The sequence below is a fragment of the Polypterus senegalus genome, chromosome 1 (assembly GCF_016835505.1).
Source record: "Polypterus senegalus isolate Bchr_013 chromosome 1, ASM1683550v1, whole genome shotgun sequence".
Classification (NCBI taxonomy): domain Eukaryota; kingdom Metazoa; phylum Chordata; class Cladistia; order Polypteriformes; family Polypteridae; genus Polypterus; species Polypterus senegalus.
The window spans coordinates 214,394,738-214,534,544 of NC_053154.1; the positions used below are offsets into that span (position 1 = coordinate 214,394,738).

Here is a 139,807-nt window from a genome sequence, read left to right on the forward strand (position 1 = left end):
TGAAAAGAGCACATATTCGGAATCGTCCTCCGCTACAAAGCTCTGAACTCTCCTTTAGAGAAGTAGCAACAGCACAGATTAATCAAAAATGAAAGTCGGAAGCCACTTCGGAGAATTTCGGAAAGCAGATCGATCGGTCGGTCGTCGTTTAGAAATACTGTTCCCTCCCACCTACTCTCTCTCTTTGTCTCTGTCTCTCCCTCTCTCTCCCTCCCCAGTCTGTTTCTTGGTGCGGCTATATGGGCTGTTCGATGCGGAAGTAAGCGATCGGCAATGTTCAGCACTTTCTTTCGAAGTAGTGGTTTGCCGTAAACCTTATCGGTTAAACTGTCTTATGTGGTGCACAGCAGGTAAGCGTTTTCTTTTTTTATAATTAGAAAGTGTTCTTTATGTTGCAGTGTTAGGATGGTATCAACTTTAATTAGGTTTTAAAAAGTGACCGAAGAGTTTTAGAAATCACTTGAATCACTAGACTGATGAGTGGTCAGTCCTTTTGGAAAAACTGATTAAGTCAGTGCCTTTCTATTACTGTTAAATCTGGCGATATGGAATGCTGTATATCAAAAATGATGTCAAACGGGTTTAAGAGTTAAACAGGCAAACATCTGGGATATCCCGATCATATTTAGGATTGAATCTGTTCGTGAAGTATTTGTCTTGATTTATTTAACTTAAGAATGAAGCACTTTGACATTTGCTAGTCTTGTTTCATTTCTTTCAGTTAACTGCACCCGCCCCAGGAGTAACCGAAAAAAAAGTCGTATGATGTTGTCGTCGTGTTAGTTAAACTTTATGCCGACCTAAAGTAATATACCAATGTGCCACAGCTGCATCTGACAGCCCCAAACATTTTCTGAGAAGAAGTGTTTGCCTTGTTGATTGAAACTGACTTTGATATAATTGAAGAGGGTGGTGTTCATGGCTCTTTCACTGTTTGTCTCTGTCTTTCAATTTTGCTGCTCTAGAGTTGAGGTTGATAGAGGTTGGCATAGTGGCGCAGTAGGTAGTGCTGGCACTTGAAGGACTAAAAATTCTGCCTTTGACTCTCGTGGCTGGTTGAGGTCAGTGTAGAGTTTGCACATTCTCCCTTTGTATGTGTATCTCTCCAGGCTCATGTTCCTCAACAAATGTTGATTAGGTTAACTGGGGATTCCATTTTTCCCAGTAATAATGTAAATGTGGGTAAAAATGCGTTTACGAGTAGACCCAGAAATCAATTGGTGCCCTTATTAAGGATATTTCTTCTGTTAAGCCCAGTGCTGCTACTTTTGTGACCCTAAATTGTATTGAGTTTGAGGGTGTTATTTGGGATATGCAGGACCATCAGATTCAAAACATATATGAGAGCTAGTTTTAATATGATGTTTTCTTTCCATATTCTCATGTGGTATACTGATGATCTGGGATTTACACCTAGGAGCTGACATAAATTTTTTTTCTTCACTTTTCAGTGTTGTATATTCATAACCTCCACTTGAGCAAACCCTGGAACAATGCAATTACATTTAGATAACTAGTGCAAAGTAATACATAGCACCAACAAGACAATTAATTATAAATACATGAAGAGAGATCCTGTGCTACAGGGAACAAATCGTGGAAAGGATTTATATATTTACATTGACACTGTGTTCTCATCCTCCTGGCAATATGCAAAAGCAATTGAAAAGGCTAATAAAATGTCAAGATTTATTGTAACAACTGGAATACAAATCAAGGCAGGTTCTGCGCATGCTCTTCAATTGTCAAGTGAAACCTGACTTAAAGTATTGCATACAGTATTTTCCTGACAGAGCTCTATATTTTAACTTTACAGGCTCTAAAAGAAAATTAATGAACCTCCAGGACCATCTAGGAAAAATCATGTCGCGGATGTGATTCGCTGTATGCAGTGTGTAAAACAGTTTGTCGCAGATGTGGATCGCTGTATGCAGCTTGTAGAACAGTTTGCGAGGGGTGTCCCTGTGTCTCTCCAGAAGTGTTCAACCATCAATAAATAATTATGCGCCGTTTGTTATGCTGCGGGTTCACTATTGTGTTGTATTTTGCTCTCTCCAGAGTTACATCTTTTCATTCACTTACTGTTGTATTCTCACACTAACCTGTTTTAGACAACCGTGTCTTTCCAGAAGTGTTTACCATTCAATAAATAATTATGCATGAGATTGAGCGTGTGTCTAGGCGTGGGTAAGCCGTTGAACCCCATTCGGGCTGCAAACCATGGAATTGCCACTAAGTGCGACTCATACGCTCCCACTGTTTTTGTCCCTACCCTTTGTACACACCCCCCTCCCATACGTTGACTGTTAATAGAGGCATGTTTCTCGCGGAGGTGAATTGCCATATGCAGCGTGTAAAACGGTTTGCGAGGGGTATCCCATGGGATCATTAAAACATTCCTTTACAACTGAGGTTAAAACACAATGAAGTGAGCAGTCTTTAAAAAACAAGTTTTCGGTTACGACGCACGACCGCGTGCAGCATAGCAAAGTGTTGTACACGCTACATACAGCAATTCGCATCCGCGACAAACATGCGTCTTCTTAGATGCTCCTGCACTTTGTACACACCCCCCTCCCACCTCGCTATGCTGCACGGACGATTGTGTGTTGGTTCGTTCCGTGCATTGTTACAATGTTGCTTTTCTTGCTGATTTATTACATTACCGATTTTGCAAATGTTAAATTTTCTCCCTGTGTTTAAAAATTATTAAAAAACCGGCCTGATTATGCGGCATATGGTACGCCGCGGGTTGGCTAGTTAGTATTATTTTGGATATCTTCGCATGTAAAGAGTGTGCATGGTGGAGCAATACTAAAATGTTGACTTTGCTATCACTATCAAAATGATACTAGTGGTGCAATGGATCACTGTTGATCCGTGATCTGAACTGATTCCTGTCCACGGTTTGGTATGCACATGATCCGAAGATCCAAGAAAAAAAAAGTTCCACTGTATTGTGCTCTCTCAATCTCTCTCGCACACTAACTCTGTCTCTCTCACGCATTTTCGCTCAACTTTTGTCTAGTTTGCCGCTTCATACGCATGGTCAGGCACAGCGGTAGCAGTTTAAGCAGAGGAGCTCGACAAACCTCCAGCATCATTTAAAAAAAGTTTTAATCAATAATGTAACTTTCACTGCAGCGTCAATATGCAGCACCAACAGGAGCAGACACATCTCCTCAAAAGAAGTCGGCAATGGCGGAGCTTTTTGGCGAGACCTTTGCACAGAAGGACATGGTCAGCAAGGCTTTTGCTGACACCATCAAAGAGGAGGTGGTATCCTATGAGAGTCGATGGTGATCCACTGACTTGGTGGAAAAGCAACGAATGGAAATACCCTCACCTTGCCACAATGGCAAGACACCATCTTGCTGTGCCTGGCACTTCAGTGCCTAGCGAGAGGGTGTTCTCAACAGCAGGGACTTAGTTACAGCAAAGAGATCTACACTTTCCCTAGAAAATGTAGACATCTGTATGTTTTTGGAAAAAAAAAAATTAAAATTATAAGCTCAGGTCTGCTTTGCTTTCTTTCTTCTTTTTTGATGATGTGGACATAAGCTGGTTTTTATTTCTCTCTCCATGTTCAAAGTAAGAAGCAATGATGCCTTAAATTGCATTTAAAGTTGTTTTTTATTGTGTCCACATTAAAGGTAATAGTTATCATGCCCTATATTGCACCTTAATTTGTATTTATATAATTGAGTGGAATGAGTCTTGAGTTGAGTGTTTTTTAATGGGCAAAAATACTTAAATAAATGGAGAGTTAAATTTGTCAGCTTTTTTTTTTTTTTATTTTTGCTCACCCGAAAAATGATCCGATCCGTGACTTAAAACCGTGATCCAATCCGAACTGTGAATTTTTTGATCCGTTGCACCACTAAATGATACTGAAGCAAATAACAGAAAACTTTGTATTAACTTTTGCCACCACAACAGTGACTGCTCAAACTCACTAATTTCCTGGACAGTTTGTTTACCACTTCATTGTCATGGCACTGAAGCATACCACTCCTTCCGAATTTGCATTGCACCAAATTCTCATTCTCTTCATCAGTAGCTTTCTGACTCCTCTGGCATCAGGTTGAGCACCTTCTGTCGACCGACCAGGGACTCTTGCGCTCCTTCCACATTTTTTCCACCAGCCACTGCCCCTCTTTGCCGTCCTAGACAGTAATATCTAACTGCAGAGCCTTAGCACCATACGTCACCGTAGGTCCATGCCAGAAGTTCTAGACCAGCAGTAATAGGACAGAAGTGAAGGTTAGGGGTTAATATGGTTAGCATTTAGGATAAGTAGTTAAGGTTAGGGGTTAGTTTTCTTAAAGTTTGAGTTTGTTGTGATTAGCGTGTCAATCAGTTTGATTTGTGATGACCAATAAACATTTATTACCAAACTGCTGGTCTAGATATGTGGTGATGTCACTTCTGCCTTGAAACTGCTGGCATAGGCCTGTGGTGACGTATGGTGCTGTGGCTGTGCTGGTCGGTATGTCTCTTCCTAGATCTCACTGTGATGCATCATTTGCATAACCCTCCTCGTGTTCAGAAAGCGCTCTGCATGGATACTGTGCAGCTACATGGACTTCGGAATTGCTAGCCCAGTCATTACAATATGTTTAGAATCACTTCTGAATGTCCTTGGGGACTAATAGATGTTATTAGTGAAATACGCACTAATTAAAGTAGTGTGCAATGCATAGACTACTTTTGGGATTAATGCTCTTTAGTTCAGCATTTGTATCACACTTTACAGAATTACAATGATTGGAACTGAACTAGTTTGTCTTTGTGTTTGTCTGTCTTTATGAGTTTGTTCTGCGTGAAAATGCTGTACTTTTTAATCCATCAAAATACATCAATCATAACTTTTCTTATTATTACTTGTGACAGATAGGGGGCGCTGTCGCTCCCTTGAACCCTTGTCCAAGATGCCAGACACCACATAAAAGTCTAAAAGTAGACTATATTTATTCTGCACAGTGCACCAAGCACCCTCCTCTCCACAATACTCATTAATTTACAATACAAATACTCAATAATACAATCATCCACTCCCAGACGTGTTGCCACCCTTCCACCCAGCTCAGCTTGCCATCTGGGAGCTCCCACAATCCTTTTATCCTCCCTGACCCGGAAGTGTTCCAATCCCCAGTCTCAGTGATCTCTTATCACCTCCAGGTCAGATCAAAAGTCCTTTTCTTCACCCCGGAAGCACGTCATTCCCCTTGTCCATGTGACTTAGATGTACTTCTGGGGCGTAGGGTAAATAAACACTGTTCCTCCGTCCATAACATCCATAATTCCCTGCTGGCATTCGGGGCACCTCCATGCTGCAAGGAGGGCTCCACCTGGCGGCCGGCTGGTATTGGCCGGGATGAATGGCCGGCCATATTTTACATACTGTAAATACCATTTTATACCTGTTGAGTTCTAAGCCTTGAAAGACATCAGTATGAGCAAGGGATAAATGCTTGGAAAGATTCAGTATGTTCCCTCCTTTGACAAGCTGAGCTTTGTAAGACCGTTTCCAGACAAGAGCTGCAATATCTTCAGTTTCAACATTTTTATTTGCCTTATAAGAAAAGTATTGCCATATTTCACTTTGACTGCTCTGTTTACCAACATGTTGGGGATGACTAGAACTAGAACATTTCCATGTCTGTTTTTGTAACTGAATTGATGACTTAAGTAACAAAGCTCAGCTAGCGTTCTTTGGTTTTCTGCTAACTATACAGATGCAGGATTGCATATGTAGACAAATCTGTTTGGTGCTCTGGGGGTCTTTTTTTCCGACACAGCTCTTAACATTTCAATAAAGACAACTTAAGGCAACATTTTCATGTCGTAAGATTACCAAATTTTGTATAATGCTAGTATAAGTACAGTTTTAAAAATTGGTACTTTGGAACATGGTATACTGTGCAACACTACTTCATATTTTGACTTGTTTTAATTTGACATTTTTTAAACTTCGCCACAGTTTTATGAAACTTGCACTAGAAAACATCTATACATACTCTTCCAGATGCATTATGTCAGGTGTTGCTGGCTTCTGTGGTCCAGAAAAACTGGACACCTTTTCATATACTTACAGTTTCAGGAATTACATCAAATCCAAGAACAGTAAAGGGAGAAGCTGGTACACTTTAGTTCATTCTACACCTCAAACTTGACAGAGTTTCTTCACAATAGAGATCATCCCTTTCATTTTATGTAGTTAGACTAAGTGGTCTATAGAAGTCTGGACAGAAGAGTTCTCCTAGTGACTATAACCAGAAGGAGCAAGTGAAAATAATTTTGCATGATTACCATTGTGAGAGCTTGGATGTTTAGAAACATCTGTGCCCTTCCCCCAAACGTAATTTTTAATATGTGTTAAACTTTCTAGTGTCCTCTGAACATCACCTGCTTTTCTGGTAATTGCCTTATCAGAAGCATTTTACTGTCTGTTGAGGAGCCATAATCCCACTGTGCTTAGCCTCTTACAGTGAGTCAGGAAATGTGTTAAGACATTAAGGTTTTAGAAGTTCAAAATATACTGAAAATATATGAATTTTTTGGAGTGCAGTTAATTCTTTAATCAATCAAAGTGCCAAGTAGTATAAAATATGGCATTTTCAGGTTGAAAAAAGTTATTCTGTTCCCTATACCTAACATTCTGGCTTTTGTCGGGTCAAAAGAAGCTTGAAACTTCAAATATTTGTTATCATTCTTGTACTCTCTTAATTATGCAGCAAACATTCATTGCCTTTGGGGACGCAGTCAAATATATCTGGGCCTATGCTTTGACTAAAGTGTAAATTCTGCTCTCTTGAATTTTGGGGGCTAAGGTCTCTTTAGCGTTGAGTACAGGAAACTTCACAGATACCTAGTCGCTGCGTTGTAAACTGTAAGTCATAGGTTTGCCTGAGCAGTGACCAACCATTGTTCAAACTGCTAAAAAATAATACTTGTACTATAGTAACTCCATACTTGCAAAGTTTTTTTGGGCTGGCTAAACAGAATAAGCTTACTAGTTTGTTAACATTTGTGGATTTTTAAAACCTAGATCTGTTATAAAGACACATTTCTCCACTACTAAATACATGCAGAGCAAATGAAAATAGTCTGTAGTGGATGGCCATAAATCTCAAACATACCAGATTAATTTCACATGCCCAATAACTCTGCTCTGATGAAAATTTGCATTTTAAGACAGAAATAGTAGTTTTTTTATTTTTTTTTATTACAGAAACTGATTAAAAAATAGAAAAAAAAAAGTATATCCTATCAGATGCAATCTTTAACAGAATGACTGGATGAAATATTGAGACCAATCAACTAAACACTCGATCAGAATAGATTGAATGGTTTCCTCTCATTTGTAAACATTTTAATTCCTTCTGCTCTGTGGACTGGCTGTAATGCTATGAACAATGGACATGTAGAATTTTTTCATGAATACTAGCAGTGGAGCATAAATACTGAGCAGAGTTAATTATTGGACATGTGAAATTAATCTGGTTTGTTTGAGATTTATGGCCATCCACTACAGACTTTTCATTTGCTCTGCATGTATTTAGTAGTGGAGAAATGTGTGTTGCCTTGCAGCTTAATATCCAACTTGTAATATTGACCGGCAAATACTGTGCACATTTCTTTTTCTGTCAATATACATTATGCTGTTCACAATCTGTTCATCAGAGTTTAAATGTAAGACAGAAAACATTCATGTATAATGAGAGAGGCGTAAATCTACCAGCCATGTTTGAATCTGCCATTATATTGTTCAGTTGTCTCGTGGTGGCACAATACTGCTGATACTGGTGAAGCATAAAAAAACGTAACTGATTGCCCCCGATATAAGACAGTGCTTCTTTAGCTCAGCACAGTAAAGAGTTTGTTTAGTAGATGTTGCTGTTAGAGTTATGGAAGACCTTTAGTTTAAATTTTGTCTGCTTCTGTCACTCTTGGTACGCCCCCGATGTTTGCACCAGTGCATATTGGCATCTGTTTGGCCTCAGCTGATATATTCTAGTGGGTATTTATTTATTTTATTATTTATTTATTTTGTGAACCAAGTATTAAAAGACCCAGTATCAAATAGGAAGGGATACCTGCAGACCTAGAGCCTCATGTGTAAAACTTTGTGTGGATTTGAGTGCAAATGGCAAAAATATGCACATGGCAAAAACAAAAGTAAAATGAGTACATCAAAAAAAAAATCATATTTATAAAACCTGGCATATGCACATTTCTACACAACTTACCCTTTATAAATCACAATTATCTTGTAAATGTGCATTCGTGAACATGCCTTGATGCTAATCAGTCTCGTACCTATGCAGCCATGATGCCACAGACATTCATTGGCTGGTAGTTCAAGAGCATCTGCCAACCCTCTTACCTGGCACACTACTATTCCCTGGCACATGTATGAAATGATTGTTAATACAACAAATAGTATAAAACATGAAAACCTGAGGACTGCCAAAGCTAGTTTGCCTCAAAATAAATTAATCATAATTTAACCCGTACCATGGAGACATGCGGGGTGTTTTTCGTATTGTTTAGCCAGATGTAATTGTTGACGATTTGGTATGATTCTGGATGTTGGTTTTTCTAAACTCTTACTGGATGTGTTGTCATAGCAGCATATTTAAATCCTCAAACCTGCTTGAAGCAGGTTTGTTCTATGTAGACAAGGATTAGCTCACACACTTACTCAGTGTCTATGCATGGAATTCATTCAGTCATGGCTTCTCCATGATGAGTGACCAATTGATATCGGTGTGCAAATTATAAGAAGAGAGTTTCATATAGAGAGGGTTTTGCAAGATCGGCAAGATCCTATATTGCTCCCGCAGGAAATTCTTTTTGAAAGATACTGCTTTAGCCGAGGGGGAATATTGTACCTCAAAGATTTATTAGCACCTTATATCTGAAGTCAAACTAGGCGAAGTCAGGCTCTCACAACCGCACAGTGTGCATTGCTTTAAAGGTGTTTTGCAAGCACCACTTTTTTTATATACTGTAGGCGATGCAGAAAATCTATCTAAAAGTACAGTTTGCCAGGCAATTCTTAAAATCTGTTTGGCTCTGAAATATTTCCTTCGAGTTTTCACAGTGTTTCCTGGGCACCTGTGTGTGCAGACAATATAAGAGACGTTTAATGCCATTGCAGGTAGGTAATACACAGGCAAAAACGCCCACAGTTCCATAAAGAATCTCACAATCGGCCTAACATTCTCATTAACCAGGATTTCCAAATGTGATAGGGGCACTGGATTGTACGCAGATCCGAATAAAGGCCCCATCACGTCCAAATGAGCCAGATTACATAAACAGAAAAGGCTTCCACAGTATTAACGTGCAGGTAGTGTAACTTTTTGTAAGAGCTGAAAATAGCCAATAGGCATGTTGACATACAGTAAAATTGTTTGACCTACATGCTGTAAATTCTTAAATGGTCTGTGATACATCCTACCTTGTATCAAATTTGGAGGCTAAATGGCCAGGGTCTGTTCTTGACTCAAAAATTTTAAGGAGTCACACCTGTATCGGACATTTGAATAAGGTAATAATCTAATTATAAATCATGGTGATGTGTGTATTGTATTCACAATTTTTACATATTCCGCAGGTCAAAATGATGGAAACCTGCTTGGGGACAGGGGATATGCCTGTAGGCATTTTCTAATGACCCCGTTTCCTAACCCCAACTCTGTGCCACAAACTCGATATAATGCAGCTCTGTCTAGGACAAGGGCACAAATTGAAATGACCTATGGCCACCTGAAGGAGAGATTTTAATGTCTAAAAAGACTGTGGGTTGCACCTGACAGAGCATGTGACATAATTGTTACATGAATACTACCATATTCATGAGTGCTGCTACTTCAGAAACAAAGCACGGTGTAAACCTAATGTTTAAATTAAGTTCATAGACAGGCTGCCGCTGGCGTTTGTCATGACCACGTGTAATGCGGGATACAAGTTTAATGAGAGGACGCAGGATATGAACGAGAGTTTTGATCACTTTGTAACTAAGTTAAAATTGCAGGGTAAGGGCTGTGCTTATGCAAATTCCGAGAGACTGTGTTTGTGGGGGATTGACAGTTAAGGCGGGTGGGGGAGTCACGGCATCATCTCCCCTCCCATTCACCTCATTTCGCTTTGAGCTGAGCTCTGTAGCTAACGCCATCTTGAGGAACCAACTTTGTGACGCTGCCACCAAATACTCACAGAAAAATCCACAAGTTAATACACACGCTGTCTCTAGAGTTTCTCCACACTGAATCCTCCAGGCACTACTTACAAAAGGTTACATTGACAATCGTGTTACGTTATTTTTAAAATGTTTCCTTTTCTTAGCACAAGCACAGCTGAGAAGCTTCGATGCATGTGCTCCATAACGCGTTAAAAAATAATGCATTTAATCACACTTTGCATTCCAAACAAAGGGGAACTTCTATCAATGCATGATTTCCTGGTACACCGATTACATTGATCAGCGCTTCCCGATTCATTTTACCCTCGCACCCCCTTGGTTTGAGAAGAAGTATGAAAAAATATGAGGTTAACACAGAAAAACAGATCACCAATTGAAGCTTTATGAATAATCGATTCGCCATCAATAATTGTTTTGGTAAAGCCATACTCAGTGTAATACTCCTTCCATTTTATAATTTTTCCGCCACTAGCCGTGATTAAATGAACGGTAAAAAAGTAAGAGCGAAGCGAGGGTGACAAATTCAGGCAGGCAGGCAGGCAGGCAGGCAGGCGACAGCTCAATAGCTCGAATTTGGATATAAGTAGGTTCTATTTAGTCGCCAGAAATATCTTTAGTAGGAATGGAAGTTGAATTTAGTCTTTAAATTTCTATGGTAGAGAAAAAGTTATGCAATGATGACTAAATTTAACTATATAAAGTCAAAACCCTTCGATCGTGGGGGTTGCGTTCCAGACCCCCCCGCGATAAGTGAAAATCCGCGAAGTAGAAACCATATATTTTTATGGTTATTTTTATATATTTTACAACAACAACATTTATTTATATAGCAAATTTTCATACATTTTCATACAAACAGTAGCTCAAAGTGCTTTACATAATAAAGAATAGAAAAATAAAAGACACAATAAGAAAACAAAATAAATCAACATTAATTAACATCGAATACGAGTAAGGTTCAATGGCCAGGGGACAGAAAAACAAAAAACTCCAGACGGCTGGAGAAAAAATAAAATCTGTAGGGATTCCAGACCATGAGACCGCCCAGTCCCCTCTGGGCATTCTACCTAACATAAATGAAACAGTCCTCTTTGGATTTAGGGTTCTCACGGAAGGGCTTGATGATGATGATGGTCACATAGACTTCTGCCTTTAAATCCATCCATCGTTGTTGGAGCATCATGAAGCTTTGAGTAGGTGGAGGTGGCGCAGGCCACCACCACAAAGAAATGGGAAAAGAAACAGAAAAGAGAGTAGGGGTCAGTACGGATTTTAGAGCCACCATGAGTAGTTATTATAAGGAAATTGAACATACGGAGTATCAGGATTAAGTTAAATTAAATTAAATTGAAGTTATAGAAAGGCCATGTTAAAGTAATATATTTTCAGCAGTGTTTTAAACTGCTCTACTGTATTAGCCTGGCGAATTCCTATTGGCAGGCTATTCCAGATTTTAGGTGCATAGCAGCAGAAGGCCGCCTCACCACTTCTTTTAAGCTTTGTCCTTCATTTGAGGATCTGAGGTTACGATTTGGAATATAAGGTGTCAGACATTTCGATATATAAGATGGGGCGAGATTATTTAAGGCTTTATAAACCATAAGCAGAATTTTAAAGTCAATCCTGAATGACACAGGTAACCAGTGTAGTGACATCAAAACTGGAGTAATGTGTTCAGATTTTCTTTTCCTAGTTAGGATTCTAGCAGCTGCATTCTGCACTAGTTGCAAATGATTTGTGTCTTTTTTGGGTAGTTCTGAGAGGAGTGCGTTACAGTAATCTAGTTCACTGAAAACAAACGCGTGAACTAATTTCTCAGCATCTTTCAGTGATATAAGAGGTCTAACTTTACTTATGTTTCTTAAGTGAAAAAATGCTGTCCTAGTGATCTGATTAATATGCGATTTAAAATTCAGATTACAGTCAACAATTACCTCTAAGCTTTTTTCCTCCGTCTTGACTTTTAATCCTAATGTATCCAGTTTATTTCTAATAGCCTCATTGTATCCATTATTGCTAATCACTAAGATTTTAATCCCTTATAAACTCTCCCACACTGTTTATAAATATTCCCCGCAGAGTTATACAGCATAATCCCTTTGTATTCTCTTAGATATTAGGTAAGATTTATTGAAATTATGTATATAAACACACTGTTTATATACAGTAAAACCTAAATATTATTTTAAAGATATTGAGTGTCTCCGATATCACATATGTTACAGCCATTACGATAGACAGGCCACCAGCAATAAATACATACAATGCAAGAAAAATAGTATACAGTAAATGTGTCTACAGTGACACTAAACATACGTACATGTACTAAGTACTGTAAGTAGAAAATTAATTATGGTTACTCACCAACAATGACACGATGACTTGTCCGATAACAATGAGTTTAATTTTACAACAAAGGAGAGCGTTACAGCTCTTGTAAAGGAGCCACTTCAGGCGATTGTGTAACACTGCCGTTGTTCTTCTTCTGGCAGTCTTCAATCCAAATCCCTAAAGCAGAGTCCATCCAGACTACTGCCTTATTACATCCACTAACAACTCGTTTTGCACCGTGGTTAAAAGGACACTGCGGCCTTAGATCTTATATTCTTTTCCTACTTTTTAAATAAAAAGAATCGTAGCCTTCAACAAATCCAAAACATTTACCTTTTCGGCAATCGTTAACATCTTCTTGCGCTTGGCCACGGCCCCTGAAGCAGTAGCAGATCGTTTTGGAGCCATAATGAAGGGCTTGTCTATGCACAAAGATAAACACAAAAGAGCACAACTCTTTACACAGCGAAACACGTTGATGCTGAATGAGCGAGACGAGACTTCCTGGTTAACACTGCATTCAGCACGCAGGAACTCAACTGCGTGCTCTGATTGGTTAGCTTCTCAGTCAGGAGAACTTAACTGCGTGCTATGCTTGGTTAGCTTCTCAGCCATCCGCCAATAGCGTCCCTTGTATGAAATCAACTGGGCAAACCAACTGAGGAAGCATGTACAGGAAGTAAAAAGACACATTGTCCAGAACCCCGAAGCAGCGAAAAATCCAGCGTTATATATTTAGTTATGCTTTCATATAAAATCCGCGATAGAGTGAAGCCGCGAAAGTCGAAGCGCGATATAGCGAGGGATTACTGTATATATAAATAAAAGGCAAAGCCCTCACTGACTGACTCACTCACTCACTCACTGACTCATCACTAATTCTCCAACTTCCCATGTAGGTAGAAAGCTGAAATTTGGCAGGCTTATTCCTTACAGCTTACTTAACAAAAGTTAAACAGGTTTCATTTCGAAATTCTACATGTAACGGTCATAACGGTCGATAACGTCCACCATGTTGAACTTTCTTATTTATGGCCCCATCTTCACGAAATTTGGTAGGCGGCTTCCCCGCGCTAACCAAAACCGATGTACGTACTTATTTCAATGGTATTACGCCACTGTCGGCCGCCATATTGAACTTTCCAGCATCACTAATTCTCCAACTTCCCGTGTAGTTAGAAGGCTGACCCCATCTTCACGAAATTTGGTAGGTGGCTTCCCTGCACTAACCAAAACCGATGTACGTACTTATTTCGGTGGTATCACGCCACTGTCGGCCGCCATATTGAAGTTTCCAACATCACTAATTCTCCAACTTCCCGTGTAGGTAGAAGGCTGAAATTTGGCAGGCTCATTCCTTACAGGTTACTTACAAAAGTTAAGCAGGTTTCATTTCGAAATTCTACGTGTAACGGTCATAATGGTTGACAACGTCCGCCATGTTGAACTTTCTTATTTATGGCCCCATCTTCACGAAATTTGGTAGGCGGCTTCCCTGCGCTAACCAAGACCAATGTACGTACTTATTTCGGTGGTATGATGCTACTGTCGGCCGCCATATTGAACCTTTCAACGGTCTTTGTTATTTATGGGCCCAGCTTCAAGAAATTTGGTACGCGGGTTCCCAACGCTAACTGAATCCTACTTACGTACATATATATGTCCATAGCCTGCAGCTCGGTCACCGTGTGAGTCGGCATTGGGTCCCCCATCCCAACGCCTCCCACATTGTTGGCTGCCTGCCTATATAAGGCCGTCCATCGCTCCAGTCTCTACATTCCCTTCCTTGCTTCGCCATGGGATTCACGTCTCCCTGCTGATAACTACAGCCTTTTTATTTAATCCATGGCTTCTCCGCTGTTTTGTTGTTCATTTATTACGATTATAGTTATTGTGTAGGTATTTTAGACTTACTTTACATTGTTCAGGTACCCATTTCCTTTATCATTCCAACCGTACCCCCATTAACATGTCTATCACGGTGATCACCATCGATCAAAGAACTGTCACTTACCGAGTGGTTTCCATGCCCAGAGATGGCATCTGCCTTTTCCATTCTCTTTGTTACATATTGCACAACCATATCAGGCTCACTCTTGATATCCGGAGGAACATTGTTTCTTCTGTATTGAATGATTAGAACAGGTTCAAGGTGTTGGCTGATGACGGTACAGGAGGTAATTATACTACACAGGAGCACTATAAGAGTGAAATGCTTAAGCTCTTCACCTATGGATCTGCATGTGAGTTGATGGCTGCCGCTGAATTGTTCGGTTGTCACTTTCAAGTGTACCAAAATGGCCAAATATTTTACACCTTTGGACAACCGCCAATTCCTCTTAAACATCTTAGATTCACAGGTGACAATTTCAGTAGTGGACACTTTGGTGTTCATGAATATTTAAACTCTCAAAAGCTGGATGTGAAGTTATCAATGAAACCGGTTAAATACTTACAACGCTTGACAGATGCCGAATGTCTCTTCAACACAAGTCCTACAAATACTGTCGTAATTGAAACAAACCATGACACTCAAACCGATTATGACAGCAGCAATCCAAGCTGTATGATTTGAAACAAGATTACTGTTCACATGGCCAACTGTACGTTGCATGCTCAAGAGTAAGCTCAGCGCACAGCTTGGTCATATTACAACCAAGATAGATAGATAAATAGATAGAGATATAGATAGATATAAATATATATAGATATAGATATGACGGCAACACTCATATCAATGACAAAACAATTACATTAACAATACATTATTCTTAAAATTTTTCCTTTTCTTTTCCATAACTTCTTTAACACACTACTTCTCCTCTGCGAAGCGCTGGTATTTTGCTTGTTATTGATATAATGCACAGTAGCTCTAAACAGCAGTAGGCACTACTGAGCCCCTAACCTCTAAACACTCCAGCACAAACACAGATCCTGTGTTCAAATAAAGATTTTATTTTTCATAAATAGCTCTCACAGACACTCTGTCAGAAATCGGGCAAGCACAAAACACAAACAATATTCTTCTCCCTCTTTGTCTTTCCTCTACTCCCTTTATTTTTTCCAGGGTAGTTTTGTCCTTTTTCCCTGAATTTGATTCCCTGAGTGAGGAGGGGTGGCTTCTTTTATACCAGGCTTGGGAGTACTTCCGGTGCCTCCACATTGTGTCCAATGAGCACTTCCAGATCAGGAAGAACTTTCCTAAAAGGAGGAAACCTCTTCATCCCCACAGCTCCCTCTGATGGCTCCCACAAAACCCAGCAGGGCTGCCCAGTGGATCTCCAGTTCCCATGAAACCCTGCTGGAGTGTATATGGGAGACCCAGACCAGAGCTGGTGCCATCTGCTTGACTGGGAGAGGCAAAAGACTCTGGGTTGTGTTTTCCTTCCATCCTTCCCTTAAATTGGCCTCTCAGTTGTGTAAGGAACCTTGAACCATCCTGGCGAAGATGCCAGTCCAGCTTTGGTGCCCATGCTTGGTGTCCATAACAATGTATATACAGTATTTGTTTATTTAAAAAAAAATGTAGGGTTACAAAATGTAATACAACAGCATTCTCACACCAGCTTAATGTAATTCTGTCCTGGTAGAACTAGAAATTTGAATCTTTGATTAACTTAATGCAGAATGAATATCTGCTTGGGCACAGGGAAAAATACACAAGCCCCATATAGACAATGCAGCAGTATTAAGCACTGTCCCACAGTTCTGCATTAAATTGTAATATCTCCAAACATTGGAATTAAAACTTAATTATTTTTGTACCAAACCTCAACATTTAGTTATTGTTATGCCTTTACTGATCTCACAGTTTAAGCAGTATTTTTCCTATTTTTATATACAAGTACAGTAATTGTATTAAAATGTACAAGTTTACACTATCCTTTCATTTAATTAATGTGACTATTGTTTCTGTTGTAGTGATTCTGTTTTTAACTAGTATTAAGATCTGTCTATATAAGATCTATAAACAATCTTATTTTATTTTGCTTGCTTTCAAAAACGAACCCAAACATTGCATATTGAATCATGAACGCGTTCACTCTTATCATTTGAAGAAAAGCAGATTTGCCAGTCATCCCTGAATGTTTGCCCTAACATGACTTTGAAAACTGCAGATTTAAAAATAGATTTTTTTTTTTTGTAAGATGTGTTAACGATGGGATGAATGCCAACATCTTTATAAAAATTGAAATGAGGTATTTTTTTTGGGTTGTGGGTGACATTAATAACAACTTTAATTTGTAATGTCTTATTCATTCATAAAAGTTGAATCATTGCTTAATGTAAGTAAAAAAAAAAAAAGGTAAAAATAAAGAAAATCTGGGCATATGATAAAACTGCTAAGATTCAACCGAGACTTTAAAGAAGAGACGTATACAGCACATGTGATGCTCACATGTAAGACATTCCAGGAGAGTGTTTCCCTAAGAATGAAGAATACAACTTCTTCTTTTTGTTTTAAGACTTGCATTGTACTTGTAAAGGAACAGTTTCCCACGGTCATTTTATCTTTTTGATCTTCTTTACAGTTAATGCCATTTGTTTCACAGTGCCCTACTCTAAACCATCCATCCATCCATCCATCCATTATCCAACCCACTATATCCTAACTACAGGGTCACGGGGATCTGCTGGAGCCAATCCCAGCCAACACAGGGCACAATGCAGAAAACAAACCCCGGGCAGGGTGCCAGCCCACCGCAGGGCATATATATATATATATATATATATATATATATATATATACAGTATATATATATATATACATATATACATATACACACACACACACACACACACTAGGGACAATTTAGAATCACCAATGCACCTAACCCACATGTCTTTGGACTGTGGGAGGAAACTGGAGTACCCGGAGGAAACCCACACAGACACGGGGAGAACATGCAAACTCCATGCAGGGAGGACCTGGGAAGCGAACCCAAGTCTCCTAACTGTGAGGCAGCAGTGCTACCCACTGCGCCACTGTGCCACCCCAGCTCTAAACCTTTGATGCTTATTACAAATGCTTCAGTTTAAAGCATAAAATAATAAAAACACCAAATTGGAAGACTGCAGATTGTGTATTTCAGTTACCCATAGACATTTCTCTGTGAATGAAAATAGCTATGAAATTTTGAACTTGGGGAAGATTGTGCCTTTAAGGACTGAAGCTGTGTGATATGGCACTAACAGTATTGATTTGTTTCTTTTCAGGAAAGTTTGAAAAAGAGTTCTAAAAAAAGAAAAATAACAAGCCTTCTGACTGTATAAGAGCAAGCACTATAGAGATTGTACAGAAAATTATGGTAATCCATTCTTAATAAAACAAATTCAGTCACAGCTTTTTCAGCACCGCTACAAGGCACAAAAAATGATTTTACATTTTTTATCTGCACATTGCAATTTCTGAAGTGTTTTTTCTTCATTTTAAATGTAGTGTTTATATTGGGATTGATTTCCTGGAAAGCATGTATAACACTGAATGCAAGAGAGTTCCATTCTAATTAAATATTATCAGTTAAGGCAGAATCTAGAATGCAAAAATGGCATCTGGATGAATGAGACACTGCTCTGAAATTTCCAGTTCTGTAAAGAAGTATCTGGGTAAAATAGCAATCATGCCTGAGCATGTTACTGAAATAAACATGGACACTGTCTGCGAAAACTTGAAGCAATTTGTGGCCAACTACCCTTTTATCACAGAAGAATGTATACAGCAGGGCTTCTAGGTTGAGCTAAATACTGACCATAGTGCTGTTCTAGTTTTAACACATTTTTTAATTTTTTTATTTTACTCATCAAAAGAATCTTGTTGGCCCATTTGAGAGTTTTCTTTATATTTGCCAGGTTATGCCATACAATCTGCCATAATCAAAAAATGCAAGAATCAAATGACTAGTAAATTCTGTTGTCACTTGTTACCTTGACCTGCAGTAGGTTTATGCAGACTTTTATTTCCAATTGTATGATTCCTTTTGGAAAGAGTAGGGTCGCTGCATATTGAAAATAACATGCAAGCATATGTGGAAAGATTATTGTGGGACATCCTTTGTTATCTGAAGGCCCCACAGCTCTAAATTCTCTGTTTCAGTGTTGGGCAGTTCATAGAGAATGTTCTATGCTTTAGAGGTGGTTGGCAGTGTAGCTCATAATTTACATAGTATTTAAATATGTATTGTTAATGTAGTGTCTTGGTTTAAAGGCAGATAGCAGTCTGATCACTGACAAATGTGCACAAATCCATTTTTTTTTACTGAGCATTTTGTGTGCAGGATTTTGAATGTACAGGCAACTATAAATACTCACATACACATTCTGCAGACAGACAAATATTGTGAACGTCAAAGTTACAAAATAAAATAGCCAGTAATGCAGGTAAAGGAATCCCTAAATTGCATATGTACTGTATATCTGTATCTTTTACAAAACTGCAGCAGCTGCATGTAATACTCCCTGGACAGCAATGCAGGAGTATACAACAAATCAGTAAGCACCAACGGAGGATTTCTGAAAAAAGGTTAGAAGTTGCTTATAAGGTTAATAATGATATAACAGAAGCAGTATATAAGCAAAAATAAGTAATGTGAGGGGGTCATTCTGCATCCTGTAACATTACCAATGACAATTTAGTTTGTTGTAGAAGAATTTGTTCAGAATTGATCTGTTGACATTTTTTTTTATTTCTCCTTTTGTTCTTTTTTCCCCCCCCCATGTTTTTCTTAGTGAAAAAAACACTGGCTGACTGAGTAATTTTCCCACCATGATTAGCAGGTCACTTCTCTGGAAGGACAGGTAGCAACCACAGAAATAATATTTACATTCTGGGAATGAATTAGCCTGTTTTATTCACATCCTTGCCTAACTTCTCGCCTGTAATTGAGAGGTATCACTGGGTTTACACCTCTAATCATAATCCATACCATTCAAAGGATTTCTCACCTTCATCGTTTGTAAAGCATTCTTTTGCGAGGCACAAAAGGGTTTAAATCTATCCTAGAAAGGTCAGAAAATGCTTTTCATCTTATTCTTTAATCCATCTATTTCACAAACCAGATAGGCTAGTGTTCCTATGATAAAATAATCTCCCTTGGAGGGTTTGCGACCATTTCTGCAGCATTTTGCCATTTTAAACCTCCAAAATAAGCTTATAGACACCATAGGCCATTTCTGCGTTACACATGCCACTTACCTGGTTTGCCTAATGAACTGACTTTTTTTTTTTTTTTTAAACCTATGCTGTTGGTTTTTGGGGTGTTATGGGTGGCCTCTATTGCTGCCTTCACTGACAAATTTGGTGCCTGAAGCTGGGTGTTATTGATGAAGTGGGTGGGGGAAGTTTCCTTGCCTGCAAAAGTTTAGTTGTAGTTTGCATCATGGGAGGGTTGGTGGGAGGACTTCTGGCAACTTATTCATACTAAGTTACTTGGGTTGGGGATTGGGTGGAGAGCCTTTTTATCTGCTTTAGTTGCACGTTTCCCATCATGTTTTTCCATGTGTCCTGGTGTCACCTTCCTTTCTTTGTCTTTTAATTTTTTTCCTCTTTCTGTTCTCATAACTAATCTATTGATATCTTCTTGAATAGTTGAGGCAGTGATGCTCCGATCAAGTTGATCTAAGTCACCTGTTTTTCAGTCCAAATGACTTGATTAATGATTGTTAAACTGGTTGCTCTCAGAAAACAGTTTTTTTCTGAATCTGCCTGTCTAAGGTTTAAGGTCATTTTGTTATGGTGCTCCTTTATACATAGTATTATAGTACTTGAGGAAGCACACATGCCAACAGGGAGCCGATAGACTTTAGGAGAGAGTGAAAATTGGAATATTTTATATTAAAGAAAGTGGAATAATAAACTGAGAAAAGGGAATCAAAGGAGAAATATTTCTGCATGAAGAGGAATGGCAGACGTATATGTTGTCCAGCTTGATGTACTTGGAGTGGAAGAAAAGAGTAGTACATCTTTGTCAGAATTTAAAAGGGAATCTCCTTTAATGAGAGTCTTTTGTTTTGTCCTTTAATTAAAATGAACATTTCTTGTCTGAGTGTGACTAGTGAGTGAGCTGATGTTTAGTATAGCAGGTAACATTTTTAATTAGAAGAAAGAATAGATAAAAAGAATTTGCATTCACTGCTTAGTAAACAAAAGGTTTATTAGACAGATTTGTCTCTTAATGCATTCTGCATGTAACCTTGTAAAGCTTAATAGCATTTTATCTTCTTAAGACACATCTTTTGAGTATTTTTTAGAATTGTGGCATGTAATTATGATAAACATTTTATTTTTTTAGGATGTATTTTATTATTTAAAATATTTATTTTAAATATGTTTTATTTTAGTATTTTTATGGTCACTGTACAACAAGCATACAGAATTTCATTTTGTTAATACAAAATTAAAAAGTAACCCCAATGGTCTGCAGTTTAATTATAAAAAATACTTCTTTAATATAGAACATAAGGTTTCACCACTGCTGTTGGGCAGGATCTTAATGTTTTTTGGGGGGGGAGTAAAAAGATAAAGGAAAAATTAGATCTGGTACCAGAATCCCCCAATCGTAGTAACATGAAATTTGTGATTCATTTTGGCCCTAAAAAATACTGATATATCCATAATTTGGGGATTTGGAGTAAACACCATGGGGCAGTTGTCCTCTGTTATTTGAGTTATAAGTGAGTCAATATCACATTCATACAGGAATCTGGGAAATTAGCCAAAGATGTAGCCAGATTTGATGATAAAACATTCCTCCAAAGCATTTTATGCATGGGATGACTCAAGGTTCAATGCATGGTTCAACTTGCAAGCCACAATGTGGCAGATTATGCTAATAGATTCTGATGGAGCTAGGTAGCAGGAAAGTAGTTCTCACTAACTCCATACCAATTGTCCTTCTCTTCTTTGTATAACCAGCCAAATTTTAAATTTGAAAGCCTGCACTATAATTATGGGTATGGACGCAAATGCCTTTTTTTAGACAAAATGCCTTCTCCTCTTTCCTAGCATATTCCTTACCTGCTCTGCTCATTGTCCAAGTTTGACCCCATTTTGAATCAGGTTGAATCCATCTTCTAAAATATTTTTGCTCCATTCTCCCTGGCAGCATTTTCATTCAAGAATTGAATACATTATTCTTTCTAAATCACTTGCTGCAAATATTGCTAAATTGTCATATGAAATAGCTAGTCTCTCTGATCATGGGTGTATATTGATGAAATCTGTTATTTCCCCCCATGGCGGAAATCCTCTCCAGCTCAAACATCTCTCAACCCTTTCAGTTCCAAAAAAAAAAGATATTGGACAGGATATCTTCGTCTCTTACTTTGAAATGCTCCCTCTGACTTTCCTAACCTCCTTAATTTGACCAGGTCTTTGGAGTCTCTGTCTGGTTATAAAAATTAACAGATCTAAATTTGATATCTCCCCTGTAAATTCTGTATGTGGTCAGTCTGTTTTTTCACTGCACATTCCCCTTACAAGTTCATTTAAATACTTTGGTTTGAAACCTCTCCTTTGTTGCAGGACATTGTAGCATCTCATTATAATTATATTCTTAAGAGTGTCGAGATACTCAAATAAACATAGTCCCGTTCTTTAATTTTGTTAGTGCCATGCTCCCCTTCTCTCCATAATTTTTTTTTCTGTTGGAAATTATCTCTTCTTTCTGCCACTTTATGGAATGGCAAAACATCATTTATGCACTCCTTGCCTGATATTGCAGTGTATGCCCCTGGGCATTTACTCTTAAGGCTAGTGTGGAATTGGTAGAAGCTTTCCATTAGTCCACCGCCTTGGTTTCCTGCTAAACTTAATTTGGTATATGTCTGGTACTTCTGAGTTTTGGTACATCTCGTAGAAAATACAGTTTCACTTCTATAATTTTAGTCCTTTAGGTTCCTATGCTGTCCAAACACATTATCTTCTACAGGTATAATGCTCTTCTCTATACAGTATTGGTAATAACCCTGCCAGAACAGATACAGCTGTTAAGACATTTTGTGACATTTGTGATGATTCCAGGCTTACAAGCTACCAATCACTGAGGTCTTGGTTCTCTTTTTTTTAACCATCTTCCATCTTTCTTTGATCAGTCCTTAAGGCAAATGGTGTCTTGGTAAACTCTCCATTTCTCTTCCATCCTCCAAAAAATGCCTCAGAAACTATCCTCAATAACATTTGTGCATCCTCCAAAAATCCAAATTGTCATCATTTTTATGTCAAATTCATACATTGCCTGTAGTTTTTCCTTTGCAAACTCTGTGCTGTGCTCTTGGTCCCAGATAATCTCTGCCATTTTTGTTCCTTAAAACAATTCTGTCATATTTTTTTCATATGTTTTGGGATTCTTACAGTGTCCGCCATATGTCTCAGTCTATATTCTGTTTTCCAAGTTAGCATTTCCTTTCCTCTTCATGTGTTTCTTCTCTTGGACGTTTCTGCTCTTCTCTTTATTTTTAACCAGCTGACGATCTTTCATAGGAAACAATTGCTGCAAATTTAAAATTTATTGTTTCTCTATCTTTAAGTTTTGGGAATTTCTTTTTCTTTACCAATCTCTCTGGAACTTTCAGTAGTATGAGGTACACATCACCAGTTCAACTGCCTCCAATACAGAGAAGTGGCCGGCACCTGAGCACTTGGTTAGGAGCTGACTTGCTTATGATCAGCATTTCATTACTAATCTCAATCCTTAACTGAACTTGTATGTCTGCTCTACCTAATTATTGCTCTGGAGCGTCCTGTGTCTGCTTTCCCTCTCTTCCCAGATTGCATTTGAATCAAGGATTTAATCCTGTGTAGACCTATTTTACAGTGTGGTTTGGATGGGATGGAATAGGATTTATTATTTTATTCTTTCACTGTTTTTCATGTTTGCAATGTTTAATTTATATTGATTTTCATAATTGATGACTGTTGTTTAAAGTACTGTATAATAAAAAAAAATCAGTCACTTTGCATAAGTTAAGACCTCCTTAATTACACTATTTCATTGCAAAACTGTTTAGCCTTCCAACAGTTTTTATCAGTTATGCAGTCGTGCGACTTGGTCTAACTTTAACTGTTGACTAAAAGGAACTCTAAACCCACCAGAGTTTTATTATCTCCAGAAATTATGTTGAATGGAGCTTTTGGTTTTCTTTCCTTCATTGTCATTTGGTCATATCTCAATTACAGTATTATTGGTCTTTATATTTTTGTTTGAGCCTGCACTTGGTAAAGAGAGCTATGCAAAGCCAAGATGAATTAAGTGTAATGCACTCTGTAATCACATTCTTTAGCTTAAATTTTTAGATTAAAAAAGTAAATATATATGTATGCTTAAAAATTAGGAGGTGCTATTGTTATGTATGAAATGGACAAAACTCAATACATGAAGTGGAAAAAATAGATCTAAGAGAGAGATCAAACATGGTATGTACTGGATAACAATCAAACTGCCAACCAGTGTAATTAGGTACAAAAATGCTCACACTTTACTGCATTAAGACATTTCTATTTGGAACACAAACTAGTCTGGAATTTCTTAGATCATTTTGATCTTATCGTAACATCCTAAAGTTTGTCTATAGTATTTAAGTATCTTTGAGAGAAATTGCAGTTTTCAAATGCTATAACTTTAGTAAATGTTCAGTGTAATAAATTGACATTATATTTTTAGGAGACTAACTAAAAGGTTTTATTATTTTATTTCTTTTTCTTATTTGGGATTGGATGTCCAGAGTCCGTAAGCTATTGTCTGTTGTGTGTCAAGATGCACTTACTGTTTGTAATGGCTAACATAAATGATCATATAGAATTATTTTAGATTTTAAATGGTTTTGTCCTCTTTAGCTGGAAGACTACAACCCTATCCTGCCACTGGAAAATGGCAGCTCCCAGAAGGAGGTTATTTCCTTTCTGAGTCCTTTTGCCATGTGATCATCTGCTAGTGAAGCAGTGTGTACCATCTCCAAGAAGACTGTTGAATCAATAGAGAGCAAAGAAAGGTAAGGCACTATTTTCTTGCCATTGCATATCTGAGTAAAGGTAATATACTGTTTCATGTTTGCAGCTTCCTAGTTAGGAAAATAGAAAAAAGGTAATTCAAACCTTTTTATGATATAACTAAGCTTCTTGCTAAAGAGCTGACTACAATAAGTACTTTTTGAACAACATAACTTTATAGCGGTGGTCTTTATGGTGGTATTGTTTTCATTACTGATAAATTATAAAACAAAAAAACACTTCATTAGAAAATTAAGATATCTTGGTCATACTTTATATGGAACCATTATAAACCAGTCAAAATATTTTCTTAATAATGTTAACGATAAATTACCACTAAATGTAATAAGACTGTTGAAATACTATATGTTAGTCTCATTTAACACTGTTTTATATTATACTACAATGTCTTATAATGTGTTTCATTACATGCAGGTTATTTCTATGGATAACTTAGCTGCAGGTGGTCCAAAATGCTGCTGCCTGTTTTTTGTTCATTACAAGAAAGTTTGATTCTGTATCTCCAATTTTAGCCTCTTTACACTGGCTGCCTGTTAGTTTCAGAATTGATTTTAAAGTGTTGCTGCTGGTATTTAAATCCATACCTGGGTTTGTTCCCACTTCTTTATCTGAATTATGTGTTATACACCAGCCACCCAGAGAGCTTAGATTTACCAGTCAGTTATCTCTTGTTGTCCTTCATACTACTACTGATACTGATGGTTTCTTTCTCATAGTCATTTTTTTGTTTTCAATTTTCTGCTGGTTTGTGCTCTGTTTTATTGTATTTCATTATATTTATTTTATGTTTATTATATATTTTATTGTAAAGCACTTTGGCTACATCATTACTGATGTTGTTTTAAATGTGCTATATAAATAAATAAGCTGGAGTAATTGCAGTCATTTGTAAAATAAACTGTTTAAATTTGGGCACACACAAAAAGATTTCAATGATTATATGAGAATGGTGACATTGACACCAAGTAAGATAAACATGTAGTATGTCAGCTGTGTTATATTCTTATTGTTATTTGAATATCCAGATTTTAAAAGTCTTTATTTTTGCAGTAATGCACTATCGTCTCTCATATTACAATCATGCATCTTAAATATTAACTGCATTTAACCTCTAGATACATACTTTTATTGCAGTTCACTTGAAATTGTCCTTTTAAAACGCTCTTCCACTAATATGTTCAGTTTGTTATATACTGTTGCTAATACACTATATTTAGAACTATTTATGTTATCTGTTGAAGACAGATAACAAATATTTTTAAATTTATTCTATTACCTCTTCTCCTACGTGTACCTTCAGCTGCTTTCCTCTCTGACCAGTTTTCCCTCTGTTGGGCATTTTCCCATAAAATCTGCTTATCAGATTCTGTTGTTATTTTCAGGGCATCTTTCTCAACTCCTGTCTGGTTTTATAATTATCGTCTTTGAAGGCATCTCTCATTGTGGCTTCTATGGCTTTACTCCACTTCATGTGTCTCACATTTGCACTTCCTGTTTTGATTGGTCACTAAAGCCAAACTGACCAATTTGATTACTCAAAGAGACTTGACATTCACACAGATCTTAGTGTTATATTATATAGGGTGTCCCAAAAAGAATATCGGAGTTTTCAAAAGCTGTAGCTTGGCACCCATTCATCCGAGACTGCAGAGCAACCTAGTGGCATTTTGAGGAATTAATCTATTTTCATTTCATTGCTGGTAGATGGTGCTAGTGCTTATCAAAAAGCTAACAGTGTGTTGTTTTAATTAGTTACGTTTGCAGTTATGGCTGTGCCACAACAAAAAGCTTTTTTGCGTTTGCAAATTTGCCAGAACTCAATCGGTTGTTACTGTGCAGCTGGCATTTCATCAAAAATATGGGATTGACCATCCGAATGACAATAACATCCGTTATTGGTACCAGCAATTTTGGGATACTGGGAGTATCTGCAAAGGTAAAAGCATCGGGTGACTTTGAACTTCCTCCTCTGCTGAGAATGTTGCCCAAGTGCAAACTGCGTTCACTCGGAGCCCATCAAAATCAGTTCGACGAGCAAGTCATGAGTTACAGATGCCAAAGTCAAGTGTATGGAGAATTCTTTGACTCCGGTTGGTTATGAAACCTTATTGTCTGCTGTTGGTTCAGGCCCTTAGACGAGGGCATAAAACACGTCGAGTTGAGTTTTCAACATTCATCCAGCAAAATTTGGAGACTAATGAAGATTTTTGTTCCTTGATTATCTTCAATGATGAGGCCATGTTTCACATTAGTGGGAAGGTAAATCGTCATAATGTGTGAATTTGGGGTGAAGAAAACCCTCATGCAGTTATCGAACATGAACGAGACTCCCCCAAGACTAATGTTTTTTGCACGGGAAACGCGTGAATATAACAGTTTTTGTATAGCTTGTATAATTAAATAAATATAGCTCTTTGAAACTCTGATATTCTTTTTTTATATACGAAATGAAACTAGATTAATTCCTCAAGATGCCACTAGGCTGCACTGCAGTCTCCGATGAATGGGTGCCAAGCTACAGCTCTTTAAAACTCCAATATTCTTTTTGGGGTAACCCTGGATAGTAGATGAAAAGTACATGGAACTAGATAATATCCTTCTGAATACATAATACCTTATATATACACATTGCCTCTTTTCAAATCTTTCTGTATGATAAACTTAGCATATATATGTTGCTTTAATGTGTATATTAATTGTAAACTCACATCATCAAGTAGAAAAGTTTAAATACAAAGATAAGGTTTTCAATCATCAGAATTTTTAAAGTCAGAAACTGAAATCTGCTGCCTACTTAAGTTTGCAGATGCCTATGCAATGGTAGTTTTTATATGTGAATGAAATTGCTCTTACAAGGAGGTCATTTCCTTACTATTCTGGATAAAACTGGTAATAATTCTTTACATCACTGTAATCTGAATTTAAGTTATGCATATAAAAACTTTGGGCAGTCACTTCCTTGAAGGGACATATACTTGAATTACAGATAGGTGGCCTTTTATACTGAAGTGTGTGCTATACAGTTTGAATATGCATGTTACTGATGTCCCTCAGTAAGATTTTTTTCTGTCATTTGCCATATATACTCACACATTGTGGATACAAAAACTTAAATGAGTGTAGAGAGCTCTGTGGAAGAGTGTCATTTTGACATCAGTCTAAGCAACCACATAGTTTTTTCTATGGATTTTCTTATAAAGATAAAGTGATAAATATATTTAAGAAAAAACTACACTTTGTGCAGTAGAAGTGTTAATAGTTTATTTCATAGAAGAGATCTCTTCTATGTCATAATAGAGATCTCTTTCTGAGCACTCTGCTTAGATTTAGAAACTGAAGCTGGATCACACTTTTCAAAAATATATGCTGCCTAGAAAGGGACATCTGTCAAAACTTGTTTTCTGAAACAAAAGAACGGTTGTAAAAGAAACTACCAAGAGATGAGCAGTCAGCTTGAAAAACCTTAAGACTGAAAGTGCATCAGTCATCTAGATTACATATAATATGAAACAATAGTGTCTATGGGATGGTGGTTAAGAAAGAAACTATTGCTCAAAAGAGGCATCATAAGGTCCTTGTAGAATGTGATAGAAAGCATGTGAGAGAACCAGCTGAGCTTTCAGAAATGATCTTGTGGTAAGACAAAGACTTTTTTTTTTTGCATCTAAAATGGGTAGCACAGATCTAGCTTGTGACCCAAAAACAATATCCATGCAGTAAATTATATGGTTGGGGAAACATATTGTGAAGATATCCCTCGTCATCAGGAACTGAGCAACTTTTTAATGAACAGTAAACTGTGTATAAAAGTAATCTAATGTGAGGACACAAAGAAATGACATAAAAGCAAAGGGACCTCTACAGCATCTTCTTTAAATTGAATGGATTGATTAATATTTGGAATCGTGAACAGGACTGAGAATCAGTGTGAAACAAGTGTGCATGAAAATACTGTATATACCCATATTTTAACAAAATTATACAATGCTGCTTAAAAATAAAAAGCACTACTAAACTTTGTTTTTGGGCTAATTGACCTGAGCAATTCACATGCAAACATGGGAATTTACTTAACTCTAGTTAATGTTCCTATTCTTATGGCTCTGTCAACCTCCATTCACTTTTTAAAATACAGTATATTTGTTTTCCCGTCCTGGAAATATAGAAGTAAAGCTCCCATTAACAGTGACAAAATGTGGTAATTCCACACTAATGGTTCCAACGCTGTGATTTGTACCCAGAACACAAGGGGTGTGAGGCAGTACTGCTGTGCAGTCTGTTGTGTTTTATATACAGTATAGCTTCATGTGTATGTCTCTCTCCACTAATTGACATAATTCTAAAAAAAAAGTAGTACTTTAGAACACATAGTGTGTACGGTATAGACAGCACATTAATTCCTGCATAATTCTTAATAGACAATACCTACTGTATATCAAGCAGCTTTCCTGTAGATATAACCTCTTGAAAACATTTTTTCCCACTATATTTAAATCAGACTTTTCTCAATTTAATATACAGTACATCAATTTAAAACACTGCTCTCTTTTTTCTTTTATTGAGCCTTTGCTAGAAATTAATTCCAGTTGAAATGGAGCAATATCAAAACTACATCATCAACTGCAGGGTAGTTCCCCTTACTCTTATTAAACCATTAATATTAGCACAAAATAACAATTACACTAGCAAATAACTGGAAAGAAAAAAATCACTGTTCCTCAGTTTGTGTTAGATTTGTAATGATTTTAAGTCATGTTCAGCACTCAAAGCTGAAACTTTAAGATTTCCAAAATATGTAGTATATGCAACTAGGCTTCAGCACTCCTGGGAAATGTGATCTGTCATTTTCTAACCCTGGTAAAATGCTTGCATCGTAATTGTGTTCTCTTATAAGGTGTTGTTGAGGTCCCAGTAATTTTGCATCCATTTGTAACTTTTTTGGTGTTGAACTCGGTTATCCAATGGCCATTGTAATGTAATGGATAATTACTGAAATAATTATGCAAATGTAGTAGCCTTTTATAGATACTATATTTTACTGCCTACCAGAACAAGTGTCAACCTTTCTTTTTTTTCATTTATATTTTATTGCATACGTCATTGTAACCGTATGGTGAATTCATTTAACACTGTCCAAACACTGAACACAACCGTAGAAAAATGTCCACCACTAATGATAATATTAATTAGTTGTCAAAAAAAAAGTTCAGAAGTTCATGAAAAATATACTATAACAAATGAGATCTTACTTTATTGAGTGCCTACTTGCCAGTACCCAGGGATATAAGAAAATATTAATGAGGTGTTCTGTTTACTTTTTAATTATCTCACCTTTATATTGTGAGTTCCATCTAGTTAAACAGCTATTGAATGTGTTTATACAGATGCAGGAATAACACATACTCATTGAGAATGGCAAGAGATTAGTCATTGCCAATAAAGTTCAGTCTTTTAAATAGCTGATCATCTGTTTTTTTTTTCATTATGTTTCTCATTATTGTTTGGGTGATGCTTAAGGTAAAATAAGAAATTTAACGGTTCTGCATTTTAAAAAGCAAGTCAGTTAAAATTAAGGTAAGTTCCATTAGTCACAGTTTTTTTTAGTAATTTATTACTAATGAAAGAAAGTGGCTGGAACCAAACTCTGTAACCACTGCAGGCTTCCAGGATCTGAGATTGATACCCTTGCCTTAAACTAATGAAAATGTACTACTGCAACTGTTTAAATATTATCTTGCCACTTTCTGTGTTTAACTTGGAAAGGTACATTTTACAGCACTGTTCCCTTTTGAAATGGCGTTACACGTATTTAGCATATAAATCTATGCTCTGGCATGTCTGTAAAAGAAATCATAGGAATTAAGTATTCAATGTGTATTTATAACAGTGACCTTAAATGTCTTTATAAAAGACTAACTTGCTTTCTTCAAAGAAACAAAAAAACACAAGTGGCAACCACCCATGTATATGACAGCACAACTGTGACCTCTACAGTATGTCTAGTTTTTATTTGTCTGAACCATGAAACAGCATACAATATCTTGTAACTACCACTGCCATCTTAAACATTTAAAAAATTTTATAAGCATTTTTTAAAAATCATGCAATATTAAAAGTTATCAAATGAAATGTCATACATAAATTGCATCAGCATTCATTGTTGATAAAATAAAAAAAATATATAAAAAAATTCCTGCTTTAATCAAACAATATGGTAGGGTGATAGCCTTACAATTATTTTACTTTTTGATTATTGGCTTTGGTGAGCTCTTAAAACACTTAGCAAGTGGAAAATGGCAGAATCAGTTTAAAAATGGCTTTCCTTCAAACTCTTCATGTATTGCTGACTACACTACATCTTTAATGTTCCATTCTTATTAAATTAGTTTTTCTACTGTATCATTTAAAAGGGAGTACTGTATGTTCCAGCATGGTGTTTCAATCATGTTCTAATGCTGCTAAGGTATATTTTACTGGCTGTGAGTGAGATTTGATAGTGTACAGTATACTCAGGAAAGTGTATATAAATTCTTAAATGTTTGTTATTTTATGTTAACACATTTGACCTGATCAAGTATTTGAGGTACATTGAGTGATATTATCTTGTTTTTCTATTTGATTATTAATTACAGTAAATATTGGTAAATGTCTGCATTTGTACCCTCCATTTTTTTAAATCACAGAGTCATTGCAATTTGAGAGGATCCTCTTTCTTTTTTTTCCTTCAACAAAGCAGATACGGTATGAGTAAAGGGTATGTCACATTATGCAGCTTTTCCTGCAATTTTCTGTCATAGCCATCATCTATACTAATAAAAGGCAAAGCCCTCACTGACTCACTCACTCACTCACTCATCACTAATTCTCCAACTTCACATGTAGGTAGAAGGCTGAAATTTGGCAGGCTTATTCCTTACAGGTTACTTACAAAAGTTAGGCAGGTTTTATTTCGAAATTCTACATGTAACGGTCATAATGGTCGACAACGTCCGCCATGATAAACTTTCTTATTTATGGCCCCATCTTCATGAAATTTGGTAGGCGGCTTCCCTGCGCTAACCGAAACCGATGTACGTACTTAATTCGGTGGTATGACGCCACATTTGGCTGCCATAATGAACTTTCTAACGGTCTTTATTGCCCTCACTGACTCACTCATCACTAATTCTCCAACTTCGCGTGTAGGTAGAAGGCTGAAATTTGGCAGGCTCATTCCTTACAGCTTACTTACAAAAGTTAAGCAGGTTTCATTTCGAAATTATACGCGTAACGGTCAAAAACGTCCACCTTATTGAACTTTCCAACGGTCTTTGTTACCTATGGGCCCATCTTAAGAAATTTGGTACGCGGGTTCCCAACATTAACTGAATCCTACTTACATACATATATACGTCCATAGCCTGCAGCTCGGTCGCCATGTGAGGCGCCGTTGGGTCCCCCATCCCTACGCCTCCCACGTTGTTGGCTGCCTGCCTATATAAGGCCGTCCGTCGCTCCGGTCTCTTCATTCCCTTCCTTGCTTTGCCATGGTATTCACGTCTCCCTGCTGATAACTGCAGCCTTTTTATTAAATGCACGGCTTCTCCGCTGTTTTATTGTTCGTTTATTCCGATTATAGTTATTGTATAGGTATTAGACTTAGTTTACATTGTTCAGGTACCCATTTCCTTTATCTTTCCAACCGCACCCCCATTAACATGTCTATCGAGGTGATCACCATCGATCAAAGAACTGTCATTTACCGAGTGGTTTCCATGCCCGGAGATGGCGCCTGCCTTTCCCATTCTCTGTTACGTATTGCACAGCCATATCGGGCTCACTCTTGATATCCGGAGGAACATTGTGTCTTATGTATTGAATGACTGGGACAGGTTCACGGTGTGGACTGATGACGGTACAGGAGATAATTATACTACACAGAAGCACTATAAGAGTGAAATGCTTAAGCCCTTCACCTATGGTTCTGCATGTGAGTTGATGGCTGCCGCTGAATTGTTTGGTTGTCGCTTTCAAGTGTACCGAAATGGCCAAATATTTTACACCTTTGGACAACCGCCAATGCCTCTTAAACATTTTATATTCACAGGTGACGATTTCAGTAGTGGACACTTTGATGTTTATGAATGTTTAAACTCTCAAAAGCTGGATGCAAAGTTGTCAATGAAACCGGTTATATGCTTACAACACTTGACAGATGCCGAATGTCACTTCAACACAAGAAGTCCTGCAAATACTAACGTCATTGAAACAAATCATGAAACTCAAACTGATTACGACAGCAGCAATCCAAGCTGTGAGATTTGAGGCAAGATTGCTTTTCACATGGCCAGCTGTACATTGCATGCTCAAGAGTAAGCTCAGCGCACAGCTTGGTCATATTACAACTGGAGGGCTGAACTGATAACGTGGCATACAAAGAGATCCTTAACAAATAATTATTGGTATATTTTCCCTCAGTTTAAAAAGGTTTACTTTTCTTCTTAATTAAAATTTTAAGGCAGTACTTTGCTGCTGCGAAGCGCGGGTATTTTGCTAGTTTACATAATATTAGCAAGTTCAAGGCAGTTTGTGCCATGTTCCCATGAAATCAGTCATCCGATGTGACATACCTAATGACTCGCTCCATCTAGTCTGCAACTCGCTTGATAAAATCTAAAACGTTTAGATTTTTAGACCTGGGGACAAGCTCTGTGTGCCTGAGAGCTGGCAACCAATGAATGCTCATCTTAAAGTACAACATATTTAATGTAGCAATGAGGAATAAGAAGCATGTGTGTTTTGAACCTCACAAACAGAAGAGAAACTTGTTTGACTGATGTCTCATGTTCTACATACACAACTGGTCATAAGTTTTAGAACTGCTCAGTTTTTTCAGTTTTTCTTCAGATTTAGTCAGTTGAAATGCAATGAATATCCTAAAATGGTTAAAGGGTAAGCAGTAAACTGCCAGAGGTTTAAATTTAATGTTTAGGTTATCAAAAAATGAAAAAAGGAAATATCAGAATATTCCAAATAGGTCTTCTGCAGGGAACAATTAATAGGTTACAACCTAAAGATGTTCTGCAGCAATTTAATTAAATTGTGTCTAGCAAGTTGAAACCAACAATTTACACAGGTTTACCAGCTTCTCTTAACTAAACAATTACTTAAAAACCCCTTGAAATATTGTCTTTGGACTACTGCGGACTGGAAGAAAGTATTATGGACCGATGAATCAAAATTTGAAATCTTCATTTCCTCATGCAGGAAGTTTGTACGCCTTCGAGTTGGTGAAAGGATGGTTCCTCAATGTGTGACACTAACTTTCAAACACAGAGGAGGAAGTGTGATTGTTTGATTCTTTTTCTGGAGACAGAGTGGGTGACTTGCACAGAGTGACTGACATACTAAATCAAGGGTTACCACATTTTGGCTGTTCTCAGCAAAAATTGGTTACTTTGATGAATCAAAAATTTGAATAAAATTTTGTACACTTCTTTACTTACTTTTTTATTTGCCATTGTTTATTTGTTCTATGTCAACGTAATATTGTTCAGGTAGTACTTTAGAGGGTGTAGTAACACAGTCTGTTCCAACTCTGCTTTAAGACAGACAGGGTTTTTAAGTAATCAACAGAAGTTGGGACACCTATGCAAATTGTTTTAACTTGCAAGGCTTAATTTACAGTAGTTGCTGCAGAACATCTGTAGATTGTAACCTATTAGTTGTTTCCCGAAGAAGGCCCGTTTGTAATATTCCGATTTTTTTTTTTCTTCAGTATTTGCTAAACTGAACTTTAAATTTTAAACCTCTGGCTGTTTACTGTTCACCTTTTCACCATTTTAGGTCATTAATTGCATTTGAGCTGATTGAATTTGAAGAAAAACTGGAAAAACTGTGGCGTTGTAAAACATTTGACTGCTATATACTATGTCAAAAAAAGGAAAAATGAAGAAAAAAAATGCCGATATTGAGACTGAACTCGCCATAGCTGCTAAACCTTTGTACACAGTGGCTTCGATCAGGCAGCATGGTATTGGCTGTCACAAAAAGGTAAGAGCATGATTTTGCTGGAAATTCAGAACTCATCTGTAAATGTGACATGATCCGTGATTTTTCTGTAGTTTAAATTGACATGGTCCAGCAACACACTGAAGAACTGCAATCAGCAATTCTGACATAACCCACAAAAAAGTTGTGTAATGTGACATCGGTTTAAGTTAGGAGACATGTAACTTGTCTTCCTTGTCATCAGAGCAGATATCTTGCGCTGAAAACAATGTTAAGTAGACATGATGGCTGCTGTGCTATTAGGACTTATCTCTCAGAAAAAATTGCTTTTATTAATTTTCTATGCATTGGTCACATTCAGGATGGATGTCTGCAGAAAGACAAATTTCAAAATTAATTTGAACAGTCAAATAATATCTGAAAAAATCGAACTGAGTCACTTTTAGCTTCACTGTGATTGTGTGAGCCATTTAGTTTTACCTGTTATCCTAGTATACATGTGTTTGGTATGTGAAAGGAATATTAAGTACCCAGTGAAAAACTTGCTATTAGCATGGGGGGAATGTCCAAAATCCGTAAAGTAATCACCAGTCTTGGCATAACCAGTTGTGAATATGTATTGTGTGTGCATGAATGATAACCCAAACTCTTGTTGAGTCTTTCACACCCGTTTAAAATTCCCATTAAAGTCATTTTAATGCTGGAGCATGTTATGCAAACTTTCGTTCAGGTGTATTTTATGTATTTGTTTATAATTTGTATATAATATGTAGTGCAAAGTTGACTTGCTCATCAATAAAAAATACTATTTCCTATTTAGTTTAAAAGTGGAAATTTAGCAGAATGGTAGATCTTGGGCAGAGTGTATCTGCTAAGAAAGGAAATTTCGATATCAATATTTAGGGGTAAACTTCCATCCATACAATAGAAAAACTAAATACCTCAAAATCTCAGAAAGAGTTTAACGATGTTATAGGAAAAGGGAAAATTAGCTAATTAATTAAATGGTGATGGCTCATACCCCGGCACTCTCTCTATAAAGTCTTTGAATGTGAATTTGCATCTGTGGACTTTAAAGGGGGACCATACAACTGACGAAAATCACGAAAAGAAATACTTGAATGAACAATGTACACATCTAATAATGATAATATGTCACCATTCAAAATAATTCACTTTCAATTTCAAATCAAAAAATACACTTTCCTGTAAAATTGTGTTTTGCAATAACCATCAACAAAAGCCAGGTTACTAGGAATTTCTCTAATGCTGAAATGTTATACTCAGAGGAAATTGTATATAGCATGTTCAAGAGTTAGCAGCTCCAGTGACCTAATATTATAATTAGTACTTATTATTTAACAGATGCCTTTTTCCAAGGTGCCTTAAAACATTTGAGATACGTTTTGATTTCTTTTGATTTGTTTTTCCAGTTGGTGTACAGGCATGTGTAGTAACTTGCTCATGATTACACAGTGTACAAATATGGTATGCAGAAAAGTAGTTGTTACATAGTACTTTTGATTCATTTGGTTAATCGACAGCACTATAACTGAGGCCAATTGTCTTCCAAAATTTCCTGGCGAAGTTTGGTAAAATGGCTAGTATTCTATGTAGAACAAATGTAGAATTTGCCAATCAGTTTGGATACTATTTTAACAGCATGAAAGTTGATGTCTGATTCTCTTTGAATATAATAATCTTTTTGACATGTAAATGTATTTTTTCTTAAATAAGAGTGTATTCCTTTTTCATTTCAGTTGTGATGGAGACGTTCCATGGACAGCGAATCAGTCAAAACCAATCCGATGATTCCAACAGTGATGACCAGGACCCACTACTCCCTAGTGAAGATTCCATACATAATCTTTATGCATCCAGGCAGAAACCTCAAGACAATTTCTCTGTAGTTTATGCCATCTTTTTCCTCTTGGGTGTGGGTTCTTTGTTGCCTTGGAACTTTTTCGTTACTGCCAAACATTACTGGACGTACAAACTCAACAGTGGCTCTGGGCCGAGCTCATCAGATTTTAGCGTAAGTGTGAAGCTGAAAAATGTAAAACAACTCTGTATTAAAATTGTTTACTGTACTGTAGATTTAAATCATAATTATCTGGGAAGGAATCTAATTTCAGTAAAATTCCTTATGTATTGCCACTGCTCCTAAACTGTTTTAGGTTTTCTTGTGTGTTTTTTTTTTTTTTTGTTGCTTGGGCTTGTTGTCTGAGGACATTTAAGTTTCAACATTGACTGTCAGTGTGAGCTTGCCAGATCTTCATGGTTATGCTCAAATTTGCTCCCTTTTATCATGCATTGAGACTTCAGTCTTGAATTGTTAATAATACTGTTATGTGTTTGTCAGTTATTTGAATTTCTGTTTATGACATTAGAGAGAAAGCAGCAGTAGTTGTTGCTTTATAAAATACAATAATGATCTCTATGGAATAACTTAATTTCATTGAAAATCCTAATAAGTCCTTTGTGTAAGTTTGTTATCCTCATGTCAGTTTCATTAAAATATTTCCCATGATTAGCACCTATCAATGAATGAACAGACAACATTCCTTTACTGTACCAAAGACCTTGTGAAGCAGAAATAACCAAATGACAAAAAGAATAATAACCGTGTGTCATTACATACTTTTATTATAATTAAAATTAAAATATTTATTTAACGTAATATTTTATAATTTAACCCACCCTGGGTTAAATAAATAGCACAGGTTTTCCGGTTCAGTCCTGGAGTACCATTGTGGCGCCGGGTTATCATTTTATCCTGTTTAGAAATCAGTGGGTCAGTCTTAACTTCTGCATGATCTGATCGTTTAATTAGCTAACCTTAGTTAGCATCTTCTTTTCTTGTGCTAGTATGATATTCACATGTACAAGAAATTCAGATTTTTTTTTACCATAGCTTTAGAAGTTTAACTGCCTTTTACCATATTCTTCTTAATGCATCTTTTTCTGTGAAGTTTCTTCCCTTAATTGTATCCAATCTTTTTTAAGGTTTCACTCTTTTCTTACTAATTAGCACACAAATGAACATTCTGTTGCACTAGCTTGCTATCATTTAACATCCAGTTTCATTTGCACCTTTGTCTCCACTGCTCATCACTAATTGTCAGAATTTGCATATAATTAAAGATGTAAACCCCAAAAAACATTGTGAAATTAAAATGTTATGGTTAAAGGAAGTTAAGCATTTAAAGGTATAGCAAAACAAAAATTTCAGAATTTCTTCTAAATGTAAATATCATACTAGAGCACTTTTCTAAATGTAAACTAAGATAAAAATGCCAGCTAATTAAACAATTAGATCAGTGAGATGTAAGCGCAACTCAGTGATTCATGAAACTTTTTGAAATAAAATCCTGCAGCCACAGAGATAGCCCAGGACCGAATCTGAGAAACACTAATCTGTGGTAAATAACTTTGATACCTTTAAATCTTTGCACTATATACCATTGTAAACTTACTGATGTTTACTTGTAATCTAATTGTTGGTTTATAGCCTACAAGGATCTTTTTGAAATGTTTTGTGTCTTCTAAAAATGTTTAATTAGCTTTTGTACCATTCAAATATGTCGTATCATTATTGCTGTTATGTGGCACACCAAAATAGGCAGCAGTAGACTGTCTTCAAGTTGCAGTCTAAATAAAACCATCAGCTTTCCAGCCCCACTGCATTATCTTATGTGACTGAATGTTCTGCAGTTTAGAATATCAGAAACCTTTTTCCATTTTCTTTGGAAGTTTAATAGTGCTTCAGACTTACAGAGAAATGTGAGTTATTATATGAAAGATATTTGTCTCTCTTATCCACAAACTGACTATCCAGTATGATACAGCAGCAAACATCTAATTTAAATACTGGTCTAGTCATTTCAGTGTGACAAATGAACATTCAAACGTATTTCTGAAAGGTAATTTATGTTTGGTTAACTGTGCCGTTTGTTTCTGTTAAGTTAAGAGTGAATGGTAAGCAGCAATCCCCTGACATTGGAGTTTTTGATTTTAATTATGTGATAGTGCCAGTTGATTGGTCAGGAGAAGTGGATAGCTCACTGGAGATCTAACTAATCGTCTTGTTCTGGTTTTATTTACTGATATATTTTTAAGCTCCTCAAAGAAATACTAAAAAAGAAAGTGATACATTTTAAATATATATTACTGGAATGCATTTCAATTTAGTTAATTTAATAGTGTGCATGATAGTGGAGTGTGAAATACATAAAATGTATATATGGGTTGTGCTGTTATTATTAATAATTCTATTTTTATGATGATTTTAATTGGGTTTTTGGATATTCACAATATAATTACTCCCTTTAAAAAAGTAACAGCCTAGAGTAAAGCAAGTAAGTGACAGAGATTCCTAATAAGATAGTTGTGAGTGTAGTGACATAGGCGTTTTTCTTTTAAACACTCATTTTTGGATTCAGAGAAGCTTTTTATCTTATGATCTGCTGTATTTACAATTTTCCTAAATCAATTAGTTTTTTATACCTTCCAACTTTATGTTGCTGTTTACACATTTAATCTATGGCAAGACTTTGAGCAAACACTGATTTTTGTAGCTTGTGTTCAGCTGTTGCCCGCTCTTCATTTATCTTTTCCAGAGCTTAAAATTTTGGGTTAGGATAGCACATATCTTACACAAATTCTGTCAGATATAAGTTTTTAATGAATGAATTTCCCAAATATAGTTTGGTAAGCACTCTTTCATTCTTGTGGCAAGAATAGTCAACATCATTTTGTAAATCACCGTTGTATAAGTATGTCAAATGTGTTACTAAGGAATTCATTTATTTTTGTTCAATGTTTATGCTTGTTAAAGGTTGTATGCATAGGATGTCACCTACCTGTTGTCATCGCAAGCAGAATGCACAGTTCCAGAATACAGCAATCAGCCGTTCAACTGAATTGCACAAGTGGGCAGCAGAAATCGAGGACAGTTCCCTTTGTTTAAACTTTTCTTTTATAATTCGGATCACTTAACTAGATTAGTTTTACAACAGGAGGTGGCATAAACTACTAATTAATGTAGAACTGCTGTAATTTTTAAACTCTTTTTGGACAGGGTTAGTTTTTTCACCAGGTGGTGGTTTAAAGTTAGTCCTTGAAATGGGATAGTGACACCGCGGTACGCTGCACCAGCATTTCCTCATAGTTAATGTTTGCATACTGTCAGTTCAGACCACATTAACAACTTCTATCTATAAGACAAATATATCTGTTTGCATGTCCAAGGAGGACAGCCCTGCACACACCTGCTTTTCTACATAATTTGTGTATATAACTGTGCCAGTGGACCTCAGAGGGGAAGTAATTAGTGTTGGGCATTTTGATTCAATTTACTGAATAATTCTGTAAAACTGCCAGTTTTTCGGTTCATTTGATTCATTTTTAGGCATAGCTTATTCTGTATTCCTTTGGGTTCCCTCTGATCACATCACAAATATATAATTTGATAATCCATACATTGGTTTCATATATATGTACTTAATTTCTGGCATTGTTAGTAAACTTGTCAAATTCTCAGATGACACAAAATTGGAGGGATGGCAGACACTAAGGAGGCAGCAAAAAGAATTCAAAATGACCAGGACAACCTTCAGTTTGCAGTTTAATGTAGTAAAGTGCTAAGTGCTATACTTCAATCAATTATAAATACAAGATGGGAGACACTGTTATACAGGAAGCAACTTCTGGAAAGGATTTATGGGTTTATGTTGACTAAGAAATGCACAGAAGCAATTAAAAAAGCAAATAAAATGTTAGGCTATATCATAATAACTGTTGAATTTAAGTCAAGGGACATTATATAATGCAAGACCATGGTAAGACCATATTTCGAGTGTTGTGTACATTCCTGGACACCACGGTACAGAAAAGACATAGCAGCCCTTGAAACTCTGCAGAGGAGGACAGCCAAGTACATCCCAGGATTTAAAGACATATCCTATTATGACAGATTTAGATTAAACTTCTTTATTCTTGAGCAGAGGAAACTACATGGGGGCCTATTCAATGTATTTAAAATCCTCAAAGGCTTTGATAAAGTTGACCCATCAACATTCGTTCAGCTTAAGGGTAAATCACGTACTTGAGGACATCAGTGGAAATTAAGAGAAAGTGTATTTAAATCTGAAGCCAAGAAGCACTTCTTTACACAAAGAGTTGTGGGACTCTGGAACAAACTATCAAGACATGTTGCTGAAGCAAAAACCTTAACAACCTTAAAGAAGAATCTTAATGGAATATTTGGACAGCTTAGCTATTAGCTAAATAAACAGGCTTGAAGGACTGAATGGTCTCCTGTTGTTTTTCATATTTCTTATGTATTCTTATGTATATGTTTTTGCAAAGTGTGGTCTGTTCCTTATAACATAATTCCACTCAAGTTGTGGTGACAGATGAAAATCTTTCAAATCTGAGACACAGAATAAGGGCAGATGAGCTGATATTTTACAAAGATTGCTAAGGGAGGAGAAGATGTCAGTTTTAACCAGAAAGGAGCTTGTGGAATTAAGGTGTAGAAAACCCTGGTTAAGGGGTTGTGAATGTGAAGGCTCATGTACTGTAAGTTAGCTGAAAAAATTGTGGAGTTGGTGAAACTACCTAAAAATACCGCTTTAGCTTATAGATTAAAAAAGCCCTGTGGAATGGGCAAACAAAAAAATGATCTGCATTTTAATATTATATCAATAAAATATTGTATGTATGTTGCCTAAGGGTTATTTGCTCTGTTGTGCAAAGCCTATCTGTTATACAGTAATTTGGGTTTCCAATTTCGGTCTTTTTTTAAATAATTGAAATAGTTCATTTCACTAAAATAATTAGGTTAGTTAGCATATAATAAATTAATATTTGTCTTGACATGTAAAGTGCTGATTTAAGCAGTGATTGTTTAATAGTGCAACTAACATGACAGCCAGTATTTCATTTACACATATTTAGAAAAGGCACTAAAAATCAGTTTCTTCCCAGTATTTTGGCATGGATTCCACATGTGTTTTCACCTACCATAAAAACTACTGCTTACTTTCTGTGTGTCAGAAATCCCTGCTAAGTTGTACTAACCTAAATGTTCCTGAGACTGTCAGTGATCAATCAAATTATTATTTTAATTCAACAAAATAATATTTAGTGATAAGCAGATATATGGTCTAGTTTAAAAACATTTTTCCTTATAGATTTAGCTTTTGCTAACTTTTTATCTCTTATGTTTGCTTTGAACTTCACAAGAAGTGAAAATAAGTAAGGTATGCCTCTCTGCTAAAAATTGTCACTTTTATGCTTAAATGAGGCTTAAATTTGAACCTCAGTTTCTGCATGAAAGCGTTTGATGTCAAAAATAGATACAGCAGGTGCTTCTATTTGATTGCGTTCAATGAGTGTAAATCTGAAAACCTTAACCTTATTTGCATTTAAAGCCTTTCTAGGATCAGAGTGCAATGATTTTTTTTTCTTCTTGACAGTGTCACTCTTGCACTTAGTAGAGCTGAACGTGCCAAGTATCATTTAATTTTTTTGTCACTTCTACTGTCTTAGTTTAGATAATCCATTGTTTACTTTTTTTATTTATAGTAACTACAGTTGTATCCACACTTAGTGATTGTGGGCCAGTACCCAAGGAAAAACCTAACAGGTATTGTGTGAATGCATAAATTACACAGAGAGAGTACTGTTGAATACAATGCCCCTCTAAGGTTGTAAGGGAACAACAGTAATTACTGCACCACAGTGGTATCCATAAACATTTTGTAACTTTCTTTTTAACTGGGAAGTATTTTCAAGTGTTTTAAAGTAACTATGAAAATGAATAATGACACAAAACATTTTGGTAGGTGCTGCTGATATTCCCCATCTGGGAAGACTGACTGTCCTCAATGGCACTCACAATGGGTCTGTTGATCTTAAATCTGCTTTGGGATACCTTTAAAATGTCTGCTATCATCTTTCACCTTACTAATGTTTGTTCATACTGTATGTATATTCTACCTGCTTAGGACATGATTATAACTTTTCCTTATCTTTTTTGAGATCAACAGCATCTCCACCTTCCCTTGGCAGTATAATTGTCTCTTTCCTAAAACAAACTTTTAAAGATTGTAAAGAATCATTTCACTGGCTAAACATTTTTTTAGAGCTCCATTTCCTAAACTGGAATTGTCTTTAATGTATATGGTTTGACCTGAACTACATTGACATAAGTATTTGGCATATATTCTTGATATGTTGTGCTATTTTAAAAAAGAAACAATATTGTGTTTGGAAAATGTTTATCCAGTGCAAACCTATAGACGATATGCTTATGTATTGTGCTGTTTCAGCTCCCTCTTTCTTGAGCCATGTGAACCATTGTGCACAATACAATAATATATAAAGGCTACTATGTTTTTACTTGTATACGAAATATAGGGAAAGTATTGTAATCGTCCAAAAATTCGACCTCGAGATTTTGATGAATCTCGACATTTTAGATCTACCTGACTCCAATTTACTTTCTTGTAGGGAAAGTATGGTAATCGTCCAAAAATTTTATTTTGAGATTTTGTTGAATCTCAACCCTTTAGACCTCCCTGAGTCCAAAAATACCATTTTTGGAATTGTGTCTGTGTCTGTGTGTAAACACGATAGCATGAGTACCCTTTCAGTTAGGTCAACCAAATTTTGCATACAAGTATTAAGTACAAAACGTAGATTTCTATCAACGTTTGAGTGATTTTCACTAACTGGAAGTGGTATTTTATTATTCATGCAGGTGCAGAGTCCAATTTATTCCACTTTACTTTTATAATTGTTCGATTTTTGTTTATTGTTGATGATTCTTTAATATACATAATATTAAAATTCTGTGTAATCATTGTCTTGCAGTTTACTCCTCAAATATACATCCCCATATCTGAGTATGCGAAAAGTCTATGAGAAACCACTCCTGATTATTTATTTTTTTATTGAAATGTTTGGTTCCCTTTAAGTAATCTTATCGGGCATCAAAGATAATCATTTTCATTTGTTAAAACTATATCATTATAATACTGTTTTTCGGTTTTTAAACTTGATGTTTTACAGTTACAGGAAACATTCCTCCCTGACCTGTTGAGCTGAATGTACAAGAAGATGTCAACTCTTATAAACTAAATATAAGTTGTATGCAAAATAATGGCCATGTTGCTGAAATTTGTCTTAATATGTGTTAGTTATGTGAAAGGTTGGTGGAATATACGTTGAATAACACCTACAGTGCACAGATGCACATTACCATCCAAGTGGTCTATGAACACAACTGTACTGTCTCCAGCTGTCGTATTGATCATTTAGTATTATCCTCTCAAACCCTTTCTCTCAAACATGTCTCATATCACGCAGTAGTACGTAGGTGTTATAAAAAGGGTTATATATTTTTTTTTTTTTTTTGCTGCTGATTCTTCAATAGTAGAAAATGATTAGTAGGATCTTTTTTAAGACCTGTCATAACATTTATGAAATTAACAAGGAAAGGAAAAAACAGGAATTATCCTAAAATACTCCATGTAACCTAAAAGTCTGAGAGAGGTCTTTGAGAGTAGTTTTGGAGGAATGATCTTATCACATCAGTTCTTCTTGTATGCCATAAAAAAGAGCCTTTGTGTAAAAAGAGTGCAGAAGTGCATGGTAATATTTAAGGTTTCGTATATATATATATATATATATATATATATATATATATATATATATATATATATTAGTGTTTGAAGCAGTTATACCTCACTCACCTTAGTGAAAACATAAAGCAAAATAAAGCCAAATATTTATGTGACACCAAAGGTGTGTTATTGATGATGTATTCTTATCTTTACACCCGTCTTTCACAAGTCACCATGTTCTCTTTATATATGTGCAAGATGCTGCAGCAGTGCACCCTACTGATATAATTTAATTCACACCACCACTTCTATGATTCCTTCAAGGAATTGTTAATCAGACCAAAGGGCCTTTAGTTCAAGGCAGGCATGTGGAAAACAGCATGATCTTTTGGACAGAGGAATTGGGGGCTACCATTGTCGGTTTCATTTCACGCAGAACTGAATATTGTTTTTACCAAAACTTTACCTCATAACACATCTAGGTCAGCTAGGCACGTGTGACAAAGATGTTAAGCACTTAGCTACAACTTGCTGAAGCTGTCTGTTCCTTCTTTTAATTGCTAATTTTCGTGTTGGCACCAGTGCAGCTTATAAAAGCAAGAGAAATATAGAGACATTACAACATTTAACAACTAAAAAAACTCTAGAATGTGGAATAAACTTCTATATAATCCAGGAGGTTAGAGGCTTTATGTTGAACCTGTATTCACTGACCTTAAAATGCAATTTTGGAAGTTGTAAAATGGAATCAAAGCAATATAAATACATTAAGAACACATTACTTAGCTGCAAATTAGAAGAACTAACAGCCATTTCCAGTCCGCATATTCTGTACTTCTTAGTTATTTATCTAAAGTTCAGATTGTCTTCTGAGGAGTAATTATTTAGTACATTAAACCCTGAATTTAAAAGGTGAACATCAAATATTTTATGACTTTATTTTTTACTAATTATTCATATATGCTTTGGTGAAAGACTAAAAGTTCTAAAAAAAATTTTGGTTTCTTACAAATTTGCGCATAATTTGTATACATGTTATTATTGTCAAATACATCTTAACTACGGGTGTTAACAGTTAAACATTTTTCAAAAAAAGTGTGAATCAAATAATATTATTGGTTATATTATGAACTTAAACTTGTGTTGGGTATTTAATTGCCTTGCTGTATAGATTTACTTTGAGAAATATTGTTAATTTAAAAAGTCATATAAGGGCAGTATTTAAGGTACATATCAGATCATTCTGAAGCAGAATTGATACTATCAACAAAAAGGAAGTGCTAAACATCACTTGGTTTGGGGACATTTTGACTGAAATGATTATGAAGTTTGCTGCAATCTGTTTAATAGTTGTAATGAAGTATAGAAGTGGCACATCTAAAATGCATTACCACATACAAAACAGACATGTGAATCGAGATGCTGGTCTATAGCAACCCATAAATGCATTACTAGAAAAAGAAAACCTGATGACAAGTTGAAATCACACAGGGTGCATACAATGATAGAATAAGATATATTACCAATCCACATTATTGGGAAGCCTATCAGTTTTCATAAACCTGGTTTACACATTCCATTTACAAGCACTGTTACTAGCTGTATAGAGAAACAATTTAAGAGGAAGACATTAGAGTTGAAATTGCAACTATTCACAGTCAAAAGGCTAAATGACCTTTGCACTATACTAACAACTGAGTGGTTTATCAAAATAACATACCAATACAGAGATGGCTGACATTTGAAATCAGTGGTATTACAGACATAACATTTTTCAAGCGAGACATGCAGCTGATGGCCTTGCCACAAAACTGACTGCCTTGTAGACATAGGGACTCCTAGACAAAGTGACTGCATTGTAGTGCTTGAAACATTGTGACCAGACATTTACCGATGTGCATGACCAGATCTCCGTAGCATTTTGTTTTATTTTAAAAACTAAACATATTAACATAACTCCATCAAGAAGTGGAAACAACTTAGCGAAGTATAACAGCAAGTTCTCAGACTGTTGGCATAACAGTTAGCAGGATGCACGTGTGACTGACTGTTGTGGTTTATCAGTATGCTTCTATTTCTAAACTTAAATACTTGCAATTCTTTTAAATAATGTAAAGAGACAGTTTCTGTCACAATTTATCTTAATATAAAAACATTTTCCTTGTGCAATGCTAAATTAAAACATTTGTTAGAATATTAACCTTTGTTTATTTTCTGTGTCACCAAACAAGGTTTTTTATCCTAGCAATGAATTGTTATTGATCAGTCAACATAGTTAAATATCAAATGTGATTAAAATTTGCATCACTATTCTAAACATTACCTTACTGTCTCTGTCTCTTCGTATTTAATTTAATTTTAATGGATTCTAAGGCTTTCATCCTGATTTTAAGTGTAATGTCCAAACATTTTAAGACCTTTCTTTGACTACTGAGCTGTGCTATGTTATCTGTTGTGAATGACATATGTGAACATATAGAAGTAGTTAATGAATTGATGGTTTGACTGATTTTTGAAGTTAACAAACCTGCTGCTCAGGAAACCGTTGTAGTATGATGCAGTTTTTAAATGGATCTAATGCTGTTATATGTATGCCCTCTAGTGAACAACCCAGGAATATTACAACAAGAACACTTAGCTCACTTTTTTCTTTATAATGGTGTAGGTATATAACAAGAATGCAAATATTGGAGTGTTTTCCATGGAGTTTATCTTTGTTCAGTGCTGTGCTCTTCAAGTAATTTGGTTTGTTATTGAGAAGTGCACATTGATTGTTCTTATAGTGTGGGAAAATGTCCCCTGATAACTACACTAGAAATGCTTCAACTGCCTCTGAAGCTGATCTAGTTACAATAGATTTCAGAAGCTTGTCGTTCAATAGTCTTGCATCAGGATCCCTTCAAATCAAAAAGGGGTTTAGCCTTACGTTAGTGGAGACAAAATCTGATACCTTTGTGAACCTGATATTAACAGTCCTTGGAGGTTTGTAAAGGGCAGGTCTGGTCTACATTTTAATGAAGAATTACTACAGTTCAAGCTGCTGTAGTGTGTTTGTCATTGGTTGTGTTCTTCGGGCAACATTCCACTACCATAAAGCATTTTACACTTTACCATTTCTGTGTTCATGCCTCAGGAAATGTTAGAAACACACAGTCTTTGACCTTGTGAAAAAAAAACAATGCATCTGTGTTAGTTTCTGAGACCTAAATAACTTTCACTCAAATAGTACTTAATTTACTTTGAATATCACAAAGATTAGCTTTTTTACTGAATTCATGTCTCTGTATTAACTAGTTGAAGTCAAAGTGTGACTCCTGCCTTGGGCTTAGTACTGAACTAATGCTCCATCTCACCATGACTTTCAGCTGAAGAGCACTGTCCAGAAACTGGATGGTTAAGTAAATATTTCCTAATAATTTTTTAGCCTTGTGGTAAGGAGACCAGGGTTCATATCTCGGGTCCTCCCTGCACAAAGATTGCATGCTTTCCCCATGTCTGCATGGATTTCCTCTGGGTTCCCCTGGATTCCTCCCAAAGACATGCAGGTTAGGTGGCCTGAAATGCAAAATTCGACCTTGTATGTGTCTGTTCAATCTGGAACACAGTTCCATTCCTACAACAGTGATGTTACCCGAATTTTGGTGTAAGTCGAAACACACCCTAGCCTAAGTCACTTAACCTATCTTAACACATTTCTTCATATTCTAGAACATAAAAACACAACTAAACCACAGAAAAAGGAAAATGAAATAAATAATACTGTACTGTATACCATACTGTAAAAAAAAACCTAACCTTTTTTGTTCCTTCTCATGTCTCAATTTTCTTAAGTTTTTATGGGAGTGAGCATTGTGAACTCGACACATTGTATGTCGAGACGTTGTAACCCGAGGACCCCCTGTTTACCAGTAACGGCGTACTGCACAATAACGTGCAGTGAATAAAGTTGACTTGAGCATTCCTAGTTCTCATACTCTTTCTCTGAACATTTAGCATTCGTTTGCTCAGAGGTTGATGCGCTCTCTGCTTCCTGAGCAGCTGTTCTTTTCTCCACCCTAGAGGCCCGCTTCCTTTCTTCTTTCGTCAGCACCTTTTCGCATTAAAACTGATTAAGTCAGTGTTTGTGTTGCAATTACTTAGTACATTTTCTTTAATTTTTCACTTAAGTCTTCAATCTGCCTCAAGAACGATTTAAGATATGAATAGGTAGGGGAAGTGATGGCGAAGGTACTAGGGAATGTGAACGGCGCCCGTGCGCATGCGCTGCACATCCGCTCTGCTGGCTGCTGTCGAGAGGTGATTCTACAATAAAATAAAAAGAGGAATAACCTTAAAGGTCAATCTTCACCCCAAAAGCAGATAGTAGACGTCATGTAGTATATGTGTACCAAATTTCAGGTCAATAGTTCAAACGGGTTGCGAGGTGCAGGTGATTTAAAATTCTGGACAGACAAATGAACAACCACGGTAGCATATTATATATGAATGTCTGTCTGTCTGTTTGTTATTTGTGCTTACACTTTTATTATCAATAACAGACACAAGTAAAATGTAGTAAATAGTGTCATTTAACAAGCAAGAGATGAGATTTGAAATCAGAAAAGGTTAAAACAATGCTACTGGCTCACTCTGAAAAATAAGTGTCAGCCTACCAGAGTTCATTATTATTTTTATCTAGACTTTGTGATTGGGAATGAAGTGAAAATTTGTTTATGTGCATGGGTTGGCCTTGTCCAGTTTTGGCTCCTGGTTTGTACTTTCTGCTACCAGGGTAGTGGGTTCCCCACGATTTGCATTAGGTTGGTTTGGGAAGGTTATGTGGTGATGTGTAAAGTCGGAATGTAATGTACCTACAGAATTGTTCTATGAAAGGTGAGGATTCATTCAGTAATTTATAGATTCCTTTAAATATTAATGACAGTCCTATGGCTAGAGAACTGAACTAATGTTAAGCAGGTATGGCATTACGTATGTACGGAGATTGAGATTTTGTTAACCATGCTTAATTTGATGTAGACATGCATTAAGAGAAAGAAGTGTTTTTGTGTTTTAAGAGTGAGGAATGGAAAGGTAGGAGGTTTTGGTTTTTTACTTCTGAATATTAGTATTTTGTTATCTTCCTTTTATGTATCCCACCCCTGTGTAAATTAATTAAATATCTGTTTTACAAATATATTTTGTTTTCCTTGCATTTATTCTGTGTAAGAGGTTTGCAACAACAGCATCCCCTCTTTGTGAAAATATCCCTAACACTTTTGAAAGTTCATGTTGAGATATGAGTAATATTGTTAAAGTTGTCTCAGATCATACTGACACACATTATTTCAGTTGTTTCTACTTTTGTATGTCTAACAAAAGATAGAGCTTAGAAAATCAATACTTGTAAAATGAACCCTTAATTGTTAAATCTATACTTGATAGAAAACCTGTTGAGTGCAACTAGTAATCTCAATAAAACGGAAAACATTCAAAAATAAGCTTGGGTTGGAGAGTGATTGTGAGAATGTTGGTTTTTTTTTTCAACATGGTGTGTTGGGGGGCTCTTTTTTATCTGCTTACAATTAGTGTTTTTTTTCCTGTCTTGAAGTAGTGGGTTAAATAAATTTCTTTTAAAATTACAAGCAATGGAGGGCCATTGTAGCACTCTGGGAATTGGTGTCAGAATTGTACTCTACATTAATTTTAGTGCTTATTGCTTTGGGGACTTTTCACCATGACTACCCTTTTAGAGTGATCGCTGTAGATGTAGGAGATTAGACTTGTAGAGCACTCTAGAGACTAGAATAGTAGGAGAAAAACCTACTTTGCACTACTTTTTATTTTGCAGACTAAATGCTGGCATATTTATTAAAAATGCTTTGACATACTTTCTGAATAAGCCTAGTGTCACCCTCTAACTTACACAAAGTAAATCTACCTGTAATTATAGTATTTCCTCACTTTAACATCTAATGTAGCATTATGCATGTTTTAACAATTATTTGGGTTTTGGTTTGATTGTAATATTAATAATTGACTAAATCTCTGCCTCCAACTTTAGAGAACATTCCTTCAAGATTTATACCACTCTGGCTTCTTATTTTAATTGTAGTGAACAATTGTAGAATTTTGAAAATTATACATGCTGACAGAATTATTAAGGACTGATGTATAGTGATGGGTGAAATTATATTTTCTGTCAAATATCTGTTTTGCAGAATTACTTTGAAGGTTACCTCTCAATTGCATCCACTGTGCCATCTGTTATATGCCTGATTCTCAACTTCCTTCTTGTGAACAAGTAGGTGGATTTCATTAACTGCTGTTAGTACTTGTTTCTAACTTGTATTGAGGCAGATTTAGTCATATTTTAAACTTTTTTTGAAAAACATTGTCCTCTTTTTGACCAGAAAATGTTATTTCTTAGACTGATCTTGCTTTCTGTTTTGGTCATGACAAACTAGGGAGGTGAACATGGGTTTGTTTTTCAATCCTGAGAGTAAAAGACCACCAGTTTTTATTTTAGTAGCATACATTTTCCTCTCTTCTGAATCAAAAAGGCTGCTGTGCCATTCTTTTTTTTCAGTGTTTCTGATTTTTGTTAATATAATAACACTCACTTTGTCTGTTTTTCTTTTAGGATCTCCCCAACTGTCCGTGTACTGAGCTCTCTGTCTGTAATGCTTGCTATTTTCATAATCACAACTGTGTTTGTGAAGGTTGATACCTCAGCTGTGACAAAGGAATTTTTTATGGCCACCTTAGTGTGTGTGGCCTGTGTTAGTGGAGCCTCCACTGTATTCACAGGAAGTGTATTTGGAGTGACGGGCCGATTCCCTATGCGAATTTCACAGGCACTAATCTCAGGTAAGGTGTTCACAAGATTAATGTTGAATGTGTATGCAGTTTTGGAATGCTTTGTAGCTGGATCCATTGCTTACTACATCTGATTCAGTGCTTAAGATGCAGGTTGAAGAGTAATCTTCAGTAATCATTCTAAACACAATATGTTTTATTTAGTTTGCTTTGAAAGAACAAAGGAATAGCAAAATGTGCTTTGATTCTTTATTACCATGCAACATATAATTTATTTAATTTTATCACTTAAGTTCCACATAAAAGTCTGATAAATATATATTAGCCCAACACATTTGTGCACAGATAAATGTTATATTACACTATCTCATAATAATTATATGTTTTTTTTATGAAGTTTTAGTTACTATGCTTAGGGTTGCATTTTGAGTTTAATTTCACTTTAATTTCCATAGTCTTACATTTTTGCTATTAATTCTATTATAATGGTAAGTGGAGTTTTCTCAGTTGTCATGGTGTATTCAGTCCTCAAAGTGGATCCAAAAGAGGTTCTGTTTTGTTTTGTTGCGATAAACTATGCATCAATTTTGATATACAGTATAAACTTTCTCAAGATACTCTTAAAGAATGTCAGATCCAGAGACTGCCACAATTCTCATCCATCCATTTGATCCTTTCTCTATTACATGGTTACAGAAAGCTAGAATATATCCCAACATCATCTATTAATCTATCATCAAGCACACCCACATATTCACCTATACTAGCTCATACATGTTACTTTAACTAACCTCGGATATCTTAGGATCTGAGAGTAAACTGTATTAACTGGCAAAACCATATAGAGATGTATGGAGAATTAGGGTTCTCATTATCATTTTATTCATTTTGGTGTCTAAAGTAAATGATAGTTTTCAAGCTCTTTGCACTCCGTTGTTTATTAACCACAAGCACAAAATATTGTATTTTAATTTAATACCTCAAAGTTTTTAATGTTAAATAACTGTAGTGTAAAACATTACATTTTATGGTTTGATTGAACAATGGTCATTGTGTCCAAAGTTTTAAAGCTTAGCTGTTAGTAACATTGTAGTGATATCATGATTTTGAGTGCAATTATATTGCAATGGAATTTTGGACTCTCTCGTCGTTAATTAATGTATGTGTTTGCTTTGTTTTTTTTTGTTTTTAATATAGAAATACAATGCAAATGATCAAACTGCTTACAACTGAGGTAACTAACCACTTGCACATATCTACGAGTGCACCATACAACCGTTTAAAGAATTAAACGCTTATATGCTGGCCTTGTTTCTGACTGTTCACAGTTTACTCCGTTTCTGTGAGGGTATTCTGCTTAGTACTTTAGTTTTCCACACACATCCCAAAAATGTGTGTTAGGTAAATCTAAACTAACCGAATAGGAGTAGGTGTGGAGGTATTCTTGGGTTCACTCTGCCCCCAGGGTTGGTTCTTTCTTTAGATCCACTGTGGTTGGTATAGTCTGTGGATTCACATGAAATAAGCAGGTTCAGAATATTGATGTATACAAATCGGCCAGTTTAGATTTAGTAAAGTTGCAGTTACAAGACTATCATTATTTTCTGCACTTGTACTAACTGAAAATCCTTTGGCAGCCTGTCAATCTTAGATTTCTAAACATTCTTGCTCATTAGTAATTGTTTTGTACCATGCAGAAATTTGTTTATCGTTCTTAATTATTTTAATCAGCATCTCCTCAGATGCATGTATGTAGTTGCTCATTATTTCTTTCCCAGAAGGCTTTAAGCACTGACATTATCTTGTCTTATTTTCCCATATATTAATGTGGGATTGCTATTCCCTGAGCATTCCTTGTGTTTATACAGGTGGTGTAGCCCTGTTTCTAATGTGCTGGACTTTACACCAGAGGACTGCATGTTTACATGACACGAACCCCCTACATCTAATTCATGAATGGCCCTAAGCAAGTGACTAAACCAGCCAGTGGTGATAAACAAATTCTATAATTTTAAAATGTCTACAGATAAAGTTTATTATAAAAAGAAATGATTTTAATACAATACCTTCTGATGTTTTTTTCCTTGGTGGAGAAGATGCTTTTATATGTAGGCGGAGAAATGCTGCTGGCTCTCACAGTGCAAAAATGATAAGTGTATTCCTGGTGTATCAACACTAAATTTCAGTACTGTTCAAGAGTGAGTAGTAAGATTCAGGTTTCCATACATTTGCTTTATAAGCTTTCTGTGTAAATTAAATGTACTGCATATTGTAAAAAAAAACATTAAATCAGTTTCATAACTTTTAAAACATGATGGTCTTTAAATTATACTAAAATACATTTTCTTTCAAAAGACATATAGCTTTATGTGTAGTTTAAATACATTTGAATTATTACAGGCTTCATTTTCAAGAAAGAAAATTAAAACTTCCACTGATTCTCCTCTTCTGACATCTCAGTACATCTGCATGGATCAAATTTGGTTTTAGTGAATGAAGCAAGAAATGGCAAGGAGGAGGAAGTAGCAGTTCTTTCTGGGGAAAAAAAAGCAAAAGATTAGCTCAGTGAAAGTACAGCATAAATTCTAATTGTGCTATTTCTTTATGAAATGAAGGCATGTTCCATTAGCAACAGAAAAACAAGACTACCTGAAATGGGAATTTTAAAATCCAAGATATCCGATAGACAGTTTGTGTAAAGTATAACGATTCTGAAGTTAATATCAAATTACAGTGGCTCAAAATTGACAAATGTCAATGTCAATTTATTTATATAGCACATTTAAAACAACATAGTAATGCTGCGGCCAAAGTGCTTTACAATAATAGAATAAAAGAAAAAAAAACAATAGCAATAAACAATAAAACATAAATAGTAATAAAATATATGAACATAAAATAAGATAGATAATAAATAGAAATAATGTTATATAATCACAAAGAGGAAAACATCAGTATTACTGAAGGTCACTGAATACAAATGAAAAGAAGTGAGTTTTTAATCTTGTTTTAAACAGTTCAGTTGTAGACGACTCCTTAATATGATGAGGTAAAAAGTTCCATAGACGAGGGGCAGCAGCTGCAAAGGCCCTGTCCCCCTTGGTTTTACACTTGGTACGAGCGACAACAAGAGACAACTGACCAGAAGATCTAAGCACTCTGGATGGCTGGTGTAAAACAAACAGTTCAGATAAATAGGCAGGAGCAAGCCCATGTAAAGATTTAAAAACTAGCAGCAAGATTTTAAAATCAAACTGACAGGCAGCCAGTGTAAAGAAGCTAAAATAGGAGAAACAGAGTCATACTTCCTTGCCCCAACCAGAAAGTGAGCGGCAGCATTTTGGAACAGCTGTAACCTGTGTATCAGAGATTTGTTAATCCCAGAATACAGCGAATTGCAATAATCGAGGAGAGAAAAAATAAAAGCATGAGTAGCTTTCTCAAGATCTTTAGAAGATAAAGGCTTTATCTTACCTAATAGACGAAGTTGGAAAAAGCAACTCTTGACTACAGAATTTACTTGTTTCTCAAAAGAGAGGTTACTGTCAAAGGTAACACCAAGTTTGCGGACTTGAGGTTTGCAAAAGACAGAGAAAGAGCCGAGAAGTCCAAGACCAATTTGGGCTTTAGCTGGTGGACCCACTATAAGCACCTCCGTTTTATTTTGATTTAGATCAAGAAAATTATTAGACATCCAGGATCTTAGTTCAGACAGACAGTTGTGGAGTTGATTTGTTGCAGAGTTGCAGACAGGAAAATAAACCTGAGTATCATCAGCATAGCAGTGAAAAGAAATGTTAAATTTCCTAAAAATTGGTATGTAGAGAATAAAATAGGACCCAAAATGGATCCCTGAGGAACACCGTATTTGAGAGGAGCAGTAGATTAAAAAAAAGGAATTTAAAGTCACTGAAAAGTGTCTTCCAGTTAGATATGACCTGAACCAGTTAAGAGCAGCCACTTTAAGCCCAACAAGATGTTCGAGCTGCATCAGCAATATTTCATGGTCAGTGGTGTCAAAGGCAGCGGACAGGTCAAGGAGGACAAGGACTGCCGCATCACCTGAGTCAGTAATAAGAGAGATGTCGTTGAACACTTTCAGGAGTGCCGTTTCAACACCATGATAATGTCTAAAACCAGATTGGTAGATCTCAAATAAATTATTGGAGTTAAGGTGATTGACCAATTCATTATAAATTTTTCTAGAATTTTAGCAAGAAATGGCAGCTGGGAAATTGGACGAAAGTTGGTTAGATCTCCAGGATCTAATCCTGCCTTTTTTAGGTGGGGACGGACTGCAGCATGTTTAAAAAATGAGGGCACAACCACTGAACTAATAGAATCATTTATAATCGCTAGTAAAGATGGGCCCAGCACATCAAAGGCTTCCACTAAGAGACATGGTGGTACAATATTGAGGGGGCTGGAAGCTGGCTTAAGGGTGTCAATAGTTCTTTTTAGCGATGAAAGTGAAACTTGATCAAAGGAATCTAGAACAATGTCATGATTAACAGTAGGAAGTTCGTAGCCAGTTTGAACAATCATAGTATCAATTTTGCTGGTAAAGAATGCTAGAAACTGCTCACATGAATGAACAGTTCTATTTAATCCCATCATAGAATGAGGGTGAATGGCTACTAAATGGATACTGAATGGATACTAAATCGGCAAAGAAGTCATGTTTCGATTTCTTAACTTCAGCCTGGAAATTGAAATGAGAAGTACTGAAAATCTGTTTAGAGATAGTCAGTCCATCTTTTTTCCAACGCCGTTCAGCAGTTCTACAGGCGCGACGCAGTGATCGCATAGTTTCATTTAGCCAGGGAGCAGGTCTTACCTTATTACTGCGTATCTTGGGTGGAGCAATTGTGTCTAAAACCGTTTTACAGGAGGAATTAAATTTTACGACAGAATCATCGATATCATTATTTTGGTCATGCATATAAAGACTAGAGAAAATGGTTTTAAAATCAGATATAATGGAAGAATTTAAAAAGCGCGAGCAGCGTGGTGGACGGCTATTAGTCAGGAGATCAACAGTAATATGCAGATCCATCATTACAGAAAAGTGGTCAGTGAAAGAAACATCACATAAATCAATACAATTAAGAACGAGATCAAGGGTGTGACCGAGAGAGTGAGTTGACGTATTAATATGCTGTATAAAATCAAATGAGTCCACTAGTGATAAAAAGTCTTTGGCCAAAGGTTTCGATTGACAACAAATGTGAATGTTGAAATCACCAACAATAAATATTTTGTCATGGGAGAGGGTGATATCAGCCAGGAGATCAGAGAATTCATAAATGAAAGTGTCATTAATTACAGGAGGTCTATAAACCACGGCAAACAACAAAGAAGGGGAGCTGCATACTTCGAAAAGTTGAAGGTCAAAGCTGCTAAATGGACCCCTTGTAAGGCTCCAAGACAAGAACATACTTTTAAAAACAGTGGCAATGCAAATGCCCCCCACCCACATGATGAGTCAAACGAGGAGAGTTTAAAAATGAATAACCTGATGGAACTAAGTCAGTAAAACATGAAGCGTCACCATTTAAAATCCAAGTCTTGGTGATAAAGAAGAAATCCAGATTATTTGATGTAATAAAGTCTTGCAGAATAAAAGTTTTATTAGACACTGATCTCACGTTCAGGAGAGCAGCCTTGATAGAAGTAGAAGAGCTCGTTGCAGGATGAGCACGGGTGAGTGTGCGAAGATTATCAGCGTTTACTGCCCGATAGCACAACGAGGAAAAGTGGTGCTGTCTTGAAATGGAGAAATTAAATCCAGTGTCCAGCACCCATAAATCAGTGATGGATTCCTGAGCAGGAGAAGATGGGTCATAGACAACTCGCAGGCATCGGGAAACAAAGATCTGGGACTTGAGTCGGCATTGTTTAACAGCAATTCTGGCTCTTTTCCCACGACGGCGGTGGGTGCGTTTGCGTCTCCGAGGGGCATTCAACTCACTGATACAGGTGAACACCGGCGTCCAGGTGAAGAAGTTAGGAGATGAATAAAACAAAGGTGGAGGTTCACAAAAAATCCAATCAGAAGCTGAAAATTGAGAGGAAAGTAGGCCAGAAAATATGTTTAGTAAAGACTCCCGATCATAGGACAGTGATCGTTGGGATGAAATAAAACATAAAAACAAAGTTAAAACATAGACTAGAGAGACGAGCAGACGGCCAGCCACACCAGTCGGCGCCATCTTCCAATTTCCACAGAATTTCGTTTTTTTCCAGAGATTTCGTTTTAGCGTATTTTTGCCTGTTCTACTGAGCACTGGATTGTGACGTGGACCGCATTGTGGCTATGGAATTTCTGTTACCATGACATAAATGTTGTGAAGTAGGATTTTAAATATATAAAATTAATTCTGTTGCTTTCTGTTAGGATGGCCTCTTGCTCTATACTCTGTCTCTCTACCCTTCTTCTCACTCCATTTCTGTAACAAGCACTCATTCTGCCTGTTTCAGTTTGTTTTTTAGCCCTTTGGCCTAATTTCAATTTATGTTAAAGGGAATAAATTAAAAAGGAATTTGAGCAATGGTCTGGGAATTACTTTATTAAACTCGATAGGATCTATGCAAAGTATGTTAAATGTTAGACTAAACATTTACACTCACCTTCAATTACAGCAAATGATAAGAAGTGACCTGTATAAGTAAAGGCTATTCGTTCAAATAATAGTCTCTTATTTATTTACTATGGGAATGAAAATGTGCAGTCCCATAATTTATATTATTCTGAAGCTCCTTTTAAAGAAGACACTAACACAGATTCTTATTTACACCTTGCGCATAATTTTAATTAAGGACAGAAATGACTCCTTCGGCCAAAGCTCCTTATATTCTGTCCAGCTTAGGGAGGGGCCCTCTTGCATGCACCTAAAATGCATTTAATGCAGTAGCAACACCATTAGCTAGAAAAGCAAGCACATGTTTTGAATATGGTCACATTAGGTCACTAGAACATAAGAGTGTAAATACAAATTGCTCTATCAAAGAAAAATACAGTTGTACAAAAGATTACAACTGTCTCTTGGAAGGTTACAGTTGGAGAACTGCAACCCCTATAGCTGCTGGTGAAAACTGGTAAGCAATAGCTCTGTGCACCACCAGCCTAACATACGCCTGCAAGCTGAAAAAGCAGCCCCAGCCTCAAGCAACAACCTCTGTGCTTTATGGTGGTTTAAAGCAGAAAGTGCTTACTGACATTCACAACTATTATATATGATAAACATTGCTCATTGTACTCACCATATTCTGTCTTGTATCTTCTGACCCTTCTTTTCTTAGTGTAGTCATACTACACACTACACAGTCTCAATAAAGTATGCTTCCTATCTACTTTATTTGTTTGACTATGTGTTGTAAAGGTGCAGAAACACTTATTATGTGTAAGTTCTCATAATTTCTCTCATTGGATTGTGTAAAATGAGGAGGACTGGTGAGGAAGAGTTCTACACCCCATTTCACTGTAAATTTATTTGTCAGAGGACAATGTTTATTATGCTACTAGGTTTGATTCAGGTGTATAAATTTGACTTATAGTATCAACATGCAATTTGACAAGGAGGCTGTAGAAAAAGGAAGTTTTTAATTGGAAGTGTGATGTGATTGAGGTGGAATAGGTGCTAGAGCTTAGGCTTAAAGCTCCTCTCTTAATCTTTTTGTATTTAAAAATAATTTCAAAGTATCTAGTTATATATCTAAATTAGATTATTAAACGTAGGTTCACGTAGTCTCCAAGCTATGGAATTCTTCATAAAATAAACATTGTTTACACTTTTACAGATTGTGTACTGTATGTAAACCTGTATGTAAAATTGCTGCCAGAACAGCAAAAATACACTATACATTATTTTTTAGCATATTCAGTATACACCAATCAGCCACAACATTAAAATCACCTGCTTAATATTGTGTAGATCGCTCTTTACCAAAAAAATAAAACAGCTCTAAACAGTCAAGGCATGGATTCCATAAGACCTCTGAAGATGTTCAGTGGCATCTGGCACCAAGACATGAGCAGCAGATTCTTTAAGTCCTGTAAGGTACAAGTTTGGACCTCAATGGATTGCACTAGTTTTTCCAGCCCATCCTACAGGTGCATGATTAGGTTGAGATCTGGGAAATTTGGAGGCTAAGTTAACACCTTGAAATCTTTTTCATGTTCCTCAAACTATTCATGATCAATTTTTGCAGCATACAAGGGCAAGTTTTTCTGCTGAAAGAGATCACTGGCATCAGGGAATAACTTTGCCACAAACAGGTGTACATAGTCTGCAACAATCTTTAAGTATGTGGTACATGGAGTCGGCATGGGCACTCTGTCTGATCTGTGGCTATGCAGCCCCACGTGCAACAAGCTGCAATGCACTGTGTTCTGGCACTTCTCTCTCACAGTCAGCTTTAAGTTTTTCAGCAATTTGTGATCTGCAAGATCGGACCACAAGGACAAACCTTCAATCTCCATGTGCATCAATAAGACTTGGGCACTCATGACCCTGTTCACCAGTTGTCCTTCCTTGTACCACTTTTGGTAGACACTAACCATTGCATACTGGAAACAACCAACAAGACCTGCATTTTTGAAGATGTTTTAACCCAGTCATCCACCTGCCACAATTTGGCTCTCAGATCCTTACTCTTGCTCATTTTTCCTGCTTCCAACACATCACTTTCAAGAACTGACTGTTTACTTGCAGCCTAATATACTTTATATTCTACTCCTTGACATGTGCCAAGTTAACAAGATAATCAATTTTATTCACTTCACCTGTCAGTGATTTTTATGTTGTGACTAACTGGTGTACTGTTAATGTATTAAAATGACTTGCTTTTATTATTTTGCAGCTTTTAGGCATGTTTTAAACACTTTAGAAACTTTTCCACTGTAGAAATTTAGTCTATGAAACAGAAGATAATGAATGTAAACTAAACGATTGAGCACACATTGCATTTCAGCAGGCCTGATCTTTTGTATCCCCCCCAGACCAGTTCCATGAGTGACTGCATCTGTTTCCATCTCTAAAAAGAACTGCAATAAAATTTCACACTATAACTGACAATATTTGTGCTATTTTTGTTGATGATGTTTTCCTCAACAATTTTGTTTTGCAAGATATATCAACATTTTCCAGCTTGTTTATCATTATTAAATAAGCTCCAATATGCTCACTCAACTCAGCCAGGGAGGGAATCATCATACCCATGCGACTGCTATTGCAGTCCAACAATGCACACATTTTCTAAACGAGCAGCAGGATTCTGAGAGGAGAAAACATCTGTGATGTGTCTTATCATGTTAGTGAAGTGCACAGCTCTTGTTGTGTAGTAGCACCAAAGCTAATGTGAAGGTTATTGAAAGCTGACTATTTGTCCTTAAGGAAAACAAAAACATCTCTCATCTTTACAGACAATATAATTAGCCTTACGTTAGTAGATCTGTGTGACCCTAGCCTTTTAAAGGTCTCATTAGCAGAAATGCCTTTTGTGGCAATAACTATTAAAACAAGAACTAATTTAGAAAACAGTAGTTGCATTAGCAATACTTAAAAAATGTTTTTGTGCAATTTGCTAAGGTATAATTCCATGCTAAGTTGACTTCCTGACATAACATAAAAGTGGATTTGAGTTCATATTTTAAAAGAATTATGGGAAGAATGCAGGTGTATGTCAAGTAATAGTTGTAACATGATGTGGATAATATTTTCAGGTTTATATAGTTAGTGGCCAAAAATGCATGTTATGAAAATATCAATGGAGAATAAATTTGGGCTTGGTGGCCACCCGGAATTGCTCAAAATATTATGTTTCAAGAAATAGTTTAGTTCTTTTCTCATTACCTGAAATACTTTCAAATACTAACCTTTATATTTAATTAACTTGTCAAAAATTATTATGCATGTTTTTGTTTTTGGTTAACCTTATTTTTAGCTAGGAAAACAATCAGTAGTTTAATTGAGACACAAATAATCTGCATCGTGTCTCATTATTACTGATGTCATCTTGAACCTAGTGCTTTTTGTATACAGTAAGTACTACTCTTCTTAGAACTGAAATAGATTATAGGGGAAGAAAGAATGATTCATTTAAAGATTATGGATCAAATAAAGTGCTATCTGTCTTTCTGTATGTCCTTCTGTCTATCTGTCTATACCACGGGTGTCGAACTCCAGGCCTGGAGGGCCGCAGTGGCTGCAGGTTTTCATTCTAACTATCTTCTTTATTAGTGACTTTTTTTGCTGCTAATTAACTTCTTTTGCTTCAGTTTTAATTAACTTGACTAGGGCCCCTTAGTTGTCTCTTTGTTTGATTAGCAGCCAAACAATAATGAGACACAAAATGATCCACCACATGACCAGCTCACCTGTGCCTGTCACACAATATCTGAAAATATAGAAAGGTGAAGGTCTCATTAAGGTTGATCTCTCAGGTCACCAAAACATTTTGACGAACAGAAAATCAACAGTTTTGGAAATGTCTGCTGTGGCAGAATGAGAGCAGCAACAGGCCACGGAATTAAGTAACGAACTTAATTAACAGCAAGAATCAGCTTCTCATTAATATATTGGTTGGAGTTTGAAATCCCAGTTTAGCTGCTCATCTGTTTGCTAGTTTCAGGTCTCATTTCTGTTTAGCTGCCATTTTATGAAGAAACGAAACAATTCAGAGGACTGAATCCTTAAAAATAGGGCTATTAAAATAAAGAGAAAAGGAGTTAATTAGCAGTGAATATTGGTCACTAATGAAGAAGATGTTTAGAATGAAAACCTGCAGCCAATGCGGCCCTCCAGACCTGGAGTTTGACATCCCTGGTCTATACAGTTTTCAAAATTCAGTGTTTAGTCTACTGTAGATTTACCTGATCTTGTAAAGTTCCTACAGATTGTATAAATTGACACACATTTTTTATGTATACTTTTGTTCACATTGTATGCATACATCTGAATAAACAGAACTTTAAAAATTGTGCCTGGGAAGTTAGGAAATTTTCAGCAAAGTGAGATAAACCCAAACAAACCGTGAATGTGCACTAGAGTTTCATGAAAGCTTGAGCTCTGTTCATTGCTGTTTCTTAGTGTATTGATTATTGTTCTTAATTTTTTGTATTTATATTTTCTCCTTTTTTAGGTCAGGCCATGGGCGGTACGCTTAGCGCTGTGGCATCTATAATAGATCTGGCTGCTGGCAATGACATCACTGACAGTGCGTTGGCATATTTTTTAACAGCAGATATTTTTATTGTTCTGTGTATCATCGCTTACTTGCTGTTGAACCGTCTTGCATACTCCAGGTGAGTTGTCTGCTTAATGTTCTTACATTGATTGTAAGGGTTGCTGCTTCTAATGAAACAGGAAGTCATGTTCTAAGGATGATCACTGTAAGAAAAAGATCCGTCAATCTATTACTTTAACTCACACCATTCAAAAGCAGTAACAAAAGTAATCAGTACTGATAATAACATGAATGTAGAGCTACAGGATTCTAATCTGTTAAAACCTTAATGCAGAGAAAGTGTAGAAACAAAAAACCCTGCTACGCAGTAAAATTGCAGTCAAAGTAAAAAGTATGTGAACCTCTAGGAATTTTCTATATTTATGTCTTAATTCCCATGTCAGACATGGTCGTATCTTCACGTCAGTCACAAAAATGAACAAACACAGTCTCCTATAACTAAAGATACACAGATTTTCAGAGAATTTTTGACCATATTGAATAAATCATTCAAACTGTGAAACTGAAGGTTGGAAAAAGTAAGTAAAAGTAAGCTAATGACTTTTTAAAAAGCTCATTGCAGTCAGAACTTAGCACACCTCGAGACCATTTAATGAAACAAGTTCAGAGGTGTGACCTAGAATTACTTAGATTGATTGATAAAAAAAACCACTAGAAAGTTTGAGAAGCATATCCAAATGGGAATCATGGCTTGCACAAAAGAGCTCTCTGAAGAGCTACGATCGAGAAATGTTAATCTACATAAAGCTGGAAAGAGTTACAAAGTCATCTCAAAGATTTTAGATATACATCAGTCTACTGTTAGGTAAGTTATCTATAAATGGAGACAATTTGGTATTGTGGCTACTCTGCCTAGCACTGGGCGCCTTGCCAAGATGACCCCAAGAGCACAATGCAAAGTCAGCAATGAGGTAAAGAAGAACCCTAGAGTGACAACAAAGGACTTGAAGTCATTAGAACTGGCTAATATCTCTGTTCGTGAGTCAACTATACGCAAAACATTGAAAAAGAAACAAGTCCATGGCAGGACACCAAGAAGGAACCCACTGTTATTAAAAAAAAATTAAAAAATTGCTGAACGCCTGAAGTTTGCGAAAGAGCACTTGGAAACTCCACAACGGTGCTGGAAAAATGTATTGTGGAGTGATGAAACCAAAATTGAACTATTTGGGAGGAACAAACAGAACTTAATTTGGCATAAAAAGGGCACTACATATTAACATCAAAACTTCATCCCTACAGTAAAGAATGGTGGAGGGAACATCATGATTTGGGTCTGCTTTGTTGCATCAGGGCCTGGACTGCTTGCCATCATTCAGGGGAAAATGAATTCACAAGTTTATCAACAAATTCTCCAGGATAATGTGAGGGTGTCTGTCTGTCAACTTAAGCTCAAAAGATGCTGAGTGATGAAATAGGACAATGACCCCAAACATCGCATCAAATCCACAGCACAATGGCTTCAGAAGAACAAACTCTGCCTTTTGGAATGACCTAGTCAGAGCCCAGATCTCAATCCTATTGAGATGCTGTGAAATGACTTGAAGAGAGCCATACACAGAAGACAACCAAAGAATATGGAAGAGTTAAGGCAGTTCTGCAGAGAGGAATGGGCTAAAATTCCCCCCGCATGGTGTGCAGGTCTGATCTGCAGTTACAGGAAGCGCCTGGTTGAGGTCATTGCTGCCAAAGGAGGGTCAACCAGTTATTAAATCCCAAGGTTCAATTACTTTTTCCACTACCACTGTGAACCTTGAATGAGTTTGTAAAATAAAGACATGAAAGAGTAGAATTTTTTGTGTGTCATTGGCTTAAGCTCATTGTGTATATCAGTACCTGTGACTTTGATGAAGAGCAGATCGCTTTTTATGACCAATTCATGCAATAAACCAGATAATTCCAAAGGGTTCACATACTTTTTACTTTGACTGTATGTATGCCAAAAGTAGAAGTGTTTTCCCACAATCATGAAATTCCTGGAGTAGTACATACAATAAAATTCTGACATAATAATTCTTATTATAATGCATTTTATTTATTCACTGTTCAAAAAAATGAAGGGATCACTTAAATCGCACATTGGATCTCGATGAACGAAATATTCAAGTGGAAAATGTTTAACGAGTAATAGTGTGTAATTTGTTGAGAACAAAATGATGTAACAAAGTTAATGGAAACCAAAATCACCAACCCATTGATGGTTCCACATCACACCAAAAATCTAAGTCAAAAATGTAAATCTCTGGCTGATCCAAAGTGAATTTCAGTATGGCAACTCATAATGTGGCTCATAGTGTGTATGGACCCTATGTGCCTGTGTATGCTCCTGATGAGACAACGGATTGTGTCCTCAGGGACCTCCTCTCAGACTTGGATCAGAGCCTCAGTGAGCTCCTGGACAGTCTATGAAGTTACTTGGCGCCCTTGGATGCAGGGATGCATAAGTAATGAGGATGGGGAACGTTCAGGCCAGTCAATGGCATCAATGCCTTAGTCATCCAGGACTGCCTACACACTCTTGCCACAAGAGGCTGAACATTGTCCTGCACCAGGAACAACCTACAGCCCACTGCACCAGTGTAAGGTCTGACGATGGCTCAGAGGATTTCATCCCGGTGCCTAACAGCAGTCAGGGTACTGTAACATACCACGTGGAGTTATGTGCGACTGACCATCACTGACCCACCACCTAACTGGTAATGCTGGATGATGTTGCATGCTGTATAACATTCACCTAACAGTGTCTCTTGACTCTTTCATGTCTGTCACATATGCTCAGTGTGAACCTGCTCTCATATGTGAAGAGGACAGAGCACCAGTGGCGAAGCTGCCAATTACAGTATTCTGTCATGAATGCCACTTAGAGCTGAACAGTGATGGGCTATGAGCACAGGTCCCAGTAGAGGATGTCGGTCCCCCATACCACCCTCTTGGAGTCTGGTTCTGACAGTTTTGTCAGAAACATTCACACCAGTAGCCAGACAGAGGTCATTTTGTAGGGCCCTGTCAGTGCTCCTCCTCACACAAAGGGGCAGGTACCGGTCCTGCTACTGGGTTGATGGCCCTGTCCAGCAGTCCTCGTGTAACGGCTGGTCTCCTGTTATTTCCTTCATGCTCTTGAGACTGTGCTGAAAGACACAGCAAACCTTCTTGTGACAGCATGTATGGATGTGCCATCCTGGAGGAGCTGGACTACCCGTGCAACCTGAATCAGCTGCAGGTACTGTCTTATGCTACCAGTAGTGACAAAGATACTAGCAAAATGCAAAACTAGAGAAGATACAGTCAAGAAGGATAAGGAGAGAACAATCATCTGTGGCCACCACGTGCAAAACCATTTTATCCACTTTATCAGGGTTGTCTTGCTGTTGCCTCTGCACTGCACCTGTTGTCACTTTCATTTGCACCAAATCAGGTGAAGCTGATTCACAGTCACTTATGCTTCCTAACTGGATAGATTGATACCAATGAAGCATAATTGACTTGGTGTTAGACTGTGATGATTAAGTGTTATCTTAATTTTTTGAGCAGTGTATAACACCTTTACCATGCTCAAAGCACTTGCATATACAAATAAGAAAGCTATCGAGGCAACTTGGGCCCCTTCTTCAGGCAAGATGTAAGCTGCCTGATTACATCTTGCCTGAAGAAGGGGCCTGAGTTGCCTCGAAAGCTTGCATATTGTAATCTTTTTAGTTAGCCAATAAAAAGTGTCATTTTGCTTGGCTTTTCTCTACATTCATAATGGCTAACACGGTACTACATCCTAGTACTACAGATAATCAAATAATGTAAGTTGTAAGAATAAGGGAATATTTTGTGTTCCGCATAAATTTTCTAAAGCTGCCTGCCTCTGGCCAATGACTATCTGGCATTAGTAATCACTGCTGGGAGGAGTATCATCAAAAAATTGATAAATCAGTATACAGAATTGTATTGATAAATGATAAACCTTGACTCCTGCAAAGACAGTTGTTGAAAGGTTTTCATAAAAAGGGATGTTTTCAGTGGTGGGAGAAGTGATCTTCAGGTGACATAGATGGAGCCATAGCTGTAACCCTACAAACAAGTATTATGTTTTTTTCCAAACCCGAAAATTATCTACAAATCCACATAAAATTAATTGTTTTGAGAGTGTCTAAATATCTGGGGGTATCTGTACTCTGCACTACATGGTATATTATTGTGTAATGTTTACAGATGAGGGTCTAATCCTGGTAGTTTTAGAACAATTTCCATAGCTGAATTTCCAACATTATTTGGTATAAACCTCTATCCACTTATTTGTTTATTTTTATGCACCTTATGCAATATTTCTTATTAAGCACTTATTAATGGAACTTTATTTTTATTTGATCTCAACTTACAGGAAAATGGAATTATTTTACTAATTGTTATTTTAAAGTTAGTGCATTGATGTTATTTCGTATCTTCATTTCCACAGGTATTGATGCTCACACTGTTGTTGTGTACTTTTATTTCTATTTGCATATCAGACTGTATTACCCTCCTAGGATTGGGACCCTTGTGATATGAAGGCATTTTGCTTGCCTTAGTGATCTTTAGACCTAAGTTTTCTGGAGTTTTGCAGTCTTAGAACACTTACATTTAGCAAACTAACTTTTTTGAGGAGTCAGACAAAGAGCAATCTATAAAACTTGTTTGAGTCAACTATATTTTCATAACACTTCCTCAAGCTTGTCTTCAGAGGAAGTAACATTAAGTAAAAAGGTAATGATTAATGGCAAATGCAAGCAGAATGAATAGATTTCTCAGTGTAACATACATGCAACAATAAGTAACTGCATGTAATAGTGAGTAAAATATTCTAGTGTTTGATTTATTCATTTTGCATCATACACACTTGAGAATTCTGCTTTTGCTTGCTATCAGTAAAGGTAAACAACACTAAATAAGAGGCCGTGCAAACACGTAATACAATTTGCAAATTCAAAATGCCAGACACAACAAAAATACAACATAAACAATAATCACTAAAATTAGTCAACAGCCTGTTTATTATAGTGGTGAGTGGTATTAAATCAGGACTTTATTTTTCATCATTGTATATTTTTAATTTATTCCAACTGAGGTCAGGTTAATTAAGTAACTCGAATCAGCCAGCCTTTTCTGTCAATATGGATGTCAATGTGAATCACAAGCATGTGAGAGAAACTATGTTGCAAAGCAGCACTAAGGACATAGTCTCCATATAGAGGCAGGCAGTTATTTGTGGCTGAAGAGGTGACAATAGAGTGTGTATCAAAGACGATTAAACAGAGTATAGTTTTAGATATGTATTTCTAGGTAAAATACAAAACAAAATGAACAGCAGTGTATAAAAGACAATATGTCACTATCCTCTTCTTTAACTAACTCAAACAGCAACGCCACAACTCATAATTGGTACCAGGATTCAAATATCACCTGAGTGCATCCCGAAGAAGATATTAAAAGTTATTTTGTGACAAGTGGAGGTGAGACTTCATTGCCTTTGGGCAGTGGGCTTAAACAAAACAGGTCTGTACAGATTAGAATTTGGTAGAGAAAACGGGCTTGCAGAATGCAGAACCTTGTTCTACTAAAGCCAGAGCTCTTGTTGTAGTTCCCTGAAAGAGGAGCATACAGCAAGGTATGGGGATATTAACAAACCCTTGACATTTGGAGTTTGTACTACTAAGTAGGAGTTATCTCAATGTGACTTCAAGCTGCATTAAAATAAATATTACCTTTGTTAACATATAATATTGGTACAATGCCTTTTTCCTTCCTTTCACCTTGTGTTGCATTTTTAAAAATGTTGTTATATTTACAGTACATGTAATATATTTACCAGTATTCTGTATTATTTTCAATATACGCCCCTATACTTGGAGCAGAAGCAATAACATTTTGAAGAGTATTTATAAAGGCCTTGGAAGAAACATTCAGTGACATGAGAATGATTGTATTGTTGTAGAGGGAAAAAATGTACCAAGAATTGCATAGAAAGTATTTTTTTTCCTTTCAGGTCTGAGATTTGTAAGAATATTTATTTCAGCCGGTTACTTATTTAATTTAGCCATCTTCTTACTCCCCAGAATTCTCTCTTGATTAATTTATATATATATATAATATATATATATATATATATATATATATATATATATATATATATATATATATATATATATATATATATATATATATATATATATATATATATATATATATATATATAGTAGTGTTTTCTGTCCATATATTGCAAGAGTGATGACGTTGCTTCGTCAAAGTTCTGAATAGTCAGCAAGTAATTGTATTCAAAAGTCTGCCTTTTGATTCGTTCTCGGATTTTAAACTTCTCTGTAGTAACCATTATCCCATTATTTTGATCAACTGAAAGATCATGAATGGTAAATGTGATGTTGGGGTAAGAAAGGGTCATGAATCCATTTGTTTTTATACCAAAAAAAGGTTTTCCTTTAATAATTATTTTTGGTGCTTACTTTGGAAGAAAGTATTCATTGTGACAAGATTTCGGCACTATGGAAATTACCCTGTAAAGACACCAGTATGAGTTAGAATGGGTATTTATTAACAAAATAACATGTAAAGGAAGGGTTTAATAGAAGGAATGCATAAAATAAGGAACAAAACAATAATGGTCATGCTGTATGACCTTTTATAAACCCTCGTGGGTTGAATGCTCTTGTACAATGCCAAAGCTCCTTCTGACCAGCAGTATCTCCCTTAGTTCACTGGCTACCTCCTCCTCCACCTCATTGCTAGGTAAACCTCTTGCATCTGCGCCTCTCCCAACTCTAAGCTCATCTAACTGAGGAGGAGAAGGGCCATATAATGCTATTCCCTGGAGTACGTCTGGCTTCATTCTGGCCTATGGACTTAAGGTCACATCTGTTCCCACAGAGTCTCTGGCAATTACTGTAACTCTTAAAAGAAACAGTGGAAATTTCACACATTGTAACAAAGCAAAGCTACTGCCCACTATTATCATGGGGAAGAAATGCTCTTTTAGAGTGTGCCCTCAGCCTGAGACCTACAGTGGGATGCAAAAGTTTGGGCAACCGTGTTAATAGTCATTATTTTCCTGTATAAATTGTTGGTTGTTACGATAAAAAATGCCAGTTAAATATATCATATTGGAGACACACACAGTGATATTTGAGAAGTGAAATGAAGTTTTTTGGATTCACAGAAAGTGTGCAATAATTGTTCAAACAAAATCAGGCAGGTGCATAAATTTGGGCACCGTTGTCATTTTATTGATTCCAAAACTTTTAGAACTAATTATTGGAACTCAGATTGGCTTGGTAAACTCAGTGACCCCTGACCTACATACACAGGTGAATCCTATAATGAGAAAGAGTATTTAAAGGGGGTCAATTGTAAGTTTCCCTCCTCCTTTAATTTTCTCTGAAGAGTAGCAACATGGGGGTCACAAAACAACTCTCAAATGACCTGAAGACAAAGATTGTTCACCATCAAGGTTTGCAGCAGATGGAGTCACTGTGCATCGTTCAGCCATTCGGCGCACTTTACACAAGGAGAGGCTGTATGCGAGAGTGATGCAGAGGAAGCCTTTTCTCTGCCCACAGCACAAACAGAGGCGCTTGAGGTATGCTCAAGCACATTTGGACAAGCCAGCTTCATTTTGGAATAAGGTGCTGTGGACTGATGAAACTAAAATTGAGTTATTTGGGCATAACAAGGGGCGTTATGCATGGAGGAAAAAGAACACAGCATTCCAAGAAAAACACCTGCTACCTACAGTAAAATACGGTGGTGGTTCCATCATGCTGTGGGGCTGTGTGGCCAGTGCAGGGACTGGGAATCTTGTCAAAGTTGAGGGACGCATGGATTCCATTCAGTATCAGCAGATTCTGGAGACCAATGTCCAGGAATCAGTGACAAAGCTGAAGCTGCTCCGGGGCTGGATCTTTCAACAAGACAACGACCCGAAACACTGCTCAAAATCCACTAAGGCATTCATGCAGAGGAACAAGTACAACGTTCTAGAATGGTCATCTCAGTCCCCAGACCTGAATAAAATTGAAAATCTGTGGTGTGAGTTAAAGAGAGCTGTCCATGCTCGGAAGCCATCAAACCTGAATGAACTAGAGATGTTTTGTAAAGAGGAATGGTCCAAAATACCTTCAACCACAATCCAGACTCTCATTGGAACCTACAGGAAGCGTTTAGAGGCTGTAATTTCTGCAAAAGGCGGATCTACTAAATATTGATTTCATTTCTTTTTTGTGGTGCCCAAATTTATGCACCTGCCTGATTTTGTTTGAACAATTATTGCAAACTTTCTGTAAATCCAATAAACTTCATTTCACTTTTCAAATATCACTGTGTGTGTCTCCTATATGATATATTTAACTGACATTTTTTATCGTAACAACCAACGATTTATACAGGAAAATAATGACTATTAACAAGGTTGCCCAAACTTTTGCATCCCACTTTTGCATCCAAATATAGACTTTATATTCTAGCATGGTGACTATATTCTGTCTCTGATGTATCTTGCATTGCAGCCTTACAGTTTCCTCCGACTTTCTGCTGTCGTTAACAGTGTAAACAAATGTTATGTTTAAAATTTCCAGTAGTTATGTGAAAGTGAAATATAATATGAACAAGTCTAATACATCTATTTAAATAACTGAAAATGTGCATGTTGTAAAGAGGAATATTTAAAATTCAAACCACAGTCAGCTAAGAGTCTTTATATAAAATGTACTTGGTCAATCATCTGAGTCAGTGGAGGTACATTTGTAGGAAATGCTAGAAATGAAGAGCAATGTTCTCTTTGCATTAGAATGTTCTGTCATCATTAATCGTGATGTATTTGAAATTCGTGGTGGGACCTTGCGCAACTAGCTGTTCAATAGTTATTACAATGTCTTTGTAAAATTAAATGATGAAACATGAGACAGCCACACTGGATGCATTGTTCTCAGGCTTTTATGTTTTGCAATGGTGCAAGATGCAGTTCTGATACATTACTAGTATCATTTTAATATTGTATTTTCTAAGAATCTTTCTGCCTCTGACCAGTAAGTATGCTGCAGGGGCTGTCTTTAGTAATCATTGTTTGGGGAATCCCATTAGCTGGTGCTGCTAAATTCATAGGTCACTTTACCTGTGTGAGCCCATAGTTCATGGTAAGTGCAAAGATTTATCACTAGGTCTGCATCTTGGCTAATTTGTTGTTTGATACTTTAGTAAATAGCAAAAATATATTTTTAATTTACATATTGTGTTATGCCTCTTAGAAGCAAACAATAAGCTTTAACTCTATTGTGCTCATTCCGTGTTACAATATATTGATCAAACACATACATGCATTGTAGTTTGCATACTTTGGGATCTTACTGTATTTTAATATATTTTACTTTTTATTGAATACAGCATGAAGTTTGATTAACGTTGATTGCCAGTGTTTACTAAGATAAAAGTATTCGATCTCATTTTGCGTGATGCCATCAAGTGATTGCCATGTTTTCTTGTGGATGGCTTTGTGCAGGAAGTAGGTATTGGCGATAAACAAGTATCTGGTGCCACAGAGCTGTAGTAGTCTTTTCCCATGGTCAGTTGTCTGTGTTGCCTAGCCATGCAGTCCCATTTCGTGTTCCTGTCCATGTGATTGCCAACGATTTGTGCATTCATGTCACCAATGAGTAGGACTAGATTGTGACTTGGGATATCCATTAGGACATCCTGAAGTTGATCATAGAACACATCTTTTTCTGCATCGTCTGCTTCTTTTGTTGGCACATAAACTTGAGCAGTGGTCGTCTTCGTGTGCCTCGATTTGAACCATGCTGTAACGATGCACTCATTGACAGTGCTAATTAGAAGAGGTTTAAATACGAACTTATTTCTCTTGGTAAGCTGGAAGCTTCATATTAGGAAGTGTTGTGAACCTCAGTTATGGGGTTTCATATTTACTTATTGTGACAGGCAACAAGGAGGCAGTCAGCAACAAGGGGAAAAAGCTAACCTTTTTAATCAATCCAAAAGTACAATAAAAAAACAACTAAAAAAACACACAAACACAAAAATAACTTTGAATTCAAAAGATGCTGAAACTATGTCAGGCTTTGGTAGTTTTTCTGCTGTCGCTTGTTCTGTCATTCAAGTAGTGATCTGCTTCTGATCAGGGCGAAGCTGCCACCATTCTAGCTTGTTGCTTTTTATAGCAGAGACCCAGAGGGTGGGACTTGTGAATGATGTCACAGCCGGCTGTGTGTGCCGTCAGTAAGCATCTTCTCTGTGCTGTGAAGAAATAACAGGATAGAGTTGGCAACAGCACCCCCTCTCGTCCTGGAGTGGCATCGCTTACCTCGGTCTTGCTTGTTAAGGGAGAAACGGTAGCGCGTGCATTACTTGTTAACATCCTTACTTTTTATATTTTAGCTTAATCGGTGCATTTTAAAGTGAACTGTTGACTGTGGCACATTATCAATCCTGCTGTTTACACCTGCACTTGAATGAATAAAACTGATTAAAAATGGTTGCATTTAGAATTATACTTACAATTCTTTATCATATCATCATTCACAGTTAAATTCCTTCTGCAATATCTGATTTTGTAAGTAATTAATTTAGATGATGTTGGTCAGTAGAAATATTTATATAATAAAAGATCAGAAGATTATTTTATCAACCACACTGCATTTTTATGAAAAAGCAATTGGAGATTAACAGTAAATGATATTTGATACTTGTAACTATGGAGAATTTAATTAGCTGGTTTCCTTGTTTATTCATTATTCAATTAATATTTTTTGCACAAAAATTACTTTTCTTGTTTTGTCTTCTCAATCAAACAGGACTAATTTTAGAATACTGGCTTTCCCTTCATAAGCTAGCTTTGGATTTTTGCCCTGATTAAAACTGATCTAGAATCAATTTATCTGTTTTCTCACACTACATTTTGACTTCCTAGAAACACTGGTTTTAAATAGCACAATACCATTAGCATTCTTCAATAAGTTTCAGTATTATTTAGAGATGAATGATAATATCAGGCAAAATAAAACATCTGTTCAGTTTACATACCACTTGTGAGAAACAAATTGTCAATGGTTCAATCTGCACAAATGCATCATTTAAATGAATGGTTCTTTCCTAGTTTATAAGAAATTGACACATAGACCAGATTCTAATTATTTATTTATTATATAAGTCTCCTTTTGCAGTGAGACATTAGTTAAGTGACTTGCAACAAGTCTACTTTTTGTCATCTAAGGCAAGAAAACATAAGCAACATTTGTTAATTAGGGCAGCAGGCCATTCAGTTCAACAAAGTTTTATCAATCCTGTTTTCCTAATTTCTGCAAAGTAACACTTGAGTCGAGTTTTGAATTTCCCTAAGGTACTACAACGTGCCACATTGCTTAACTTATTCTATGCATATTCAACTCCAGCTGATGTCTCACTAATAACACATTTAAGTACAAGTTAATATTTATTGCAGTTTTCATGGTGGGCATATTACAATAGGTTTGTTATGAGCTCTAAAAAAACTTATCTATATAAAAGGAAAAAGCAGCAGTAAGATAAGGGTATAATCCTGTGATTTTTGATGGAATCTCGGATACTAGACAAATGAGGAGGTACCCAAAAATAACCGGAATTGAAAAAAAAATGTTTTAATAATTTTTGCTTACAGAAACTTTAGTCTCCTTCAAAGTACTCTTCATGTGAATGAATGGTCCTATAGTACAAAAATGCTTTCCTTTGAGTTCTTTTTTCATATGCGGAAACAAGAAAAAGTGACACAGAGCAAGATCAAGTCACATTCCCCCTACTTTGAAAAACCACTTGTAGACCTGTGTTTTACTTAAAGTTTCCTTTTAAAAGCAGATTCAAGCCTCACTACAGTTTCAGCAGCTGTTTTACCTAAGAGAAAACAAACTTTTGCACAGATTCACTGTTCTTTATAATAACCCACCACAAAAATTGCAGAACACACTTAAGTACCAAGAAAATCGACACAGATTGCCTTACAAACAATACAGAGCATCACCACTTTGCAGACTTTCCACAGAATACTGTAACTATGGTATACCTAATGGCGAAATTTACAACCAAGGCTAGATTGTGTGCCAGGTACAGGTTCCGGTTATTTTTGGGTACCCCATCATATATAAACAAAATACCTGTGTGTGTATGAGGCAGTCAACTCTGCTCACACACAATCACAGCCACTAGATGGCACATGCATGCACTTTTACATTTTTTTGGCTCTTGCATGCACCTCACTTCTCACTACGAAAGACCTGTGTACAGCAAACAGGAAGTGCAACAAAGACGTTGTGCTAATGACACAGATGAAGAGACAAAAAGTCAAAATGAAGCAAACACCGTGGCTCAACAATGTGCAGGTGAAACACTTCAGCAACGGATGGCAAGGCTTCAAGTTTTTCCTAAAAATATTATCTATCTTGAGGTGTTTTCTCAAGACAAAGATTAAAGTGACTCAAATGTTAGCAATATGGCTAAGAAAAGGTATTGCTTATATCTTCTTATGAAAGCCAGTGGGGCAGCAAGAACTGTTGAGCCCACGTCCTCTGCACCGGGCAGTTGTTTAAAATTAGCTGACGCCTCTCCAAGTTCACTAATATAGTAAAACTGGTAGGTAGTCTTTGGGTTGTTTTTGTCCCAAAAACCACACACAGCTAGTTTAATTATGGTCACAATTCCTGTACCACCTTCCAAATTTTATGTAGGTTTTTTTCCTATTTGCAAAACTAATTCTGTGCTTCTGTGTTCTGCTTTGGGTAACAAATCCTGAAGAATGCTTTAAAATTTTGGGCACCTATCAAAGCAGCTTTGAGAAGCTCAGTGCCAAGGGTGTTTTGGAAGCACTCGGGAATGAAACTGTTCTTGCCCTCAAGTGGCTTATGGCCCTGTAAAATTCTTGTTCAAGTTGCAGTTGATGAGTGATGTCCAGGTAACACAAAAGGACTGGAGAAAATCTGACAACACAATGAAGGAAAGTAAATAGCCAACAGTGTTTGAAATGTAAAGAGTAAAACTATTAATGAGAAGACATATTTGCAGCAGATATGAATATGAGTTTTACTGCATATAGAAAACAATAATTACAGTGTATATATCTGATGAGTTATAACAGATTACATTTGTATAAAAACATCACCTTGTGACTTTTGAATAGAAATTCTCCATCTGAAGTGTGCATTTATTTCCTGTACTAACTTAGGGTAACAAGAAGCCGCAGCCTGTTAAGAGTAAGACATGAATAGTCCCTGGGTGGAGTTCCCTTTCATTGCAGGGCACACTCCTATCTTGGCAATTTAAAATTACCTATAAATCTAAGAAGTGTGTCTAAAAGATGTAGGAGGAAAATCCACACATACCCAGGGAGAATGGCCATAAAGACAGTGACAAGGCAAAGATTTGAGCCTTGTTGTCACAGATGCAAAAATACATTTTAATTATACAAATTTTGAAAACTTTGAATATGCTAACTGAACATTATTTATATCATATAAACAAAAGATCCTTTTTTGCTGTCTTATGATACATTATTATCAAGAAGTTAATCTCATTTACTGTACAATAGTACAGTTTGCTAAAGTTAATGTTTCAGTCTGTCATTGATCCAAATATATTTTTTCTTAAACTTGTCAGGTGTAGTTTAAAATGGCCTTACAGTCTGGGTAATAAACTATTTTTATTTGTTTTAAAATGTATGGCGGCTGCTGTTCTGTTAAAGGAGAAATGATAAAACTCGCAAGCTTGCAATATAACTCTTTTTCCAGAGTTTACTTTACCAGATGTTTTCTGGTTGTTAACCCAATTTTTTTTTTTTTTTTAATCAATATAACTGGTAAAAAAACAACACGAATACTATTTCAATCATACATTAAACAGCTAACCTTATATTAGAAGGTGGACAGTGTGCTAATATTTACAGTTCTGGATTGTTTAAGTAACATAACAAATAGCAACACTAACTAAATCAGAAGTACGATATCTTATCATAAAGTGTTGTTGTCGTTTGCCAAAACATTTTTTCTATTTTCTACACACTGGAACATATCCACAGATTCAGACCACATTTTCCTTTCCTAAGCTTGGCAAAGGAGGTGCATGCACTTGTTTTTATGCTTGTTTTACAGTTTTGTATGGTAAATATAATGCATACATACAATAAGCTTACAAAGCTAAAAAAAGAAACATACTCTCTCAGAGTAACATGAAAGATGTCTGGAAAGGACTGGGCACAAATACTGGTCTCGAGCAATCTAGCACTTAGGTGCTAGAAGGGTATATGGACAAAGCTAACTGCCATCTTCTTAAAACGACAGTCTCCCCACACCATCCCTACTACATCAACAACTTCTATCTCGTCAGCTGGAATTGCCGGTGGAATTGTGGGCTATCCACAACTGAAGACCAAGTAAGGAAACAACTATGGAAGCTGCACGCTGGAAAATCTGTAAGACCAGATGGAGTCAGTCCTTGAGTTCTTATGGCCTGTGCTGACCAACTTTGTGGTATCATCTGTCACCTGTTCTTTTGTCCAAAAGGCTCCAGAAAGTCCTGCTGCTGTGGAAAACATTGTGCATTGCTCCTGTACCAGAGAAGGCAAGTGCCTCTTCACCTAATGACTACACACACATACACACCACTGCACCATTTTATAATCACCAGTCTTTGGAATGTGGCGTGAACCAGAGTCCCTGGAGAAAAACAATATGCAGACCACTCAAGACAGAACCCAGGATGGCATTTTAATGAAGGCTTTTAGATCTGTAAGGCAGCGGTGCTAACAAGTGCATTACTGTTCCTCTGTTAAACTAATAATCAAATTTATTAATTCTGTGACCCACAGTGCCCCTACCCTTATTTTCCACACTGCAATCCAAATTAAGCCATCTAGACCAAGTAGTATAATGCTATAAACAATACTGTTAGGAGCTGTTCATATGTTGCCTTGCTTGCCATTCTCAGCAGTTTCACTTCACTCTTAGCTGAATCGAATGCTATTTTGCAGGTTCATCACTCTGTAAGATGGAAGTAAATATGCTTTCCATTTAAGATTCTAACAAAAGGCGTTTATTTGATTTGCTTTTTTTGACAATCTATTAAAATTCTTTAAATTAAAATTAAGATTTTTAAGTATGTAAAAACATTATTATTTGTGGTTCATCTGTGGATCAGAGAGAAGAATATCTGTCTAAAAAGATGTAAAAAAAAAATAATAATAAAATGTTTAATTAAAATGTAAGAGCTTACCATTTTTGGTCTATGCATATGTCACCCAGATAAAGAATGTTTTAGTAATAAATAATGGAAAAATCTAATTATATGGGAAAATGAGCAAATAATGAAGAATGAAATGCCTATAATAAGATAACCAGTGCGCTAAGTCATGTCTTGGATTAAAACCTCTGCAATAAGTTGTAGTGCAGTAGTAATCCTTTCAAACAAGACAAAGAAAATGGAGAAGGGAAATTTGTGTTTTAGTGAAGACTTTTCACTTTTTTTCTCTGATATGCTCACTTTGAATGTTCTTTTGTTATAGTCTTAGTCGAAACTATAAAACCAAATTGAAACTGTGGTCAAAACCACAATGAAACTGTGAACCCTGGAGGAAATGACTTAAAAACACACACATAGAGACACACAGATGATGTAACAGTTAAGGTTCTCGTGATGGTGTGTTTCTATACTTCTTTTTTCAGAGAACCATAGAAGCTGAATAGTGTGCAGCTAATAATCTAATGAGCAAAATGTGCTAATAGTTTAATATGAGGTGCTATTATGCAAAGTAATTGTGATTGCATTCTCACAAAATATAGCAGTGTAGTTTATGCAAGGCAGATCATTTTAAATTTGAGGCCATCCTGTATGTACTGTACATTGAAGACAAAATGGGTCAGTCCTAGTTCGCACAATATTCCTGAATAAAATACAATGAGTTACAGTTACAGTTACAATAAATTAACAGATCAGGATTAACAAATTGTGTTTATCCCATAAATACAACAAATAATGGGTTTAAACACCTTGCAGCAACTGATAGAAAGTAAGTGAGCATCCCCAACTGTGCTGTACCATTTTACTATAACAAACCGGCACACAGCGTAGGGATATTAGCTGACTAATGCCAATTAATAACAAATAAGTGAGCAGACCATCAACAACAAACCATCATTCATCTTTAGGGCAGCAAATAAACAAAAAAAAACTTGAGGACCTAACATTTAGAGCAAGCCTACATTTATCTTAGGGGTACAAATTGAGGAATACAGTTTGAGAACAAATAAGAGATCACAAGGACCAAGGGAAATTAGAGCAAACCAACATTTATTGTAGGTATCATAGCTGATAAGAAATAAAAACATTGGGTCAAACTGGGGAGTGCTAAGTCAAAAGGAAAATCTGTAACAAATAAAGGATCAGGTTTTGTTGACTGTACTAGGCGATGAGAAGAAAAGAGAGCCAATATTTAAAACCTTTGCCCATACATTTTGTTCTGCTCACCCATTTGTTGCATGGCAGAGGCTGATGCTGGGAAGTTTATTTTACTAAAGTATGTATGTATGTATGAGCATTTTATTATAGGGTCAGAAGTCAGTTGCTTCCAAATGATGAAAAGGTGGAGGAAAATATCAGAAGATAGTAGCATGTATAGTCACAGCTACAGAAAACTACAGCATGTGCAGTTCCAAGTCCACCCATTGTCTGTGTGGAATTGCCCATTTCTTTTCTGTTTGTGCATATTTTTTGGGTAATCAATTTGTTTTCCTTATATCCAGTTCTTGCATGCATTTACATTAAATGGTAATTCCAGATCCACCCTGGTATGAAGGAGGACAGGGTGGGTGTGTTCTTTACGTTAACCAGTTAGAGGAAGCTAAAAACATACAGCACATACAGCATCTAACTTACTAGAGTGCTACTCAATCAGAAGACCAAGATCTGTTAGTTTCTGATAGTTTCTTAATGGCAGTGACCATTCTTACACCAACAACTTTAGTTCTTTGTAAGTCAACAAGACTAAAAATGATATACTCCCAGCTGCTGCCTCTCAAGCTCATAACAGTCTCAGATTTACTTCCATTTGAAGCAGTATATATAATAATTATACAGCAATTAGAAACAATCAACTGAATGAATACATCTGTGCAATCAGAATGAAAAACTGCAACAAGAGGCCTATGCCAAATGCCGCAAATCCAGTCTTTTTGTAAACCCACAAGTGCCCTCTTCTGGCAGCATATAAAATGTCTATGGCTGTAAACATATTGTAAAGTTTTTCAATCTTAGAGTAAATAGAAGTACTTTATTACCATAGTTTGGTAACAGGTAAAATAAAATGTACCGTAAGTATGTATTATTTCTTATTTCCAACATACCAATTTTAAATAAACATTTAAGTAGTGGTATTATTTATTTGAATCTTGGCATAGTGTAAATTTAAGAATATAATTAGACATTTTTTGAGTAAGCACATACACACATAATGTTACTGTACTGTCCAGTTTCTTACCCTTTGGCATATATACTGCTTAAAAAAATGAAAGGAACACTTTTTAATCAGAGTATAGCATCAAATCAAAGAAACTTCTGGGATATTGATCTGGTCAGTTAAGTAGCAGAGGGGGCTGTTAATCAGTTGCTGTGGTGTTAATGAAATTAACAACAGATGCACTAGAGGGGCAACAATGAGATGACCCCCAAAACAGGAATGGTTTAACAGGTGGAGGCCACTGACCTTTTTCCCCCTTCACCTTTTCTGACTGTTTTTTCACCAGTTTTTCATTTGGTTATGGTCAGCCTCACTACTGGTAGCATGAGTTGATACCTGGACCCTACAGAGGTTGCACAGGTAGACCAACTTCTCCAGGATGGCACATCAATACATGCCTTTGCCACAAGGTTTGCTGTGTCACCCAGCACAGTCTCAAGGGCATGGAGGAGATTCCAGGAGACAGACAGTTACTTGAGGAGAGCTGGACAGGGCTGTTGGAAGGTCTTTAACCCATCAGCAGGTCTGGTATCTGCTCCTTTGGGCAAGGAGGAACAGGATGAGCACTGCCAGAGCCCTACAGAATGACCCCCAGCAGGCCACTGGTGTGAATGTCTCTGACCAAACAATCAGAAACAGACTTCATGAGGGTGGCCTGAGCACCCGACGTCCTCTAGTACAGTGTTTCCCAACCTCAGTCCTGGGGCACACTGTGGCTGCAGGTTTTTGTTCTAATCAGTGACAACACCTGATAACATTGATCACATTTAATTAGCTGGTATTTTTCTTCTTTTATTCTATATTCAGAAAAGCATAGCAGCATGATTTTTACATTTATAAGACATCTAGAAATATTTCTGCTTTTGCCATAGATTTAAATGTTTGACTCTATTTTGCCCTTTCTCTGTGCAGTTTTTCCTCTTCATTGTGTCTTATTAATGACTATTAAAATGAGCAGAGCAGACATGCTGGCAAACAACGCAGAATAATCAAAGGCTGCAACTACTTTAGCTTCATAGCCACTAATTACTAAATAATGGATTAATTAAACAATTAGAACACCTAGAAAAGTAGAATGAAAATCAAGATGAAAATATTGTTAAAAAGAAAAAATACATTATTCCCATATAACTGCTTAGTACATTTTAAAGTATATATATTTTACCAAACTTAGTTTTCTAATTTCTATACTGTTCCCAAAACACAGAACTTGGGAAATAACACATCACTTAATTAGCCCAGGAGACCAATTAAAAACAGAAGCTGGTTGGAAGAAAAACCTGCAATCACAGTGTGCCCCCAGGACCGAGGTTGGAAGACACTGCTTTAGTGGGCCCTGTGCTCACATGCCTGGCACCGGGGAGCTCAATTGGTATTTGCCATTGAAAACCAGAATTGGTAGGTCCACCACTGGCGAATTGTGCTTTTCACAGATGAGAGCAGGTTCACCCTGAGCACATGTGACAGACGTGAAAAGGTCTGGAGAAGCCATGAAGAACGTTATGCTGCCTGTAACATCATTTAGCATGATCATTTTGGTGGTAGGTCAGAGATTGTCTGGGGAGGAATATCCATGGAGGGATGCACAGACCTCTAAAGGCTAGACAACTGCACCCTGACTGCCATTAGGTATCAAGATGAAATCCTTGGACCCATTGTCAGACCCTGCGCTGGTGCAGTGGGCCCTGGGTTACTCCTGGTGCACGACAATGCCCGGCCTCATGTGGCGAGAGTATGCAGACAGTTCCTGGAGGATGAAGGAATTGGTACCATTGACTGGCCCCCATGCTCGCCTGACCTAAATCCAATAGAACACCTCTAGGACATTGTTTCATTCCATCTGACGCCACCAGGATGCACTTCAGACTGTCCAGGAGCTCAGTAATGCCCTGGTCCAGATCTGGGAGGAGATCCCCCAGGACACCATCCGTCCTCTTATTAGGAGTATGCCTCGACGTTGTCAGGCATGCATATAAGCACGTGGGGGCCATAAAAACTACTGAGAATGATTTTGAGTTGCTGCAATGAAATTTCGGCAAAATGAACTAGCCTGCCACGCCATTTTTTCACTTTGATTTTCGGGGTGTCTTTGAATTCAGCCCCTCTGTAGGTTGATCATTTTCATTTCCATCAAACGATGTGGCATCCTTTCGTTCCTAACACATTACCCAGTCCGTATCAGTATAGATATCCAGCAGGATTTTTTTCCCATTGAGATCCGATGTGTTTTCAAAGCATTCTTTTCATTTATTGAGCATTTTATAAACTATCCTGCAACTGATTGCCATTTTCCTAGTCCATCCTTTCAGCAGACTGGTTAATCCTTTATGTGGTCACAGGCAGGTGGCAATAAGCACCAATAGCATCAGGACACAAGTCCAAAAAGGATATCAGCCCATTATGGGACACATTCTAGCACACAGCTGTGTTCACTTATAATGGACCAGTTTAGACATTCCAGTTAACCAAATATGGTTTGGAAGGTAAGAGAAAATGAGTACCTAGAGAAGATACACTTGGTGCCATAGGGATTATGAAAACTTCACACACAGTGTAACCAAAACAGTAATTGAACCTAGAGCTCTGAAACCATCAGGCAGCAGTGATAAATGCTGTGCTTCCAGGCTGCTTCATTTTACTAATCTATCCAACCATTTTCTGATCTTACTTAGTCCATTACAGAGTTGTGGAGCAGTAGAACTTTCAAATAGGCACAAAGCAGGAACTGATCCTGGATGGATGCACAAACTCATAGCTGGCTTATCTTACACTGGGAGACTTTAAAGACACCAGTTAAGCTAAAGAGCATGTCTTTGGCATGTGGGAAGAAACTGGAGTTCTCAGGGCCACAGAAAGAGCCTACACAACTCAATCCAAATGGAGGTCAGGGCATGCTTCTTCAAAGAATCTACACCAAAAGAAAAAAAAAACACGCTTTGATAAACAATCAAAATATATTTTAAAAGGTAGTGCCTGCTTCCCACAACCTTGTGTTAAGAATTGTACTTATGTAATGTATTAAAATGATTATAATGTAAATAATGTATTAAACCTGTGTTACAACATTCCACACCATTGTTTTTAATTTTATTTAGGTAAGACAAGTTATGCAGGCCTTAATGTTAGCAGTGGATGACCCCTTGCATTTCAAAGCAGAACCATAGTGTGTGTGTGTGAGAGAGAAAGTGAGCATGAAAGATCAAGGAGAAGAACGGTGTAATGGGAGATGGGAAATACAGTGGCAAGGATAAAAACAGTTGGAAACAACGGACTACTAAAGAAAAACAGATGGACAGCTTCAAAACATGTGGAGGATTGAACCACAAACTTTTAGTGAACAAAACTGACATAAGGGAATGTGTTAGGTTTTAAAGTGAATTGCTTACAGTGCATAAATTGGGACTGGGTAGTTTAATGATTAGAATTTTAGAGGGTAGAGCACTATTCAGAATAGTTCTGCAGGATGGAGTGATATGGAATGGGGATCACATTGCTAAATTGAATATATAAGACTTGTAGGATGCTTTTCACAATGTAGCAGATCAGTTAGTTTGTGGTTTCTTAAATGATTAAAGGAAACCAAACCCAGTTAGTGGGTGGTGGTGGAGGAGGAAAAATGGAGAAACTCTGTCTTTTGATATGATTTCATGTGGAAAGAGGAATAGAGAACCTGGATCTCAGTGTTTGGAATGTTGGGAGCCCTGAGTCATCAAATATGTTTCTGAGAGTGTTTATGCCTTGATGTATCCAGGTCAAAAAGGATACACAGTAGATTTGTCATCAAATTCAGAAGACCTTGGTCTGGAAAATTGAGGTGTAGCAATACCAACAAGATTTGGAGCTTAAGATCTCCCTCCACTCTGTGCCAGATGTTTAGTGCATAATAATGAGATGGCCCAGATTGGGAAAGAGTGTTTTATTTTCAGTGCAGTAAAGAGGTTATCTTGGATTTTATTTTCAGTGTCCTAATAGGGGGAACAAGTAAGGAATGAGGGAGGCCAAACTGAATTTAGAGGGGAACCATGTTGGAAGGCTAAGAAGGTAGTTTATCGAGCTGCATATTGGAAGGTGTGTATAACATGAGTTCCAAATCTATAAGAGGTACTGTCCCAATTATATCATCATGGGTTAAACTGGCATACTTTATGTCTCTTTTCATAAGTAATCTGAAAGAAAGGATTGGATTAGTACTTAATGGGAGGGTGGGACATATAGCTAATAAAATTTATGTGGAGTACAACATGTATTCTAATAATAGCCAAAACAAAAAGAATAGGACAACAGGCTGGGAAGAAATTAAGGAATCCCCCTGTTTGTATCAAGTTGGAGATTTCAAGATATATGAATGAGCTTATTTAAAACAAACACTAGGGAAAAGTGGACTGTAGCCAGAAAGTATTTAGGGAAAGAAGATCTGATTCAATTGATTTTGTATCCCAAAAACATTTTGTAAGAGCTGAATAAAGTAATAATGAAGCTGGTCAGAAGGGCCACTGCCATGACAAAGGGAAATTCCGTCAGCTTATAATAAAATGCACACTGATGGGAGACATTAGATCCACTTTCCAAACTGGTATGACAAAGCCTTCCAGAGAAAGTTTGAATAGGAGAAGGAACAGTGGACAGCTTTCATCTCTACAAATTCAGAAGGGTTTATAGGTAGTAGGTTAACAATAATTGGTGAGAGTTTTTTCTTGTTTTTTTTTTTTTTGGTCCTATTAATGAATACTGCTCCCCACCTCAAGCAAATGCCTAGTTCAAAAGCAACTCTGCAGCTAGGAAGAGAAACACAGCTAGTGAGCAATGGGTGGGGACATTGACTATTTGTATACTGTAAGTAGGCAATGACATTATCTATGGGATAATAAGCGCTAATGAAGCTGGAGGGATTTGGATGTAGTAATTTGCTGTGTCCCATTTTTATAAATAAAAATGTTTGACTTGGTCTATAAAGTCATATGATGAAATTGAGCCATTTTTCAACACATTAGGATAAGAACCTACTGATCTAAATGTTGATATGCTCTCTCCTGCACTATTCCATATTCAACTCTCAGTTTTCTACCACAGTAAAGATTTTAAAGTATTATTTTTGTTCATTCTCCCACAGGTACTACATGGCTGGCACAGGGTCGCTTAACCTCCTGCAGTATGAAGTGATAGATGCTGGTAGAGGGACCGAAGAACACCTTAGAATGAATTCCATACCTCCGCTACAGCCAATTTTAAAGAAGACAGCCATGTTAGGATCTTGTGTGTTCTATGTATTCTTTATTTCCATTATTGTGTTCCCGGCTGTCTTATCGGGTATTGAGTCGGTGCACAAGAACAGTGGCAGCCCTTGGACCACGACTTACTTTACTCCACTTACCACCTTTCTCCTCTACAACATGGCTGACTTTTGTGGTCGACAGATTACAGTTTGGATCCAATTCCCTGGGCCCAAGAGCAAACTTTTGCCTGTTGCGGTGCTGCTCCGTACCATCTTTGTGCCACTTTTCATGTACTGTAACTATCAGCCACGCAATCACATCAAGACAGTGGTTTTCACTACAGATGTCTATCCCATAATATTTACCTCCTTCCTGGGTCTCTCAAATGGTTATCTGGGGACCTTGCCAATGATTTATGGACCAAAAGTTGTCCACAGGGATCTGGCTGAAGCGGCCGGTGTGGTCATGTCTTTCTTTTTAATGTTGGGACTGGCAGTTGGAGCTGCATTTTCAGTTATTATTGTGCATTATATCTAAAATGCAAGACAGCATTAAGGCCACAACTTTAAAAAAAGAGAAAATGCTAAAAACATTAGATCTCTTAACATGCTGCGTTCATGTAGCACTTCGGATTTTAAGCCTGTGGTTTCAATTTTAACAGTGAACTCATCCAAGCAGGATGAAATACTATCTGGGATACCCTCCAGAGGACAAATACATGTCACCATTTTATCTGCTCAGGTTTTTAATTTTGGTGTATATTAGACAGCCAAAGGGCTACTTAAATCATGTTTTAAAGACTTGTTTTAATTAAGTGCCTTCTTTTGTGGGGTTGGAACCTGAAAATACATCAGCCGCTCATTTGCTTTCATTCAAGTTTATTTCCTTCTGGTATCTGTTGGCTTGTCAAACTGAATGTATGACATATTCTAGTAATTTACCACCTTTACTTGACCATCGGATGACCTCTCTTCATAGTGGCCAATTTAATTAAAGACAGATTCTTGTTTTAGTAACTCCACACGCTTTAAATATCTGCAAACTGCCTTCCCTTTTGAAATATTCTGCCCTACAGTGCCTGAACATTTGGCAGGTATCATCAGCTTTTATGCTCTGTCAAGCCTCTACTGCCCTTCTGTAATGAACAAGCCATATTAGCTTTCAGTGAGCCTGCTAAGCATAAGGCCAGACTTTTTCTTATGATTTCTTAGGTTCTTAAGACACTACCTGTGCTTTTTATGTAAGCCAACCATAACACTTGAAAAGTATGAAGTCTTCAATTGAGAGTTAATTAGTTTTGCCTGCATGATGGTCATAAAAGAGTATTCCACGATGGTTAACTTAATGAAGGTATGTTACAGTACACAGACAGACTTTTTCTCATGGGTGCTAGTTTGGGTGATGCTGCTGTCCTGTCAAGCAAAACTAAAGTGTCTTAGGACAGATAGTACTGTACACAAACTATATTGTTTCTATTATTTACTGGGGCCAATAAGATGGTGCAGCAGGTATAGTAACTCAGTTTAAACCCATGATGCATTGTTTGTGCTGTTGGTATGAATTCTCTTACAAATTTATGCTTTCATGTTCATGGGCAAACCTAAATTTTACCTGTATGGGAATACTTCTTTTTGTGACTTCCCTTTTTATCCTCTCCAAGATCAGTTGTGTCTTGCATCTGTTTTGTTCATTTTACTATCAATTCTCATTACGATTAACCAAATTAGAAAAAAAATATACAATACAATCAGATATAAGAGACATGTTCACCTGCCTAGTAAGTATGTGGGTGTCTGTAATATTCATGCAATTGGATATCTGACTGTACATTTTACTTACTGTGTACTTTCACTGCTTCTTCCACACGTAGTGTACCGTAGTAGTGATGGGTGAGTTGTAAATGATTAGCTCTTTTTGAACAATTGTTTTCAAAAAATCATGAGAATCGTTTTGCGAACAAAAATGAGCGCAAAGCACATATACAGTGCCATCAGCCTCTGTGGTTTAGTTGTTTAAAGTGCCTGTGCAATTGCTGCCCATGCCCACTTATGATTCTCGTTTGGTTCACTAGTGATTCCTTCAAGTTAGAACTAAATCGTTATAGGCAAACGAGAACTCTGTCAGTGATTGTTCTCTCACTCATCATACAAGTACAATACAGTCACAAGATATTTATTTTAGAATGTCTAAATTGTTTGTTTTATACAATTTGTTATTAGAATTGTTCTAAATAGAATAAATATATTAAAACTAATACATTTATGTCCCTTTGTACATTGAACTTTATAAAAAAAACAAACATTCAATCAATTATTTGCTTTCAACTTTGCTTTAGTACATACCTTTTCCAGCTTACTGAATACACCAAAGAAAGTATCACGCAATGAATTTTTGAGTTTAATTCAAAACATTACCCGAGAATGAGTCATATGATTCCCTTTCATTTGATTTTTGAACAAGTCACGTGATTCTCATTCATTTAAGTTTGTGAACTGAATCATTACTTGCAGATGAGTCACATGGTTCTCATTCATTTGAATTGCAAAGAGTTACACATTTTAATTTGGTTGATTCATGAACTAAATCTTTGCCAGAGACTCAGTCACACGATTCTTGTTCATTTGATTTGCAAGCGAATCACTGAATCATTACCCAAGAACACATCTTTTTCACTTACGGTTCTCGATCATACCATTTCATTTTAATTAAAGGTGCTATATAAATAAAATCTGTTATTACTATTTGTTAATTATGCATTTTCACTATATTGTAATGCTACATGCTTTCAAAGAAGTTAATAAATATATGATATGAACAATCATGTTTAATATCTAAACAAATATAAATACATTTAAGATTAATTTGTATTTGATTGTGGATAATTCAAACAAATCAAATTTGCTCAATTGGGTAGTTCGAAAGAATGGAAGCAGTGAAGTGAATCAAAATACCCATCACTAGTGTGCTGTCCACCCTTCGGGTTGACTTAGCATATTGCATAACTGGCAGCTTTGGGCCATTACCTTAAAGGAGTATCCACCCAGAAAATATTTTTATTTGTTACTTAAAACATGTAGTTTGTAGTGATGATTGGAAAAAAAAATTGTGTCATGTTGCCACAGAGAACAGAAATAAAATAAAGTTTCTGATAAAACAGGCGTGTATGGCAACCAACATTAACATCAAACAATATCAAAATGCCTATGTCATATTGCATAATTATGCATGGAGCTAGCCAGTTGTATCCTCAAAATATCCCAAACACATACTAATGATAAATTATTGTTTAACAAATCACTTCCAGAAAGCACCCCTGTGAACTAAAATGAAACACATTCTAATGTGGAAGACCCACTCCCCCCTCATTCAATGGTCAGATGTCCTGCCCAGTAACAGCTTATTTACTGGCTAACTTTGCACTTCACTAGTGTACAGTCCACTCCCTGGGTGGAGGTTTTGTTGTACAGTAAGGTGGGAAATGAGTAGCCAGCTCAGCTTATGTCATTCAGAAGTGCTCCACATGCAAGTGTTTAGAAGCAATATCTGTGCAGGAAAGCTCCAGAAGTTATTAGCTCAGGCCAATAAACAGCTTCTTCTGAGGGCAAGGTGTCATGGGTTTGTGGATGGCAACCGGCAGTTACCAAAGTCATATCTGTGAACTGAGGTGGCTCGTTGTGCAAGTTCATAGCAATACACGTGTTCTCTTGTGCAAATTCCAGATGTTTTTTCTCCATGTACTGGGCTTTCCTTCTACAACCTTGCATGTTAGGTTAACTGGTAATTCAAAATTACCCTAAAGTGGATATAACTTTGTAAGTGTCTTCCAATGGAACATGTCCAAGCCAGGCCTGTTTCCTGCTTTGTATTTAAGATTACAGGGATTGGCTTTAGCTCTCCATGAATCAGAGCAGAAAAACAGATTGATGTATGGATGGCTTCCTTCACATTTTTATTGTTGTTTATTGCTGTCATAGTCCAATATTATTTCTTGCCATGTGTTTACATTTTTTCTAGCAAAGTTATTATATTCCAAGTATTATTTCCAGGCACCTTTATCTGAGATCATGGCATAGTCTAATAGTTCACATTCTGTACATTTTTTCCAATTAGTGCACAGTGAGGCTCATTGACTCGCTTAGGGTGTGTTAGTGAGTTGTAGGCAGAACTTGAACATATAGTTTTGGCCTTTAAAGCCCAAAGGAATACTCCACTCAAAAATATTTTATTATGAAAGAAATTTTCAGTCACTACAACCTACATGGGGTGTCATAATTTGTAGTGAACGAAAAAGAAATGTAATCTCATGTTGTCATACATAACAGACACACACATGTATAGTGACCAACGTCAGACAATAGCAAACCTCCAAATGTCTATGAGAAACTCTCATGTTACTCAAGTTGCATAATTCACATGTGAAGTTAGCCATTTGTATGTTCACAACTTCCCAAATACATGTACTTTTAATAAAACATTATTTAAAAATACCACTTCTGGAAAACACTGCTATGAGCTAAAACAAATCATAGTCAAATGTAGCTGAGCATTTGAATTGAAGAGTCACCTCCCCTCTCATTCATTGGTCACAAGTCCAGCCCATTAACAATTTATTCATTGGCTGACATTGCAGTTCACGTGATATCAAAAGTGCAAGGTTCACTGAGAGCCGTATACTGTATAACTAAAGATTTAAAAAAATTAAAGAAAAGCAAGTAAGAACATCACCAGAAGAATATTTCTCATACTCGTGAATATGCAAGAAGCTTTAATAAGCAGAATGTAATTTTACGCGTGCAGTCTCACAGACTTCTGCTAAATAATCCCGAGGTAGTCCAGTCGTAGACGGGAGGCGCGTATACGATTCAAATGCTTGTTCCTCTCTGCATAATGAATAAGAGAATTTTATGGAAGTGTTTTTTGGTTTTGTTTATTAACAGTATTTTAGGGAAGAAAAATACCTGTGTCAGGAACATTGGGCGCATATGACTGGATGACTTGACATGTGGATTATGCAACATGAGATTTTTTTCATGAACATTTTTGATGTTTGCTGTTGTCCAACACCAGTCACCATAGATGCCTATGCTATGTCTTCAATGCCCATTCCATGGCTATGTTGTATCCATTTTGCATGAAAACATGAGGTTAAACTTTTTTTTGGCCATCACAATAACCTACATGGGGTAAGTGACATAGACAAAAATTTAATTTTTTGCGTAGAGTATTCTTTAAGCACTGTATGTATTCTGCACTCTCTCAATATACAACATAGCTTTAAGAATTTATAATCACAGTCACACTGGCCTGAGTGTGGCACTATGAAGAATGAAGTGTATATTTTCAGTATGGTCTGTACTACATATTTAAGCAACCAACCATTCTGCCAGTTTGGGGGCCCACTCTGTTTGTGTCATGACTCCAGAAAACAGAATTCTATTATTTCTTTGCTTTGTAATGTATCATAATCCCCAGTATTTATGGGGACAAACAAAACCTCTCTTTGTGTATTGGCAGATATACTGCATTATTGAGTACTGTTATTTTTTTTTGTTTATTATGGCTGGGGGCTAGAGCCTTCAAGTATGTTATTTTTTAGCTCTTTATATATAGAATAATGTGATCATCCAGTCTGTCATATAGCATCTTAACAGCATCATGCTGCATCTTGTAGTGGCAAGCTGTCAAATTCTTCAAACTGTCAACATTACCAGCTAGTAGCCTGATGGCAGCAGATTGCCACATTCAGTTATTTGTAACCTCAGGTTCAAGCTTTTAAGATTTCAGAGGCCACAGCTTATCTTACCAAGAAGGCAAACATTCTCAGAAGGCCACCTGCATGTTCACTTGCGGCTCATCAAGGCTTTCTGACTAGCCAGGCAGCTCAATCAGTTTCAGGCCTTTGGAGAAGCGAAGAAATACATTTTGTTATTGGTGATCATGTAAATGTTAAAAAAGGAGAAGTGTAGTTTTGTCAACCTCTAAAACACTACAGTTTGTATATTATACTGGAAAGATGTTGATTTAAAAATGCAAAAATGTTTAGATGAAATGCACACAAAAATATGAGTTATTATTGTGGAAAAATATAATGCCAGTATAATGAAAAGCATGCACTTTGTTTTCTGTTTGCGTTTTGCTGGCTGTCATTATAAAGCAAAAAAAAAAAAAAATAGAAATTCCATTTAATATACAGTACATACTATGTACACATGAAAGTCAATTTCAGCTGGAACTTAAAATAAGGAACATCAGCAGATTTTTTTTTTTATTTGGAATTGCTTGTTAATTTCCTATCAAGATTTGTGTGTGTGTATGTATGATGATATAGACTAGATATTGAGAAGAATACATGGGATCATCTTCAATATTCTACTGGTTACTTTGAAGTGTTAAAGAGTGATAACAACACATACAATACTTGGGTAGTGCACAGATCATCCAAATGATGTGTTCATAGACAGAAATGTTTGATTACTATCATATTTTCAGTGCACCATCACTTTTAGAAACCAATGCAATGTTTTGTTTGGCTGTTTTCAGCAGAATTCTAGACATGTTGAGATAAAATAGTGCCATCTAGTGGTAGAATTAAGGCAGATTAACTAGTAAAATGTACTGTATTTGCATACCTATGTACATATTAGGTCATTTTATGTTCCAGAAATGTCTTGCTGTCACTGATCTGACTTGAGCAGTTATTAGTTTGAGAGGTTGATAGATAAGTGTTACAAACTTAAACCTTAAGCTTTTACTTCAATGCTGAATCCTTTTTGCAGCCATATCCCTTCTAATTACTGCAGCTTGAAGTACTTTTATTTGCCATCTGTCATTTTCCCAGATATTACTAATCTCTTTTTTCTCTTCCTTTTTGTTTTTAGTACTTACAAAGTTTTCCATTTTGATGGCAACAGTACAATAAATCAAATTACTCTGTAGAAGTACAGCTATAATTTGAGACTTGAGTCAGATCACTTTTACCTGATCTATTGTTGTTTACACTAATACAACAAATAAAATACCTTAGAAATAATAAAAAAATGACAGTTAAGTGGCATATACAGTAGCTTATTTAGAAGTGGTTTTTACTTCCAAGTATACTCCTAATTGAAAGCCAATATTTTTTTTTTAAATGTACTTAATTTATTTTATTGCACCTTATTAAGACATCACCATGACTCTGAATGTGTAGATCTGACATAATGCATATATCAAATGAATTTATATTATGTCCACTTTTATGTAAAACGTTTTATTAGTTCTCATTTGTTCTTACAAAAGTTTGTTTAAAAATAATTTATTTTGCTTTCTTTGACTGTTCATAGCAGTGTTATCTGGAACTCTAAGCCTGATAGGTATTGTTTTGCCCTTATTATTATTGAAAATAGGAACACCGTTCTTGAAGACACCATATGAGGCAGAAAAGAACTTAACAGAAGAAAGGAGACAGATTTACATTTGCTGTTGGAGAAATATGGGTGGCATGGTAGCTTAGGGGCTAGCACTGCTATCTCTTATGTCTAAGATGTTTGGTCTGAATCCTGTGCTTAACTGTTGTCCCTGTGGGATGGATGGATGGATAGATAGCTAGATAGATAGTAGATAGATAGATAGATAGATAGATAGATAGATAGATAGATAAGGCATGATCAGTGGTAGATAGATGGATGGATGAACAAACAAACATTTTTTTGTCCCCTGGTGGAGCTTTGGATAATAAGCCATGCAGGTTAATTTAATTGACAATTTCAAAATTGGCCCAGTGCTAGTGCAAGTATGAGACTGTGCATAAGGGAGTCCAGCCAAAGACTGGTACCATAGCCAGGGTTTGTTTCTGACATGTACTTGAAACTCCTTAAATAGCTCCTTTTGACCCTGACACTTGGAATAAAGTGTAACCTTATATCTTAAGTTGTTGTGTTCTGGTAGCTGTGTTTTCAAGCCTTACTAATTTGTGGGAATGGCACCTATGGACACATAACTGAAAAATTAAAATTTGTGGGGAAATAACATGCAGTATTTTTTGCTGTCAGTTCCCTTTGAACTAGAAGCTGTACTACAGATGTTTGTGGCTTAAAATTTTATTGGATAGACAGCACTAATATTTGATATGATGGGCATATTTAATTCATTAATCTATAGCTGGGGCGTCATGGTGGCACAGTGGTAGCACTGCTGCCTTGCAGTTATGAGAGCCAGATTTGCTTCCCAGGTCCTCCCTGCGTGGAGTTTGCATGTTCTCTGTGTGGGTTTCCTCCGGGTGATCCAGTTTCCTCCCACAGTCCAAAGACATGCAGGTTAGGTGCATTGGTGATCCTAAATTGTCCCTGGTGTGTGCTTGGTGTGTGGGTGTGTGTGTGTGTCCTGCGGTAGGCTGGCACCCTGCCCAGGGTTTGTTTCCTGCCTTGCACCCTGTGTTGGCTTGGATTGGCTCCAGCATACCCCTGTGACCCTGTAGTTAGGATATAGCTGGTTGAATGATGGATGGATGGAATCTATAGCCAAACACGTAAGGGTTGTCATACTGGCAGAAATACATTGAAGGCCTCAGAAATGTGATCATAGCTCCCTTAGGAATCCCCCCTTATTGCTTATGTTGAAGGCCAGCAGCTCTACTATACAAACATATTTCCAGTGAAAACATTTATTGGTATGCCCGCTTTGTTTTCTCTTCGTAATATTATGACTGGTTGTATTTTCTTTAACTTTGAATAACAAGTGGACATTTCAAAACTGATCTTTAGTGTTTTTGTTTCTGTTGCCCTAATTGCTTCTAGTTCCAGGTAATCACTGTACTGTATCTGTTCCAGCAAATTAGGGAATGTAAGTCAGTCATTTAAAGAGCAAAAAGTGTGTATTTTTGTGAGGCTGCAAATTAGTCCCTGAGAGCCTGTTATAAATAGTACACATCCTTTACCAATGAGAAAGTCAGTTTTGGACTTTGGATACCATTTTGTAAAATGTATTTGCAGAGATGAATTGATAGTCTGTATACAATTATCAAAACAAGAAACTGATTATGTTGAGTTAAAAATCAAGCTACCTGCTAAAATGTGTTACTCAGGCCTAATAATATGATGTGGTGCTGTTTTAAAATATAATTCTGCATTTTTTTTTTATGCTTGCTTTTCCTTTCTTTCTCACATATGGCATTCACCTAATTCTTGTCAGGGTTTGACTCTTTTGAGTCAAAAACAAAAGAAGGATGAGGTGGTCCAGTGTATACGAAGAGGTGGCATGGACTTTGAAGCAACACATTCAGTGCAAAGCGAAATGCACAGGTTCGTCTGAACCAGAGGGTGTGCACTGATTCATCACAAGCACAGGTATGGAATTGTTTAATAGGTGAAATGTACTATAAATAACGTAGAGGTGCACACCAAGTTAAAAGAAGCCAGCTTAATTATTTCTAAATTCTTAACCCAGAATAGTATGCTGTACCCCACCCGTTGTCATGGAAAGTGTTCACTAAGTAAAGAAATGTGTTCAGTCATCGTTACAAATGAAATCCAAGATGGACGTTCTTTGTTTATCCCATTGGTGGAGCCTCACCATTAGGGTAGCTATGCTGTCCACGGCAAGACTGGTTAACAGTTCCTGTTATCATTTACATTCATTTACATATAATTACTAGGAAGCATTCTAGTTACACCAGTCAGTACACAGATAAATGGTATATTTTAGTAACTCCCCTCTGCCATTAAGCACAATCCAAACATCCCGAAATAGTCAATTATTAATAGTCTTAGGTAAATATCTAGTTCATAAAAAGTATGACGTTGTATATGAAAACAAAATATATAAAGTTAAAATGTTATATAAGATCCCATCTTCTAATTTTAATTCTGGTGGTACATATGTTGTCAGGATGCCCCAGTTAAACAGGCCGGCAGTTGTAGTACATTATCCCTAACACCATCCATATTCTGAACTCACTTTTTTCATTGCCAGATTGTATTGTACTCTAGCCTGTCTGCCCCTGTTAGGCATCGGCACACTCCTACCAAGTCAGTTTAGAGCTACCAGTTAATCTAAGTTACATATCAATATCAACTTTTATTCTGTTTATTGCTATTAATAGTAATAATGAACCAGATTGCAGGGCCGTATGAGTACATTGAAACATCACAACAATGGTTAATCTAAGGTGGTTTTTGCAGTGGTGAGGCAAAAACTGTAACCAGGACATAAGGTGTTGTTCTCAGTGTTTCTGAAAAGTACCCATCCACCCGTTTTCCAATCTTGCTTTGTCTAGTAGCATCATGCGGTTTTGGCATCGATTCCAGCAGTCATAGTTGCCAGTCAGAAACCAATTGCGTATACTTACATACATTCACAGGAGGGCAACAGTGACTCCATTTAAAACCAAAGCAGTCAATATGGAGAACCTGTCCAGCTTCACATAAGAAGCTCTCCAGCTCAGAAGGGCTGAAACCTTGTGAGTTGATGAATCAACAGCAACCTAGAATAAACTATATGCCAGTTCAAATACAGTATGCATTCAAACAGAATGTATTATCAATTTAAAAGGATTTATGTGAGCATCCCAAAAAAAATGATCAGTTTAGGATGGAATAAAACTTAAAATCATGCTTTCAGCTTCAATTTAAGTAGAAAGAACAATCAAGATTTTAAAATGTATGCATTTGTTGGTGAAGGTCTTGTCTCAAATTTTTTTTTTAATGGTTGAATTGATGACTAGTATTAAAGGCAGACAACTGCAACATGTAGCATTTTTGGAAACAAGTGAAGACCTGGTACTAAAAGTTAAAATACACTTCACATCTACTGTAAATGCACAAGACTGTAGACATGTGAGAGTCAAAATCCTGTTGCTATTTTAGTAGCCTGTGAGTCTGCAAGATTTCATGGCGGTAATTCCCCCAAGTTAGTTAAATCTAATGGCACTACATTAGAATTATAAATCATGCCCCCTCTCTGGGAATAAATCACCCTAACCTGCTCACTGCTATAAACAAAGTAGTACAGTTTATCAGTTTATTGATGAAATACAAGAGGCAAGGCAAAAAATAAAACCAAAACACGAGGCAAGAAAGTTGAAAATAAACAGTGTTTGAGATCCTAATGGTATCTAAAGAGCTTTTCCCTAAATAAATCTTTAGCGCAAGTCACTATTCATTTTTTCTGTGTTTAATACCAATATCTTTTAATGTAGGGGAGAACAACAGCAGCCCTGGCAGGCCGCAGTGACTGCAGATTTTCATTCCAGCCCAGTTGCTTAATTGAAACCAATACTTGCCAATAACAGATCTGATTTAATTTAATAGCTTGTTAGTGTTTTAAGTCTGAAATGTCTGGTCATTCTTATATCGTAGATTTTTTTTATTTCCAAGAATATCATCCAAGTATTTTGAAGCCTATAAAGTATGAGTAATTTTCAGTCATTTACATTATTCTTGTCCGTTTCCTTCTGACTATTTTATTAAGCCAATTAGTGCACAATAAATAGACACAAAAGTAAATGGAAAAAGTTAGAGAACTGCTGGTTACTTTATCATTTGCATCTTACTTTTAATAAGGAGCAATTAAAACAGGGAATGTGGCGGTTTAAATCAAAAATAAGCAATTAAGAGTGGGAAATGTCAACAAGTGAGATGGCTAAAATAAAGCAGAAAAATGTCACTTGAGCAATAAGTGCTTTAAACAAAAACCTGAACCTCCAGGACCAACGTTGCTAGAAATTTTAATGTTATCAGTGTCATCGTGTCACATCCACCCAAATCACGTGACTGACAAGTAGTCGTATCAAAGGTAAACAAGTATGGCGTTGCCCATGCAAAACACAAAATGGCAACATCCATGCAAACCACATTGGTGTTGTGATAATGGTGAAATAATAACATTAACAGCATATAAAACACATTCTATCATAAAATAGAGTAACTAACATCTGCCATGTCAAAGAAAAGAAGGCAATACGGCTTTGTCGCACACCATGATAGTAAGGGTGTGAACCTTTAGCGTTTCATTTTAAGATTATATTTTAAGGATAAGTAAAACTGAAGTAAATTGCATTATTTTATAATAATTAGCACTGCTGCAACACAGCTATTGTCATTGTCTGTGTGGAGTCTGAATCCTCCCATTCCCAAAGCCATGTTGTTTAGAACAAGGTTTACTGAGTTTTTAAAACTGGTCCAGCCAGAGTTGTGTGAATTGCAATGATGCATCTTTGCTGTACAGACACTGTCTAACCTCTACCTGATGTTACTTGATGATACTTTTATGTCTATAAAATGCCACCCAAGGTTTACATCCATATGCAGTTTAATATGACACATTTGTTATGCCTGAGTTTGGGAGTCTGCCATGCAGTGGCTTGGTGTCATTTCCGTAAATGTTTCCTCACTTTCATATTTTGCTGCTGAGATACATCCAAAATCTGTATGACCCTCAAAATGCATGAGAAAAAGAAAAAGTTGCAAACCTGACATAATAACAATTGGAATGTCATGATAGTAAAATGGGAGTCGTTTAGTTACAGTGTACAGGCCTACAAAATCTAATGGGATGAGACTGAAATGTGATTGTGCTGCATCCCTCAGAAAACTAGAAGGATTAGACATTGAAGTGTTGGTGTTAAGATGTTTGACAGGATCACATGGAGATAAATGCTAACAGAAGCAAATTTCCCAGTGATAATGTTCTAGATCCAAAAGGATCAAGTGTTTAAATGGCTTGTGGGTTCTGTCTCCTCTTTACTGGTAGAGTTGCATTTGATTTTGACTTTAGTGTTTTACATTGTGAGGCCAAGGACTGTGTCTCTGGTCTGAGTGTGAGCAGCATCAGAGCACCGCTAGGAACATTCCTGTCTCTATTTTTCTTCATGTTGTACTCCTCAAATTATACATTTAACACCAGGAAATGTCACCTGCAGAAGTTTTATGATGAGTCTGCAGCAACGAGGTGTATTGACAAAAGGGATGACACAGAGTATAGGAGTCAGGTGGAGAACTTTATTTGATTTCTGCAACTTAATATCAGCAAAACCAAGAAACAGGTTATTGACTTTCAATGCACCAAAGAGCATCTATGCCTGGTCACTATTTGGACCAGTTTTGCTGGTTTGAGTGTGAATGTGTTGGTGGTGCACTACACATGACTGGAGATCCTAATCAATGACAGGTTGGACCGGTCTCATAACACAGACAAACTATATAAGAAAAAACAGAACAGATTCTTAGGAGACTGCACTCCTTTAATGTTGTTAGTGGTATCCTTCACATACTCTGCGACTCTATAATGGACAGTACATTTGTTACACTGTGGTGTGTTCTGTCAATATCATCATCTCAAGAGAGGCCTCCTGAATAAACAACTTAATTAAAAGGCTCAGTTATGGAACACACTATGGATCCCCTGAATATAGTAGTAAAGGAGAGAATGAAAACAAAACTGAGTGCCATTTTGAACAATGCTACACCTCCTCTTCATGACACACTAACACTGAGGACTTTCAGCCAACAAATTGTTCAGCAGATGTGTGTCAAAAATGCTACTGGGGCTCATTTATACCAATAGAATATGCCTGCATAATGCGTCACTGTGACTTTGACTGCTTTGTATATCTTTCATCAAGCTAGATTTTTCTTTCTTTCTTTCTTTCTTTCTTTCTTTCTTTCTTTCTTTCTTTCAGCTTTATACAGTGCTTTTCTCTATCTATCTATCTATCTATCTATCTATCTATCTATCTATCTATCGATCTATCGATCTATCGCATCAGTAAGCGAGTCTGACTAGAAATTGTAAGTTACAGATCTTGGAAATTTTGGATTCTATGGTAACTGTGAGAATAAAGTATTTCTAAGTGAGGCAAGTAGCAGCTTTTTTAAAATTAACATAGTTGGAATTATTTTTGCTTTTAAGCTGCAAAGGTTGACGATCCTTTTTATAACAATAATTGCATAATACAATAAACACTATACTAGCTAGTTTACAGGCTTGTGAGCTGTGACAACAGAATGGATCATTCTAAAACCAGCTGTTACATGTTGTAAACAGAATGGGGAACTCTTCCTGTACTTTGACCTAGTGATCTACAGAAATGCCAAGGAGGCCAGAATCTAAAATAAAATAAAATAAAAATACTGATACATGTGTACATACGTGTGTGTGTGTGTGTGTGTGAATGAAAGTGTATGACTGGTTGGACAGACCACAAAAAGCTAGGAAAATTATTGGGTTACCCCCATGATACAAAATAAAGTCAGCTCTTATCAGCCTGGTAAATGCTGTTCACAAAAGTTTCTGCCAACCGTTGCCCTGCGCTCATTAATGTTCAGTCAAAATGAAATGGCACTTTCCTGGTACCAGGCTTCTTTTATAATGTCTGAACGGAAGGGGTGGAGCCTGTTCTGGGTGCTGTGGGTGGGGCTAAGCATCCACCTTGGACTTTTCTTGGAACTGTGGGCAGAAGAGATATTCAGTTACTGACAGTGCCCCCTTTCAATGTGCAGTGCTGTGGTCACTTACCATAGCAGAGTCCAGAAGATGATCCCCAGGCACATCTGTTTGGTATGAAAGCATTTTCATCACCTACCATTTGCCTTTCTCTGTCTGTCTCTCACATCCCTGCCTTTTCTTCACTCTCTCAAGTTAAGAGCTTGTTCTAAGTCACTTTCCTTCAGCCTCTGGTCATGAGACTGCTTTAAATGCCATCATTGTATTCCTTCCAGCCATGCCGTAGAACTACATGGATGGAGTGAGGGACTATTCCAGAGACATCAAGCTAAAGTTGGTGCTCCATCTGTAAAAAATAAATGTGAACAGTTTTAACAGATGCTGAAGTTTTAGGTTGATTTGGATAAAGACATCAGCCAAATATACAATTATAATGATAAGCCACCGAGTTGGAAATTTTCAAAATTCCTGTCATATACAAGATGGTGGGGCTTCCTTGAAAGCTGCTGCATTGACTCTCCCCTAGCATTTTCAGAAGTACTTTTATGCTTCTTTTCAGAGCTCCACTTTTTCTTCTTTGTGTAGGTGGCCAGGACTTTTTCATGTAGCAGTGTTTCTCCACCTGTACTGGCATGATGTGTATTTTCATTGCCAGAGCCTTCTCTCATTTTTAAGGGTCATTAAGAAACCCTGTTCCTTTCCTTTGCCAACTTATTTAGTTTATTATCATCCTGTCCAAGATTCCACCCACTAGGACATCAAATTATTTCCTGGGCATGTCTAATGAAGAAACAAGGCTCAAGCTGAAGTTACTAGAAACTCGGCTTCCTCCCAAAATGAACCAGGTGTCTGCAGATAAAAGTGTACTTTTAGACATGGCGAATATCATACCACTTGTTCTGATGGCATCCCATACAGCCGTTTTGCGGTCTGCTCTGCTTTGACCTTGATATCAAGCTCATTTGCAGGAACAGATGAACCCTGATGAGCCAAATGTTTCTTTTTTGCAGCTCCCAGATGTCCTTCTGCGCTTGTGTGAACACAAGGAAGTTACTGCTGACAGCAACTGAGGATGACACAGACTTGCAGCCCATCATTTTTTGAGCTTTTGGTCAAATGAATATAAGTGATCTTTTTATTGTTAATACTGACGTGCAATGCGCATCAAGCATACATTCATTGAAATGGAATGTGGAGTGTAATTGTGTGCCTTAGCACCCCAACATGAACACTTTCTGATTTTGTCTTTCTTTATTTCTCTGAAAGGAAGGATATTGAAGGGTAGGGGAGTTTGTAAAACCAGACGATAATATTCTGTGAAATGATGTAAAGATTGCCCTGACAAGGACACACTTCTATGCACAGATTCATTGTTTGTCCTTCTGCCTTGATCTCCTTGGTTATACAGTTTATTCAGCAGCATGAACATAAACATGGATCCTCTAATAGTAGGAATTAATGAATATTAGTCTTCTCAGCACCTGAGAAAACAGGAAAATAGCTCAAGCTTATGAAAGAAATTGCCTGACTTTGAAAGCAATGTGAATGGCACAGTGAACCAAGGGTGGTTTCATTCATAACTTAGTAACATGAGCCTGTAGTCTGGAGTGAGATACAAGAATGTGATTACACAACCATAACCTCAAGTTTTATGAACCGCCTTCAAAAATGTAGTTTTCTCATGTTTCTTGAAGGACAGGATGGTGGGTAATGGCACAGGCTGAATGTAACATTTGTGATGGGAGAACACCTCTGTCTGACAGTTTAACTTGAAATAAAGCGAGACAAATGTCAATATAACAGGCCTTTATTAGAGAGCCAAAAGCCTTTATAGTTTTTGTATTTTTTGAAATTTAAAAAAAAAATGTATAATTGTTTAATTTAAAAAAAAAAAAAATTTAAAATAATTTTTGAACACAAGCAAAACCAAAATGCTGGTGGTGGATTTTAGGAGGATCAGGCCCCTCCCGGACCCTGTGATTATCAGAGGTGACTGTGTGCAGAGGGTGCAGACCTATAAATACCTGGGAGTGCAGCTGGATGTTAAATTGGACTAGAATGCCAATAGTGATTCTCTGTGCAAGAGAAGACAGAGCCGACTATACTTCCTTAGAAGGCTGGCATCTTTCAACATCTGCAGTAAGATGCTGCAGATGTTCTATCAGACAGTTGTGGCAAGCGCCCTCTTCTACGCGATGGTGTGCTGGGGAGGCAGCATAAAGAAGAAGGATGCCTCACGCCTGAACAAACTGGTGAAGAAGGCAGGCTCTATTGTAGGCACAGAGCTGGACAGTTTAACATCCATGGCAGAGTGATGGGTGCTGAGCAGGCTCCTGCCAATAATGGAGAATCCACTGCATCCACTGAACAGGATCATCTCCAGACATAGGAGCAGCTTCAGCAACAGACCGCTTTCACTGTCCTGCTCCACTGACAGACTGAGGAGATCGTTCTTCCACTACACTATGTGACTCTTCAATTCCACCCTTTGGGGTAAAGGCATTATACAAATTTATTGTTTGTCTGTTATACCTTCATAATTATCACTCCTTAATATTGTTCTTTGTTAGTATGCTGCTGCTGGAGTATGTGAATTTCCCCTTGGGATTAATAAAGTATCTATCTATCTATCTATCTATCTATCTATCTATCTATCTATCTATCTATCTATCTATCTATCTATCTATCTATCTATCTAGTTTTACCAAAAATAGCATTTATGCTTTAATCATCACAGGAAGAGGGAATTGGTGAAATGCCGCCCTTATCATAAAAATAGCATATTACTGTACCTCAGGTGAATCGAACATAATGGCAACTATGACTGGAAAGGCTTTTTCTGGTTGTTGTCCTGGCTCACCTCTTATTACAAATGACCACAAGTTTATTTATAAAGAAGTGTGAGTGACCTGACAGCCCCAGGCCCTGATAGAAATAAAAAATATGCAGTATTTGAATGGAGAGAAGTAAATAATAACATTGGGGTCTCAAAATCTTTCATTTTTATATGTTAATGCCACAGCAGTTTTTCACAGCACTGCAACAGATTGGCCGGGTAAGACACAGGTTTAATTCTTAGTTGAAATATGTGGCTTAATAGTTTTCTGACTTCAGTGGAGAGGCAAACAAGTCTGAAATACAGGAGAACAACCATGTAGCGTTCTTCTAGGGATTGACCGAAAAAAAAAAGTTTTAAATACAGGAAATTGTCAAGGATATCTTAGGATCTCGTTAGTACAGGTCTGGGTTTGCAATATTCAGGGTTTATCTATTTATTTTCACTGCAATTTTTTTTTTTCGACTAATCATTATCATCCAATTTTCTGATTTGGTCTATTTAATCTGTTGAATAATTATTGTCATTTTTGTCATTTCAGATCATTTTTCCTTTTCATGAATTTTGCTATGTTGTTAAGGAAATGCACCGCTGTTATAAACCAACCTTGCGTTTGATATTTGAAACCAAAAAAGCGACATTCACACTGTTCCTGTTTTCTTCACTCATATGTAGCAAAGATCTGACTTTTTAGGAAAATATGATTAGCAAAAACTACCATGGAATAAAAACTTTTCAGAAGTATTTACATTTCTTTTGTTATCCAGACTTTCCACATTTCTTTCACTGGTCCTGTCTCCTGTCCTATGGGCCACTTGTCTCTGTTTACAGAACATTGGCAGAGATAAATGAGCTTGAACAAACAGTTCTGATATTTCATTTTTTTTGTTTCTGTTCCTGATCATCATGTGCTGATGAATTCACGCATGTTCTTCACTAAAATGATGTGAAGTAGAACAGCAACCAGCATCTTCTGGTTTTCATCTGTTTAACAAAGTTGTTTTATTCTTTTTGTGTATGTAGAGCACATTCAGGAAAGAGAAGATTTAACTGAGCAGTCAAAAGCAAAAAAAAAAACATACAATGCAAAATTCAGGATAGAGAAAATCGGGCTAGACTCGATTTTAGCTACCATTTGAACAAGGCCTTAAAAGAATGGCACTTCTTCAGACAAAAGCTTTTTTTATGTCAACAACATAAAACAAACTGAAAATACACAAATCGACACATTTGTGATTTGGCTTCAATCTCTATAGCCATTGCATGTCCAAAAGGAACAACATATGCCACACTACCCAGGGTGTTACCCACTGCATATCTGATGGAGAGGCTTTGACCACAAAATTGTCCTACTTACCTTGAATTCTCTTTTGTCTGGTCACTCTGAAAGTGAGTTATTTTCCTGGGTTCACTTCCAGACACCAACTTGAATTGCTCTGTAGACTCTAAGCCTATCTTGGGACTCGCATCCAGATCAGCCTCTGGGTTATTTGTGGACTTATGAAAATACAATACAATTTATTTTTTGCAAAGCCCAAAATCACACAAGAAGTGCCGCAATGGGCTTTAACAGGCCCTGCCTTTTGACAGCACCCCAGCCTTGACTCTCTAAGAAGACAAGGAAAAACTCCCAAAAAACCCTAGTAGGGGAAAAAATGGAAGAAACTTTGGGAAAGGCAGTTCAAAAAGAGACTCCTTTCCAGGTAGGTTGGGTGTGCAGTGGGTGTCAAAAAAAGGGGATAAATCAAATCCAATACACAGAACAGAACACAAGTAATCCTCAATACAATACAATAGTACAATAGAAATATTACAAGTACAGAGCAGAATTCAACAGTAGATGATATCACATAATATGATTCGGATTTGTTCAGAGTCCGGGAGACCTTGGCCATCCAGCTGCCTCCTCCTATTGGCCATTCCACAGCTGGGCCAGCCAATCCGATTAAAGGACCCCTCTACCCGACGATTCCTGCAATCTTCCATCAGAGATGAAATCTCAGCAATATCAGACCACAGTACTCTCTGGTGACCACAATGACTAAAAAACTTGAATCAACATTGCTGACATATGGATGATATGCTGGTCAAGAGAGTCAACAAGAAGGAACAAAAGCAAAAAATGAACTTATCAGGAAAAGTGTACATGTTGGAAAAACTTTGAAGAGTGTGTAGTAATCATGACTGCCCTGGAATGGAAACATGACAAGAAGAGAGGCAGAAACGTACTGGAGATGGACATAAAAGGTAAAAGGAGATGAAGAAAAAGGCCAAAGAGGAGATGGAGAGATGCAAAAAAGAAAGAAGATTTAAAAAACAGAGGAATACAAAATAAGGATTTAATGGGCAAAAATAAATAGAAGAGACTGATCTGCTATAGGAAAAGCTAGAAGAAGAAGACTGTGTGTAACATTGATATATTTTTACCCATTGAGAGTACGTGAAACATTGTAAAACATTTTTTTAGGTCCTAACAAAAGAATTGCAAGTGAAATTAAAAGATAACTGATTCTATAAAAATGTATGCCGTTGTTATGACACCCCTAAATACTCTGAAATCACATAATTAGAAGAGTGGAATTTCTATTCTGCCATAATAAAAATACAAAATGTATTTATTATGTAAAGAGGCCAAGAGAAAAGTAAAAACATATGGACAAAACTCAAACTCTATCCCAACTGTTGACAAATTGTCAAAACAGTCATGGGACATGGCTGACAGGAAGAGAGTGGACATGTGGGCTTGGCTAACATGTCTGCAGTCTATGACATGATGAGCAACTCCATACTAGGAAGGGCATGGTGCCATGACCATGAACAGTTCCATGAACCGTGCTGATCGTCCACAGGCTAACACTCTGACTGCTAAAGAAAATCATACACAACACCTCATGCCATGACAATCAACAAGAGCCATGACCTTAGCTCAGTGTCAAGTCACACAGATGAGATGTTTCCTTGACACCGAATGAGAAATGACAAGACCACAGGACACTGCAGTACATACCAAAACAAGAGGTCAGCCTGATGAACAACTCCATGATAGAAAAGTCAGTGATTGACACAGTGACATGACAGATAGAAAAGCAGTGCTGGACTGGAGAGGTCCATGTGTTTTCTAGAATATTATATATATGGCGGCGCCCGTGCGGGCTGCGGCTTACAGAGCTCCTGAGTCCACAGTGTTTAGTGTTAATCTTTGTTCATCTTTGTTAACTAGTATAAGTAGAAAAGTAGATTTAAGTGATAGTAGTACGCAGACATACATTTACGAGCGGCAAATCCTGCTAGATTTCCAAAGAAACTGCGCCGAAATATCCAGTGAGGTGACTGAGACGCTCCGCAGCCTTTGCTTACTTCGGCAGCCTGAATAGCTGAATTGGCGAAAACGCAAGCGCAGAGATCGGAAACAGAAACGAGGTAAACGGCTGAAGCAAGCACGTCTTCCCCCTTCCATCCTCACCATGTTCTACAGAGGCACCATAGAGAGTGTCCTGACCAGCTGCATCACTGTCTGGTATGGCAACTGCAACATATCCGACCGCAAGCGCCTGCAAAGGATAGTGAAGACAGCAGAGAACATTATTGGGGTGCCTCTCCCTTCACTACAGGACATATTTTACAAACACAGTGTCCGCAAGGCCTGCAGCATTGTGCAGGACCCCTTACACCTCTCACATGGACTTTTCACACTTCTGCCATCCAAGAGAAGATACTGCAGCATCAAAGCCAAATCTGCCAGGCTGCAGGAGAGTTTTTACCCCCAAGCTGTTAGACTCCTTAACACCAGGCTGCCCCCTGGGACCTTCCACACGGCCTCAACCACCACTAAAAACAGAACTTTTATACATGAAAACCACTATCCTGCTAAGATGAGTGTGCATGTAGAAAAGAACTGAAAATCTCATACTGACCTCTAAGGATTTTGACACTCTTGATATCCTTATGCTATGAAACATTCTGACCTGTCGTTGTTTACACACGTCTTAAACAATTATTATCATACACTGATAATTTCTGTATTATCTATATTTATTATTTATTATTTATTTATTTATTTATTATATTACATATCTTACACATCAATATTGCTGCTACTTGTTTGTCCTATCTTTGCACAATGTTTTGTCTTGTGTTTTAATTTTAAATTTTTAAATTTTTATTCTATTTTTAATTTACTATTTGCACATCATGTTGTTACACTGTGGACCCTGAGCTTCGCAATTTCGTCTATCTGTATACTTGTATATGGTTGAGATGACAATAAAGTTCACTTTGACTTTGACTTTGATTACTAGATGTGTAAGCCCATGCTGTAAAAAGCTCAGGCTCCTAGAAACTATTAAAATAGTCAGGGTAGAAAATTGAAATGCAGAGTCAGGGGTTTCATTTTGCAAACGTGGTCGCCCCCCTTGTCTATTAGCGAATAAGCGAGTTTCTTTCTCTTTGTGAGGTTTTGTTTTGCCGATGTGCTCGCCTCACTTGTGTATTAGCAGCTAAGTGAGTTTGTCTTTTGTCTGCGACAAAGTCGCTTTCTTTTAGCTTCACTTCTGGGCCACTGTGCACTTCCAGGCCGGACAGACAGACACACACACACTTCCACACGTAAATGTTTATATATAAGATATGTTGTCATGTATGTGTGTCAGAGGATCTCCTTACTGGCTCATTCAAGGTATGTGTTAACCTGTCGGGGCCAGAGAGGGCATTGTTGCTAACCGTGTCTTCTCCTTCTCTCCCTGTAGCTCCGAGAAGTCACCTACGTTGGGCAATTACCCCCGACACTTCCTGTCCTCCCAAAATAAGAAGCCAGAGGGCCTCAAAGGAGTGTTTTTTTTTTTTTCAAAATTGAGACCTGATCACTACAGAGCTCCTCCAGAGACCTACTTTGTCTTTGTTGTTACTGGATAACCTGAGCCTTGTTTTCTGTTATTTTGCTGCCAATGTACTTTCCTTACTTGCCAAACAGCATTTACTTTAAGTTAAGAAGAAAAGAAAAATGGAATTAAACAGGATGACCCCATTGGCGTTCCAATGTTTATTAAGTTGTCACAACTCGGTTTCTCTGGTGTCTGGCCATTTTACAATGTTAATATACAGTATCGTGACCAGGTTACATTTTATATCTTCTTAGCATTGAGCTACAACAACGTCATCCCAGAAGTTACTCAATTCACTGTGCCACAATCTTGCATATGTCTGCATGTCAGCAACATGTCATGTCACAGGCACAAGCAATATTCATAAATGAATAGGTAGAAGCCATATCTACCTTCATACGGAATAGAATAAAGTAGGAATATCAAGATAGCCCCAATAATAACTATTAAGTTCCTGAAAATAAATAGAAAAATGAGTGAAACTGAGAACTAGTCAGTATCCAATATTTTCATGGTAATGTGCTAAAGATATTTTATTTAAACTTCTTAAAACTTTGGCCTTGGATCCTAATGCCTTAGGGTTTGTTTCACAGGAGCATCTGTGATGTCCAGACATAAGGAAGGCATCCAAGTGATTCTGAAAATCAAATTTTCAAGAGTGACTCATGACAACCGTTCTTGTTGGTTAAATAAATCAGTGTTATCTGTGCTCTGCAGATGTTACTGCTTTATTTGATACAATCTATGCATTACAATTATTTATGAGCAAGTCCTGCAGGCATGCTTGTTTTATATGGGATCAGAAGAAAAACTGTATAGTCCCATCATTGATTAAATTAAAGACTTGAAACGTATATAGACATGCGCTGTTGCTCCAAATCTGGTTCTATAAGGGATTTATTTGGTCTTTATTTTAGGCACTTATTTAATTTGTCCATGGTCGAGGTAAGTTGCTACTTCAAGAAAACCAAAAGTAGACTTTTATGCGTCTTCTAAAATCTTTTGATAGGCTTATTATAAGAATTGACCATTAAAGGTTAACAAAGTGCCATTGCCTTAAATGTTAATTTGCATTCAATATGATTCCGTTAAAGCTTTAATCAGATTGCTTAAGTTAAAAATTAAAACCGGATGTTTTCTCCTGCAATAATCCAAATTACTCAGCAATTTATTTGGCTTCTATTATGTCAACATCACTGGCAAAATCGCCTGGGGTAGAGTGCTAAGAGCATGTGGTAGAGGTTTTCATGTACAGTTATGCGGTACCACATGGTCGTAGGTTTTCATCCCAACCAACTTCACAATCAGTAAGCCATTTTTACCTTTAATGGAAGAGTCCAGTTAAATGAAAAATTGGATGAGATAAAAGCCTAGGACTTAACCTGAAAACCCCTGCACTGTGGCATTGAGTATACAGCAGCTGGCATAATGAACTAAAGAGCAGGTTCTTACAGGACTTCATGAAAGAGGCTGCATTCATTCTGTTAAAATTCAGTACCATGGAACTCTTTCTAAATCATCTTATGCAACTATTTAATATTAATGGCCTTATAAAACATATGCAGGGTAAAAAACACTGACTGGCTGTCTGCAGCATGTCATTTTTTCCATATGCGAAGACTTTTCCCTGCTTTGTCCATAAGAGTTTACTCATTTAAATTTCCAGCTTTTTAATGTAATGGTGTCAAAATGGTCTTGAAGCCTCCATTCTAAAGAGCTGCCTGAAGCTGCAGTGCCTTTGACTCATAAGCTGAATTATGACAAGATAATCAGCATTTTCAAGAACAAACCAGCCAAACTCCTTTTTTGAAACTGTCATTTTCCAATTAGAATGTAAGTAAAATATTGAATTTCATGCATATGAAAGTTTTATTTTACAGCACATCTTAGATAATAAATAAAATGCCAGTGAACAAGTATAATTACGGTGATAAACAGACATGACTTGCTTGTGCTTAGGCTCTCTTTAAATATTAGACAAGTGTGCAAGTCGACTTCTGGACCTGTCCCAGTTCTGACTTCATGTAATTATCTTTGTCAGTGGGGCACATCTCTTAGTTCCAGACCAATAAAACAACTCTAGATGAAGTCTACCAAGTACACTGTTTGTTTCCTGCGCCCGATTCCATGCACACTTGCTGACCAGGTCATTCATGATGCTTTTGTCTAAAGTGATCCTTATTCATACTGAAATTTGTTATTTTAAAGATGACTTACAACAAATCTTCTGCTACATCACTTTTTGCAAATAGCATACACAGAGTGGGCCTGGGGCATCTTTGATTAAAAAGACTGATGAAATGTACAGAATTTAAAATTATATTAGTTATTGTAATGCCTTTGGAAAGTTTTATGTCACCTTTCTTCACATTTTAAAACATTGTTGAGCTTAAAGTAAAATAATATAGTGTGTGATTGTTATTTTTATTTGTTAATTTATTGGTCTTCTTAATGCTGAGGTGGACTATAAGTCCTGTATGTTGCTTCCTGTATAATTGATTGTGTTTTGGTATGGCACTCCAGATTGAGCTTAGCTACACAGGTGATTCAAGGGACTGTGGGGGCACTCCAGCTCATCCTATCCTGTGTCCCATGGTCAAATTTGTTGCCATTATTTTGTCAACAAGTCTAAATGGAGTCACTAATTATGAGCTTTTGGCTTTGACAGATGTGCTGCTGAGTACGCAGTATCTGTTCTGAATCCGAATTGATGCCCTAGATGCCTAGGGAAGACATTTTGACTTTGTAGACCCTCATCTTACTGTTACCCACTCATCTTCTGGCTGACCTAGGACTGTTCATTTTGGCCATGCAATGGCAATCGAGACTGAAGCTGAATCACAAATGGTCGATTTGCCTATTTTCAGTTTGTATCATCAATATCAGGTTCCTAATATGGTTCCCTAAAGCATGTATTTTCCCAACTAAGACTGAGTTAGCTGTATATTTTTGGCAGGTTTAACCTGTCTGTTCTGCTGGCTGGAAATTCTAAGTTGTTCATGCTACAGGACACACGACATATAAACATGCCCTGAATAGGCAGAAAACAAATCAATCTTACATTGAGCGCTGAGTTCAATGTTGTCTTGGTGTTTAAGTTGCTTCTGTGCCTTCGGAGTTTAGCTGGTTTAAGCTTTCACCACCGGCTGGATGAGTGACTTCGGGCCATTGGCTTCTTCTCCAAGTTGGCATGAACATACGTAATTGAATCAGCATTACACATTATCTACAAAGTATCACTCTCCTGCTCTTTCCCTCCTATTCTTGTTTTGCTCCCAGACATGTGAAGCCTCTTTATGAAAACATCATTACATTGAATGTTTCCCATCAAAGTAATATTAATCACAAACACTCTTGCAACTGAGAGGTTTGACCTCATTTGGAAGGGGTTTCTAACTGTCAGGATGCTCCATGTTCGGGGCCTCAGGCAATTGCCTGCCTTTATTGTTCTGACGCTACGCCTCTGCTTAGGTTTATTTGTGTAAAGTAACTCTAGAATTGAAAAGGTGTTCTGTGTATATAAGGTCTCACATTTGACAGAGCATGTCTAGAATGAAGACAAAATAGCCATTTAAATAACTCCAGGAGAGAATTGTAAAGGCATATGTAGGTTAGAAGAACAGTATTAAACTTGTATAGAGTGTCCCTGTAATTCAGTCTGCCATTTTTCTTTTCTGTTTAATGAAACGATTTCAGTTGTTGTCATTTAGCTGGATCGTGCAGTCCTTATGATGTGCTGTAAGTGCCAAGGGGTGATTAGCAAACAAGAAGACAGGACAATGGGAATACAACTGACAATGTGTAACGCAACATTCTCAGACCTGCCTGATCCAAATGAATTCCTCCATGGGCCTTTCTTGGGTGGGCATAGCCTTCAGTGCCTAATCAGTGTCTCTTCAACGTTGTATTTTCTCTTTGTTCCTGAGAAAGAGAAATTTACATTGAGGTTTTTAAACTCTTCCTTGGTGGTTGGTTATCTAATGGAGGAGATGGCATGAAGTGTGGCAGTATACTTCAATTTTAAGTATTTTACATGTTTAGATAAGCAGTTGCCATGTATCTTCAATGATAAAAATGTATCTTAGTTCTCCATGCTAGTTTCTTTCTGCTTATTTGTGAGCTAACTTCTGCTTGATTCATCCATTTACCAACTGAAAATCTCTTTTCGCCCAAGCATCCAGCTAATTCTTGAGGAACCAACAATGTCTACTACTGAACTGCTAGTATTACTTGAAAGATGAGCAGTTTTTAGTCTGACTATTGATATCGGCTATAAGGTTCCAAGGAGTTCAGTCTAGCCTACCATTAGAAAATATGAAGAATGTGGTACAGTGCAAAATCTTCATCAAGAAGGTAAGGAAGACATGCATTACAAAATGAATACAAAGTACAGTTCGTGTTGCAAATTATGAGGTTTCCAGTGGCAATTTTGGCATTAAAATCTGGTGGGGCCATACCAGAATGTCCCTTTATGTGTGCAGACTTCTCTAAAGTTTACATTAACTTTCCTAATCTATACTAGTAAAAGGCAAAGCCCTCACCGACTCACTCACTCACACACTCATCACTAATTCTCCAACTTCCCATGTAGGTAGAAGGCTGAAATTTGGCAGGCTCATTCCTTACAGCTTACTTACAAAAGTTAAGCAGGTTTCATTTCGAAATTCTACACGTAATGGTCATAACGGTTGACAACGTTCGCCATGTTGAACTTTCTTATTTATGGCCCCATCTTCACGAAATTTGGTAGGCGGCTTCCCTGCGCTAACCAAAACCGATGTACGTACTTATTTCAGTGGTATGATGCCACTGTCGGCCGCCATATTGAACTTTTCAACGGTCTTTGTTACTTATGGGCCCATCTTCAAGAAATTTGGTACGCGGGTTCCCAACGCTAACTGAATCCCCCTTACGTACATATATACGTCCATCGCCTGCAGCTCAGTCACCGTGTGAGGCGGCATTGAGTCCCCCATCCCAACACCTCCCACGTTGTTGGCTGCCTGCCTATATAAGGCCGTCTGTCGCTCCAGTCTCTACATTCCCTTCCTTGCTTCACCACGGGATTCACGTCTCCTTGCTGATAACTACAGCCTTTTTATTTACTACACAGGAGCACTATAAGAGTGAAATGCTTAAGCCCTTCACCTATGCATCTGCATGTGAGTCGATGGCTGCCGCTGAATTGTTCGGTTGTCGCTTTAAAGTGTACCGAAATGGCCAAATATTTTACACCTTTCGACAATCGCCAATGCCTCTTAAACATCTTAGATTGACAGGTGACGATTTCAGTAGTGGACACGTTGATGTTTATGAATGTTTAAACTCTCAAAAGCTGGATGTGAAGTTATCGATGAAACCGGTTGTATACTTACAACGCTTGACAGATGCCGAATGTCACTTCAACACAAGTCCTACAAATACTGTCGTAATTGAAACAAACCATGAAGCTCAGCGCACAGCTTGGTCATATTACAACCGGAGGGCCGAACTCACAATATGGTATACAAAGAGATCCTTAATAAATAATTATTGGTATGTTATCCCTCAGTTTTAAAAGGTTTAATTTTCTTCTTAATAAAAATTTTAAGGCAGTACTTCGCCGCTGCGAAGCGGAAGTATTTTGCTATTCTGTATATAAAAGGTCTCACATTTGGCAGAGCATGTCTAGAATGAACACAAAGTAGCCATTTAAATAACTCCATGAGAGAATTGTAAAGGCATAAGTAGGTTAGAAGAACAGTATTAAACATGTATAGAGTGTCCCTTAAATTCAATCTGCCATTTTTCTGAACCCCTCTGTAGTGATGTGAATGAAAGGCTTATGTGCTTTATGTAACTGCGGAAAAGAGTACAGGTGAACTTAAAAGTGTGAATGAGGGTTTAGTATTCCTTGTTTTCCACCCAAAGAATATATTTTTTTTAAAAACCCCACAAACTCTTTAGTTAGTTTAATGTTCCACAATTGCAAAATCATCTGCAAATGACATTTAAAGTTAGTTTTGCAAAACCATAGCAAAGCAAAATTTGCCTTTCACTCGTCACTACTTGTGAACAATGCATTTCTGATTAATCTGTTTTCGTTCTTCCATTTTTTCTTGTTTAATACTGTAACTAGTTAAAAGCCATCAATCAGGCCCCTTAGGTCGGCTTTCCTTTCCCATTTTGTCTTAAATCTAAGGTATGTCATCGAAGTGATGCTATTTTAAAGAAGCAAATGGTACCACACTTTTCATATATGTTGACTGGTGTGTTCTACATGGCCTTGACTACGAAAAAGATGAAAATAGAAGTGCATACAGGCCATTAACAAACAACTACAACATGTTCTCCTCTTTTTCCTATGGGCAATGATTTTCGAGCCCCATTGACTAACTGGAAAGTTTAGGTTGGATTTGCTCACAAAATTGTATAAAAAGACAAAGCTGTAAACATTTTAATATTTACTTATATTACTGAGGGAAGCTTATTACTTATTGTGCACAACACTGCCCTTAATGCCACTTGTTCCACCACTGCTCTGTTATAGGCTCCCTCACTGAAATGTATTGTCATATTCCGTTTCAGGATCACTGGTAAGGTTTGCATTCACAGTGCTGTTAGGTTAGGGTTGATGAGCAAAATGAAAATTTGCAACAGTGACACTAACAAAATACTCTTATTTTAAGGTTCTGTGTTTGTTTTCTTCTATAAATTGTCATACACGTGTGCATGGGAGGCAGCTAAAGGGCTTCAATGAGGGTAATTCCACGCCAGACCAGGGGGTGGTGGAGTGCACTAACCCTTTCTCATTTTCTTCTTCAGACCAGTTACAGGAACGTTTGCCTGGCTGGCCTCACTTCCATTTCGGGCCCTGCTGACCCCACTTCCTCTGCCAGACTTTTAAACCACCATTTTGTATCATGTAAAGCAGTTCCATCTTGAACTTGGTGTGGACAAAGCAATTTCTCTGCTTTTCCTGAACCCAACTTACAATATACAGGGTGGCTACCCAGAAACTTTTTTTGTGATGTTTGTCCTTCCTTTTGACAGCCTGCATAATCCAGCTGTCACTACGTAACTCCAAGCATGGCCGCAAGGTTCACTTATATGCTGAAGATGCTCAAGTTACTCCTGGATTCACATCAGATCTAAACAAACTCAATCTGTAGTAGAAACTGAATAACCTAGACCTCTGTTGTTAGATCTCCAGGACAGCTCCTGCCTTGATGTACTTGATGGTAAGTTGAGTTTTAAGTGACATATACCGTCTTTACTCAAGACTGTTGCTCCTTGCTGTATGTTACATCACAACTGTCCATTGCTAACATTCCCTCAGGCTCTTTTTCATGCCTTCTTCAAAATTTGTAATGGTTGCTGCAATTCTCTTTTCAAGTATGTAACCTTTTTACAAAATATTAACTGTTAAAAATACAGTTGCACGAAGTGTGACTTCATTAAATATAGTAATCACAATTCATCCTGTCAGATCTCGCTGTCAGATACGGAATCATTCAAACACCTGTCAGCACACACTCCTGAAAATGTCTGTGTCAGACACTTAACATTAGCAAATCCATCCAAGAATTTTGATATTTTCATAACAGCCTTCTTGATGCCCAAAAACTCACAGTTCTACGACTTCTTACTTTCTGGGACTCAGATCACTTTCTGAGTCTCCATCATTTGTAATGTTTAAAATCAATGATCAAGGCTTGCCTCTTCACTTGGGCTGTACAGAAGTGTCTTGCTGCATGAACCTACATAATCTTGCTTTTTCTATGCTTTACTAATCTACAATGCACTCTTTTCTGTTCTTTGCCTTATTTCATCTGTAAAGCACATGAATCCTGTTAGTCCAGTGTGTTCATTGTAGCTAGCAGTTAAGCATTGGCAGCATTAAATGCAAAGCAAGATTGTGCCCAGGGTGCCCTGTGAGGGATGCCAGTTAAGAGAGAGGATTATCAACTTTGTGCAGCACCAAAGGACATTCAGGATCATGAAATGAGTAAGCAATATAATCACAGACTAGAATTACAGTATCTAGTTAGTGAGATTTTACAAACAACATGCACCACTTACCTTGTCAGTATGGTTTCATACAGTCAGTCAAAACTGCATCTCCTAGTTTCATAACTCCTGCTCCACCAACTTTAACTTTATATTGTGACAAATGATTCCGTATGAAATATAAGCGCAATGAAAATAATGTGGCCTTTACTTTTGTTGCATATTACGCTATGGATTAATGGTGGGAATAGTATTTTGTGTTGCTGTTGCAGAAAATACTCAGTCAATAAAGAAGAGTCCTGAGCCATCATTATACATGAACTTCAAAACAGACATACTTTATTTACACCAACTGGTGGAGCCCCATGTGCTCTTGATGAGTACCACATTGCAGACGGAAGAACTCTAACAGAGAATAGCTTCTTTTTTATCAGCCAGGTTCATTTACATATACTGTAATGACTACAAAGCATTTCAATTACACCAATCACCATACAGATAAATGGTACATTCTAGTACCATCCCTTATGTCAGCGTTTCTCAACATTTAAGTATTTGCGACCAAGTTTTCGTAACAGTTTTAATCGCGCCCCCCCCCTAACATTTTTTTGAAATGTAGATGCATATTTTATTATACCTACTTAACTTTTATCGACATTTATCTAATTCTATATTTATTGTTCTAGTATCAGAATGTAGTTTAAGTTAATTTGTTTTGGTATCAACAGATGTTTTTTTCATATTTTTGATTCTTGTTTTCTTTTTTTCACATCTTCGTGCTTCCCTTTTTGTTACTTTGCTCCCCCTATAGGGGGGCCCGCCCCACAGGTTGAGAACCACTGCCTTATGTCATTAAGTATTATGTAAAGTCCCAAATTAGTCAAACATAATAAAAGGCTTAAGTATAATTCCTGAAACATAGAAATTAGACTTCTTATATGCAAAATGTGATCAGAGAGCTCAATATAAAATTATATGTTATATATGATGTCATTTTCTAATTTAACTGTGCCGGTATGAATGCATTCAAGATGTCTTACTTTAACAAACAGATTATAGCTTCAGATACTTTTTTTTCCTTTACCTTACAGTTACCTGATTTATTTTATTATTGTTCTTTTTGCAGTATATCTTCACAACAAGAAAATGTTCTGGCAGCTGTTTTCAGTGACTATTAGGTTTTTCATTCATTCATTCATTTAAGCTGTTAAGGTAGTGAAAAGTGTTTCCAGTAATCAGCTTAGAATTCATATAACAAGCACTACATTTCAATTTCTTTTTTATTTTTATTTCACATTTGTGCCAATTATACATCCAATTAAGAATAGTATATATAAATGGATGTTTTGAATCAATTACTTTTTAATGTTTAACAAAAGAATTAGTACTTTTCTTTTGCAATCTATTATAGTCTGTAAAAATTGCCCAATTTCTGAAATTTACCTTTTCTTTCCCTATCTGAAGAATCAGCCAATAAATATATACATAAATAAATGTAAACAGTGCTACCCCACTATAGAAATGAATACCAAAGTTAGATTGCTTGTTACGCAACTACACACTCTTAACAGCAGAGGTCAGCCTTTATCTATAGAAGTGAGGAGGGCGCCTTTAATTCACTGCAGATGGCAAACATTTCTGAGAGCTCATTCTATAAACTCTATAGACCTGGCTTTTTCATTCATGTTAAATGATAAAATATATTTTCTAAAATGTACCTCATTTTCTTCCATTCTGACTCCTGTCCAGTTAAGAAAAAAGAAAGAGCGAGAATAGCAATCATTATGCAGAGCAGCGTTACAGTACTTTATTAAGATACAGTAAATTTTGGAGTTACTGTAGTTAAAATACATATATTTACCTCACACATCAGTATGTCGGTTATTTTTTTGATTGCCTTGTATTACAATATCTAAGACTAAGGACTTCAAAAAAGCAAAGAAGATCACAGTGCAAAGTAACAGAAAAGAGCTTTGTTTGAAAGTGATCAACCAAAAGAATATATTTAAACACAAAAAAAGAAGCTGCAAATTTTTTAATAATGTCAAAACAATAAAAAAAAGAATCTCTAAACTGAATTATCCATGGTCCACAGCAGAGAGCACATCTATGGGGTACAAAGAGAGTATAATATAAAATAAACAAAGAGTGTCAAACAAAACTGTGAGTAAAGCTGGTTTTCAGGCTTGAGCTGAACGTAGATCAATGGAGTCTCACTGGCAGAGAATTCTACAGACAAAACTTAATGAAGATTTGTCAAGAGTTACATGTCAAGGCTTCCTTTCTTTGAGTTATTTTAAGATCTAATAGAAACAAATTAACCAGAAGATAAATTATGATAGCTATCAATCCATTATTTACTCGGTAATTCCATTCAAAGAAAACTTTATGTGAGATTATCAAGTGTTTTTTAAATAGTTCATGAATGTTGGTAACACTTTAAATTAAGTACTGCAAAAACACATCTCTTTCTCATGTACTCTTTTGTAGCAAGACCTTACCAAATGCTTCTTTTGGTCTTCATGACACTTATAAAACATCAGCAGATGGGTTATTGATCTCTGATGGTCAAATGACTTGTTAATGTGAAGGATTCACAGGCCTTGTAATGTCAAGAAAAATGAGTCACAGTGAAACCACCTCAGACCTCTCCGGAGTGAAGTTTTGTTAGTAGGCCACAATGCAAAGATGGATGAACTCTTTATTGATGGTTTGTAAGTGTTATGAAGACTCAAAAGCCGCTTTTCCACTGCATAGTACGGCACGACACGGTTCAGTACAGCTCACCTTGGTTCGGCTCAGTTCAGCTCGGTTTGCGTTTCGACTGCAGTTTAGTACCGCTTTAGAGTGGGCGGGATTATTCACGTGTCGTTATAGTTGCGCCGCCTCTACTGCTCGCTGTTCATTTTTTTTAACTTGTCCCTACAGTGTTTGTAAGTCCTATGGTAGCCGTGTGCGGCCAAGAGCTGAGCGACCTCCTGGAAAATTTTTTCATTCCGCGTCGCCCCATCCAGCTCTCGCTGGATCCGCTCCTCGGCTACCAACGAGAGGAATGTCTGTACTTCCTCAACAGACCACGGAACAGCCATTTTTGGTTAAAACCAGTTCGAACCTTCGCGGGTCTGTTGTGTCTCGTGTCGCAAGTTCAGTGACGCAGTAATGACGATTTTCTCCGGCCAATCAGTGACCAGCAGAGTTTACACGTCACATTTTAGTAACGGTTCGGCACGCTTGGAACCTCGGCTGAGGTGGTACTAAAAAAAAGGACCAGGTACTGTTCCCAGTGGAAAGCCCCGCAAAAGTGAGCTGTACTGAACCGTGTCGTGCCGTACTATGCAGTGGAAAAGCGGCTAAAGAAGCCTTTGTTAAGATCTTGTTACACAATAATAAATCAGAAATAGATGCATTTTGCACTACCTACACTAAAGTGTTACTAGTAAGTTAAACAATTTTAGCTTCTTGCTGTGTCATGAGAATGTTTTAATTTCCTCATTTAAAGGAGGATAAAATTTAATAGTCTAAATTGGGAAAAGGGTAGTCATCAATTGGACTCTATCACGACATATTTAGCATAAAAAGGAGCAAACATTTACAGTATATATTTGTAAAATTATGATTCAAAACAAAAATGTTTTTTACTAGTATAGATGAAAGGCAGCACTAACCCACCTGAAAATGGCCTGCTTTGTTGTGAAATATAGTACGCTCTCCTTCATCCTAAAACTAATCTTTTTATCCCTTTCCAGATTCTATTTGCTGACTTTTTTTCTTTTTTTTAAATATGGAAGGGCCACTCGTCAGTGATTGCAGCTCCTCGATTAAGAGCACATAGACAATGACACTGAAATTTATTGAAGACATGTGAAAGTACACATTTCAGTGCATTGCTACCTAATTAAGATTTCTTTATTTTTGAGTAGAGCTTACACTGCCACATCTTAGTGGATGGGGAGTCGCATTTACCACCTTTGGATGTGAGATCTTCTTCCCAGGTAATACAACCTCCATTGAGTAATTAGTGCTGCGCAGCTGAGAGGATTTAATGGGAATGAGATGACCAATGTGGGATGACAGCAATGTTGATTTCGATAATATTTGTGGGATCATTTTTGTCAGATAGGCCTATAAGCACATTTTAGTAGCTATTCCACAAACCAGGTATCAGAATGCAAAACAAAGTTTGACTTTACGATAGAAAGCCAGGAACAAAACCAGCATTAAATAGTTTCCTAACTTTACAAAGCAGTCCATGATGACATTTAAGTAAGTGGTGTTGTCTGACAATGGTGAACATCAGTTGGGGCAGTGATTGTCACGAACAGTGTGGCTTGACAGTGCACTCCTCTTAAGCTACTGTAAAGTTGCAGCACAAACCTTAAAATAACAGTAGATTTGAATGAAAGTCTGATAAATCTAATATAAGGATGGGTCTTATCCAAAGAGTGATTCTATCATTAGCTGCAAAATTAGCCAGCAACATATTTAATAGCATGAAAACCATAAAAGACATTTAGCATTAGAACATTAGAACAAGAACATACCATTCAGCCCAATAAAGCTCACCATTCCTATCAGAACACTTCCAAAGACAGTTTAACAACTTTGGGTTGTCCTTGTGATATTTGATTTTATATACTTTATTAATCCCAGAGGGGAAATTGTCTTTTTGTATGACCTTTGGAGTTGGAGTTGCTGAAGAAGCCAGCGGAGTAATGGGGTTTGAACCTTCAGATTTCTAGAGCAGATCCTTAGCCTCAGAGCCACTGACGAAAGTATACCGAATGTATTTTTCAGGGTCAAAGTGACTATAACATTATGTTGTCCTGCAAAGAAAATAAAAAGGTCTAATTAGGATTGAAAGATAAAAGTTTTCACCCATGAAGAAGTGGATTAAGCTGTGATTTTCTGTCCTGGTGACAATGATCACAGTGTGTTTTCGGACAGTTGTAGCTAGATGTATGACATATGGAATTAAATCTTTCAGGCTTACTTCTTGATTCAATAAGAAAGCTCCTCATTTTTTTTTATTATATTGATTTTAATTAAAGGTAAATAACAGTCCATACAATGAAATCAAACTTAACAAAACCAATATTCAACCCCACCCACAAGAAAGAGAGGAGTGCTAGCCAACAAAGCAAATCTTTGAAAGTAGCAAGGAAGAAAGAGTATCCTTTTCAATGATATAAAAATTTATTTTTAAATGTTTCTGAATATATTCTACCATATTTTTAAAAAGTTTTGTACAGATCATTCTTAGGGTGTCAGAGGTTTATCGAGTTCCAAAGCACTAAGAGTATGTAGCTGTGGTATCTGTAATGAGATTGTGTCTTATATTCTTTAGAGTACAAAGTAAGCACTCTTTAAATGTGTGGGGTATATTTTATGGTCTATGATTTTATTTCCATTTATGTTGAAAGTTACTGTTATTGTATTGAGGACTTTATGCTTGTGGATTTGTTGGGCTAAAATCTTATTGGCCTTCTCTCCGTTTTCATAATAATAATAATGTTGCGATTTAAAGATGAGCTGTTCTGTTTCTTTAGTAGTCAAGAGGTTAAATTTTGATTGCAAAACCTGTCTCTTCCTATAAAGCGCCTCATTTGGAGACCTGGCATATTCTAGATCTGTTCTGGTATTTTCGCTGATTAACTCAGACGCCTTCTTGGTTTCCAATTTATTTTTGTGAGAAACATATGAAATATTCTGTCCACTTAAAAATACCTTCAGAGTTTCCCAGAGTATTCATGCAGAGACCTCTGGGGATGCATTTGTCACCAGAAAATAATCAATTAGCTTGGATATGAATTCTGTACAGTTCTCATCAGCTTTTGGCAGGGGGTTACGATGCCAGCTACGAGATGAGTGTGTAGGACATAGAAAGTTAAGCTCCATGATCAGAGGGGTGTGGTTGGAGATAACGACAGCGTTGTACTTACATAATTTGATAATAGGCAAAACATTATTGTCTATAAACAAATAATCAATTCTTGAGTAACAATGATGAACTTGTGAGAAGAAGGAATATGCTCTTAGGTTAGGCGGAGTGGTGGCTCTGAGGCTAGGGATCTGCCGGTTTAAATCCCGTAATTGCCAAAAAGGGTCTCTGCTCTGTTGGGCCCTTAAAAAGGCCCTTAACCTGCGCTTTGAGTAGTGAGAAAAGCGCCATATAAATGCAAAGAATTATTATTATTATTAGGTTAGGATTTAATAACCTCCTCAGTTTTCAAAATGCAGGAAAATGCAGGCCAGACTTACTAGAATGGAGACTTCTATCCTTCTGTCATGTTGCTAAGGACTAACGGTAAAGCTGTCTACTTCTAGTGGAGGGGCCTTTTGCCACTTCCCTCCTGAAGTAACTCTCACTGAACTGTTGGTGCGTGTAATAAACAGGACTTAATCAGAACAACTGGAACAATAGTAATACTAGTGAGGTGGATGGCCTGGAAGATACAGAATTATGGTCTTATCAAGAAAAATTAGTGTAGGTTGACTGTTCCAAAATATAACCAACAAATGATAGATGAAGACAAATTCAAACAAAAAAAAAAGTCAAATTCAAACTGGGCAAAATTAACAGACTGAGCAAAGGCTTTGGCATGACATACAGTAGATGCAGAACAAATGATATTTTACATCAAAGTATTTCTGAAATACAGAAATTTTAAAGCTTTCACAGAGTTTTTTTTTTCCACGAGTGTGCAAAGTCATTTTCTCAAATCAACTCAACTCTGATTCATTTGACTGTTTCAATCATCAAACAACATTTGCCAACAGTAATGTAGACAGGTTGTCATTTTTGTCTTGAAAGAAGTTCATGGATACTCAACAATCCAATACTTTACCATGGATCTGCTTCACATGATTATTCCAATTCTTGAAATTTCATTTCTGTATAACGGGATAGAGCAGACCAATAAGCAGACAGGCACATAAGGGCTGATATCTGACAGATCAATTATGGACAGAAGAATTCTGATACTTCTCATGGCCAGATGTCAGCTGTTCCTTTAAAATGAAATCTTCATCCAGAACACAGGGTCCAGGTGGAAGCTGGTTAGCAGTACACTCCACACAAATCATTGAATGTACCAACCCTATAATAAAATGGGGAATACACCACCAGGTAATGTGATAGAAAGTAATAATTTGTGTACCTGCATATTTTGAATTGATTGTGTCATTAAAAACTTCGATGAAAAGAGACTTTCAAAATGGGAATGGTCTATTACTATGAAAATGCATCTTAGATAGATAGATAGATAGATAGATAGATAGATAGATAGATAGATAGATAGATAGATAGATAGATAGATAGATAGATAGATAGATAGATAGATACTTTATTAATCCCAAGGGGAAATTCACTTAATGCTCTTCTTATGTTAACTTATTGTTATTGGAAATTAATATATTATCTTTTGTGTCAGATTACGAGGAACTGTCATAAGACTAGTTTGCATCTTTGTTGGTGAAGCACCTCAAACAGATTTCAGGGTGGCCATCATTTTGCACCAGATTTAACCTTCACCTATTACCTTTATAGAAAAGGGAAATGAGACTCAGCTGCTGAATCTAAATCCATAATCTGTCAGATAGTTATTGAGGTGTAAGCAATGATAGATTAAATGTAAAACAATGTGGTCTTGATGTTATTCTGCAGCTTGTGTTGAAACAAACATCTAAACAACAGGTATCAGGCATGATCAGTGCCTACCTCCATTACACAAGTTTAATTTTTAATTATGAAAGTGTGAAAGAATAAAAAATAAGCATGTGTAAGGTGAACTGCACAAAACCCAAATTTTACTTACTAACCAATAGGGAATGGACACCAATGTCCATCATTATTATAATCTATTAATTGTTTACTTCACTACATAACACCCAGCAACAGACAGATGTGTCACAAAGTTCATATCAATTCATGTTTTCCCATGATTTTCAGACTTTTTCATGCAACACCCAATATTTTCTGGAACGGTTAACACTTCTGTAAAATTTGTCTGCCAATTCCAGAAAACAATTTTCTGTTTTTAATGAAATTTGACAGGCCTGTACTGTGCTATATAATCAAGCATTCCTGAAAAAATGTTGCAGATTTTCTTCTCTCTCATACACAAGTAGAAAAAATATAAGAAAAGTGTGCAAGGAAAAACACGCTTCCACTGTCCCGATTCCAACATCGGGTTTAAACATTGGTGACTGTTTCAGAACATTTCACGAGAACAACGTGTACCAAATCTGCATTAGTATAGCAGTAGACACTAGACATTCCTTTCCCACTGTATTTGTTGACATGTTTATGTTACACATAATAATTTTTTTTAATCGTTGCTAAAAATTAAATGCTTTTGATTCATTTTTCAGGGGTAAATATAACCCTACATAAGGCTACAAAATGTGAATTACATGCAACAAGCTACACATCAGAATGGATTGGAACACTAGCTGAAATACCCAGCGTTACCCGGGAGGAAAATAAAGTGTTTTTTTTTAATTGTTTGAGAAAAATCTGTTTAAAAAAACACAAGTTTAAAAATAAAAATAAATTAACAAACAATGAAGACTCACTAATGTGCTTGTCTTGCGGTCTTGTATGTATGTTATCAATCAGTTGACACTCAGAACTGGCCAACTCTATTTAATTTCAAAAGCAACAGGGGCGTGGTGATGCTCAAACATAAAGAATGCTGGCAGTCACCTCCAGTTCCCCTCTGGTGGTCATTCCGAGTGTCAAGTGGGTGATAAGATGCATACAAGACTGCATCATCACCGCCAACCCTACCCAGAAGGGGGTGGGTTAGGGTCAATTTCACCCTACAGTATTTTTAGTCAACCAATGAGAAACGTGTACCAAGTTTGATGAAAATCTCTCCAGTCGTTCGGACGTGATGCTGGAACATACATACATGCACACACATATACTTTGTCTTTTATATATTGTGAGACATGCCCGGACACCATCAGACAGACACCGCATCTTTATCAAAAGGTCTTTTATTTTTTCCTCCATCTTTAACACAACTCAGTCCCGCACAGTCCACTGGGCTTTCTTGCCCCAATCACCTTGATACCAGGCCTCTCTCACTCTGTCCCTTGGACCACCTTTCCTCTGTCTCTCCATGGGAGCCTTGTCCTGCTCCCACTCCTAACTCTAGCTCCCAGACTGTAGGAATGTGGGCCCTTTTATTCTCCCCTGGATCTGTTCCAGGTGCTCCCTCTGACGTCACTTCCTGGTGTGGCGGAAGAGCACTCGGAAGCACTCTGGGCGACCCTGGAGGGATTCTCCTCCATCTTCCCAGGTGTGGCGGAAGTAAATCCATCCCGGGCCTCCTAAGACTCTGAGCGCCCCCTGGCGGTGGCCACAGGTTAAAATAGGTGTAAGCCTCCTTGTTCCTCTCCTGTGGTCCTCCTCTGTTCCAGGGCGGTTGCCCCCTCGTGGCCCAGAGGACGTATGTGCCACCTTCCGGTCCCTCCAGGCGTCCCAGCCGGGTCGTAGCCCCAGCGACTCGCCACCATATATAGATTACAGCATGGCACCATCCTGCCAAATGTAATAATTAAGTGTTGCAACCAAGGGTCCATGGTCATTTCTTTATGAATATTAAATACAGTTTCATACCTGTTGACAATCCAAGTTTGTCCATATCTCTTAGTCTGTGACAGTGATGTCACTGGGATGGCTTTTGTGGCTTTAGACCCTGATCTCAAGCATGAAGTACCTGATCATCAAGAGCCCTACCCCCTCACTCGTTCAATGCACCTATGCCTATAGCCCCTGATCTTTGATAAAGCAGCCATGTTTAATGGTTTATTGGCCTGATAATAGCCAACAATGGCATGAAAACTCCAGTTGTCAGGTAGCTGGGGTTAAGCCCCTAATAAGTGTTGAATAGCAACACCTCATTCTGTACAAAAAAAAATCTATCATGTTGTATTCAGTGTTCAAAGTGACAAAAATATGACAATAAATTTTAGAAGTGAAATATTGAAAGCAAGGTAAACACACAATATCCAAAAAAAGCCCACCGACTTAACACAACATACAGCTTTTCAGAGGGCACACACAGTTGTTTGGGCCACCAGAGTTCCTAACCTATTCAATAACAAAATGGTTACCTTTGCTTATGAGTTGCACAAATGTTTTGTCGAGCACTGGTGAATAGTTATTTTTTTTTATCTCTTTTTGCCTGACATAATATTGTTAAAAAAAACTATTAGCCAAAAAGTTGGTAGGATTCCACAGTGAGAACAGATGGCTTTACACAATTAAATGTACAATTAAAATCACAATATTTTATATTTCTCTTAAAGTTTAAATATGGCACCAAATATATGTATAACATTTGATATTTTTGTTTACAAACTCTCTTTAACCATTTTAATATAAACTAATGAGAGAATAACTGAAATACAATTACTCAGCAAGCAGTTGTTCCACAAGATGAGCTAAGGGCTATTGTTCAAAGAATAAGCCCAAAGAATAGAGTCCTGTGTCAAAAATGTGGGTCATATGTATTTGTTACAGGGAAGCATTTTATTGGTACACAGAGGAAACAATTTGTGGTTACCCAGTCACCTGACTGTTTATCTATTTCTGCCAACATTCTGGAGGAACAGTAAACTGAAGACAACTCTTGACATATTCTGCTACTGTGACTAAAAGACTGCTACAATCAAAGTCCTCATTTGAAGACCAAGCACACAGCAGCTCAGAACAGTCTTTATAATGAAATGGCTGCTCCATTAACCTCATGACTAAAAAAAACAGCATGACCATTTGGTGTTGTTTTTTGGTTTGTTACATTTTCAGTTAGGCACACTCACCAGGATTTCCGTAGTCATGACTGAGGTGACGAGTCTACAGACTGTTGTAGAAACCCTACTTACTTCCTAATGAAACAAGTGGAGCAACTCCAGCTTCGAGTGGCTCTGCAGCAGACTAGGTTGGTGAAGGTGGAGGTATGGAGGGCAGTGGGAGAGTCGCATCATCATGAAGCAACTCCAACATAGGTATTTGCTTTATTGTGTAGCTATGAAAAAACAGAAACATATTTACTTATTTTTGAAAAGAATGTAACTAGATATCAGTGGCACAGAAAGAATGGGTTCATATGATTGCACAGTTTTGAAAGGCAAACCACTATTTGTATTGAGAGTGCCATGATTGATTACAAGAAAAGGAGGCAGGAATGGATGGACAGAATTGGACTGGCATACCAACCGGGATGGAAGCTGGTTCCTTACCAGGAATGGAATGACAGAGATGAATGGGCACTTCGAGTGGGATGGGTGCTTGTACCTTTCCCAGAAGAGGGCCCTTTTCAGATGTACATATGGTGGCTGCTTTCCAGGGTCATGATCTCCCCCAGTACACATAATGGCAGTATCCCACTGGTGAAACTTCCATATGGATATCCACAGAGCAGAATGGGAAGTGTAGTCCCTTCAGACAGCACTTGTCAGGGTCAGGATGAGCTGCTTCTTTAAAGGGCTCCCAGCTGACTCAAGGGTCCAGCATAAAAGAAGCCATTTGTTGGGAGAAGGGTGATGAAACTATGAGGAAGGTGTGAACAGGGCCATCTTAACAGCATTATAGGCCGCTGGGCAAAACAATGCACTGGGGCCCCATCCTAAATAAGCACTCAGCTAGTCACAACATACATAGAGTAGCATGGAGCCCCAATGCTTGTGGGGCCCCCAGGCAACTGCCCAGCGTGCCCATGCGTTAAGATGGCCCTGGGAGCCTTGTGAGTTTGTTTTATTGCATGAAAATGAGGAAACTAGACATTTGTGAAGGTATTGGCCTAAATGAACTATCTTGTATTTAAGCCAGTGATTGTCTTATTTAGTTGTATTTGGTGTTTGGGCCCTTAATGCCCTCTACAAACCACAATTTGTTTTGACTTAGGCAATCCCACTTTTGGGATTATCAAACACTGAAACGTGAGATGCTGGCCTAGTAAACGTCTCTTCGAACAAAAGATCATGGAAGTGTCTGGAAATTGGACTGAAGTAAATCTCTGCATGACACAAATGTTTAATCTATGACTCCACAACTCAACGTTAGTACAACAACACTCTTGGAAAACCATAGAGGAACTCATCTGGACTCACTGGAAATCAGCAAGACGACACAGAATAATCGTCTCAGCAGCAAAGTAACTTCTCCCATAAACCAACCTAAAAAAGAAATAGAAGGACTATGATGAAAGCGAGATGATGCAAGGCAAACTCCAGAGCCAGTCCAATGCTTCAGGTAAGACGAGGTGGGACCCCCTATCGCTACATACCCAAAGTTGTACAATCCTATGGAGACTGCTTGTACTCAAGGCACACTTTATAGTGTACTACACTGTCTAACCCCTGGTGTATGGAGATGTCAGTGAATTGGGTCAAGGTTCAGACCATATTAGATTCTGGGAGTAACATCTCCTTCATTGCTTCCTGTTAGATTCACTATTTAAACTGGGTGGTTTCCATCCATCCATCCATTATCCAACCTGCTATATCCTAAGTACAGGGTCACAGGGGTCTGCTGGAGCCAGTCTCAGCCAACACAGGATGCAAGGCAGGAAACAAACTCCAGGCAGGATGCCAGCCCACCGCATGTGTAATATTCGATCATTTTCCTCAATAAATAAATGACCACATATAATATTTTTGTTTCATTTGTTTAACTGGTTTCTCTTTATCTACTTTTAGGACTTGAGTGAAAATCTGATGATGTTTTAGGTCATATTTATGCAGAAATATAGAAAATTCTAAAGGGTTCACAAACTTTCAAGCACAACTGTATGTGCATATTCATGGCATCCATCATTATCCATTTTTTGGTTGTTACACAGTTACACAGTAGTAATCTGCTGCAGCCCTTCCTCTGCTTCTGTGTGCAGCAATCCTGAGGCAGGACTGACTGGACATTAAGAGCAATACAATGCACTCCTTCTCTAATTTTTCCTTGTCTCATCTCAGAAACATTCTCTGTTTATGATGTGCTCTGTTGCAAAGTATGCAGCTAAAGAAGTCGACATCTATTGTGATGTTACTACTAGTGACACAACATGCACTAGCTCTGCACAGACTAATGACCCACCATCCATCTCTACATCAGATAACGTAGCCATGAATGTGGAACATTTACCTAATATAGAATTTCAGCATAGACATTTTAAAACTTATTTAAAAGACAACAGTGGCTGGGAAATGCAGCTACAGATACAAAATATTATATTAGAATGCATTACCATGTTAGACCCCTTCTTTAAAGAACTGTGCCTACCAATGAAACAGCACGTGGAAATGGCACAGCAGACTGAGGTATGCTTATACAATTGCAGCACCATGTCGTATGAGTTATGCCAGGGCACGGAGTTGTGATATTCCACCATCTACAACATCCGCTGGCAGTGCTCTCAACCAGGACTCCATATTAACTCTGAAAAAATATTACTTTGGACTGGAAGAAGCAAAATACCTCTGGTGTGTTGTAGGACAAGGTATGGTTAAGCTACAGTGGTCCAAAATAAATGCTTAGTTAACTGGCACTGGTCAAAGCCCAGAAAGCAAATCCAAACTTTTTTAAGATCAGCAAGGTGCTGCCAACATTTTTAGCCTACAATTCGCAGAGAGGGGTGCGCAACTTAATGCCAAAGGAGATACCTGTAATAGTGGAATGGTGCTGAGGTGGCCTTTCATAACTTAAAAACAACTCTTGCTATTTATCCTGTATTAGTAACAACTGATTTTCAATGTCTTTTTATTCTCCACATAGACACATCAGACATCAGTCTGTATGTCGTGTTGAGTCAGCTGTTCTGTAACAGCAAGTTTTGTTTTCTTCTGGCTTCTTGTTTTATTGTTGGTTTTTGTTAGTTCTGAATTATTAGTTTTCATGTTCCTGTGTTATTTTTATGAGTTGTGAAGACCCCATGAGCCTGTAGTTAGGATATAGCGGGTTGGATAATGGATGGATGGATGTATACTATTTGTTATTAATGTACTGTTCCTTTAATTATACTGCCATTCCCTGTACTTTGTGGGTGTAGGCATGGAAGTCAGCTCATATACTGTAACTTTACACCCTTGTAAAAAAGTGAAGAATGACAAAAACTCTTTGATGTCACTGCTGCTGGGTCCTCCTTCTGGCTTTATCGTCTAAGTTTGAAGTGACACCTCCCATTGGTCCATTGAGTTTGGATACAGTCTGTTTTGTATGTATTGAGTTTCTTTCGATTTACAGGTTTTCTGACTTCCTTTTGCTGCTGTCTTTGGTTTTGCTCGTGGATTGTGGAATTTGGACTTGTTTGCCTTCAGCATTTTGTTATTATTTTTTCCTATTTGGTAATAAATATTTCATTTATTAAGATTCTTTTTTTGGATTTGTCCCTACAAGCCAGAGGTTTATAGTTCTCCCTCTGGTAAAGCATTTTTGATATGTTTAGGGACTCTTTTGCTATTTTAAACTCAACCCAAATTCCCATTTTGTTCATGCTTAGGACAAAGCCTGCAGGTAACAGTTGGGGGTCTAGCTAGGTTGGAAAGAGACTTCTGGGCTTGCTCGTGAACGTCCTGGACTGTTTTTGTGACTTGTTTTCGAAACCTCACACCCCATTTCACCATGTTTTGGACCCTTTCTCATAACATTGGCATGTTAAGTATAGGAAATACCCTGAACCAGAAACTATTGGACTGGGAAAGAAGCTATGCATAGGCGGACAAAGACAAATTGATGATCAAATGGTTTCCTAGGATAAGTGTTCACCTTGGTCACAGGGCACAACCCATAAGAGTTGATGCCGGCACAAAAGTAGGTGGACCCTTAAATCACAAAACAGTTTATGGACTAACAGTAATTTAGATTTAAGGTAACACACTGTAAAGGAACTGTTCATTCTAACATAAACACTATTAATGCTGTGTTGTTGCCAGGACTATTCTGGCCTCAAAGACAGAGCAATGTTGTGGGGATGTTGGTGCATCACATCAGCAACATCAGGTCAATTCTGGCTCTTACATGTAAGGATTTTAATGGTACACTGGGGAGGAGCAGTCTACTCTTATACCTTTAGAGCAGGGATCTCAAACTCCAGTCCTGGGGGCCACAGTTGTTGCAGGTTTTCATTCTAACTCTTTTTTTAATTACTGACTTGTTTTTGCTGCTAATTAACTTCTTTTGAATTAATTTTATTTGACTTGCTCTTGAAGACTCAGATCCCTTAATTGTTTCTTTTTCCTTAATTAGTAGCCACATAACTAATGAGATACAAAATGAACCAAAACAGGACCAGTAAACTGTGCCCATCATACATTATCTGAAAATAAAGAAAGGTGAAGGTCTCCTGAATGTTGCTCTGCTCAGGTCCCCAAAACATTTTAACAGGGCTCTTAGAAAAGAGAAAATCAACAATTTTGGAAATGTATGCTATTGCACAATGAGAGAAGTAACAAGCCATGTGATTAAAGAACTGGTTGACTTAACAGCAAGAATGGGTGCCTAATTAAGCAACTAGTTGGAGTGAAATTGGTTGGAGTTTGAGGACATGACTTAGTTGGTCTTTTGTTGGCTCACTCACTTCACATGTCATTTCTGTTTTTGGAAAGAAATGAAGCAATTCAAAAGAACAATGAAGAAATTCTGGGAAAAAAAATGTTAAAAAACAAGTCAATTAAAATAAATTCAAAAGAAGTTAATTAGCAGCAAAAACAGGTCACTAATTAAGAAAAGGGTTCAAATGAAAACTTGCAGCCACTGTGGCCCTCCAGGACTGGAGTTTAAGATCCCTGCTTTAGAGTCACCCCTTCTGCAGCCACACCGGTCAACCACTGTCGTTATTGAAAGACCAGACAGAGCACAAGGAACAGGACAGACAAGAACTATTTGAATTTTGCAACATTAGCCAGAGAGCTAATAAATGGGATCATGGTTTGGTACTCCAACTCCTTCGTTTGTAGACCGTATTTTTTATTACATTCCCAGTGTCAAACCTAGAATTTTGTTGGTCAACATGAAAGATAAAGAAGTCACAAAGTTAAACAAAAAAATGGAATGTTAACAGGATGACCACCAGATTAGTTACGAGAGTTTTCTTATCGAATTAAAGATGGATTTCCTGAAATTCTATGTTAATTTGTTATAGAAACACCAAGTTGCTCAGACTCTTATTATTCTGACTTCTTTTCTTGTGCAAGAAGCAATGTCATTTATCTAAATTTAAATGAGTAACTAGCATTGTTATATAAATATTAAAAGTTTAATATTCAAAGCATATTAAATATGCAAAACATTATGAAATACACTCAACAAAGAAGAACAAATTCCATGCTTCAGAACCAGCAGCTGGCATAACAGCTTTAAGGAGACAACCCCATCATGCTAGGCAGCTATGAGCCAATCACATGTAATCCCCAAATTTGTTTCAATTAAAGAAAAACACAGAATGTAACCAGACTGCCTGCTTTAGCAGTGACATGGTGAGGAAAACATTCAGTCTCAGTTGCAACATGGAATGTAAGAAATCTTAAGGACAAGGAGAACACATTCTTCAGTGTTGTTAAAAAAACAAAGGTGGACTCACTGTATTGGTGCCTACAGAAATCAAGAAGAAAGACGAGAACAAATAAATGTAAAGGGTTAATTTCTGCTCATATATCTGGGGTAGAAAAAAGACAACGAATCTGATACCTAAGGATTGTGGAGAAGTGAAGGAGAGCAAGGCTGTCAATGAAAAAATAACGTGAATGGATAGAATATAGGTAGTTAGCCCCTACAGAATGAATGAATGTAAAGGACATATTGTCAAGGATACATTATTTGAGATCTGCAAAAGGTTGTAGAAGATTCAAAGGGTGAAATTTTCCTGCTTATTGACCAGAATGATAGAGTCAGAAAAAAGCTGAATGAATGTCAGAAAGTGATTGAACCATATGATGGGGAACATCTGAACAATAATGGAATTTAAATCATGCTCTTCTCCATTGCCAGTGGATTGAAAATGATAATTACCCGGTACCACAGGATGTAAATGATCAAGACAGGGAAAATCTAATATTCCTGGTGGATGATATCATCAAGAAATGCAATGAAAGAAGTCAGGAGAGTGCAATAGTTTCTGAGCCCCACGCTGAAAGAGGGTCTGTTCTGGAGGAAAGCAAAGCTGAGGTGGTTTGATCACATTATTTGGATGTCTCCAGAGAGGCTTCTCTAGTTGGCTCTGTAAGTAAAGTCTGCTGGAAGCATACCAAGTTGTAGAATGAAGCCTGAAGGCTTAGAGCAGACAGTTTTGCATGGACATGCACCCTGTCTGTTCATCCAAAACACTAATAGATAGCAGAGGACTGGATTAGATAAAATAAAGTAGAGTTAGGCTTCATACCAAAATATTCCATCCTGACCTACTCTGGCCAAAATGAACAAAAAAAAAATGACAAATGTGTACAGTTATCCCTCATTATTTGATTCTAATCCTTCATGAAAATGGACTGGAAAATAAAAATCAGATATAAAAAAAAACATTTCCCAGCCCATAAGAATAGAGATGGGTCTAAATGCAGCCTGCAATACCTATGACGTAGGCCAGGTAATGCCCACAATGTCAGTCCAGAAACTCTCTTTGAGTCAGATCACCCTCACATAACCCTAATCTTAATAATAGTGTAACTTGACATGCAATGGACGTTTCACGACTGATGCTTTGGGTGTTTCATGCTGTTGCGGCACTACGTGACTGACCTCATAGGTTCTGAGATCTGCAAATACATAATGTGGTCAGAATCCCCAACCAATTTGCACAAATATTACTAAAGCGCCATTAAACACCTATATAATCATCACCTCTGCATTTCTCCATAATATACAGTAACTCAGTATATTCATCACTTATCAAATTAGTAAGCTGTTAATGAGGTCTGTAATGGGAAGGTTTCTGAACATTAGCCTATTCTCGGGATGCAAGAAAGAAACTGAGTGCTCAACACTTGGAAATCTTGCCTACTAGCACTGTGAACTTGTCTTGGAACAAAATGTGGCTTTTAAATTTATGTAAAAAATTCACCCTCTTTTCAGTAATTTTCCCACTTTTTAGAGCGATTTTTCAAGATTACACAGGTAATTTAGTGATAAATGCCGCTACTTCATAAGTACAACACTTTGAAATGAACAAAAGAACTAGACTAGTTCATAGTGCCAACACTTTTTTACACAATGTACAGAGGTACATTACATGAAATCTGCCCTATAATGGAAAAACTATGTGGACACCAGTTTTTTTAAACAAAAAAACACAGAACTACTGCATAAATTGGATAAGAAGAGTAGAATAAAAAAGGATGGCTGCATATATTTTTCCTTGCTCTATATATTTCAGTTTCATTAAAACTTTTGCAGAGCTACAGTGCATAATCTATAAATGAGCTATTACAATATTTTATACATTTAATGCACCACTCAGCCAAAAAGGCAACCTGTGTAATTTTACAATACTAAGTGCTGAACGTTGACACTGGTTTGAGTTCTATGTCTGAGCCTTGTCCATGTGTTTGTGTGGAGTTTCCTCCCATTCGCCATAGGTGTGCAGGTTACAATACTTGCTAACTCTAAATTACAGTGGAACCTCGGTTCACGACCATAATTCGTTCCAAAACTCTGGTCGTAAACCGATTTGGTCGTGAACCGAAGCAATTTCCCCCATAGGATTGTATGTAAATACAATTAATCCATTCCAGACCAAACGAACTCTATGTAAATATATATATTTTTTAAGTTTTTAAGCACAAATATAGTTAATTAAACCATAGAATGCACAGCATAATAGTAAACTAAATGTGTGTCTGCTTCTCTCTCGCGCTGCCTCTGTGTGTGTGTGTGTGTGTGTGCGCGTCTCTCTCGTGCTGCTTGTGTGTGTGTTGCGCTCTCTCACTCTCTCTCTCTTGCTCGCTGCACAGGAAATGCACAGGGAGAGACTGAACATGTACAAACCGAAAGGGAAACTGGCTTGTTCGTATACCGAGTGTGTGGTCGTGAACCGAGGCAAAAGTTTGGCGAACTTTTTGTTCGTAAACCGAGTTGTACGTGTACCGAGACATTCGTGAACCGAGGTTCCACTGTACTCTCCTGTGGGAGTGATTGTTCATGTGTGCCTCTGCAATGGCCAGGCACCCTGTCCGGGGTTGGTGCCTACTTACTGACCAGTACCCTCAGAATAGGCTGCAGCCCCGCTGGGCAGAGGCGTAGCTACGGTTTTCAGCACCCGGGGACAACTGAAGATTTCACGCCCCCTCCTGTTTGCCAAAATGCAATTAGGAAGGGAAAGAAAATTTTAAAAAATTTATTTAAAATAATAGTATTTTAAGAAAAAAAAATCATATTTTTTATTTTAAATAGTTTTAAATTTTTCAATATTTTAATTTTTTAAAGTACTTTTATGCATATATTTTCAAGGTTTCGCTATATTTATAAAGATAGAACGAAGTAAAATAATTAAGACAACAATGGTAGCTCAAAAATATAATTATTCAAATATAACACTGCAAAAAGTTAAACATTACATTGGATATAATAATATAATAACCTGAAAATGAAGTTAGTATAAAGTAAAAAAAAAAAGTTTGATATATAATGCTTTAAATGTAATTATTAACTTCAAAGAGAAATTTCCTAGTCTTTGCTGCTGCAAATTTATCAATTAGTTCATCAAAATGTATGCTGTCTGTAACCTCCCGCTCCGCAACTAAGACAATGATACACTAATGCCTCATATTAGTCGCAGGACCTGTTTAATAACGTCAAAAATGTTTCTGGATGGGAGTCAAGCATGTTAGAGTAGTGAAGGGGATAAATTATTGTCTGTTGGGTATATAGAACTAATCTGTGCTTCGAAATCAGAAAGAGACAAAAAACATAGGAAAAGGATATCCTCATACTGATGGAGTGATGGACTGAGTATGCGAATGTTTTTTATTTACTTTTTAGTGCAAGAATGGAAAACATTTCATTCTAAAATTTTGTAACATCAATTTTGTGCCCCCTGGATGCTGTGCCCGGTGACAGATGTCCCCCTTTGCCCTTCCCTAGCTATGCCACTGCCTCTGGGACCCTGAACTGGATTAAGCAGATTTAACAATAATAGGCTGCACTATTTTACATTGCATTCAGATGTTTAGCCAGTGGGGAGGAGAGAATTTCAGGTTTAAACTCCACCCTGAAATGTTTTATGATAGCTCCTACTGATTGATCATAGATTTAATTATGATTCATGTCCTTCCTCAATCCCCCCTATAGTAGTAGCGTGTTGTACCATGTTTGACATTGTGGATTCCTGGCTATGCCCCCTGCTTCTGTTACTTTATTGTCTTTATGTTTTATATAACAATGCCCTACTAAAATATTTCTTGTACTAGCTGTGCTACCCATCTATGATGGGTTGAAATTTAAACAATCAGTGTTAATGTTTGCAGTGTACCATCTATCAGAATGTATTTTGTAATGCGTGTTGTATGATATTGGCACTTGGTTGGAGCCGACCCGACCCGACACAGACTGACAACGGAGGCACTTGTAAACACAAACATAAAAAACTTTTCATTTATTTCTTCAGCCATGGGACACATCTCATAACACAGTCCCAAAAAACACACAAAGAAAAATCCCCCCAAATCACACTCTTTGTGTTCCACTCCTCCCAGGGCAGCTTCGTCCACCTCCTCCCGACTCCGGCGCCCTGAGTAGTGGCTGAAGGCTCTTCTTTTAGCCCACCCGGAAGTGCTGCAGGTGCTTGTTGACCTACTTCTGGCTGCACTTCCGGGTGTGGCTGTGCTCCCGCCCAGACGGGTTTGTTAAGCCGTGCAGCTCAATGCAGCTCCCCCTGGTGGAGGCCACAGAGCCCAACCAAGATGAGCTCCGATGTTCCGCAAAAGTGGCCCCGACGCAACCCAGGGGGGCTGCCAACAAAGGTTCTAAAGGAACATAGCGTGGCTCCAATGGCTGCTCCCTCGGATCTAGTGACAAAGGGGTGTCTCGGTCGGGCATGGATCCCGGCCGTCCGCCACAGTAGTAACAAAATGCATTGCATTTGTCATTCCAACATATGGCATATCATCAACATTAACACTGGTGTTATGGATCCTGTACCAAATGGAATTTAACAGAGCCATATGCATTGCATTTGTCATTCCAACAGATGGCACTTCACAATCATTTGTAGTATTAAAATGCATTGCTACAAATGTTTGTGATGTACCATCTGTTGGAATGACAAATGTAATGCATATGGCTCTGTTAAATTCCATTTGGTACAGGATCCATAAAACCAGTGTTAATGTTGATGATATGCCATATGTTGGAATGACAAATGCATTTTATCACTACAGATGTTTGTGTCTCACCATTTTTTTAATAACAAAGACAGAGCAATTGCATTGACACATGGGCACTTATCTTTTTAATAAGGTGGATAAATAAAATTGTTCAACCCCTCAGTTTTAACCTGCCATGAGAGACAGAGAAGTTGAGAGCATGCCCTGATACCACACAAGAAACCACCTGGATTAGGACCCAAGGGCAGCGGGTGACACCTCAGCACCACACTGCAGTGTGAGTTTTTTACAGTGGCTGGAGTGCCAATCCTGCCACCAACCCCTGATTTGTCCCTGCAAGTTGAAGGACCTGCTTGGATGCAGATTAACGTCATACCCAGGACGGAGCAATTGCAGGTTAAGGGCCCAACAGAGTAGAGTCACTTCTGGCATTTACAGAATTCGAACCAGCAACCTCCCAATTGCCTCAGAGCCACCACTCTGCCCAACCTACCATATAAATAAAAATATTTTAATATGTAAAGCCTGCCTACTGAACTGTGGAATGGTGGCAGGGTGTTGAGTTTGTACATTCTCCTTATACCTGTATGGATTTTAACTAGAAACTCAGATTTTCTTCCTACACTCTTCCAAATGCTGGTTCTGTAATGGCACTTTACTGGGTTGTGTGGATCCTCATAGAACCTTTGCTTGACAAAAAACCATTTCATTCTTGGAAGGGTTCTTTATGTATGAAATGGGTTCTTTGTGCCATGGACAAAACAGAAATCCTTAATGTCTAGTAGGGAACCTAGCAAGATACTAACAGATCAGTAAAACCTGAAGTGGGCATGTATTACCACTTAGTATATGTAACAAGAGTCATTTTAAATCATAAAAGTATTGCTATTTTACTGTATATTCCGTCACCTGTTAATGGCTGGAGCCTGTTCTGTTATTGGTCTGAATATATAAAGCGTTTTTCTAGAACCTTCATGTGGATAGTTCTTCAAGGAACCAAAAATGGCTCCCCCTTTGCATTGCTCTGAAGAACCACTCTGGCACCTTTATTTTTAAATGTGTAACTCAAAATGATGTACTCTATTAGACTGATAGGTGACTCTGAATTAGCCCCCATGTATACATGTGTAGGAATGTGCTGTGTAATGGACTGGCATCCCTGTTTTATGTTTAGTCTCTGCCAGGGCCGTCTTAATGCATGGGCACGCTGGGCAGTTGCCTGGGGGCCCCATGCTAATCTATGTACTGTATGTTGTGACTGGCTGAGTGGTTGTGTAAGTAGGGGCCCCAGTACACAGCTTGGCCTGGGGGGCCTATAATGCTGTTAAGGTGGCCCTGGTCTCCCTGCCTTGAATCAGTGCAGCCCTTGTTACTCTGAATTGAATTAAGTGGGCTTGAGAATATATATATATATATATTTTTTTTTTTTTTCCCCATGGTGGTGGTAGTGCTGCTGCCTCACAGCAAGGAAAGCCATGTTCAAGTCCAGGGGGCTCCTTGAGTGGCATTAATGTACTGTTAATTATACCAGTAATTGTTAGTGGATGATTGTATTCTGTGAGGTAGACACTGAATAAGAATTTAATTATACTGCACACTGTATATATCACAAAGCTTTGATTTGCTTTAATGTTCTCCCCGTGTCTGCATGAGTTTCCTCCTACAATCCAAAAATGTGTAAGCGGTACATTTGTGATGTTAAACTGGTCCCTAATGTATGCCCGTGCGTCCGAATGGGCCGTGCGTTGGGCTAGCACCCTCTCCGGGGATTGTTGCTGCCTGTGCCGGATGCTTACTGAGGTAGGCTCCAGCTTTTCTATAAACCTCCCCTGGATAAGCAGGTTTAGAAAATGGATGGATTTTACGTCCATTGAATTCGACTTGGTTAAAGCATCTACAAAGTTTCAGATTGCTGAAGATTTTAGACAACATGAGACACTGAGTAAACTATATAGCACAGTCAGCAAGAGCTTCATTAGCGGTGGTGTCAATAAATCAACCAAGCTTTATTTTACACAATCCACTTTACACTTCACAATCTCAAGTCCCTTAACTAAGAAAAGTAATAAATGCTCTGAGAATCTCTAGAGGTGTGTGTAAGAGACCCTCATAGATTTTGTCATTTAAACAAACACCCTGCCTTATTATTTCTTTATTAACTCTAAAGTGCATCGACGTGTGTTCAGACCATAGTGTGTGCATATTTATTTATTTATCTTCCTATTATGGGTTTATTTATTTAAAAGGCTTCTGTAAAAAGCCAACTTTCCCCCTGGTGACAAATAAAGTTCTATCTATCTCTTTTTCACCCTGTTTAAGCTTCACTCGCTTTAACCGAGGTTTCCATTTCATAGCGCCTTATTCTCTTTTCTTGAATAAAAGTTCTTTTCAAGTCTGTCAGTATGCCATTCTTATTTCTAACTAGCTGAGTTCTCCTTGCGCGACACAGTGGTGCAGTGGTAATGAGAGCAGGTTTCAAGTCACTGTGTGACGTTTGAATGTTCTCCTTATGCCTTTGGGAGTTTCCTGCCGCTGTCTAATGATTTGGAAGATTAGGTGAATTGGTGACGTTAAATTGGTCCAAGTTTGTGTGTTTTCACCCTGAGATTGAATGGCACCCTCTCCAATGTTTGTTCCTCCCTTGTGCCTTATGCCTGCTGGGACAGGCACAAGTCCCCCTGTGATATCAATTGAAATAAGGAATATGCTTCTATTTATATAAAGTAATCTAGTTTACATATATATTTGATGCACATTACACAATTACAAGCTTAAATATTGATGTGGGGGCGGTATGGTGGTGCAGTGGGTAGCGCTGCGGAGTTTGCATGTTCTCCCTGTGTGTTTCCTCAGGGTGCTCCGGTTTCCTCCCACAATTCAAAGACATGCAGGTTAGGTTCATTGGTGATCCTAAATTGTCTCTTGTGTGTGCTTGGTGTGTGGGTGTGTGTCCTGTGGTGGGCTGGCGCCCTGCCCGGGGTTTGTTTCCTGCCTTGCACCCTGTGTTGGCTAGAATTGGCTCCAGCAGACTCTCGTGACCCTGTAGATAGGATATAGCGGGTTGGATAATGGATGGATGGGAATATTGATGTGGATGTTAAATGTACAAAAAAAAAAACTGGCAATTATAGATTGAACTACCCACCCAGTATCTATTTCAACATTTTCAAAACCAATTCACATCTGCCTAGTGAAATCATCTAGGATGTCTTCGATGATATGTTGGGTGACTGTCCTTTCTCGTTATAGTGTCATTTGTGACTTGCTGAGCATAATGTTTTATACAGTTGTCATCTTTCATGCAGGGTGAGTCACAATTCATGTTCTCACAAGGACCATGGGTCATGTTGCTTTTCATGAGTTCATGTACTTTTGGATTGTCTTTTGGGTTCAGATGTTCGGGGCTAATAGCAAAATGGTTCTAGAGGG

General features: G+C 37.3%; 1 protein-coding gene across 2 annotated transcripts; it reads left to right on the forward strand.

Moving 5' to 3' along the window:
* Nucleotides 1-231: 231 nt before the first annotated feature.
* On the forward strand, nucleotides 232-85,956 carry slc29a3 (solute carrier family 29 member 3). Of its 2 annotated transcripts, XM_039768734.1 has the most exons (8): nucleotides 232-350; nucleotides 24,375-24,529; nucleotides 34,374-34,580; nucleotides 36,299-36,573; nucleotides 50,368-50,450; nucleotides 50,790-51,016; nucleotides 62,108-62,270; nucleotides 84,838-85,956. In XM_039768734.1, the coding sequence occupies exons 4-8, from the start codon at nucleotides 36,304-36,306 to the stop codon at nucleotides 85,475-85,477; spliced, it is 1,383 nt and encodes a 460-aa protein (XP_039624668.1). In that variant the 5' UTR covers nucleotides 232-350; nucleotides 24,375-24,529; nucleotides 34,374-34,580; nucleotides 36,299-36,303; the 3' UTR covers nucleotides 85,478-85,956. The 2 variants fall into 2 exon arrangements, with proteins under 2 accessions (XP_039624668.1, XP_039624659.1); XM_039768725.1 differs by lacking the exon at nucleotides 34,374-34,580.
* The last annotated feature ends 53,851 nt before the right edge of the window (nucleotides 85,957-139,807 follow it).

Excerpts from the sequence above, each read along its gene's own strand:
- slc29a3 (XM_039768734.1), top strand. The coding sequence starts at position 36,304 with ATGGAGACGTTCCATGGACAGCGAATCAGTCAAAACCAATCCGATGAT. Across the intron at positions 36,574-50,367 it reads CGAGCTCATCAGATTTTAGC|AATTACTTTGAAGGTTACCT; the intron begins GTAAGTGTGAAG and ends TCTGTTTTGCAG. Across the intron at positions 50,451-50,789 it reads AACTTCCTTCTTGTGAACAA|GATCTCCCCAACTGTCCGTG; the intron begins GTAGGTGGATTT and ends TTTTTCTTTTAG.